This window comes from Hibiscus syriacus, unplaced genomic scaffold (assembly GCF_006381635.1).
Source record: "Hibiscus syriacus cultivar Baekdansim isolate YM2019G1 unplaced genomic scaffold, ASM638163v2 tig00116989_pilon, whole genome shotgun sequence".
In the NCBI taxonomy this organism is placed as follows: Eukaryota; Viridiplantae; Streptophyta; class Magnoliopsida; order Malvales; family Malvaceae; genus Hibiscus; species Hibiscus syriacus.
Genome location: NW_024063508.1, coordinates 2,945,317 through 3,089,495, shown reverse-complemented (window position 1 = coordinate 3,089,495; position 144,179 = coordinate 2,945,317). Strand labels below are relative to the sequence as shown.

General features: G+C 34.4%; 2 protein-coding genes and 1 pseudogene across 5 annotated transcripts; all 3 read left to right on the top strand.

Moving 5' to 3' along the window:
* The first annotated feature begins 25,987 nt into the window (after positions 1-25,987).
* LOC120193100 (U-box domain-containing protein 62-like) lies at positions 25,988-39,371 on the top strand. 3 transcript variants are annotated; one of them, XR_005522833.1, is made up of 8 exons: positions 25,988-26,620; positions 26,736-27,024; positions 35,834-35,915; positions 37,673-37,730; positions 38,155-38,243; positions 38,404-38,499; positions 38,566-38,924; positions 39,010-39,065. XR_005522833.1 is itself a non-coding variant. In XM_039195707.1 (8 exons), exons 1-8 carry the CDS (start codon positions 26,131-26,133, stop codon positions 39,128-39,130), a joined length of 1,296 nt encoding a protein of 431 aa, XP_039051638.1. In that variant the 5' UTR covers positions 25,989-26,130; the 3' UTR covers positions 39,131-39,371. The 3 variants fall into 3 exon arrangements, 2 of the variants coding, with proteins under 2 accessions (XP_039051639.1, XP_039051638.1); XM_039195707.1 differs by having other exon boundaries at positions 25,989-26,620; positions 38,566-38,636; positions 39,010-39,371; XM_039195708.1 differs by lacking the exon at positions 39,010-39,065 and having other exon boundaries at positions 38,542-38,632.
* A 33,667-nt stretch (positions 39,372-73,038) lies between these two features.
* LOC120193222 lies at positions 73,039-104,985 on the top strand (annotated as a pseudogene).
* Positions 104,986-110,191: 5,206 nt separating this feature from the next.
* Positions 110,192-124,938, top strand: LOC120193176 (probable chalcone--flavonone isomerase 3). Of its 2 annotated transcripts, XM_039195753.1 has the most exons (6): positions 110,192-110,274; positions 110,377-110,460; positions 111,269-111,424; positions 111,499-111,725; positions 111,818-112,008; positions 124,927-124,938. In XM_039195753.1, coding segments are annotated over exons 1-5 (630 nt in total). In that variant the 5' UTR covers positions 110,192-110,273; the 3' UTR covers positions 111,980-112,008; positions 124,927-124,938. The 2 variants fall into 2 exon arrangements, with proteins under 2 accessions (XP_039051684.1, XP_039051683.1); XM_039195752.1 differs by lacking the exon at positions 124,927-124,938 and having other exon boundaries at positions 111,818-112,091.
* Positions 124,939-144,179: the final 19,241 nt, after the last annotated feature.

Genomic DNA, 144,179 nt, shown 5'->3' with positions numbered 1-144,179 from the left:
ATCAAGACCCGTAATGATGGGATTTCTACTTTAATGGGCAACATTGCTTCCATTCCATATGCCAGTGAAAATGGAGTTGCCCCAGTCGAGGTTCGTACCGAGGTTCGGTAAGTGAACAAAGCAAATGGCAGCTTCTCGTGCCAGTCTTTGTAGGTCTCGGTCGTTTTCCCTATCTTTTTAATGTTCTTGTTTGCTGCTTCTACTGCACCGTCATCTTTGTCTGTAGGTAGTAGAATGTGATGCTTTATGTTGAATTGCTCCAAGCAGCCTTCATCATATGGTTGTTCAAGTTTGAAGCATTATCGGTAATGATTCTTTCAGGTAAACCATACCGACATATGATCTCTTTCTTCAAAAACTTACAGATAACAGATTGAGTGACACTGACATAGGAAGCAACTTCTACCCACTTGGTGAAATAATCGATGGCTAAAAGGATGAAACGATGACCATTCGAAGCCTTCGGATGGATTTGCCCAATAACATCCATGCCCCACATGGAGAAAGGCCATGGTGATGTCATGACATGAACGGATGAGGTGGAACATTTATTGTATCTCCGTAAATCTGACATTTATGACATTTTCTAGCATAGTTGATGCAATCACCTTCCAGTGTGGACCAGAAATATCCACATCTCATTACCTGTCTCGACATCATATGTCTATTTGCATGTGCTCCACAAACTCCGTCATGTACTTCTTCCATTATCACTTTCGCCTCTTCAGTATTGACGCATCTTAACAGAACTTGACTATGGCTTTTCTTGTATAAGACCTCCCCATCAAGAACGTACCCAGCTGCCATCCTTCTAATGGTTCTTTTATCGATTTCAGTGGCTTCCTCCGGATAACTTCGATGCTTGATATACTGCAAAATGTCGTAGTACCAAGGCTTAGTGTCTTTTGTTTCTTCAATTTGGTAGCAATGAGCCTGGTACTCATACGATTGCATGTTGATTGGCATCATTTCAGATTCCCCGCCAAGTTTGAATGCGGCTGCCAAGGTAGCCAAAGCATCAGCCATTTGATTTTCTTCTCTTGGCACATAGTGGAAAGTGACTTCATCGAATTCTTCGAGCAAATCCAACATTAGCTTCCGGTATTCTATCAATTTTGTATCTTTGGTTTCCCATTCTCCACGAAGCTGATAGATTACTAATGTCGAATCTCCGTACACCCGCAAGGTCTTTATACTTTGCCCCAGCGCATCTCAAATTCCCAAGACACAAGCTTCGTATTCTGCCATGTTGTTGGTACAATCGAAGTTTAATCTGCTGGTAAATGGGTGGTGACTCCCTTCCGGAGAGATCAATATTGCCCTAATACCATGTCCTAATGCATTGGATGCCCCATCGAAGTACATTCTCCAGGAACTGTCTGTTGAAGTAACTGCTTCCTCTAAAGATAAATCCATTAAGTCCTCATCTGGGAAATCAAAGTCTAGTGGCTCATAATTCTCGTCGGTTCTGCTTGCTAAGAAATCCGATATGGCGCTTCCTTTTATGGCTTTCCGGCTCACGTACTCAATTTCGAATTCAGACAATAACATCTGCCATCGGGCTAACCTTCCAGACAGAGCAGGTACACCCATCATGTATTTTAAAGGATCTAACTTGGAAATCAACCAAGTGGTGTGATACAACATGTATTGTCTGAGTCTTTTTGTAGCCCAAACTAAAGCACAACAAACTTTTTCGATAGGCGGATATCTGACCTCGCAATCAGTGAACTTCTTGCTCAGATAGTAGATGGCTCTTTCTTTTCTTCTAGACTCGTCATGTTGACCCAGGACACAACCCATTGAGTTCTCGAATATGGAAAGGTACAAGAATAAAGGTTTGCCTGGGATGGGAGATATTAAAATAGGAGTATGAGATAAGTATTCTTTCACCTTCTCGAATGCAATCTGACAGTTTTCATTCCATGCTCCAGGGCTGTTCTTTCGGAGAAGTCGGAAGATTGGATCACACTTATCAATTAACTGAGATATGAACCGTGCTATGTATTTTAATCTGCCCAGAAAACCTAGGACCTCCTTTTGTGTTCCAGGTGGAGGTAAATTCTGGATAGCCTTAACTTTGTCAGGATCAACCTCAATGCCTTCTCTGCTGACCACGAAACCTAACAGTTTCCCAGATGTTACCCCAAAAGTACACTTATTAGGGTTCAATCAAAGCTGGAACTTCCTTACCCTCTGGAAGAGCTTTCTCAAATGCTCGACATGTTCGTTTTCGGTTTGTACCTTGACAATCATGTCGTCGACATAAACCTCGATTTCTTTGTGCATCATGTCATGGAACAGGGTTACCATGGCCCTCTGATATGTTGCCCCAACATTCTTTAACCCGAAAGGCATCACTTTGTAACAGAAAGTTCCCCACATTGTGACAAAGTGGTCTTCTCCATGTCCTCAGGGTGCATCTAGATCTGATTGTATCCTGAAAATCCATCCATGAATGAAAAGTAGTTGCTCCCGGCTGTATTGTCCACAAGAGTGTCTATGTGTGGCAGAGGAAAGTTATCTTTGGGACTTGCCTTGTTAAGGTCCCGGTAATCGACACACATGCGTACCTTCCCGTCCTTCTTCGGCACATGCACTATATTGGCCACCCACTCCAGATATTTGGCCACTTGAAGAAATCCGGCATCAAATTGTTTCTTGACTTCTTCCTTGATCTTTAGGAGCATTTCTGGCCGCATCCTTCTCATTTTTTGCTGCACTGGTTTGCATTCTGGTTTAATTGGAAGTTTGTGGACCACCATATCTGTGTCTAGTCCAGGCATGTCTTGATATGACCAGGCGAACACCTCTTTGTACTCCTGAAGTAAATCTATCAGGTTTTGTCTTGCTTCAGTCGAAAGAGTTGTACCGATTTTAACCTCCTTTCGATCTTCCTCAATGCCCAGATTCAAGATTTCGATTGTCTCCTTATGGGGCAGTATTTGTTTATCTTCTCTTTCTACCATTCTCAACAATTCATCAGGCAAGTTACACTCCTCTTCAGTGTTGTGTTCATCAAATTCCCCGAGACAAATGGCCGATTCAAAATCCACCTCTGGATCAGGATCATTAGTGCCAACATTATCGTTATTTGGGGATCTGAAAGATGGGAAAATGTGCATGTGTGAGAGGAAAATATCCCACAGTAAATAATCAAGAATTAAGTTTTTAGGGAAAGTGGAAACGAAGTATTGAAATAAAGAGGATTGATAATGAATAAAGGAAAATTTGTTTGCCATGAAAAGAGGGGAAAATGCATCTTTTATTGAACTTAAACCTAATATTTATTTACCCTTACAAAAGATCACCTATTGCCCCGGGTATAGGCAAATAGGGACAGTTTGAATATTACTCTGAAAAATTCTTGTAAAACACAGGTAGTTCTTCGACCGTCCAACTGCTAGGCACGAACCCAGGTGGCAAAGGGCATATCCCAGATCTAATGACGTCGTCAGCATTTCCAGTGGTTACGACATTGATGCTCAGTTCTTCCAATTCCGCCTCTAAATCTACTGGAGAGGGTTCAAACACATATCCACCTGTCTTGAATATGTGGCAAAGAGGTGGGAATGTCATGGGCTCCCATTGAAGTTCACTTCCAGTCAACCTGGCTAGTCTTCTTTATCGGTTCTTCTGAACTTCTTTCCTCCTTTCATGGTAACTGGGCTGAAAGCCGAGCCCAAACCTGTCTGGCTTTGAAACGGGAAGGACTGGATCAATCCTCCCTTGCAAAAATTTCTCAAAACCTCTTCCAGTCTTGGCACATTGTCCCAATGTTTGCATGATCTCCATTATGGTACACTTGGAAAGTCGGGGTCTAGGAATCGTTTTTCCTTCTGCTACAAAGGTGGCATTCATAAATTTGAATGAGCGGAATGAACACTCCACCGCTTCCTCATCCACCTCGATGTATGGGGCCTTTGTGGTCACACTTGCCACAATATCTTCCTCAGCATTGATAATTACTAAGGCCCCGTCAATAACAAATTTAACCTTCTGGTACAGTGTGGATGGTACTGCACCAGCTTGATGAATCCATGGCCTTCCCAAAAGACAGTTGTAAAAAGGCATAATATCCATCACCAGAAACTCAATGTTGTAGGTGGTTGGTCCGATGGTCAATGGCACCTCGATCTTGCCAATTACCTCTTTCTTGGTTCCGTCAAATGCTCGGACCACGTTCTGGCATGCCCTCATATGAAAGGTATCTATTGGCAGCCTTTTCAAAGTGGCTAAAGGCATTACGTTCAGAGCTGAGCCGTTTTCAATCAATACACTTGGCAGAGCATGCCCATTGCAGTAGGTAGTGATGTGCAATGCCTTTGTTCGGCCTCTTCCTCCGGATAGAATCTCATCATCTAAAAACGAGATGAGATTATCGACTTAAATATTATTCACCAGTCGATCCATCTTACTGACTGGTATGTCCTGTGGCACGAATGTTTGATTCAAGACTTTCAACAGTGCTTCCCGGTGTGCTTCCGAGCTTAATAACAGTGCCAACATTGAAGTACGTGTCGGCAAGTTATGGAGCTGTTCTACAACACTGTACTCACTATGCTTCAGAAATTTGAGGAACTCTTTAGCTTCTTCCTCCTTGATAGGTTCATTGATAGTCAATACATCTTCCTTGAAGGGCTCTAGTTATCTTTGCCCCACATTGTTGTCAAATCCTTCGGAAGTACTCACCTGGCATTCGTACTTCCATGGAACTTGCCGATTGTCTTTGTATTGAAAAGGTCGAGGGGCCGTAATCACCACCTTTGCTTGTGGAGCTACTTTTGACATCTTCGCCTTAGGGGTAATGATCAAAGGACTACCCCTGCTGAATCTCTTGTCTGATGCTCCTTCAGTAGCACAAATGTCTGCTTCCGGGGAATCCTGAACTTCTTCATAAAACTCCAACTCCTTATGGTCCATCATGAGCTGGACTAATGTTCGGAACTCGGAACATCCTTGCACTTTATGCCCCTCTTCATCGTGGTAGCAGCAATAATTGCCACCTTCATTCCTTGTTGGACATGACTGCGGTATAAGAAGCCCTGCCTTCACCATTTGGTTCCATACCCAGGCCAAAGGAGTTTTGACTTCTGATTGGTTTTGACTCTCCTGCCGTCCCTGGTGGTGATTGCATTAATTTCAGTCTCTGGGTGATTAGGCAAGGGATTCTGGGCGACGTTCGGTGTTTCAGAGTTGAAAGTGATCTAATTTTTTTCCGCATTCGTTGTACAAGCCTCTTGAATATGAGACAACCTTCGATCGAATGTCCTTTCACACCGCCATGGTATTCACAGTTTGTATTCTCGTCATACCATCTCGGATATGGGGGTTTCATCGGATCCATTGGGTAAGGCGACACTGCATGAGTATCAAAGAGTTGTTGATATAATTCTTTATATGTCATGGGAATAGGATCGAACTGCTCTCTTTCCCTTTCTTTCCTTGGTTCTCTCTGAGCTTGATTAGAAGTACTAGATGGTACAACTGCAACGATTTTTGAGCTTGAGACCGTAACGCCCTTGTTGACGTTGTAGGTGTTGACATTGTTGACCTCTCGATCTTTATTCTTCATAGGAGGCTTTTTACTAGACTCTCCTCCTTCAATTTTCCCTTGTTTAATGGCCAACTCAATCATTTCGCCAGCCATAACTAGATCTGAGAAACCTCCATATGTAATTGCCACCAGGTGCCCGAAATAAGGTGCCTTCAGAGTTTGTACAAATAACTTTCTAGTCTCCTTTTCATCCAAGGGCAGATGAACCTGCACAGACAAATCCCTCCATCGCTGTGCATATTGTCGGAAACTTTCATTGTGCTTCTTTTCCAAGCTCTGTAGCATAACCCGGTATGGTCTCATATCGTTGATATGTTTATATTGTTCCAGGAAGGACTTGGCTAAGTCTTTCCATGTTGTGATATGAGTTCCGCTGAGCTGGTTGTACCAACGGATAGCAGAACCGGACAGGCTCTCCTGAAAGCAGTGGATCAGGAGTTGGTCATTCCCTCCATATCCTGTCATCTTCCGACAGAACATAGTGATATGGGAAGATGGGCAGCTGTTTCCATCGAATTTTTCAAACTCAGGAACTTTAAATTTTGGCAGAAGCACCAAATCTGGAACTAGGCTCAGCTCTCTTGCGTCCACTCCATAATAGTCATGATCCCCTTGGACCAACTTCATTCGATCTTCTATCATCCTGATCTTTTCTTCTATCTTCTTCGCTTTGTCATCTTCATCGAAATTCGGGATACCGTAATCATCTGGACAATTATCAGGATTAGTTGTGGAAGTTTGCACCTTTACAACAGATGGTGCTTTTTCTTTTGACAGCAGAAGAGTTCTCTTGTGGTGTTGGTATGATCTCGGGTGAGATAACCACCTTTGGGGCTGGTGATATGATTACCCCTCCGGAGGAACCTCCCTCTACTACACTAGATTGCTGTAATCCAGTTAACTTGGCCACAATTTGATCGACCAATGACTCCTGGTACTTCTTGATGGACTCCAGGGTGCTTTGACTATTTTGAGCCAACCTGTCTTCCAATTCTTTTTGCAGTCTCGTCATGTTCTCCTCGAGTTTTTCCATTCTGGTCTCCATTTGTCTTTTCTTTGCTAGGGTATTATGCGGATGATGCGTAATTAATGTCTGTAGTGGTAGACTTGGTGTTTTCTCTTTCGCTTTCTGAGACATGTTCTGTTTGTTAATACGAATGTAAAAACATGGAAAATATAGAAATAAACATGAGATATAGAATGCAAATATGCAATGCATGATGTATGCAGCTTAAAGGCACTGATCCAAAAAAAAGTGTTCATTATTATAAATAATCTTTATTCAGACAAAAATATCTTATCTTGTAAGAGACATAAAAACAATCAAAGGTACACTCGGATTAAATCCTCTAAACCCTGAATAGCTTCTAGTAGATTGACAAGTCTTCTGCCTTCATCCGTTACTGGTTGAATACCTTGTCGAACCACTCCGGCTCCCCTTGCCAGGCCATGAAGATGACGATCTGCCTTCTGTACTTGATCTAGGAAGTCTCAGATGGCTGCGTCTCTGGCCTTCACCTTTTGTTGTGCTTTCTCCCAACGGAAACGCCACTATAGACCTCCATCAAAGGGCACTATCTGAAGCTCGGCTGCTTGCTTTTTGAATCCATCTATGATAACTTCTAACTCACCTATTGTTTTGCCATCTCTCTGATGCTGTTTCTCCAGATCAGTCATCTGGATTCTCAAGTGTTGGTTTTGATGTTGACTGTCTGCTAAGCGCCTCTGAGCAATCTTCATCTTTTCATTCCAGGCTCTCTCATCAGGCCCCTCAAACTTTCTTTTCAGGCTGTGAGCTTTGTCTTTCCAGTACTCGGAGGACATTTTAAATTTGGAGTTATCTTTGACAGCATCTTGATACCCCTTTCTTAAGTCTTCGAGCTCGAAACAGACTCTTTTCTATTCCTTTTCTAGTTTGTCTATTTTATCTTTCTGAGAATCAGCATCCAGCTTCCACTGATAGCGCTCAGCCTCAAGTTCTTTTATCCTCTACCTCAGTTCATTATTCACAGCTTTAAACTCTGTCTTGGCTATCTCGAGTTCAGAAGGGACAGGCCTGAGATGTTCTTCCATAGTTCGGGTGTCCTCACAGTCTGGCACCGAAATATTGTCATTTTTCCTCAATCTTCGCCATTCTACATAATCCGGGGTAAGCATGTTCTTGGCAGCTATAATGTCCATTCGGAATATTTTCTTCCAAGAATCGGCTGCTTCCTTGATCATCTTCTTATAGCTGTTACCGTGATACCCAAATTCTGATCCAGATAGCCCGCATGTTGCTGGGACAAACTGACGTGCCCCATACTGTCTCAGTGCTAACAATGGAGCATACCCAACTGCACCCCAAAGTCCTAGCAAGGTCATCGTGCCAGAGCCCTCACACCGGAAAAGAACATCACTGAGGAACAACCAGGGGGCTCTCCAGGCAATATCTCGGTCCTGAAGATGAGTGAAGACTTTCATCCACTTCTCTTTTGAAGCACCTTCATGCCATTTCATGGTGATGAACTCTCCCATTGGTGAATAGGTAGTGCTAAATCGACGGTAGGCAACCCCGTTGGTCTTCCAGAAGTGGCTGTGAATCCATACTTGAAGGAGCTGAACACACCCAATGAATCTTCCTCCACCAACTTTTCTGCAATGATTAAGAGAACGAAAGGTTTATGCTAAGATAGCTGGTACTGGGTTGACTTGTTTCAGTAGTTGTTCAAATAATTCCACCACGGCTGCGCCAATGCACCCCAAAGCCTTCGGAAAAATAATCAAACCGTACAGACCTAGTGCGAAAATGTCTATAGTTTTCTACTCATAAGGGTGGTTCTTCATTAATTGCCTTATGTGGATCCATTCAATTCCTTCCCCGCTGCCTCTGCACTGAGTCCGATCAATTACCCATTTCTCGTCTACTCCCGCGACTCTGGCCAGTGTACTCTTGAAAGGCCGACTTTTGGTGTGCTTAACGTAGACTCGCCCTAGTTTGATGTGTTCACAGTGTAGCAGTGTGGTGTATTCTTCGATAGTAGGCACCATGTCCTCCCAGTTAAAAGTGAAACAACTGTATCACGGGTTCCAGAATTGGACCATGGCTCTAATCAAGGGCTCATCAATCCTAACGTGAAGTAAAAGTGCAATGTCACCGTACCGTTGGCTGAACTTCTATTTCTGATCATTCTTCCAACTGTCCCAGATATCTCGAAGCTCCTGCACATTGTTCTGTTTTAGGCTGATAGATGCGTAGCTAACCAGCTCTGACACATAGCTTTCTTGAACGTTGTCTCCCTTTTCTTTTTCTGAGTCTTCTCGGACCATAGTCGTACCTCGGGGTTCTTAGTCTCTTGTATTACAACACCTTTGTCCATTAATTCAGATTATTTTGTGAAATAAACACCTTTTCAGGGATCAATAACCTCTTGTTATGATGCAAAATGCTATAAAACAAACACAAAGGCAAAAAGGTTAGTAAAATAATAATATAAAAATAAATAAGTAAAATACACAAAAACAACAAGGTTAAAAAAATGTCATAGGTTTCAGAATGTGGTTTCGAGGTAGGCTTAATTTCTCCATAGTCTCCTGGGTTAGGTTCTAAAAAATGGTACCCGAGTTCTCCTTGATGGTGTCCCCTTGGGCCTACCAGACCCTTAGTCCTAAACCCATCACAGGCTTGTGTGGACAAAGTTAAACTCGAGAGGACACATTCCCTTATGCCCATACGGAGAATAAATTCACACGAAGGCATAAGGTATATGAATCCCGAAGATTACTTGCTAGGCCCATACGATGAATAAATTCACACGAAGGCGTCGCTTTCACCCCCACTTAAAATGGATTCGGAGCTCAGGTATAGAGCCTTTAGATGAAAAAGTTTGAAAGGATGAAATCATTGAGAAAACGGTCAATTCAACTATTTACTCAAAAAAATGTAATCAAAAGTAAGAAATAAGGATCGAAATGTTACCTTAAAATTTAAACTTACCTTTTCATTAAAAAGAAAACTGGAAATTACCTTAGCCTGACTCACTTACCTGTGTCCCCAGCAGAGTCGCCAAACTGTCGCAACCGTATTTCGGTTGGCCCCAGAATTGGGCTTTGACTTAGGAAAATGGATTGGAGTCGCCACCGATCATTTATTTTAAAACAAATGGGTTGATCGGATCTGATCTGCGTCTTACCAAAGATGTGTCGGATTCGGGAGTCGGTTACAGTCAAGGAAGGATTAGCACCCTTGAACTGCCCTTTCGGTACTACGTAATTTCCAGTTGTCTTTAATTAAGAAATTTGTAAGTTAAATTTAAAAGGTAAAAATACGATCCCAATTACTTACCGTTGAGCGATTTGAAAACATCCTTAACAAGTCAAACAAACATGTTAGATAATACGGTAATGGAAAACAAGGAAGAGAAATATAAAATAAACCAAACATAGGAAAATAACAAGAATAACCTACACATAATAAATAAATGAAGACAAGAAGAAAATAAAATTAGGTGAATAAGTAAAATTGATATAAAGAAAACAAATAATATATATACAAATACTACCATTAATATTAATAAGTCAAATAAGGAAAAAAATAAAATAATAAAATATAGTATTTAGATAGAACAAATAATTAAATAAAAAATGTATATATACAAATACACGTATGTACAATAAAACGAAATAAAATAATCCAATAATTAAAATATATAATAATAAAATATCAAGAATATACACACATATAAAATGATAAAATACAGTATACGTAAAGAAAATAGTTTACAATATATATGTATATATAATAAAATATTCAAATAATATATATAAAAAAAGGAAATTTAAAATATTAGATGACCATATTGAAGGAAAAACGAATTTGGGGGCCGAATTCAAAGGAAAATTGGCTTTAGAATCGGAATTGGGATCAAAATGGAAGGTTTTGAAATCAGAGGAATTGAAAGTGAAGTATACCCCTCTTAAATAGGAAACACGCGGATCCTCTGAGTATGCATCGGGTCGCACGCGGGTTCTTGGGTCGGATGGGCTTAACATATAAGCCAAATTTTTTTTCAGAAAGCTCATTTCTCATCTCTTCACGCGAGAGAGCCTCCCCCCATTCCAAAAAATGCACTCAACTTATTCATCCAAGGATGAAACCGCCGCATGGTTTCCAGATTCCGATGGGCTGCCACCTCACCGCCGTCGTTAAGCGGTGACGGCCGCCGTTCATCGGCAGCCAAAAATAATTTTTTTTTTGCTTTTCCAAATGCTTTCTTCCCCTCTTTTCCAAAAAATTAAAACTTTTTTTTAAAACCGAGCTTTAGGGAAGAGTAGATCTAAAAAAAAATTCGAAACAAGGGCCTCACTTAATTCATCGGCCAAAACGCTTCTTTTTGAGATTTAGATCAAATATGGCATGAAAATAACGACATGCAAACCATCAAAAATAGGGAAAGGTACGAACTTTACCTTTAGTTCTTCTCAAAAAAGGGTTCAAATTTTGCTCTGATATTTGCTAAAACTTTCTGTTTTTATTCCGTATAATCCGAATGTCCTTTACAATGAGTGATTACAATCATTTATACTGAAAAACAAACCTATTTTAGATTACATATTTGAGTCCTAGTCTAACTTGGTTGTTTGTTGTTTATTGGTTATGGATGGCTTTGTGACGACCTTGCACCAAACGTCTCAGAGTGGGTGGCGTGCGGCTGTGGAAGTCTCAGTCATGGGTGATGAGTCCTTGCGGCGTTGGGAAGATGTTGAAGAAACGTACGGCGCGGTTGTGGGGAGTTGAAGAGACGTACGACGCTAGGGTTTTTAAGAACCCTAAGTCTACATGAGTTTGGGGTCTTACTGGAAACCCTAAGTATCCTTTATTGTAGACCATTGGATCTCATCTAGATCCAACGGCCATTGTTGCTGGCGGCTGGGGCAAGCTAGAAGTGAGCTAGGGTTTCTGGAGCGTGTGCTGTGTTGGGCCACTCGTAAGCGGGCTGGTTGTAATGGCCCTGAAATGTAAATAAATAAATAAGTAAATAAATGTGTTATTATTATATGAAATGTATATTATATAATACACATATATATTATAAATGGTAACACATAAACATAAATGTCACGTGCATTCTGACATTGTGACATTATAACTCATGTGGTCGAAATTGAGTGTCTTCATCGCCCATTTTAAGATATGAGGCCAAATCTAGGTTGCTAGATTTTGATGGTTGAATACTCGGTGGAAATATGAGAATGTAAGGATCGTGATGGTGAAAATGGAATTGAGATCGGATGGTCGGATTGATGGGAAATTGAATTGAAAATTTACCCCCGGTAAATATGGTGTGACGCAAACCCTAGGGTTTGTGGATGAAGGTGGTGTGAATGATGAAGGAATGAGAGGATGGCTTGTGGATTATGAAAACTAAGGATAAGTGTCCTATCGACCTCCTAGTCACAATGAAAAGGAAAAGTCGATAATACGGGTCTAACCAGCCCTCTTAATCGCAATGCATAGGCAAATCAGAGTGTGAATATATCTTTCTCAAGAACTCGGAAGAACTAAAAGAAAATAATCTTTGAAGACAAAATGCAATTAGCTCTTGTAGAAACGAACTCTCGTTGTATTGAATAAAATAAAGGAATTGGTGATTATAATGAGGGAGTGGCCTCATTTATATAGTGTTTGAGGAGTTCTTGTAGGAACATGAATGATGAATAAAATAACAATAAATATCAACAAAAATAAAAAAAAATCCTAAATCCTTGTGATATTGGTGGCAATGAATGGTGGCCCTTTATAAAGCTTTGATCCGACGATGTAGATGAAAGAAGACTTGAAAGTGTTCTTGAAACTTGTTGGATGGTCCAGATCTTCCTTCTGGAAAATGAAGAGGTAATAGGGAGAAGAAAGGGGTCTTGATAGGTGCCCATGCTTATGATAAGCAAGGGAAGAAGTTTTGACAAGTTATCAATGGCATGTGATATGTAGTTAGTGAGATAGACGCAAGGGAGGAGGATAAGCTATCAAGGGTTACATTCAATGACCTATTTATTCTTATCCTAACAAAATAAAGTAAAAACTAATAATTTCCTAAGATAACTGTTGAAAACATTTTGATATTTCGATATAACAAATTAAGTTAAATGAATTTTAAGATTTTCCAAATGATTTTCTAAGTATATTCGATATAATTGTTTGAATATCAAAACATTACTCCAAATCTTTCAAAGATCATTTTTAATCTTTAATCAAAGTGTAAAATTAAGTTTTAATCTTAAAACAATTTCAAAATAATTTTACAAAGTAATTCGAACCATTTCAAAGCCAAAAATTCCAGATTGCTCAGAGGGAACCGATTCCCCCCTGAATGGTTTGGCTCTGAGAATTCCAGTATGCTCGGAGGGAACCGATTCCCCCTTGTATAACGGTCGAAATATTTGAATTTTACACTTAGGGAACCGATTCCCCATAGGGGGAACCGATTCCCCCCACGTTCCAAACTGTTTTATTAATTATTTTCACACTAAAATGGCTATATTAGTTTCTCTAATCATCCCTAACGTTCAAAAGTGATTCAAGGTGTATTTAAGCAAGCTTAGAAGCCATTGATCAATAACAAGAAACATCAAGCAATTAGAATCAAGAGAGAATCAAATAGAAAGCATCAAACCTCAAGTTTGAGCATTTCAAGCCTATTTTTCATTCAATATTCATTTTGCTTTCAAGAACACTTATTGTGCTCAATTGTATTTATTCGTGAGTGTTCTTTCTTTGTTCTAGAATTGTGCAAACATATTTGCCTTTTGAGGTTTTTCTTGTAAGTTTGCAAATTTGTATTTCTCTTTGAGAAAAGAGTGTTCTCAAGAATTGGGGTATATTCTTGAGGGAGTTGTAAGGTTATCTCTTTGGCCTCAAAAGAAAGAACAAATTAGTGAATTTGTTGGAAAATCCTTAGTGTGGATAGCTAAGGTAGTGGACGTAGACTTTGGTTGATAAAGTCGAACCACTCTAAATCCCTGTGCAATTTCTTTCAATTTTCTGTAAAAGCTTCCACAAAAATTTTTATTGCCAATTCACCCCCTTCTTGGCCGATTCAGTCAATCGATTAACTCAACAATTGGCATCAGAGCCTAACTCATTTAAAGGTTTAATCACCTCTTGAGTCGATTCGGGAAGAGTTATATCGATAATCAAAGTCATCAATGGCCTCCGCTTCAAACTTCGACTCCGGTCTCGATTCGATGCCCGTCAACAAGCCTCCTTTCTTCAATGGAGCTAACTATACTTATTGGAAGAATAGAATGATGTACTTCATTCAAGCAAGTGACATGGGAGCATGGAATGCTGTAGAAGAAGGATACATCAAACCTCTCACTCATCCAAGGTTGTGGAGTGAAGGAGAGATAAGAATGTTCCAGCTCAACTCCAAAGCCATCCATATCATTTTTTGTGCTCTTGGACCAGATGAATACAGAAGAGTTTCATCGTGTACAACCGCCAAAGAAATATGGGACAAACTTCAAGTCACTCATGAAGGTACCGATGAGGTAAAGAAATCTAAAATTAGTATTCTAACGCATAGCTATGAAAATTTCAGGATGAAACCAAATGAAGATATCAAAGCTATGACGGATAGATTTTCAACGATTGTCAATGGTCTCAAATCATATAGAGAGATCATTTCAAATGAAAAGCTTGTGAGGAAGTTAGTCTACTCCCTCCCAAAATCGTGGCAATCAAAGAAGACGACAATCATCGAGTCTAAGGACTTAACGTCCTTAACTCTTGAAGAGCTAATTGGGTCACTCCTCACTCATGAAATGATGTTCGAAGATGAGGTGGACCTCGACAAGATTGACGAGACACCAAAGGAGAAGGAGAAGAAGAAAAACATTGGAGTTGCTCTCAAATCCACAAAATATGAGAGTGATTCGAATGACGATGACGATGACGAGGAAATGGCATTGTTTGCCAAATGGTTCAGAAAAATGATGAGACCTTATCGAGGAAGAAAATTCAAACGAAATGAAGGCCTAAAAAATGAACCGAAAGATAAGGACCCAATCATTTGCTACGAATGCAAAAAGCCAGGGCATGTCAAATATGATTGCCCACAATTAAAGAAAAAGGGTCAATCAAAGAATAAGCACAGGGCTCATGTGGCTACATGGAGCGATGAAGAAAGTTCCGATAAAGAGGAACAAGAAGTAGCTAACTTGTGCTTGATGGCATTTGGGGAAGATTCTAAGGTAACCTCTAACTCATCCGATTTTGATGATTTATCCTATGATGAGTTATTAGAGGAATATAATGGGTTGGCTTCGGATTATGAGAAATTATTTTTAAAATATAAAAATGATGTTTCAAAATTGAAAAATGAAAACAAACTCATATCCAAAACCAACAACGATCTTGAAAGTAAAATCAAAGATTTGCAAATCAAACTAGAAGAGTTTGAAAAGAAAAATTTAGATTTGCAAAATTTACTTTCAAAGATCAATGATGATCATCAAAAGAAGATTGATGATCTTAAAACTTCTTTTGATAAAGTTGGAACAAAACATTTTGAAAAAGGTGGAAATTCAAAATCCAACTTTGTTAGAAAAAGTTTTAGAAACTACAATCATAGAGGTCCCCAAAGAACCTCTAATGGAAAAATCGTTAGAAGTATGTGGGTTCCTAAAGAACTCATTACTACTAAATATAAAAATATCCTACACAATGGATACCTAAGGGGACTAGGATTTTGGAAACTAATGAATATGGACCCAAAAGAATTTGGGTACCAAAAATAAAAAATTAATCTATGTTTGTATGGAAAGGAGAATTGCTACAAGGCACGGGAAACAAATTCAAATTCATGGTACCTTGATAGTGGATGCTCAAGACACATGACCGGAGACAAAAGCCGGTTCATTGAGCTTAACGCTAAAAATGGAGGAGAAGTAACTTTTGGAGACAATTCAAAAGGTCACATTGAAGGTATTGGTACATTAGGTAATACCTCTTCCATACAAATTAAAAATGTTTTATATGTGAATGGATTAAAGCATAATCTATTGAGTATTAGTCAATTATGCGATAAAGGATTCAATGTCTTATTTGAAATTAATGGTTGTAAAGTCATTGGCATTGCATCTAATCGGATTATGCTTGTTGGTCATAGAATACGAAATATATAAATCGTGCATTTAGATTCTTTTGATATGACTAATTTATGCCTAGTTGCTAAGGATGAACATGATAGTTGGTTATGGCATAGGAGACTAGGACATGCTAGTATGAGTGTTTTGCAACGGTTAATTCAAGAAGACCTAGTAAGAGGGTTGCCTAAGCTTAAATTTGATAATGATAAAATCTGTGATGCTTGTGCTAAAGGAAAACAAAAGCGAGTTTCTTTTAAATCCATTAATGATGTATCAACTAGTAGAGTTTTACAATTGATCCATTTAGATCTTTTTGGGCCAACTAGAACTACTAGCTTGGGTGGAAAACAATATGCATTTGTCTTGGTAGATGACTATTCTAGATATACTTGGGTTCTATTTTTAAGTACTAAAGAAGAAGCATTAGAACAATTCATCACGTTTTCAAAAGTAATCCAAAATGAAAAAGGTTACTCTATAACTAGTGTTAGGAGTGATCATGGAACTGAATTTGAAAATCTTGGATTTACTGAATTTTGTAACTCTAACGGTATTAGCCATAATTTTTCAGCACCTAGAACCTCTCAACAAAATGGAGTTGTTGAGAGGAAAAATTGAACTTTAGAAGAAATGGCTAGAACCATGCTTTGTGAAAATAATTTGCCAAAATAGTTTTGGGCGGAAGCCACAAATACCGCTTGTTATGTTGTAAATCGAGTAATGATTAGGCCAATTTTAAAGAAAACTCCATATGAAATTTTCAAACATAAAAAGCCTAACATTAGTTATTTTCATCATTTTGGATGTAAATGTTTTGTTTTAAACAACGGTAAAGAAAACCTTGGCAAATTTGATGCTAAAAGTGATGAAGGAATTTTTCTTGGTTATTCCTTAAATTCTAAAGCCTATCGTGTATTTAATAAAAGAACTTTAGTTGTAGAAGAGTCTATACATGTTGTTTTCGATGATAATCCCCTTCTGAGGAAGGATTCTTGTGTGAATGATGATGTAGTTGTTATAAATACAAATGACGTTAGACATGACGTTGGAGAACCATCATCAAAGGAAGAAACGAAAAATGAGGAAACTCATGATCCTCTTGAGAATCCAACCATTGAAGAAAGGGAAGTATCTTATCCAAGAGAGTACAACTATGTCAAGGATGGTGAGATTATAGGTGATCCATCCAAAGGGGTAACAACTCGATCTTCTCTTAGAAATATTTGTAATTATGTTGCATTTATCTCATGCATAGAGCCTAAGAATATTAAAGAAGCATTAAATGATGAACATTGGATTATGGCTATGCAAGAAGAGTTAAATCAATTTGAGAGAAGTAAAGTATGGAAATTAGTTGAAAGGCCTAGTAATAAATCTACTGTAGGTACTAGATGGGTATTTAGGAATAAGCTTGATGAGAATGGTAATATAGTGAGAAACAAGGCTAGACTTGTTGCTCAAGGGTATACTCAAGAAGAGGGCATGGACTATGATGAAACATACGCTCCCGTAGCTAAGATGGAAGCAATTAGAATGTTATTAGCATTTGCATGTTTCAATGAATTTAAATTATATCAAATGGATGTTAAAAGTGCATTTTTAAATGGTTTTATAAAAGAAGAAGTGTATGTGGAACAACCTCCAGGTTTTGAAGATTCAAATTTTCCGGATCATGTTTTAAAATTGACAAAAGCTCTTTATAGTTTAAAGCAAGCTCCTAGAGCTTGGTATGAAAGATTGTCAAATTTTTTAATTAAAAAAGGTTTTCCAAAAGGGAAGGTTGACACTACATTATTTTTAAAGCATAAAGGTAAAGATTTATTAGTAGTTCAAATTTATGTTGATGATATAATATTTGGTTATACTAATGATATTCTTTGCCAAGAATTTTCTAAGCTAATGCAATGTGAGTTTAAGATGAGCATGATGGGGGAGCTCTCATTTTTCTTGGGACTCCAAATCAAGCAAAGAAAAGATGGCATCTTCATCAATCAAGCTAAGTACTTCAAAGATATGCTCAAGAAGTTTGGATTGGAAAATGGGAAACCTCATGACACTCCAATGAGCTCTTCAACAAAGCTTGACTTAGATGAAGGAGGTAAATGTGTAGATGTTAAATTATATAGGTCAATGGTTGGATCTCTACTTTATCTAACTGCAAGTAGACCGGACATTATGTTTAGTGTTTGCTTATGTGCTAGATTTCAATCATGTCTTAAGGAATCACATTTACTAGCTATTAAGAGAATCTTTAGATACCTTAAGGACACTCCTAGTTTAGGACTTTGGTATCCTAGAGACTCTAGCTTTAGCTTGCATGCTTTTTCTGATGCGGATTATGGAGGATGCAAATTAGATAGGAAAAGCACCTCCGGTACTTGCCAATTCCTTGGAAATATGCTAATTTCTTGGTTTTCAAAGAAACAAAATTGTGTTGCATTATCTACCACTGAAGCCGAATACATTTCAGCTGGTAGTTGTTGTGCACAAGTTTTATGGATGAAACAACAACTTTTTGATTATGGAATTGAAGTAGGTACAATTCCTATCAAGTGTGACAATACTAGTGCTATTTGTCTCACTAAAAATCCCATCCAACACTCTAGAACTAAGCACATTGAAATAAGACATCACTTCATTAGAGACCATATCACTAAGGAAGATGTAGTTCTAGAATTTGTTGATACTTTGCACCAATTAGCGGATATCTTTACAAAACCTTTAGACAAGGAACGATTTTGGACACTTAGGAGAGAATTAGGTTTGACCAACCTATCTTCACTGAGTGTTTAAAATAATTTTAGCACTTTTAATAATAAATGAAAAATGCTTATAATAGTAATTTTTGATTGCATTCATTGCTATTAGTTAGGGGGAGTTTATGATTCTTGTTGAAAAATTAATTTTATGTTCAAATATCGTTTAAAGATTAATTGAATTGTTTGAACATGATCAATTTTCAATATATGAGTTGCCAATACCACTAGAGGAAATTAATTTAGCATTTTGGGTGTTTAAAATTGGATTTTAGCATTTTGGTGCAGATGGAATCGATCCCCCTTGAGGGAACTGATTCCCCCTTTGAAGGGGAACCGATTCCCCCCACAGGGGAATCGATACCCCCTGGGGTTCTGGTTAAACACGGGCATAACCCTTATTTTTGTTCAAAACCCTTTTCTCTCTTCCGCCGTTCACTCTCAACTCTCTCCCTATCTTCATTCTTGCCTCAAATAATCAATTTTAATCGGAATTCACTTCAAATATCATCTCCTAAACTTGCAATCATCATTAAAATCGTGCAAACAACATCAAAATCCACTCAATCTCATCCTTCAAGGTAAAATTTTCTAAACTCCCTATTTTATTGATTTTGAACATAGGACTTGTTTTAATTAGTTCTAGGATGAACTTTAGATCGGGCATTGATTGTTTAGTGATTAGAAACTAGATATTACAACCAATTTCATCAAAAACACAAGAATTTTCCAAATTTTTTAATTTTTGAAATTAAAAAAAATGTTAATTTTCAAATTATTGTGTTTTGATTAAATTATGTTATTGTTATGAAAACTATACATATATTGTTTCTCAAAACCATAATTTTCAAAAGTTTTTCAAAAACTTTGCCCATTAGGATTGATTTAGAGAATCTTGAAATATTGAGGACTCAATTGAGTTTTGGATTGATTGAATTGCATACATATGTTTTCTAAATTGCAGGTTATCAATTCTATTCCGATTTCCTAAACCATGTCCAATCCTAAACGTGCTAGGTCATCATCTAGTCGCTCACACCGTCAGCCAAATCCTCCTCATATTCCAATTTCTAATCCTAATCCCATTGATCCTAACTTGACTATCCAAAATTCGTGTTTCAATCATCCTGGTCCTAGAAATCATCGTTTTTGGTATTATCAATATTTCGACTCTTACAAAATCCGGGAAGAACGTATTCCTTCTCGTCAAGCTATGTTAGCTATCAATTTTAAATATCTTCCTCTTTTACAAGAGTGGAAATTTGATAAACTCTTTGACCTTGAATCCATCGTTTACCATCAACTTGTTCGTATTTTCTATTCTAATGTCGTTTGTGTTAAAAACCAAACTGAAACCGAAACCATAGGAATTCGTTCCTACCTCCTAGGATAATTCTTATATATTGACTCGGCTTACATAGCCAATACATTCGGACTAGATAATGATGGTATTTCAAATGAAAAACAAGTTTTAGGATCTCGTTATAAAAGAAGGGATATTGCAAGTGTCTTAGACCTTCATGAACGTTTTCTTCATCTAATGATTTCTTGGTGGTTTCGACCATCCGGAGGTCGTTATTATACTCTTAGAGCCTTAGATCTTTGGTGGTTACATTATTTGGAAAACAATATTAAAATTAACCTACCTCAGATTATTTTGCTGAAATTATTGAAACCGTAAATCTTGTTCCTAACAAGAAACTCTGTTCATCTCTTGTTTACGGTTGCATTTTGAGTAATCTGTTTTCCAAAGCTGGGCTTAGAGTCGGTCTAGATGCCGTTTTTCCCCTTAAGAAACAAATTAACCTTCTTTCCTTAACGAGAGCGGGATGGATTGTGAATGGGTTCGATCTTCTGCAAATACTCCGGGAGCTAGTTCTTCACAAGCTCCACCCGAAGCTGACGAAGATCTCGAGCTTGAGCAATTAATGCGAGACATCGATGAAGCCGAAGATGTGCCTGAGCAGCCCGAGGAGCAGCCCGAAGAGCAAGCACAACAAACGCATCAAATGCCTCCATATTTCCAATCCTTTATGGAGACATTCGATTTCCGATGCGCTACCATGGATTCACGCTTTTCTTCTATAGAGTCCTACTTATCCATAATGGGAGCTCAACAATTAGAAATTCTTCGGGAGATGCGTGTAAACAATGAAGCAACCAACGCGCGTATTAATGACCTCACTCACGAAATGGCCGCTATGCGAGCTCGTTTTCCTCCTCCTGATCCTGATATGTGATTCTATGTTTTACTTTGAACTCCAAACTTATTGTTTTAACATTTTGAATATTTTGGAATGTTTGAATTTGTGGATTGATTGACTTTGAATTTGTTTGGATTTATGAATGGTTAGAAATTATCTATTTGGTGTGATTAAATTTATTCATTATTGCATCATTTACTTCATGATTAGATATATGACCAATTTTGCTATTTCACATTAATTATGAATATTGATTATGAAACTAATGGCTAACGTTTCTCTTGCTTGTGATCTTAGCAGCTTATATTATATATAATCAATTGGCTAAATGATTTCAAAACCTTGTTTAAATTCTTTAAAATGTCTTTTTGATTTAACAAAAAGGGGGATAAGTTAAATGTGTTTTAAATGATAAATGGGAGAAGTGTTAGTGTTAAAGTAAGGGGGAGTAATTTCAAAACTTGATTTCAAAATCTTAAAATTACTAAAATATTTTGTTATATCAAAAAGGGGGAGATTGTTGAAAACATTTTGATATTTCGATATAACAAATTAAGTTAAATGAATTTTAAGATTTTCCAAATGATTTTCTAAATATATTCGATAGAATTATTCGAATATCAAAACATTCCTCCGAATCTTTCAAAGATCATTTCTAATCCTTACTCAAAGTGTAAAATTAAGTTTTAATCTTAAAACAATTTCAAAATAATTTTACAAAGTATTTCGAACCATTTTAAAGCCAAAAATTCCAGATTCATCAGAGGGAACCGATTCCCCCCCAAGGGGGTACCGATTCCCCCTGAATAGTTTGGCTATGAGAATTCCAGTATGCTCGGAGAGAACAGATTCCCCCCTAGGGGGTACCGATTCCCCCCACGCTCCAAACTATTTTATTAATTGTTTTCACACTAAAACGGCTATATTATTTTCTCTAATCATCCCCAACGTTCAGAAGTGATTCAAGGTGTATTTAAGCAAGCTTAGAAGCCATTGATCAATAACAAGAAACATCAAGCAATTAGAATCAAGAGAGAATCAAGAGAGAATCAAAGAGAAAGCATCAAACCTCAAGTTTGAGCATTTCAAGCCTATTTTTTATTCAATATTCATTTTCCTTTCAAGAACACTTATTGTGCTCAATTGTATTTATTCTTGAGTGTTCTTTCTTTGTTCTAGAATTGTGCAAACATATTTGCCTTGTGAGGTTTTTCTTGTAAGTTTGCAAATTTGTATTTCTCTTTGAGAAAAGAGTGTTCTCAAGAATTGGGGTATATTCTTGAGGGAGTTGTAAGGTTATCTCTTTGGCCTCAAAAGAAAGAACAAATTAGTGAATTTGTTGGAAAATCCTTAGTGTGGATAGCTAAGGTAGTGGACGTAGACTTTGGTTGATAAAGTCGAACCACTCTAAATCCCTGTGCAATTTCTTTCAATTTTCTGCAAAAGCTTCCACAAAAATTTTTATTGCCAATTCACCCCCTCTTGGCCGATTCAGTCAATCAATTAACTCAACAATAACGAGTTATCTCAAGCTTTATAAATTTAGCATTATGTAACTTTATAGATTGTTGGGATTATGGTGGTTCAAACTCAATTCCGGGCATATCTTCTTGGGTTTCACAGTTAGGCCCAGAATTGACTTGGGTTGTTGTGATCCAAGTTGAAGTGGGAAGAAGGATGAGTGATTTTTCTTCCTTGAATTATTTTAATTCCAAGTGTGCGTGGAGGCGTTTTCTCACGAAGGCTTGAATCGCAGTTTGGAGTTGATTTTTGAGTAGTTTGGCATGTCCTCTTGTGATTGGGCCTAGAGGCAAGGTGAGTCCATCCCTTGGGCGTGTGGTGTATGTATCAACCCTTGACGATAGTTCTCAAAATCATACGAAAATTATTCCCTCGTATGCATAATTTGATTCTTAAATTTTTTTCTCACTTTTCATACGTATAGATACCATGTTCCAATTGAATTTAAAAAATTTTGCCCTCTAACCAATGTTCATGTAACGACTAGTTTATTCAAATTCAAAAGGAACCCAACACATCCACATGACGAGTTCCATGTATTTAAAAATTTATTTTTAATTAAAATATTATTTTCAATGAAAAAATTTAATATATTTTAATGAAACTTGTCATGTAGACGTGATGAGTTTTAAGAAAAAAATATTGGACCTCGCGGGCCCTCAAACCTGGGTCCATTTAAAAATAATTTCCTGAAAAACTCACCATACCCAAATAGCAAGTTTGCTAAGGTGGTGTTTGTTTTTGAAGAGGTAAAAGGTCTACAGTCTGCGGACCACATCTGCAGCAGAAGAGGTGGACCAAAAGTCTGCAGTCTGCAAGAAGAAGACTGTTTGTTTTTTAATGTCTGCAGACTGCTAAAATAAATTGAAATATAAAATAAACTGATTTTTTAAACTTTAAAGAGTTTTGCAATACTGAAATTTAAATAATTTTAGTTTTATAATACTGAAATTTAAATAATCCATACAACTACAATAATAAATTTTTTAAAATAAATCAATTTATATTTTAAAATAAATCAATCCATATTTTAAAATAAATCAATCCATATTTTAAAATAAATTTTTCCATATTTTAAAATAAATCAATTCATATTTTAAAATAAATTTTTTCATATTTTAAAATAAATTAATCCATATTTTAAAATAAATCAATCCATATTTTAAAATAAATTTTTTCATATTTTAAAATAAACCAATCCATATTTTAAAATAAATTTTTTCATATTTTAAAATAAATCAATCCATATTTTAAAATAAATTTTTTCATATTTTAAAATACATCAATCCATATTTTAAAATAAATCAATTCATATTTTAAAATATTTTTTTATATTTTAAAATAAATCAATCCATATTTTAAAATATAAATATTTTAAAATAAATCATTTTATATTTTAAAATAAATCAATCTATATTTTAAAATAAATCGATCCATATTTTAAAATAAATCAATCCATATTTTAAAATAAATCAATCCATATTTTAAAATAATTGTTTTATATTTTAAAATAAATCAATCCATATTTTAAAATAAATCGATCCATATTTTAAAATAAATCAATCCATATTTTAAAATAAATGTTTCCAATTTTAAAATAAATCAATTCATATTTTAAAATAAATTTTTCCATATTTTAAAATAAATCAATCCATATTTTAAAATAAATTTTTCCATATTTTAAAATAAATCAATCAATATTTTAAAATAAATCAATCCATATTTTAAAATAAATTTTTCCATATTTTAAAATAAATCAATTCATATTTTAAAATAAAATTTTCCATATTTTAAAATAAATCAATCCATATTTTAAAATAAATCAATCTATATTTTAAAATAGATTTTTCCATATTTTAAAATAAATCAATTCAGATTTTAAAATAAAATTTTCCATATTTTAAAATAAATCAATCCGTATTTTAAAATAAATCAATCCATATTTTAAAATTAATCAATATATATTTTAAAATAAATTTTAAAATAAATTTAAATGATTTTTTCCCGCAGACCTTTAAAGACATAAAACCATGTTTGCACCAAGAAGAGCTCGCGCAGACGTTTGAAGAGCTTTTGTCTTCTAAAAACCAAATGTTCTGCGAAACCTAATGTCTGCGCGTGGTCTGCACGACGCAAATATAAGAGGTTTGAAGATGTTGCACAGTAAAAACAAACTAAACCTAAATGTTGTAACATTTATCGTAAATTCCAAAATAAATTTGGAGTTGGTCTATTGGGCCAATTAATTAATTCGTTTGGATTACTGGCCCAATTTCTCCCATATACACTATTACATCACTCAAAATTAAAAAGATCCATCCTTTAAAATATTTTAGGGGTTAATTATCTCATTGGTTCTTCTTTATTTGAACTCAATTCAAAAATACTTTTTTTACTGTTATTTGGGTTCAATTTCAGTCCAATTAAGCTCAAATTTAATCACATTATTCAATTATGTCAATTCATAACCCACTCTAATCAATCCACTATCGTTGATCTGAAATTCATAATGTTAAATAAAACCATTGCAACATATAAACCTTATTATTAAAAAAATCAATCCTTGACGAAGACAACATGCCAGGATTACTAAAGACGAATTAAAATAATTATGATACCATGTGAGAATAATAACATCGATGATCAATAGTGAATGAGAGACGATGGATAATGAGGGTAAAAATTTATAATTACAAGGTACGATGGTTAATGAAATAATCAAGGAAAAATGAAGAAAAATCCTTTGTAATTTTATTAATTGAATTTATGAAAAAAAATAATGTAAAAGCAAACATCCAATGTCCAGTAAGAAATTATTTTCAGAGACTGAAGAAATCCTAATGGGTTACGGAAATTTGCCATACGTAGAGGGAAGGGAACCGTTGTGCGGACCGATTGTCTAATATGGTGTTCGAGATGAATGAAGGTAGGCATATCTTAACAGAACCCGTTCCTCTTCTTCAGATTAGAGATGACAAATGGGCGGATCAGGTACGGATACCCCTCTCCATACCCATTTAATATTTTTAACTCCACCACCCGCCCACCACTTATGATTGGTAAATTTTTTTAAATCTACACCATCCCACGCGGGTACATTCTCAAATCCATCCCCACACCCACTACTTAACTGGAGACGTACCCGGCTATACTCGCCTAACAGCAACTTAAAGTTACACATAAGCAACAAACACGTCCATTAAGAAATATAATAAAATAAACCAATAATTATCTTAATTAAGTGTTAATATAGATCTTAAAGTAAATAAAACATTATAATAAAAGATATAATTAAACCTTAGAAACATAAATGACAAGCACATAATATTTTTTTTTCTTTGGTACACATAAATGAAATTATACCTAAATTCATAATGGTCCAAAATTTAATGGGTATTTAGTGGGCGGACGGGCGGATGCGGGGCAGGAAATGTCTCAAACTCATCACCCGCCCACTACCCGCAACCGGTATCACTTTCTAAATCTACACCCGTCCATTATCCACTAAAGTTATACCAATTTCCACTCCAATTAGAACGAATACAGTATAAAATCTACGAAATTATACCCGTTTGCCATACTTACTTCATACTGATATAGTTGGTGTAGCATACACCGTTTTGTTTTTCTAGTTTTAATCCAATGTACCCAAAAAATAAGAATATACCACGTATTATGTTTTTAATGACAATTTTTTATAAACTAGGATGAAAAATGATAATTTACCCTTTAAAGTGGAATAAAAAAGTTTAGATATCAAATTGATCCTTTCTTGCAATGTAGTAAAGTGACGTCGTTTAATTCAGATGGTGGGGATTCTGCTAGCTTCCTTTTCCTTTGTATTCCACTATAATCCGAAGACTAATCTAAAACCCTACTGCTCCGATCTTTGGGAAATCACCAAATTTGCTAACTCGAATCCTCAATCTTGCCCCTAAAAGATGCTAAGTTTCCCTTGATTACCATGTCGTCCGAGGAAATCAGCCCCCAGAACGTCTTTCAAGCCGACCCCATACGGGCCTTCAATTGCGGACCTCCGACAACTACTCGACCCGGCTCCAAGACCCGAGAACTCACCGGCTTCATCCACGACAAGATGTTCTCATTCCCTCCCTCTCAACCACCCGAATTTCGCTCCTCCAACATTTTTGCGGCCGCCGCAGACCGCCGAGACCCGCCCAGCCGCCACCATAGGAACTGGGAGAGAAGCGCCGAGGGTTGCTCCACAAACAACGGCGATGATGAGTCTGATGGAGACGATGTGGATGACGAGGAAGACGAAGGTGATGATGATGATGACGACGACGGAGAAGATGGCGACCAAAATGATAATAATAACCGCAGTAATAATATCAACATAAATAATAAAAGTACCTGTGGAAATGAGACTGTAAGTAACGCAGGAAGTGGAAACCCCGAAAATATGGGAAACGGAAAAGCAAAGCATCCCTTCGGTTAGTATTCTGTATTCTGTTATTCCTTCTATTTTGAGAAATTTTATTGATTTCTATATGAATAAAGGAGGTTTATTCATTTGTTTTTGTTTCTTTATTAACAATTGTTGGAAAGTGGGAAGAAGCTGCAGAGAACTGGTTGTGAAAGAAGGAGGAATAGGGCTGGGGGTGGGAGACGGTAATACTTATCAGAATGCGGTGACAATTGCCGATCCCAGTGGGGATAATTATTACACCCAGTATTTGCAAGGTGGAGAAGGGTCTGCTGCTAGTGGTGTTAATGGTCAGAAGGATATCTTGGTGGGGAATGGTGGTGGTGAATGTGGGTTTAGTGGGAGGAAAGATGTTCTCTTTATGAATGAGTCCGGTGAGTCCTTGCGGACCATTTTTTCCGACCCTGTCACGTAAGTGCTGTACTCAACTTTAAGAATGTTAAAGGAATAATTATTTCTTTTATTTTATTTCTACCCCTGATGTTGATTTCGGCTACGATGTTTTTGGTACTGGTGCTTAGTTGTTTAATTATAGTTCGGTTTACAAGATTATATGTATAGTTAACTTGTGGACGTGTAATTGATATGGTCATGAATTTTATATGTCCTTGGACTAGTGAGCTTCAGCTGAGATTATTATATGCAGGGAAGTTGATTAGCGGTTTTTGTTATTGCAACTAGTTATGCATTCTATGCTGCAAGGCTAATGAACAAGTAGGATTGTCCAAAAACTTGCTTTCTTTTCTCCGGGATCATTTAGATACGTTTATCAGTAAAAGACTGTCTTTCAAGGCATCCCTGCCCTTACGCCTTAGCACTAGACAACAAAAATGCCTCATACCCTTTTGAGCAAGGCCCATTTGATCAGTTGCATGCCTATGCTCCCTTTTTTGTATGGCTATAGGAATAACAAAAGGCTGCATGATTTAAGTTATCTTTCATTTCTTTTAACTTTTCATTTTTTTTTCATTAAATGTACCCTTACTAGTAAGAAAGGGATAGTATCAGATCTTTTGCTTCTCAATATTTTAGTATTCAACTACTGACATTGACCATAAGGAAAGTATACACAATTGCATATTGAGTCTGTGTTGTCAAGGCGTGTTCCTAGGCATTCTTGGGCCTTAACATTATTCAACAGAAAGGCCTCAGATCCTCTCAGGCCAGGCCCATATAATGAGGTGCACGCCTAGTGCACCTAGGCACACTTTTTTGTAAGGCAATAGGCATGGAAAACCCTGTCTGATTGAATTTCTCTTTCATTTCTTTTATTTTTTCACCTTTTTTTCATTTGATATAACTTATTAGAAATTGATAAAATCCAACTCTATACTTTGTAATATTTGAGCATTCAACAATTAACATAAGTAAATCATGTATGTTGACTAATGAAAAATGCATATTTTATAGACAAACTAGACTTCACTTTAGATTTTATTATATAATTTAAGATATATATATATATATTATAAAAATCTCACACATATACCTATTGCACTTCATTTCACTCAGGCTATTGCTTTTTTTGTTTGCACCTTGTACTTGAGTCGATATAAGTGTTTAAGCACCTAGTGTGTCCCTTGCACCCTTGAAAACTTTGAATTGACTAATAAAAAGATTGTATGTTTTTAGATAAAATAGGCCACCCTTTAGAGTTTATTTTATTTTTTAACCTTTATATGTATACAAATAGGCATACAACAATTCAAACATATAATATAGTGTTTTACTTCACTTTGACTAGTGCTTTTTGTGCCTTGTTCTTGAGGCAATAAAAGGGTAGTACCTAGATTGTGCCTTGTGTCACGGACATAGCATCTCGGTCCTGTTGTTATGCCATGCGACACTTGAATGGGACAACTCCCAGACAAGTCAGCCTTTCCAAACATAGATCCATGCCTCGAATTAACTCGTCACGAAACCAAGTCACACTGGTAAAGAATCATCCCTCAGTTCATCAATGATCCCACAGTATCTTATCCAAACAGACAAGCCACACATTAGTCCCAAGCCATAATATAATTCCCCAAGCCACAAGTACTCTTGGAAAAGAGATCCCGTGGGGCCTAGCGAATGCTAGGTTGTAACCCCACTCCTCAACCAAGAGCTCGATATGGGGCCCACTGGCCCTAAATCGTCCCTAGGTATCATCCTATAGAGACATTGTACCATCCACTTGGTCCCGATAATCGCACACCTAGGTTCCACATGAACCTAGGAGAAGGTCACTTACACCATGGTAGCTCCACATGCTAGCTCAGGGTAAGGGGGATGGTGGAGACCCAACACCAAATCACTTCCCCCTAAAGAGCTAAAGAAACTTACCAGCTATGACACTTGTCGCAACCGTCTTTCGGGTGGGCCCGAAATTTGGCTTCGACTTGAAATAGAATATTGGGAGTCGCCACCGATCATTTAAAAATATTTAGGTTGATCGGATACCATCTTACCGGATCTGCATTTTACCAGAAATATGTCGGGCTTGGGAATTGGTTACAGTCAAGGAAAGATTAGCACCATTGAACTGCCCTTTCGGTACCATTTAATTTATCGGTTGTCTTAATTGCAAAAATTAAAATTTTAAAAATTCGATCATAATTATTTACCTTTTGATCAATTAAAATTATCCCTAAAAAAATCATAAATTAAGTAAAAAATAAAACCAACAAAAACAAAGAGTTAGTATCAATTATCAAAATATATAAAAAAAGGTAAATAAATAAATAAAAGGGAATGAAAGAAAAAAATAAAAAAATAAAAAAAATTAGAAATAATTAAAATTCACGGATCGAATTAATTCTAGGAATGAGTTTCAAGAGAAAAAAAAGAAACTTAAGGGATTAAATAGCAAAAATAAAAAACAAAAGTACTAAAATAGCACAAACAAAAAATTAAAGGATAAAAGTAAAAGGACCTAATAAATAAATGTGAACAAATAAGATCCTCAACAATTAATATAAAATAAACACAGGGGACTAAATTGTAATAAAATCTAATTATATGGATTAAAACGCAATAAAACAAAAGGCAGTAACAAAATAAAAATAAACAGTGACTAAATTCGAAAATTATTAAAATCAATATGCATATTCGAAACACATAACAAAGTATATGACCAGAGTGCAAAAGACATTAAAATAAGGGAGCTTAAAGGTGATTTTACCCTGATAGGACCAAAGCATAAAACACACTGAAAACGAGGACCTTATGTGTGATTTACCCATTAAGACATGTGAACAAAAATCTCCTAAACACTGGGGACTTGACAAGTTATTTACCCAAAAATTTTTTAAGAGCTTAATAACCCCCTGTTTCGTTTCTGTTGAAATAATTAAAACATAAACTTAACAATTTCCATCGCCACGCAACCCTCCCAGTCAAGACATCACCACCCCAAATCTCGGCCGGCCACCACCGCGGTGGCCAGATTTACTCCGACGAGTATCCCTAGAAGCCTCTCCAACGACCCTCCACCGAAGAAGGATCGAAGATTCAAGGGTACGAACCTTCATATTTGTTTTGTTTTCTCTTATATTTTGAACGAAATAAATAGAAATTTGCATGCAAAAGGTAAATGATACCTTAAAAGATCTGTGGCTTTGTTTTGATTGCTGCTAAGAAAATATGTTTCGATAGTTCAAAGAATTTTTTTTTGTATTTTTATTGCTAATTATTTTTTCATTTACATGGCTTTCGGTTGGGTTATATACCCATTACAGAGGGAAAAAACAAAACGATAGTGGATCACTATTATCATGGGTGGCGTTGGTGGCCAACAAGCATAGGTGGTGGCAGCATGGTGGAGAGGCATGGGTGGAGTTAGTGTTGTGCAGCATGGTGCTTTTGTTGGTGGTAGATGAGGACAAAATTTAGTGTCTACAACACTAATACACGTTAGAATGTCTGAACTGAGGCCATTACCTTGACAGGCACTCCATCTTCATTCTTCAAGTTTTCCCTTGCTCACGGTATCGTCTACTCAGCCCACCATCGGGTCACTGTCGGGGTACCTTGCAAAGAGTTGACCATTCTCTTGAGGTCTATCAATTGCCCTCAAGAACTAAGATCATGATTCGTTCCATGGGACACCAAACTCACAGATTTGGGTAGAGTAAACCCACTTACCTTTGTTTTTTTTTCTCTCATTGCCATTGAGCTTGTTCTCTATAAGGATATAACCTTGAGGAACCATCGTTGTTATGTCTAATATTTTGGACACCATCACATATTCTAAAAATATGACGCATCACTTGGTGTGTTACCCCTCGCATACCTATCGCTTTGTGGAATCTCAAACAATGTGTCATATATGACTCGATTCAGGTAATCATTCCCAAAGGTACCATATTAGCTCAAAACATATGGTCATTCAATTATGTTAAACACGTCCCAACTCAAGCCCTCTTGGCCCTTCATCGACGCCATGCCTAAACTGTCCACCTGGCTCACGATTGCTCACTTGCAGCATCCTCGACAAATGATAAAGGCTCACCCACTTTTATTCTTGTCGAAGCCTTAACTTTACAATTCTCTATGATTCCCACTTGTTGACACCATACCAAGCGATTTGTCTTGTTCAAACCATTCTTTTCGATTCTGTATCCTACGACTTTGTCTTCTCCCCCACACATTCTCATGACGGCCTCGTCATGAACAACATTTACTATACCACTCAAAATTAGATAGCTCCACCTTTTCCTCTGCTCGAACTCATGATGACCTCTTCATGAACATCCATGTGCCTCATTCCCATGAATTGTACACTCAATGCACTCATGTGTGCCTCCATCTACTCCTTCACAAGCAATCAAAGATATTTTTGATGCTCTTCCGTGGAAGTGCTTAATATCATTATATCATCCAACTAGATGACTACAACCTTATCGAGGTAGCCATGGAACACTGAGTCCCACCAGTCGTTTTTGGTTCATCCCTTTCAGCCACGTTCACCTGATTGTATCCCGACCTGAGGCCCAACTTAGTGAAAAACTTGGCATTATTCAGCTAGTCAACCAAATTGACAAATAGAAGAATGAGATATTTATTCTTGACGGTCACTTTATTTAATGCCCTATAATCCACACACAATCTCAAATTCCCATCATGTTTCTTTTGGAACAACATTGACACTCGAAAAAGTGGCTTTGAGGGTTGAAAGAATCCTACTTAAAGTAACCTATCCAACTGCTTCCTAACTCAGCCAGCTCTGGAGGACTCATCCGAAAAGGGCACATCGTTGGAGGTTTAACTCTCGAGATTAACTCCAATCTCATGGTCCACCTACCTTCTAGGTGTTAACTCTTTCGACAAATCATCTGGCATTACATCCTCAAAGTCCTTCAACACTACCTGAACACCCTCAAGCACTGTACCATAATTGGCATCTTCCTTGGAAACTAGGAAAACCTAGAATAAAGGCTCTTCCTTCTTCAATCCTTTCTTAAACTTGATAGCCGATAATACCTTTTTCCCAAGACATGGAAGAATCGTAGCTGACACCATACACGGTTGCTTCCCCATGTACATAAAACAACTTGACGCTCTTTGAACCTTTTTGCCCGAACTCGGTGCATTAGCCACATAGACGGTCTGTTAGCATGAATATCCCATTCCAACATGTATCATGATCCATTTGATCTGGTCACCCAGTAACCTGCACATTACCAAGGTCACGATTAAGACTTTTACAATTCGATGATTTCCTCAACCTAATGAGCACCAGCGTTCTCAAAAGAACAAGCGTCCTTTACAAGATAAATAAATTAAGCATCACATTACTACAAAGAAAAAGAACCTATGCGTAAAGATTAAAAATCAACATCCTTTGAACCATCAATACCAAACACCCCTGTATGAGCATCTAATGAGCACCTCGTGCCAAAACAACACGCGCGGCTACGCAAATATCAAACAAGAATCTCTGTGCTAAAAGAACATGCGCTTTTGTGCTAATAACACAAAGACATGCTCTTACGCGAACTACACCAATTAAGCATCTCTATGCAAGACCAAATAATTACACCATGGCCATTCCACACGTTAGAGCACTCAAGGTAAGATCAGGTCATCTTGCCTACTCTCATCTTGAAGTGATTAGCTTGAACTCTATCTCCCTGCATACCCCTAAGGGTGAAGTGCTCGGCATGAATCCTCAAAAGAAACAAAGAACACAAACTGTCCACAAACATCAATCCCCTCTCTGGCTCCTTCCTCAAGCTACTCAGTTGCGACTCTGAGGTAATTATGAATCGTATAGAACCCATTCTAGCTGGCTCAAACTCACTATCTTCTAGGGAAGCGTTCACTTGCGCACCGTCCCTTGTTGATGCCACCATGGCATTAAAAGCATTTCGTTGTGGACACTCTACATTATAAAGGAAATACCTCAATGTGAGTCTATTCCCTCCATTGCTCGATCCATAACCAAACGAAACTCTATTTGGGTTGGGTCCCTTCCAGGGAAACTCTTATCCACTCCCCAACTTGTAGTCTTCTCCCTTCGAGCCAACTTGTTTCGCCCACCTAATTGGGTATTCGCTCCACACGGAGAAGGCACCTTACATTTTTCACGATGATTATTGTAATCATTAAGACACTCAGCAACGACTATCTCTACTGTCAGATCTTGCACCTTCTGCCTCTACAACTCGAGCCTCGCCCATGGCTTAAGCCCTCAAAGGAAATGAAACAATTTATCCATTCCAGACATGTCCTTGATATCTAGCACTAAGGTTGAGAACTCTCTCACATGCTCCCATATGGTCCCCGTATGAGACTTTCTTCAACTTCTTACGAGCGTCATAGTCTATATTTTCAGAGAGAAAGAAAATATTCAAACTTGGACCGCCACCATAACTTTGTCACCGGCCATAAACATCGACCATCGCCACCTTATATTCATCAGACTTGGTACGCATTGCTCGAGAATATTGCTCCATGTCAACTAGAAAATTATCAAGCTCTTTTAGCATCCCTCGCCTCCTCACACATTGGGGATCAGTGATCTTGGCTCGTTCGCCCCCTTTTATAGGGTTCGCAGTCAAAAAAGCCACAGTCGCTTGAAGCCCACACTAATTGGAGCCTTTAGCTCCTCATACCCAAGTTATAACACACCTATGGCATCTCTTGCCTTGTTCTCCAATTCGGTCATTATCTCTGCCAACTCCTCTTTAGTCTCCTCGACACTCCTCGTTTGATCTACAAAGATCATATGAGCGCTACGAATCGCTCACGCGGTTTTAATCTCATCTAACTTTCGTCGATCCACAAAACCCGTCTCCTGTATGACAGGTGCTCCAGCTTCTTGCTCCTCACCTCCGTGAGAGCTCGTTGATCCATCATTACACATGTGAACCATTCACTTTAGTTCGTTGGCAACTCAATACCTGTAACACAAATGAGGCACTACCGTGCCTAAAAAAGAGAGCACCACTGTGCTAGATTCAATGCACCTCTGTGCTTGAATTAACGATTGAGCACCTCTCTGTAGTAAAAAAAAATGAATGAGCACCTCTGTGCTTCAGTCTAGAATACGACACCTCTGTGCTTTGAGACGATTGAGCACCTCTGTGAATCAATCTAGGATCTGGCACCTCTGTGCTTTGGGATGATTGAGCACCTATATGCTTCAATCTAGTATATGGCACCTCTGTGCTTTTAGGGATGATTGAGCACCTCTGTACTTCAATCTAAAATCTGGCACATCTGTGCAGTAAAGAAACGATTGAGCATCTCTGTGCATCAATCTTTGAAATGGCACCTCTGTGCAGTAAGAAAAGATTGAGCACCTCTGTGCATCAATATTTAAACAGACACCTCTGTGCAATTACCACACTATTTCACCCTGCGTACTCCACACGCTAGACAGCTTGGCGTATGGTCAGGTCATTCTGCCTACTCCACGCATTGAAGCGCTTGGCATGAATATTGTATACCTTGCCTAATCAACATGTTGAAGCGCTTGGCGTGAAATAGAAACGAAGAAACATCATCTGCCAAACCAAACTAAACCCGACTCTGATACCAAGTGTCACAGACATAGTGTGAAATAGACCACCCTTTGGAGTTTATTTTATTTTTTAACCTTTATATATATACAGACAGGCATAAAACAACTCAAACATATAATATTGTGCTTTACTTCACTTTGACTAGTGCTTTTTGTGCCTTGTGCCGGAGGCAAAAAAAAGGTAGTACCTAGAGTGTGCCTTGTGTCACAGACATAGCATCTTGGTCTTGTTGTTATGCAGTGCGACACTTGAATGGGACAACTCCTAGACAAGTCGGCCTTTCCCAACATAGATCCATGCCTCAAATTAACTCGTCACGAAACCAAGTCACACTGGTTAAGAATCATCCCTCAGTTCATCAATGATCCCACAGTATTCTATCCAAACAGACAAACCACACATTAGTCCCAAGCTATAATATAATTCCCGAAGCCACAAGTACTCTTGGAAAGGAGATCCCGCGAGGCCTAGCGAATGCTAGGTTGTAACCCCACTCCTCAACCAAGAGCGTGATATGAGACCCACTGGCCCCAAATCGTCCCTAGGGATCATCTTAGAGAGATCGTACCATCCACTTGGTCCCGATGCCGCACACCTAGGTTCCACATGAACCTAGAAGAAGGTCACTTACACCATGGTAGCTCCACATGCTAGCTCAGGGTGAGGGGATGGTGGAGACCCAACACTAGATCACTTCCCTCTAAAGAGCTAAAGAAACTTACTAGCTATGACACCAGTATACGAAATGTCTGAACTGAGGCCATTACCTTGACAGGCCTTCCATCTTCATTCTTCAAGTTTTCCCTTGCTCACGGTATCGTCTACTCAGCCCACCATCGGGTCACTGTCAGGGTTATCTCATGGAAATGAGATGTCCCCGACACCTTGCGCCCTTGACAACACTGCTTTGAGCCTAAACTTAGCTCGGTTGGTTCATGTAGCCATCTTTTACAGGTGGCATCTAGCAGGTTTGTGGTTTAAATCCCAGTATTTGCGACCCCTTTCTAATCCCTAGGCTATAACTTCCTTTTTATAAAAAAAAAAAAACTGTAAAGATTTCTTCTCTTTCTGCATACATATTTGATTGACCTGGTGATTTTTAGTTGTTACTTATCAGGGAATTGTCATACTTAAAGAAAGAAAGCGTATGGGGAAAAAGTTGGACTGATGTTTCAACCATTTGTTTGCTTTACTTCACTTTAAAATTTCAGGGGAGCACTCATGGATGATGCAATGATATTGCCTTGTGGACATTCCTTTGGTGCTGCTGGAATACAGCATGTTCTTAGAATGGTGGGTTTTTTACTAAACCTATTTCTTGCATTATGATGCTTAATTGTTAACCAAGTTTTCGCCATGCTTTAAAGAATTATGTTTGATTTCCAAGGGATGTCTTGAATCACTACAAATTATAGGTTTAAATCTAAAATAGGCTATTTGGTTATTTTCTGTGTTGTTATGGGTATAAATGCCCATTTTTCCATATTTCAGAGTGATTTAGCACTCACGATTACTATAGTACCAGTCTTATTGCCATCACTTCTTTCTGAAATCAAATGAGGATCTAAACATTTTTTATTTTCCTCTCAATTCAACAATAGCAAGTGAGAGCAAGAAAACTAATATTGCATCTCTTTTACTGGAGAAGAATGGTTGTCTTTCTTCATTTATAAGAACCTTATCTTGTAGAATATCCATCTAACAAAATAAACTTCTTATTCCCATGTTGCATGCTACTATTAGTATTATGTTTCAAGACAAAAACAAAGGCAAATCAGTTGCAATATTTTTTTTAAAGAAAAAAAGATGGAACTTTGTATCAGATTCGGCATCAAGAGTTGTCCCATGTTTCAATGGCAAACTGTATTAATCTTATAAATATAACCCATCATTTCCTTTGGAGAAGAGGTCCCACCACCTAGAAAAAAACTAGTTTATCACATTCCTTTCTAACTCAATTTGTGGCTTTCTTGTACCTCGATAGAGGCCTAGACCCTTAAAAGGCACATTCTTGAACCAAACAAGGTTCCTACTTTGAGACCACATAACGATTTAGATCTTGGTATCAAACACCTTCCTTTCTCATCATTTTCATGGCAATGACTTTCCCTTCGAGAGAATTTTAAGACTGAACTTTCTCTATATGGGTCATGGCAGGGTAAGTAGGTGGAACTTAGAGGCTAACGCTCAAGTTCTTCTTTCTTCTAGAGGTATTTTATGGAGTAGTCAAAGTTAAGCAGTGAACATTAGCTGTAAACAGTGAGGTCAATTATAATTTTGCTGCTGAGGGAGAGTGAAGTTGGAAGTCTAGCTGTAAGAGCCAAGCGAGCAAGCTAAATGGTAGTTAGAAGGAGCTTCAGGCCCTTAGCAAAGGTCTTATTAAAGGATTTGGTGACTGGAGATTGATTGATCCTCCAAGGGGTTGGGCCTTCAATGTAGCCTGAGGTAGAGTGAAGCTGCATGGGCTTCAATGGTGCTACCATTTCATGTTCAGCTTTGGTGGTGATTGCATAGAGAATTTATTGAGTTTTAGTTAGATGTCAGTACTAATATTTTAATGACAGATTGACAAAAGCTCAAGAATGGTAATAAAAGAATTAGTCAAATCATAATTGCCTGATGATTCACTGACAGCATGAGGCTGTCTAAGGCACTGATAATAATACCATTTTGTTTTGTTCAATGTAAATTTCCAGGGTTTTTATTCCTTATCTATTTGTGTTTCTTGTATTGACTTCTAGGCGGAGTTTATGTGGCTGAACTTGTTACAAGCCATCTAGAGTTGCTAACTGTTCATTGATTCAAGTGTTTTTGCAGGCTGATGATTTGACATGATTTATGAGGTGGCTTTGCATATTATTTTCATTGAATCACTGTTGAATGAGTATTTTTTTATATATAATATTTTTTTGTGCAGCATTTATCTTTTTTTTTTTTTCTGAATTATTTAAGTAGCTCTTGGGTTGAAACTTCTTTGTCAGTCTTACCCAGCCATTTGTTTACAATGATTATAACTGCATATTAATTGTATATTATGAATGCATTATCAGAAAGTTTGCTACACTTGTCCGCAGTCAGTTATAGAGGAGTCGGTAGCTCCTAATCTTTGTAAGTAATTTTCTTTGGTTTCGAAGGACAATTTCATCTTCTTTTTTGGAATTTCGGTCATAGCTTGTTACTTGTATTAATTTGCTAATTTTTTCAGCAAGGCTAATATGCTTAGATTAGTATCTTATTGGTCTTGTTAAGCACCATCTTTTTGTTCCTGCACACTGTTTCCCAGGTTGTCAGTTTGTGCACGAATTTTTCTTGTATGTTTATCCCTTACTCTCACGTATTATATAAAAAGCTTTGTCAATGGAACCTAGGCTTCCTGAATATTAGGTGATTTGCAAGACATGGTGAAACTTGTGTCATTAGAAAGGCTATTAATATTTTAATATGCAAAAGTTGTCATGTTCTATGCTATGTATTCATTATTTATGTTCTTCGGACATTTAGTTATTTTCTTTTTGTTAATGTTCAAGAACAGCTCTCCGAGCTGCGGTGCAGGCATTTTGTCAGGAAGAAGAGTTACAGTTCTACCGCTCACCTAAAAGGAGGAGAGAAAGAGTTGATCAGGTTTCTCTCTTTTCTTTCTTCCTTTTGAAGCTTTCAAAACTCCTTTGCTGAATTTGATATTCCTCTCCAGTGGCTTATGCATTTTAATTTGCTTGCCATTGCTTTTACCGTTTCTTTTTTATCATCGTTGATTCATTCTTCTGGTCGTCTGTGCATATAGGATAAGAGTAGCCATGGTGAATCAGTTATGATGGATCTTCCAAGGGGTAGGGGTGTCCAGTTTCCGTTTACTGTGACAGACCGGGTTATCATAAAGGTACAAGTGCCGTCTTTTTTGGGGTTGTAATGCCTGTTTTAGATGACTGGAGATTGATTGATACAGGGTAACAAGAGGACACCACCACGCTTTGTTGGACGGGAGGCTGTCGTAACGACACAATGCTTGAATGGGTGGTTAGTAACAACCTTCTTATCTTTTATCTCAAGAATGGGTTGCATGACATGTTATCAATATCGGGTTTTTACATGATTTATTTCTTGAAACACGGGGTCTCGCTTGTTCTTTCTTGTCCACACACACTTTGTATTAATGATTACAAAATCTTGAATCAACTCATACTCCTCTACCAAGATATAGATCTACTGGTTGGAAAACAGAGTTGGCATCAAAATAGCCCAAACTTCTGTAACGGGTATGCTTTATCTAGAGCTTGAAACGAGTTATCCGGTTTCTGGGACTTGGTATTTCCCTGAATTTCTGCTTCAGCTTGAATATGTAGAAATAGAAACTATCCATATCGCTTTTTTACAAAATTTTGATTTGTAGGTATGTGGTAAAGACGCTGGACAATGCCGAGAGTGTTAAACTGCAGTATCGTTCGCTTGCCAAAGTTGCAAACGAGACATCATCGTCAAAGGCAATATCGAGCAAGGCGGGACCAAACTAGTTGTAGTTCACCTGCGCTGCAGTTCAATATTACACGGGGCATTGCCGATTTGCCGAGGTTCGATGTTTAATCTAACTTCAAATACTTCTTTCCACTATTATGATTACAGTGTTCCATGAAACAGAACATAGAATGTGGTACTATCCTTGTAAATTACGAAAAACGCTTCTCTCATGTTGTGTAGCTTAAGAAACCCTAAATTTAAGTCCTCCAAGACTCCAACATATGTGATCATTTTTCACTTATAATATATATAGAGAGAGAGAGAGAGGAAATATATTATTTTATACTAGTGTAAAATAGATTAGTTACATGTTCTATAATCTTTTACTGCAATTGGCTAGATATTTATATCATGTTCTAAATATATTTTAGTACAATTCATTATATATTTGATGTAAAAAAGTATGTTTATAAAAATTATTATGGGTAGAGTGGAAGAGATTTATATACAAAATTTTCGATCTTGACTTTTTAATTATTTTTTTGAATAGGGCATAAAAAAATAAGCTAAAAACTTTTTATAATAATGAGTTATTTTTTAAAAGTATACCTCTGTCCTATTAAAATTATTATTTAGTTATTGAATTTAGGTGGTGAAAAATATTCCAACTTTTGTTTTCTCCATATTCAAAAAAATAAGTCAAATAATTTTCAATACATTTTTCATAAATTTTATTATTCAGATCATAGTTTTCAAAGTTAAAAAATTAGATTTATCATTATTTAAAATGAATATGTACACATTTCAATCTCAAAATGTTTTCCTATTGATAATATTTAAATGCATCCAAACAAGTTTTTCACCATTTTTCTTGTCATCTATTTATCAAAGATCACAAATATAAAAATGCTTTAAAAGATGAGTAATTTAAAAGTTGGAAAGCTAAGAGATAGAAGCCAATTGATTTCCGGAACCAAACACGTCTATATCACATCCAAAATCGGAAGACATTCTGACTGATATTCTTACATCTGATGAAACCGTCCACCTTCTCTCATACACCTAGACAAAAAGTGTAATACCCATCTACCCTATACTTTTTTGTACACGAGATACATATGCCACATCATTTTAAAAACGTTTGTTTGAATATCTGTAAAAATTCGTTTATTTTTATAAAACATTTTAATTTAGTGACAATAAAACATTAATTCAACTTACGTAGGTAAAACAAAAAGTAATATTCAAACATTTCATCTTTTTACATCATGGAAATCAAATACTTTTTAGAGAGTTTTTACTACGTCTATTAAATGCCAACTAAATACATCAAAAGTAGACATAGATGTCGTACAGTTACTGATGAGGCGACCCTTGCTTTGTGAAGTTAGATGATCTCCTTACTCTACTTGTATTAACACCTACGCATGAAATTAACACACTAAGAAATTTCTTAGTGAGGCATATATAATCATAAGAAAAATTCTAACCACAAGTATATCATGACAATTCTAATATCCATTAACTCTTTCATTTCATTATACACTATAGTTTACACCTGTAGTGCCATTATAGTAATTTCCCAACTTACTATAATTTACGCGAGTTGCACACCCACTACCAATACGGAAATTCATAAACTTATTACGAATTTCTTAGTTTTGCACTTACAGTGCCCATACGGAAATTCATATACTTATTATGAATTTCTTAGTTTTCACGCATAGTGTCATTCGGTAATCACCATACATATATTAAGCAACATGCATCTATGACTATCATCACATATAAGTACAAAATAAATGCATTCGCCTGGCTTGCCTCACTATTATATCCAAAATGAAAATATGATTACTCAGCTACTTTGCCTTTGCCTTTCGTTTTGCTTGACTCAGGAGCTTGATTCGATCTACTCAAGCATGCATCAAAGACACGTTCAATATCAAATGTTAGTATATTCCCTAACATTTATAATTAAACAATACTCACAAGTACTATTATTAAATTTTTTATAACAATCTCAGCCTATCTTAAAATTTCTGGCTCAATAGTATCGATACCCCTACCATGGTATCGATACTTCTATATTGTGGTATCGATACTCCCCTTTAGTATCGATACCATTTCTACATTCTGAATCCATGGTATCGGTATCTGTCTCTTAGTATCAATACTTCTGTACTATGGTACCGAAACTCTATTACGCTATCGATACCATTTCTACATTTTATAAATCAATGGTATTGATACCTTCCTCATTGTATCGATACCCACCTAAGTATCGATACTATTTAGCTGATTTCTTCCAATTTAAGCCTATAATATAGATATTGTTCTTTCAGTACCGATACCCTTACCCAGATTTTCCATTTTCAACCGGATATTTACCCACATTTGGCCAATTTCCCTTATTTTTACCTCCAACAATACTATCAAACTCTTCTTTATTTATCACAACTAACTTTCCTTCATTTAGCTACTTATAACATCTACAATCTCTAAGGAACACTTCAATCCTATAATCATACCACTTTTTCTAACATGTTTTTAAACCCATCCAATGCTTCTAATCTCTTATTTACTTAATTGACAAGTCAAATATACTAGTAAACATCAATAAAAACTATATCTGAACAAATCATTCAAAAACACATTTTTCTAAATCTCAAATATTTCATCCATCTCTTAGTTTTAATCTTGTTTAACCTTTCCTTAAGCCTCTATATTACTCCATGATTCAAAAACCAACAAAAAAAAAAGGAAAAACTAGCCAAATGAAATCTTACCTTTGGCAATGGAGGAGAGCTCTTCCATGGGAAAGAAGAAGAAAAGAGATGGCTTTCGGTTAACTTACTTTCCTCTTTTTCCTTTACTTTAATACCTTATTAAAATTGAATTTTAAATTCATTTCCCCTTTAAATGACCAAAATGCCCTCTTTATTCATCTATTGTTACAATTTAGTCTAAAACACTATTCCAAATCATTTTCTCGTTCTTTTTTCTTATTTCAAATAAATCCTCAAATCCTTAAATCTTTTCAATAAAGTCCCTGACATGATATTTGGGGTATTACAATTCTTCACCTTAAGAAAATTCGTCCCCGAATTTAAAGAAATACCTTAAACAAAGAGGTGTGGAAACTATTTCCTCATGTCCTCCTATCTTTCCCAAGTGACTTCTTCTACCTTATGTAATACCCCAAATATCATGTATGAGACTATATTGAAAAGATTTGAAAAATTAAGATTTATTTGAATAAGGGTAAAAAATGAGAAAATGATTTAGAATAGTGTTTAGACTAAATTGTATCAATAGATAAATTAAGAGGGCACTTTTGTCTTTTAAGAGGGTGAATGAATTTAAAAATATATCCTTATTAGGGATTTTAAATAGGGGAAAAGAGGAAAGTAAAACATTTCTATTCTTCTTCTTCTCCTTCACGTGAGTAGTGCTCTCCTCCATGGTATAAGGTAAACTTCCATTAGCTAGTTCTTTCTTTAAATTATGGGTTGCTTTGGTAACATTAAGTGATATGTGAGCTTAAGGAAGGATTAAAACTAAGTGGTGAATGTGTTATAGGAGATTTAGAGAAATGTATTTTAAATGACATGTCGATATATGTGTTTTTTTATTGAGGTTTATTAGTAAAATTGACTTGTCAAAGGATTGAACGAGAGATTAGAAGCATGAGATATGATTAAAAACATGTTTAGAAAAATGGTATTATTCTTGAGTTGAAATGTATAATAACGTATAAAAAGGCATGAAAGGATGCCATAAATGAAATGTATAATAGCGTATAAAAGGGCATGAAAGAATGCCATAAATGAAATGTATAATAACATATAGAAGGGCATGAAAGGATGCCATAAATGAAATGTATAATAGCGTATAAAAAAGGCATGAAAGAATGCCATAAATGAATTGCATATTAGTGCATTATCGGCATGAAAGGATGCATAAATGAAATGCATATTAGTGCATTATCGACATGAAAGGATGCCATAAATGAAATGCACATGGGTGCATTATCGGCACGAAAGGATGTCATAATTGAAATGCATATGGGTGCCTTATTGGCATGAAAGAATGCCATAAATGAAAATGCATAATAGCGCATTATAAGATTGAATGGATGCTCTCAATGAAAATAAAGAATAATGAATAAAGAGATAAATGGAAAAAGAAAAATATAAAGAAAGATAGGTGTGCTAGGCATAATAAAAATAATTAAGAAATTGTGAATGAATACAGTTTAACTGAGGAGGATTATAGGATCCTTAAAGAATATACGATATAGTATGAACTAAATAAATATGACATACTCATGTATGCATCAAGATTACTTTACAATATTATGACTCACTAAGTAAATACTTAACGTGTGTTGCTTCCACGCGTAGGTAAAAGAAGAGACAAATCAAATAAGGAGTGCAACAGTTGCAATAGATATCATCAATTATGGTTGACTCGTCAGTAACTATAGAACAATCTGGTTTGTTTTGGAAAAAATTAGTTGGCATGTAATTAAAGTATGAAAAAATTCTCTGAATTGTATTTAAGTAGAACCTCTTATCATATTTCAATTAATTTTTGCTTTATATTAAAAAGGTTATGTTTTAAGAAAATCTGGAAAAAATGTTACGGGTTTTCTTTTTAAAAGAGGAAATATTTTAAAAGTGATGTGACATATGTATTTCGAGTATGGAAAGGTATACGGGATATGGGTGTTACACCTTATGATTCTACCAGAGCACTTTAACTAACGGAATACTCTTGTTACACAATTCCTTGTTTTCTTTTTCCAAGATTCGAACTGGTTCTTCCTCATAAGATAAATCTGGTCGGATTTCTATCTCTTCAGGAGTTATAACATGGGATGGATCTTATTTGTACCTTTTAAGCATTGATACGTGAAAAACATTGTGAATATTATCCAAATTTAGAGGAAAAATTAATTGATAAGCTACGAATCCGACCCTTTTTAATATCTCATAAGGTCCAATGAATCTCGGACTCAACTTTCATTTATGCCCAAATCTTATAACTTTTTTCCAATGTGACACTTTTAGAAATACTTTATATCCCACTTGAAATTCAATTTCTTTTCTTTTCAAATCTGCATAAGACTTATGGCGATCGGAGGCTATCTTTAGATTGATCTAGATAATTTTCACTTTTTCCTCCATTTCTATCATCAAATCCGGGCCAACTAGGTCTCGATCTTTTAGTTTAAACCAATTTAATGGTGTTCTGCACTTTCTCCCATACAAAGCTTCATACGAGGCCATCTTAATACTGGATTGATAACTATTATTATAAGAAAATTCCTCTAAAGGCAAATACATTTCCCATGATCCTTTAAACTCAATCACACATGCCCTTAGCATATCCTCTAGTATCTAGATAACTCGTTCTGACTGCCCATCGGTCTGCGGATGGAAAGTTGTGCTGAAGCTTAATCGAGTACCCAATACCTCATGTAAAGACTTCCAGAATCTTGAAGTAAACCTTAGGAATCGATAAGATACTATGGATATAGGTACTCCATGCAATCTAACTATTTCTTTTATATATAACTCCACATACTTATCCATCGAGTAATATACTCGAACTGGAATAAAATGAGCCGTCTTGGTCAATCTGTCTACAATTACCCATATCGAGTCCTTTTTACTTGGTGTCAAAGGTAGACTTGAAACAAAATCCATTGTAATTGGCTCCCACTTCCACTCATGAATGGATATCGGTTGCAGGAATCTGGAAGGTACTTGATGTTCAGCTTTCACTTGCTGACATGTCAAACATTTAGCAACAAACTCTGATGCAACTCTTTTCATACCAGGCCACCAATAACGACTCTTTAAGTCATGATACATTTTATTCACGTCTGGATGCATCCTCAAAGGACTATAGTGTGCCTCGTAAAGAATATCTTTCTTCATTTCATCATTATCGAGAATACAAAGTCTCACACAGTAATATAAACATCCATTATCCCTCATTACGAAATCTTTGCCCTCTTCTTTTCCGACCTGTGCTACTATCGCCAAGCACTTAACATCTTGACCCTGCAGCTCTTTTACCCGATCCAAAAGCATCGACTTTAATTTAAGTTCAGCAATCAAGGCACCATCTTCCTTTAAGACATATGATGTGATCCTACCGACCACCAAGTTCAAACAAAACATGCTTACAACTTTGAAGTTCTTCCAAGATGATTCTAAGGGAGACTTGCCTTATTTTATTATTTATTTACTCATTTATGCATTACATGTCACGTGAATATGTTTATCTTATTCTTAATTTTTTCTTGAATATTATATGCTGTAATTTATATGTATAATATATGATATTCATGCATGACTTATTAATTCACATCTTTATATAACTCATTCAATGCATATGCATTCATAGTTAGCTCATTTGCATTATTAACATAGGTGGAAGCATGCATTCATAATTATCATAGCTCAATTCCTATCTAATTATTTGTTTACATACTTTGTCTAGGTTCATTGGATGCTAAGAAGACTAAAGGCAATTGAAGAGTTGGTTGGACAGTTCACGTCAGTCAGATTGATCTACATTTTTGAACATGTTACAAGCATCTTTGGGTGATGAAGTCTTCTTAACATTTAATCCCCTATCTCGTAGCTTTCCAATTCATTTTGAATCACATCAATCCGATATCGGGAGCTTGAGATATGCTCAGATTACTGAAGACAGTGCAGGCTGGAAATTAATACGGGATTTGCAACCATTCATCTCCTTCAAAGGACTTATGCATGGGAGGAATTAATGAAGACATGCATGGACGAGAAAAGAATATTAAAATGAATCAGAACATTTGTGAGGAAGTGCAAGGATTCATTCAAAGGCTTTTAAATTCATCCATTCATGCAAGAAGCCAAATAGTCATGTTCACACAAGGGGGAAGAATTTCAACCAAGATACATTCATGAACATTCATCCATAGAAGACAAATCAACAAGTTCACACAAGGTGGGATGAATTCGGCCAAAGGATGTATTCCATTAAAAGATGAATATCCATTCATCAAAATTCATTCACCTAAGCCATGCTTTGTATCTACTTAAAGTATGAACACTTATCCATGAAGGTTCACTCATTAAATGTTTTGTATTCACACCATGCACTCTTAGGCCTATAAATAGCTTTTCATTCATTTGTAAAATAAACCTATTCGCTTTGTTTAATCAAATATTTGTGAGAGTTTCTCTCTTTAGTTCTTAAGTGAACTTTATCGACTTATCAAGCTTATGCTTGTGGCGTCACCCCTATCTATGTCACCCTGATACTTCTGGTTCCTATCTCTTTATAGATAGTGGGTCAAAGTCCTTGTTTACCATCCCTTAAAGAGGTCTTTCTTCTTTAACATTGGTTCTTCTTTGAGTCTTCTTTGAGATACTACTTTTCATATTCATCTCTATCACCTTCATTCTACTTCCATTACCATACTTCATCATTTCCTTTAAACATATCACCAACTTATATATATTTTTCGCTACCATATTTATCTTTCCATTTCATTACTTCCATTTAACTATTTTTTTAGCTTTCTTGTTTGTGCAGGATCCTTGATGCTTTCCTAGATCGAAACAATCAAAGGTACAACCTTGACTTCACCATCCATTTAAGTGAGGCTAGGTTGAACTGTATCAACATATGCGCATCCAAAGCCCGTAAAACTACAAAAGTCTTTCGACTGAGCGCATCAGCTACCACATTATCCTTTATAGGATGATAATCAATAATCAAATCATAATCTTTTAAGAGCTCAATCCATATTCTCTGTCTCAAATTCAACTCTTTCTGAGTCAGCAAGTACTTTAGACTCTTCTGATCCGTGTAAACATGGCAACACTCATCGTACAAATAATGGCGCCAAATTTTCAAAGCAAACACTATTACTGCCAATTCCAAATCATGTGTTGGGTAATTTCTCTCATGATTCTTCAGCTATCTTGAGGCATAAGCTACAACTTTCCCTTCTTGCATCAGCATACATCCTAGTCCATTATGGGATGCATCACTGAAAATGACATAATCTTTGCCTGACTCAGGTTGCGCAAGCACTGGGGCCTCTGTTACTATTATCTTTAGCATTTCAAAACTTTCTTGGCATTTTTCCGTCCAAACAAAAGGAACATCTTTTAATAACAACATAGTTAGCGGCAAAGCTAACATTAAGAAGTTCTTCACGAACCACCTATAATAACCAGTAAGCCCCAAGAAACTTCGAACCTCCGTAACATTCTTTAAGGGTTGCCAATCCACTATAGCTTGTATATTTTGGGATCTACTCTTATGCCTTCTGCAGAGACTATATGACCAAGGAAAGCAATCTCAGCTAACCAAAATTCAAATTTAGACAGTTTCACATATAACTTCTTTTCACGCAGTATCTGAAGAACCATTCGAAGATGAGCATCATGTTCCTCTCTTGACTTGGAGTACACTAATATATCATTGTAGACACTCATTTTCGTCCATATTATATATATATATATATATATATATATATATATATATATATATATATATATATATATATATATATATTATAGTTTGCAAACAGTTTTTGAAAATACGTATATAATATATAAATTTTAAAAAACATTTTGAAAATGCATATAATATATAGTTTTTAAAACACTTTTGAAAATTATATAATATATAGTTTTTAAAATATTTTAGAAAATATATATAATATATAGTTTTTAAAATCATTTTGAAAACGTATATAATAAATAGTTTTGAAAACATTTTTGAAAATTTATATAATATATAGTTTTGAAAACATTTATATATTATATAGTTTTTAAAAACATTTTTAAAATATATATAATATATAGTTTTTTTCAAAATATTTTTAAAATATATATATTATATGATTTTAAAAATGTTTATTTATTATTATTATTATTATTATTTATTTTTTTTAATTTAATTTTTTTTCAGGGTCTAACGGGTCAAGCGGGTTTTGGGGCCTGATCTAGCCCAATCCACTAGGGTGTTCAAAACCCTAACATATCAAGAGAGTCATTCAACGGTGCCGCACAGGAGAGCCAAACGGCCAGAGGGCGAAACGGTCGATCGAAGATCCCGGGACTGAGCCATCCCTGGATGACTGACCACAACAGCAATGACCCCCTCTTTTTGGGACTCACAACGGCTGGTGGGGGATTATAAAAGCCCAACGAGATAACCGATCGAGGGGCATCATAAAAAACATCATCAATCGAGACAAAAAACCAAACAGTGAACAAGCACTGCCAACAAATCAACAGTGGAACATCATCGAGGAAACAGAGAGTCATAAAATACCAACAACGATCACGAAAACAACAACCAAAGTACAAAAAATCATAACATCAATAAATACAAGACAAAGGTCGAAGCCCCCACAGTAAATAAACCAAATCAAGCACGTAAAAAGATCGAAAGCCGAAGCCTCAACCGAAAAAGGCACCGAGAAGTGGAAAGGTCGTCGGAGAAGGGTAGGTGCCGAAGGGTTTCTTTTAGATCTACGTTTACTGGGGTTGTTTTTGGTGATTTAAGGAGCGAATTCAGGTTCAAGGTTTAGCGAGGAGCGTTTGGGGAGGTTGTTATCTTTCCCAGCCACCGTCAATGGCGGATGGCACGGCAGGGAGGTCACCGGGCGGTGGCTGGATATCGCCCAAGCGAGGGTAGTTGAGAGCATTTGAGGCCGGTTTTTTTAGGGAGGGATGAAATGAGGTTAAAGGGTTTTTTTTGCTTATATTTAACCCGTCTGATCCGACCCGCACGCGACCCGACTAGACCAATGGGTCCGCGCATTTTCGAGAAAAAAAGGGTTAGTTCCCTTTTAGTCCCTCCGTTGCATTAAAGACTCATTTTAGTCCCCTTAGTTCAATGCCATCCTAATTTTTCTCTTAATTTTGCCCTTTATTTTATTTTATTATAATATAGTCCTTTTTACATTTTGTTATCAATTTAATTAATATTATAATATATATATATATATGTATATATTTTAATTTTTTTTTTGTTTTTATTCTTTTTTATTTATTTTATATATTATTGTATTTTGTTTTATTTTGGTTCATATTTTTTTCTTTTTTCTTTCTTTTTTAGTTTTATTTTTTTTATTCTATTTTTCTCTCTTTTATTAAGGTTTTATTTACATATGTATATATGTTTGTTTATTTCCATTTTTTTTCTTTTTTTCCCATTTTTTATTGTTGTTTCTTTTTACTTAACCTTATACTTATATATATATATATATATGATTTTTACCATTGTTTCCTTTATTTTATTTATTTACTTCTATCTTTATTTTCTTTCTTTATCTTTACCCTTTTTTATTTTTTTCTTTCCTTACTTTATCTTTTTATTTATTTTTTCACTTTCATTAACCTAATCTTCTTTATTTCTTTATTTTATTTTCCATATTTTATTTATTTTCATTACTTTTTTCCTATTACTTTTCACTTTTAGGGTTATTTTCAATCGATCAAAGGTAAGCAATTTGAATCGGACTTTTAAATTTCAATTTAAATTTTTAACTTTTTGCAACTAAGACAACCGACAAATTTATTGGTACCGAAATGGTGTTTCAAGGGTGCTAATCCTTCCTTGACCGTAATCGACTCTCGAACCCGATACATTTCTGGTAAAACACAAATCAGGTAAGATGGTGTCCGATCTACCTAAATATTGTTTTAAAATGATCGGTGGCGTCTCTAACCCAATTTTCTAAGTCGAAGCCCATTTCTGGGCCTAACCGAAAGACGGCTACGACAGCTTGGCGACTCTACTGGGGATAGGTAAGTGAGTCAGGCCGAAATTAATTTCCGGTTGTCTTTTTGACCGAAAATTACAAATTTAAGTTTTAATATATTTATTCGATTCTAATAATTTATCTTTTATTATTTTTCAAATAAATAGATGTACTGACGTTTTTCAATGATTTTCAGATTTTCAAAATTTTCATCTCAGGCTCTATACCCGAGCTCCGAACCCTTTTTAAGTGGGGGTGAAAGCGAAGCCTTCGTGAGAATTTATTCTCCGTGCGGGCCTAGCAAGTAACCTTCGGGATTCATATACCTTATGTCTTCGTGTGAATTTATTCACCGTGCAGGCATAAGAGAATGTATCCTCTCGAGTTTAAGTTAGTCCACATAAGCTTGTAATGGGCTTAGGACTAAGGGTCTGGCAAGCCCAAGGGGGCACTAGCAAGGAGAACTCGGGTACCTTTTTTTTAGAACCTAAACCGGGAGATAGGGAATTAAAGCCCACCCCAAAGCTTCATTTCAAACCTTAGGTTGAATTATTTCTTGCTTTATTTTTCTGTTCAAAGCATGTGAACTAGAAATTTCTACGGTTAGGGCTTGTTCGAAATCAACTTACGGGATAAAGATCATGTCTGGGTAGGAATACTAAGCATGTGGGTAGATATCATGTGGGGTAGGACTTTTAATTTTCTTGATTATTTTGATTATTTTTACCTCACTAACTCTTTTCATTTTTGTACTCTTTTATTTTCATCATTTGCATCATTCAAAAGAGGTGTTGATCCACCAAAAACGTGTTCGTTAAATGTAAATAGTCTGTATTAATAGAAAAAGGGGTTATAATATAAGAGATGAAAAGCTCAGAAGTCCAACTATGGTCATAAAAGACTCAAAATGGACCGGGTTTCCACCAAGCACGTCAAAAGTCAACTTTTCCAAAATGAGATGGCGAAAGTTGCTGGAGCAAAAGAAGAAAAAAATTAATGACTCGGAGAGTCCTTTCGATGATTACGAGAACAAGATGGCGAAACCATAGCTGAGCTGGATGCCGTTGCTGACAAATTCAAGAAACAAGAAACGAACTTCACAATGATGGGCTCCAATGGCGTTTCCACTAAGGAACAGGCTCAACAAAGAGTGAAAGTCGAAAATGCAATCCTTCGAGACTTCTTTGGGGAAAACAACTCGTCACTTGCACAATTTAGTCAAAGGAGCCGGAACGGTTTGACAGGGTATTCAATCGGTGACAGAAGATAACTTGTCAGAGGCTGTTCGGGGTCTATACCTTTAAAATATTTTTTGTCTCCTAAGACGTAACACTTTTGTCCCCAATAAGGATTATTTATAATAACAGACACATTTTTGGATCAATGCCTCGAACATTGCATGCATCATGAATTTAGACATATTTTGCATTTTGTTATATTTTTTTTCTTTACATTCGCATTAACTAACAGAAGCATGTCTCATACAAAAAGGGGGAACAAACTCTGGACATACCGCCTCAAGCACGGACACTCCCGAAGCAGAAATTTGTGCATCTGAGGGTACATCAAAAGGAGCCTCGGCAAATGAAACAGTCAAGAAATGGGGAGCAAGTGCAGATGAAAGTCCTAATCCAACTAGTGGGGAATCCTAATGAGGCCTTATTCTATTTTCAAACATCCTGTTTGGACTTGTTCTTTTTGAACTTTCTAATATTTCTTTTTGAAACCTTCTTTTGAACTTTGACATAATCCTTTTTATTAGGATATTTCAATGAATTTACGCTGAGCATTAAATCAAATTTACAACTTGAAATTCTTTGAATATCAGCTGAATTTAAAAAATCTGTAAATGATTCAGAGTTATAGATCTTTGACAAAGTAACACTATTAAAAGCTGATAAAACAAAAGACTTTGACCTTACCCAGAAAATATGCTCGAACACCATACCCCTTTCTTGAAAAAAAATGATAAACAAAAGGCTTGGTATTAGGTGTGCATAGGTGCGGACAACATGGGGCATCTTTTGTATATAACATTACTATACTTTTCTTTAAGATGTTCGATGATGATAATGATCTTCACAGATGGAATAGTCGAGTATGTGAATCTAATTCAGACCAGTTGCTTGGAACTTGAACTCTAAAGATGAGATTTATTGACTTTCAACAACACCTAGACTATATCAGGTTCTCTTGACAAACTTAAGAAATTGGACCTGTATACCTAGATTATAATATTACATATATACAATAAAGCTTGAGCTGTCCCTCTAAAGCAATTGGTTAAACGCCCTGACTTTATGGATAAGATTCAGCTAGCATGATAAAAGTGATTATAATATACAATAAAGCTTGAGTTGTCCCTCTAGAGCAATTGGTTAAACGTCCCGGCTTTATGGATAAGATTCAACTAACCTGATAAAGGTGTTTACATATTGAGCTGTCCCTCTAGAAAAATTGGTTAAACGCCCCGGCTTTATTGATCTAGCTAGCCAGACAATGGTAAATTTAAATAAGAAGTTTCGGTAAAAATAGACTAGGGGAGTTAAGGAACACATGTTATAGTTGAATTCACAATAGCACTCAAGAATTTCATTTTTAGGCCGATATTTCTGAACTGCCCTTGTTAGAGGAGCCTACGAAGCTTGAACAAATGGAAGATTTCAGAGGATCGAAATAGAAGGTCTAGTAATTAATCATGCTAGTTGCGTCATTTTGTCTGCATCCAATTAAAATTCGAAGCTAAAGAAAAACATGTTGCAATGACCGAAAAAATGACATTTAGGTCAATCTAAAGCCAACTCATCCACTTGAATATTTGTAAAAGAGCTATAACTCTGAATGCATTAAAAGAGCTATTGATTCCTTTGATATTCTTTGAACTCATGTTTATAATTTGATTCGATTTGATTGCGAGCCTGAATTAAGGGGAAATGTTTTACAGAATTCTTCTATTTCATATATTTTTTCCCTCCTAAATAAGAGAAAGGAAAAAACATTTTCAAACATGACAGCCTCAAATGTGAAAGGTTACAACCCGAGAAGAAAATGGGGCATGATCGATTCCAAGGATCAAGATCGGTAGACAAAGCACGAGACTCCATCCAAGACTAATTCATATTGCATGCATCTTAGACATACTTAAGAGCATTACATTTATCATTTTTCACATGCATAATTTTTTGCAGCTTTCAGAGTCAAGTTTCGACTTCATGACGAAAAATACTCGATTCGAAAGCTCCTTTAAAGATCGATGGTGGTTGCTTGACTCAGCAATGAGAAGTTACACCTCAATCGACTTGACATATCTACCAATCTCAGAATCAATTTCAGATGGGTTCGAGAGCCAATTCAGAACCAATCCAGATCAGCTTAACTCAATAATGAGTAGCAGTTTTTCAGTTAACATTTTCAAGCCATATTTCAATTCCACGACGGAAGATTTACGGCTGATAAAATTTATCAGTGGGCTTTCCCGTAAAGGGGAGTCATCCAAAAATTATATTACTTGGTTTAGATTCGCTTAGAGGAACAACCTGAAGAATTATGACCGACTTAGACCCGTGAAGAGAAGCCATTTTTTTAGAAACTATCGACAGCATAACTCAATGCGAGAAGGGTTATCTGTCAGCCAAAGACCTTCGAGTTAGACTACTCTCAGCTCAAGGCACATCATTTGCAGCATAGCTTAAGGCCAGAAGGGTTATCTACCAGAGACCCTCGAGTTTGATTACACTCAGCTTCGAGGGCACATCATTTGTAGTATAACTCAAGGCTAGAAGGGTTATCTGTCAACAAAGACCTTCGAGTTCAACTTCGCTCAGCTCCAATGCACATCATTTACAGCATAGCTCAAGGCTAGAAGGCCTATCTGCCACCTAAAGACCTTTGAGTTCGACTACGTTCAGCTCCAAGGCACAACATTTGCAGCATAGCTCAAGGCTAGAAGGGCTATTTTCCACCAAAAGTCCTTTGAGTTCGACTATGCTCAGCTCCAATGCACATCATTTGCAATATAATTCAAGGCAAGAAGGGTTATTTGGCAACAAAATACCTTCAAGTTCGACTACGCTCAGCTCAAAGGCATATCATTTGCAGCATAACTCAAGGCTAGAAGGGTTATCTGCCAACCAAAGACCTTCGAGTTTGACTACGCTCAGCTCCAAGGCACATCATTTGCAGTATAGCTCAAGGCTAGAAGGGCTATCTGCCACCAAAAAACCTTCGAGTTCGACTACGCTCAGCTCAAAGACATATCATTTATAGCATAACTCAAGGCTATAAGGGTTATCTTCCAACCAAAGACCTTCGAGTTCGACTATGCTTAGCTCCAAGGCACGTCATTTGCAGTATAACTTAAGGTGAGAAGGGTTATCTGCCAATAAAAGACCTTTGATTTTGACTATGCTCAGCTCCAAGGCACATCATTTGTAACATAACTCAAGGTTAAAAGGGTTATCTGCCAACCAAAGACCTTCGAGTTCGACTACGCTCAACTCCAAGGCACATCATTTACAGCATAGCTCAAGGCTATAAGGGCTATCTGCCACCAAAAGACCTTCGAGTTCGACTACGCTAAGCTGTAAGGCATATCATTTGCAGCATAACTCAAGGCTAGAAGGGTTATCTTCCAACCAAAGACCTTCGAGTTCGACTACGCTCAGCTCAAAGGCATATCATTTACAGCATAACTTAAGGCTAGAAAGGTTATCTGTCAACAAAGACCTTCGAGTTCGATTACATTCAACTCAGAGGCAAAACAAATTTACAGCATAGCTCAAGGCAAGAAGGGCTATCTGTCAACAAAATTGTCAAGTTCGATTCCATTCAGCTTGATGACACATCAATCACACTACTGTCTGGTTGTAGTCGAGGTTTACAAGTCGAGAAGAAGACCTGGGTTAGCCGTGCCTTAGTGATAAGAAACCGTTTTTCGGAAGCATAGCTTAAGTCGAGAAAAACTATCTGTCAATGAAGACTTTTCAAGTTCAATTTTATTCAGCTCAAGGGCCTTTCAACCACATGGTGGAGTCAAAGAACTATTTTCCAACCGAATTTTCCAAGGTCTTTAAACCGAGAAGAAGACCGAAGGGCAACGAGAAGTCACATCCCGATTTAAATCCCGAATTGCGGCTTCAATTCTATATCATTTCGAGATGGACTCGACTTCGCGACGGAGGAGTCATCCGTAACTCAATTCGACAGGGAGTTATTCTTCAACTCCACCGAACGAAAATTTGTGCCCTTTTGTCTTTGTCCTATTTTTCGTTCTACGAAAAAAGACAAAGAGGGGCAGCTGTAGACACTCATTTTCGTCCATATTTTTTTTATAAATATATATCTATATATATATATATTATAGTTTGCAAACGGTTTTTGAAAATACGTTTATAATATATAGTTTTTAAAAAACATTTTAAAAATGTATATAATATATAGTTTTTAAAACACTTTTGAAAACTATATAATATATAGTTTTTAAAACATTTTAGGAAATATATATAATATATAGTTTTTAAAATCATTTTGAAAACATATATAATGTATGTTTTTGAAAACATTTTTGAAAATTTATATAATATATAGTTTTGAAAACATTTTGAAAACATATATATATTATATAGTTTTTAAAAACATTTTAAAAATATATATAATATATAGTTTTTAAAAACATTTTTAAAATATATATATATTATATAATTTTTGAAACGTTATTGAAATACGTATAATATAAAGTTTTTAAAAATATTTTTTTGAAACTATATATTATATGATTTTTTAAAACATTTATTTATTTATTATTATTATTATTTATTTTATTTTTTAACTTTATTTTTTTTTATTTTTTTAGGGTCCAATGGGTCCAACGGGACCAGCGGGTTTTGAGGCCTGATCTAGCCCAATCCATTAGGGTGTTCAAAACCCTAACATATCAAGAGAGTCAATCAAACAGCGTCGCACAGGAGAGCCAAACGGTCAGAGGGTGAAACGGCCAATCGAAGATCCCGGGACTGACCCGCCACAACAGCAAAGAACCCCTCTTTTTGGGACTCACAATGGCCAGTGGGAAATTATAAAATCCCAACGAGATAACCGATTGAGGGGCATCATAAAAAACATCATTAGTCAAGACAAAAAGCCAAACAGTGAACAAGCACTGCCAACACAAATCAATAGTGGAACATCATCGAGGAAACCGAGAGCCACAAAATACTAACAACCATCACGAAAACAAAACCATAGTACCAAAAATCATAAAATCAACAAATACAAACCAAAGGCCGAAGCCCCACAGTAAATAAACCAAATCAAGCACGTAAAAAGATCAAAAGTTGAAGCCTCAATCGGAAAAGGTACCGAGAAGTGGAAAGGTCGCCGGAGAATGGTAGGTGTCGAAGAGTTTCTTTTAGATATATGTTTACTGGGGTAGTTTTTGGTGATTTAGGGGGCGTATTTGGGTTCACAATTTAGAGAAGAGCATTTGGGGAGGTTCTCATCTTTCCCGACCGTCGACGGTGGCGTCAGGAGCGGCAGATGTCATGGCGGGGAGGCCATTGGGCGGTGGGTGGATATCGCACAGGCGAGGGTAGTTAAGAGCATTTGAGGCTGGTTTTTTTTAGGGAGGGATGAAATGAGGTTAAAGGGTATTTTTTGGGTTATATTGAACCCGTCCCATCAGACCCGCGCGCGATCAGGCCAGGCCAATGGGTCCACGCGTTTTTGAGAAAAAAAGGTTAATTCCCTTTTCGTCCTTCCGCTATATTAAAGACTCATTTTGGTCCCCTTAATTTAATGTCATCCCGATTTTTCTCTTAATTTTGCCCTTTATTTTATTTTTATTATAATATTGTCCTTTTTTACATTTTTTATCTATTTAATTAATATTATAATATATATACATGTATATATATTAATCTCTTTTTGTTTTGTTTTATGTTTTTAGTCTTTTTTATTTATTTTATATATTGTTTTGTTTTGTTTTATTTTGGTTAATTTTTTTGTCTTTTTTGCTTTTTTATTTCTTTTTTAGTTTTGATTTTTTATTATATTTTCCCTCTTTTATTAAGATTTTATTTACATATGTATATATGTTTGTTTACTATCATTTTTTTCTTCTTTTTTTTCCCTTTTTTATTGTTGTTTCCTTTTACCTGACCTATATATATATATATATATATATATATATATATATATATGATTTTTACCATTGTTTCCTTTATTTTATTTATTTACTTCTATCTTTATTTTATTTCTTTATCTTTACCCTTTTTTATTTTTTTTATTTCCTTACTTTATCTTTTTTTTCACTTTCATTGACCTAATCTCCTTTATTTCTTTATTTTATTTTCCATATTTTATTTATTTTCATTACTTTTTTTTCTAACACTTTTGACTTTTAGGGTTATTTTCAATTGATTAAAGGTAAGCAATTTGAATCGGACTTTTAAATTTCAATTTAAATTTTTAACTTTTCGTAACTAAGATAACCCGCAAATTAATTGGTACCGAAAAGGCGGTTCAAGGGTGCTAATCCTTTCTTGACCGTAACTGACTCCCGAACCCGATACATTTATGGTAAAACGCAGATCAGGTAAGATGGTTTGATCTACCTAAATATTGTTTTAAAATGATCGGTGATGACTCTAACCCCAATTTTTTAAGTCGAAACCCAATTTCGGGCCCAACCGAAAGACAGCCGCGACAATCATCTATAAATACCACCACAAATTGATCTAAGTAAGGTTAGAATACTCTGCTCATTAAGTCCATAAATGTTGTTGGAGCGTTAGTCAATCCAAATGGCATTACCACGAATTCGTAGTGTCCGTACTGAATCTGAAAAGCCGTCTTTAAAATATCATCATTCTCGATCTTTAACTGATGGTACCCCGATCTCAGGTCTATCTTACATAACATTGCTACGCCTTTCAATTGATCAAATAGGTCATCAATCCTCGGAAGTTGATACTTGTTCTTTATCGTTACTTTATTTAATTGATGATAGTCAATACATAACCGCATAGACCTGTCATTCTTTTTCACAAATAGAATAGGTGTTCCCCAAGAAGAAATAATGGGTCTGATAAATCTATTATCAAGTAGCTCTTGCAATTGGGCTTTTAATTCCCTTAACTCCGTCGGAGCCATTCGATACGGAGCCATAGAAATAGGTTCGGTACCCAAGTAAACCTCAATCCTGAATTCCACTTCACGATCTGGAGGTAAACTTGGTAATTCCTCCGAAAAACCCTCTGGAAACTCCTTAACCGTTGGAATATCGTTTAATCTCACTCACGACACTCTAGTATTTATCACATTAGCTAGAAAAGCTATATATCCCTGTGACATCATTTTCTTTGCAGTTATGCCCGATATCACATTGGATGATGATTTCTCTTTTTCACCTATCACTAGCATCCTTTAAGAATAATAGCTTCCTACGACAATCTAACCATCCATGCTATGGAGATAACCAATCCTTGCCCAAAATGATTTCGAATTCATCAAAGGGAAACTCCATCAAGTTTGTCGAGAACACCACCCCTTGAATCTCAATTGGACATTTTCTACATACCCGAGCTACACTTGCACTATGACCTATAGGGTTTACCGCTATCATTTCACTAGAAATTAGTTCTAAAGGAATTCCTCTAGTTTTAACTAACTTTGTACTAATATAAGAGACAAACTCACCAAAAAGATGGAATGTAAATCTCAATTGGACATTTTCTACATACCCGAGCTACCTTGCACTATGACCTATAGGGTTTACCGCTATCATTTCACTAGAAATTAGTTCTAAAGGAATTCCTCTAGTTTTAACTAACTTTGTACTAATATAAGAGACAAACTCACCAAAAAGATGGAATGTACCTGTTATAATCTCCGGATCATCCCGATTCTCACTGGTCTTGATATTATAAATTCGGGCCACTCCCCGATTCTCTTATCGCTGGCTAGACTCATATTGACTGCCTAATCTTCCTCTTCCTCTACTTTTACTTGGTGTTGCTACTAATCTCTCAGTTTGTGTTGATCTATCTCCATATTTCTTTGGATAATTCTGAGCATAATGACCAGATTCACCATAATTAAAACAAGCACTTGAGAGCAATCTACATACTCCCCGGTGTGACCTGCCGCATGTCTGACATAAAGGTCTCTCTCCAAAAGCTCTACCCGAGCTAGCAGCAAAAGAATGAGACTGCTTAGTTTTCTGTGAAGCTATAACAGAATTAGCTCGGTCAGTATATTGAGAACCTGAGCCCTTGCCTCCTTTAGCATGATGTGTAGATTAAGACATTCCAATACTTTTTCCTATCTGCATACTCTGCTCCGCTGCTAAAGTCTCGTCTTGAGCTCTTTAAATAGCCTTAGCTCGATTTATAACTTCTTGCAGGTTAGGCAAGTTTAAGGTCAACATCATCATTTTCAACTTAGGCCTCAGACCCTCAATAAACCAATCACGTCGAGCTTTATCAGTAGGAACTACCTCATCAGCATAACGTCTAAGCTTGTTGTATTCAGCCTCATACTCATGCACTGCTCGATCTCTTTGTTTAAAATTAAGAAATTTCAACAGCATTGACCTCATAAAATGCTCCCCAATGTACTTGTTATTGAACTCATCTTAAAAGAATTGCCAGTTCACTTGCTCAGGTGATGCATACATCGACGTATTTGACCACCACACCTGAGCTGAACCAAAGAGTAACAATACAACTCTGCCCAACTTTTCATGATCGGAGCACTAAATACTTTACAACATCACCATAACACCGTTTAACCATAAATCAGCATGTAAACCCTATTTACATTAAAATACACTCAATTTCGGTCGAGAATCGGATAAAACTTTAGATCTTGTACCAATAAATGTAACTCCCATCTCTCGTATACATTTCTGTACATGAGATACATATGTCACATCATTTAAAAACGTTTCCTTGTTTGAATATCTGTAAAAATTCGTTTTTTTATAAAGCATTTTAATTTAGTGACAATAAAACATTCATTCAACTTACGTAGGTAAAACAAAAAGTAATATTCAAACATTTCTTCTTTTTACATCATGGAAATCAAATACTTTTCAGAGAGTTTTTACTAAGTCTATTACATGCCAACTAAATACATTAATAGTAGACATGGATGTCGTACAGTTACTGATAAGGCGACCCTTGCTTTGTGAAGTTAGATGATCTCCTTACTACGCTTGTATTAACACCTACGCATGAAATTAACACACACTAAGAAATTTTTTAGTGAGGCATATATAATCATAAGCAAAATTCTAACCACAAGTATATCATGAAAATTATAATATTCATTAACTCTTTCATTTCATTATACACTCTATATTTTACACCTGTAGTGCCAATACAATAATTTCCCAACTTACTATAATTTCGTGAGTTGTACACCCACTACCGATACGAAAATTCATAAACTTATTATGAATTTCTTAGTTTTGCAAACATAGTGCCCATATGAAAATTCATAAACTTATTATGAATTTCTTAGTTTTGCACACACAATGCCCAAACGAAAATTCATAAACTTATTATGAATTTCTTAGTTTTACACATAGTGCCCATACGGATATTCATAAACTTGTTATGAATTTCTTAGTTTTCACGTATACTGTCATTAGGTAATCACCATACATATATTAAGCAACATGCATCTATGACTATCATCACATATAAGTACATAATAAATCCACTCACTTGGCTTGCCTTGCTATTGTATCCAAAATACAAATCTGATTACTCAGATACTTTGCCTTTGCCTTTCGTTTTGCTTGACTCGGGAGCTTGATTTCGATCTACTCAAGCATCCATCAAAGATACATACAATATCAACTGTTAGTATATTCCTTAACATTTATAATTAAACAATACTCACAAGTACTATTATTAAATTTTATATAACAATCTCAACCTATCTTAAAATTTCTGGCTCAATAGTATCGATACCCCTACCATGGTATATATACTTCTATATTGTGGTATCGATACTCCATTTTAGTATCGATACCATTTCTACATTCTGAATCCATGGTATCAGTATCTGTTTCTTAGTACCGATACTTCTATACTATGGTACCGATACTCTATTACGGTATCGATACCATTTTTGTATTCTGTAAATCAATGGTATCGATAACTTCCTGATGGTATTGATACCCACCTAAGTATCGATACTGTTCAGCTGATTTTTCCAATTTAAACCTATAGTATCGGTACTGTTCTTCCAGTACCGATAACCTTACCCAAATTTTCCATTTTTAGCCCGATATTTACCCACATTTTGCCAATTTCCCTTATTTTTATCTCCAACAATACTATCAAACTCTTATTTACTTATACCAACTAATTTTCCTTCATTTAGCTACTTATAACATCTACAATCTCTAAGGAACACTTCAATCCTAGAATTATACCGCTTTTTCTAACATGTTTTTTAAACCCATCCAATGCTTTTAATCTCTTATTTACTTCATTGACAAGTCAAATATACTAGTAAACATCAATAAAAACTCATATCTGAACAAATCATTCAAAAACCTATTTTTCTAAATCTCAAATATTTCATCCATCTCTTAGTTTTAATATTGTTTAACCCTTCCTTAAGCCTCTATATTACTCCATGATTCAAAAACCAACAAAAAAACGAAAGGAAAAACTAACCATATGAATCTTTACCTTTGGCTATGGAGGAGAACTCTTCCACAAGAAAGAAGAAGAAAAGAAATAGATTTTGGATAACTTACTTTCCCCTTTTTCCTTTACTTTAAAACCTTATTAAAATTGAATTTTAAATTTATTTCCCCTTTAAAGGACCAAAATACCCTCTTTATTCATTTATTATTACAATTTAGTCTAAAACACTATTTCAAATCATTTTCTCATTCTTGTGTCTTATTTCAAATAAATCCTCAAATTCTTAAATCTTTTCAATAAAGTCTCTGACCTGATATTTGAGGTATTACACAAAGTTGAACTTTATTAAATATTTAATTGAAAACATGCATGAAACAATTAAGAGTTAGTTTAATAAATGAACTATTTTGATGAATGAACTAGTTTAATTAATAAACTAACTTTATTAATAAACTAGATGCATGAATGAAATAGCTTACTAAATGATCTAAAGGCATAAATGAACTACTTCCCTAAATGAACTAGATGATTTAAATACAATGCATGCTTAAATGAATAGCACACTTATTAAATGCATTGAATGTTATGCAAACTTCAAATTCTCATGCAAATTCATGCATAAGCAACGTAAGGTTCTCCTCCCTTTTTATTCCTCATTCCTCGCATCCCAGGCTAGATGTAAACATACTCTCCATGGCTGCTTGAAACTCCTTATCACAAAGGAACTCATAAATAAGTAAAAAGAAGATGAAGTAAGGTAGAAGTCCATAAGAGTTAGCTTTAACGATCTTCCATGATATGATCAAACAATGGAGAAAATGGATGCTGATCAGGATTGCATCATCCCCTCCCTCTTTAAAGTGATATGTCCCCAAATCGACACTTATTATGTACGAAAACAATTTTGATTTCCTTTGGGCTGGGAACTTCTTCACTTTTGATTTATATAAAACTCATTCTCCAAGATCAATATCTTCACTCTTGTAAAACTTATTTTCACATGGTTCACTCGAATATATACATGCCTTTTGTATCTCTCTTTTTGAAACATCATATTCTTTGGCAACAAGAGTTGTCTGTTGAACCTTACCTTGATTCAAAACATCATTTCCATTGATGAATGAACTTGTCTTTTGAATTATTCCTTGGTCTGAAAGGTTATGACTTTCGATTAAAAAACATTTCTCTTCAATTCCTCTCATCTTTCGATGTTGTTCTCTTTTAAAATATTGTCTCCTTTCATTTCCTACAATCAAAACTAGATTAGTAGAAAAGGAAATCAGATTTAAAGAGAAGGAAAACAAACCCAAGAATATTCAGAGATAATGGTCGATGGTTAAGGTTCTTCATGAAAATATGCATCGGTTCATGGGATCTTTTTTTATGGTGTCCCTTAGAATCATCATGTCAGTTTGTTAATGCATGAAGCTCCTAGAAACCTTCATTGAATAAATGGTTTGGGAATGTTTACAATTCTCTTGGACTCCTTCAAGTAGGTAGGTCATGCCAACTTTAATCTTTGTGCCCTTCCATATGATGGCTCTTGAGTAGGTGGATAGTCTTTGCTTCAAATCATCTGTTTCCAAAATGGAGAGTGGCAATTTCATCTCAAGATTGCAAATAAACTTATCCTCGCAACTCAGTATATTAATTCCTTGTTTTTGAATCATCCCTCTGAAAAGTAAATCAAAGTTAGAAGTAAATAATTCAATAACAAAAGAAATGGAAAAATCAAACCATGGAGGATTCTTGATGATCTTATTGGGCACCGGTTCCTTGGTGATAGAAAACTTCATTGGATCCTCCTTTGAAACATGATTAAAGCATGGACGATATTCGATCATCTTTAGGATTGGTAATGTGTTTGAAATGTCTCTTGAAGTGCTCTTATCGTCATCCTGCAACAATAAAAAATCAAGAATAGAAAAAGAATGGTTAAGGTTGTTAGTACAAAATGAAATTTAACTCGCTCTCTCTTTTGCACAAACAATTTCTTTTTTAAACTAATCATTTTCACTCTCATCTTCTTTTTGAATTTATTTTTCAATGTCACTATTTTTCTTCGAAAATCTCATTTTCCCTTTTTTTCACAAAATTCTTTTTCTCTGCTCTCAATGTCTTTTTCAACTCTTATTTCTCTTTATTTTTTTTTACAAATATTTCCTTTTTCTAGTTGTTCTTGCAATTGTGTTTCTTTGACAAAATTGTCAAAACACTCTTGAAGGCGAGCTAGACTGAAAGATGCAAAACTACTTAACTCACTCTACGTTGAACTTTTGACATTGCTTCTTATTTGAAAATTGGGATCCTCCTTGTAAGATCTTTTGCTCCAATTGGATGTAGAATTAGAAACGGGTCGAGTGTCATCTCTCCTCTTTACTTTCTTTTTGATCTTCAGTGGAGGTGTTTCTGAACAAGAATATTTTTTGATTATTCTATCCAACTTCTTTCAGATTGGGTTGAGATAATTTTTGAGTAAACTCCTCATTTCTTGATTGAAATCTTGAAATTGAGAACTTGATGAAAAATCCTGTACATTGTCTCTTGTATAATCATTTGGTCTTGTATACTTTTGAGACATAATGAAAAGAAAAGGTTAATAAAGATGAAAATAAACCTCACCAATACAAAAAAAAAATCTTACTAATACACTCTAAAGAAAAAGATTAATGTCACTCCACTCGTGTTTCACTCGGGATGGCTTTTACCCTTGATGTCCACTCTTGCCTTTTACCACTCGTGATTTAATTTCAAGTCCTTTTGGGAACTTCCTCAAGGCTTACAAGTGTCTAGTGGACTTCGACTGAAACAATTGTGGCTTAGTAGCAAGGATAGTGAAAAAAAAATTGGCTACAGAGAAAATATATGGTAAGTAAAGGCAATGAAATAGAATAATGGAATATAAATATAAAGTAAATATTATTTTTTTAAAAGATGAAAAGAATTACTCTCTCCCTCTTTAAATTTTTTCTTTCTTTTTTTGAATTATTTTATTTTTATTTTTTGCTTTTTTACTAACCCGGGAGAGAGAGAAAATGATACGCTTACTGAATTGACTCGCTTTGATACCAAATGATATGATCTCGATTATGAGTTTTGAGTCATATATATGATTGCCCAATCGTGATTCTAGTAAGAGATATAATTGCTTGCTTTGAACCTGAAAATCATGACTTGTAAGATGTTAATGAAAGATAGAGATGTAATGGAAATGAAGGATTGATATGGAAATGATTTTTAGGATTTGATTAAGTACGGAAGATGATGAAAGTTGTAGTTTGGATATAATGGAAGTATGTAGAATGTACGGGTTGGTAATGGCGCGGAATATGTAAGATAGATTGAAAAGAAAACGGATTGTGACCCTCAAACTATATGGAGTTAGGAACCAACAATATAAAGAGATGGAATCTAAGTGGAAGTAGATGGAAGATGACCCACTAGCTATAGAAGAGCTAGCAACCTACGCTATAACAAAAAGAAATGGATAAAGACTATAATACTATCTTAAAGCCGATAAAGTTATACAAGAGAACAAGAATAAAAGAAAACTCTCAAAGATGTTTTATATATTCAAATGTGTGTCTACAAATGATCCCAAAGGTTCCTATTTATAGTATTTATAAGCATCATATGAAAAGACTCAAAAGATGAAAACATTCTCATCAATGTAGCAATAAAATGCACTTGAATGTTTTATCTTTCTTATCTTCAAGGTTGGCTGAATATTCTAGATTATTTTGGGGATGAATCTAGACAATTTGAAGCTGAATTTGGCCTTAATTTCGTCCAAGGGGTGGAAGACTCTTGCTATTCCATGCTGAAAATTGTCTTAATAAGTGAATTAAATCAGTCTTCATTGCATGCTCCCTTGAGGAATATGAACAACACTTGAATTTATATGATAAAAATCAGCTTTGAATGCCTTGAATGGATGAATTAAGAGTCCTTCAATGGCTTGTCACTTGGCTGAAGTTGAAAATACTCTCCATCATCCATGCATAAAATTCCCTTAACAAAATTTCAACCTGCATTGTCTTCAATAAATCGATCATATCTGATGTTCCCGATATCGGATTGAGGCGATTCAAAAGGCGTTGGAAAGCTAAGAGATATAAGAATAATTATAAATTGATTTCTAGAACCAAACACGCCAGTATAGCATCCAGAATTGGAAGACATTCTGACTGATATTCTTCCATCTGATGAAACCTTTTAACATCTCTCATGCACCTAGACACAAAGGTGAACTTTATTCAATCTTTAATTGAAAATATGCATGAAAAAAATTAATAGTAAGTTTTATAAATGAACTAGTTTGATGAATAAACTAGTTTAATTAATGAACTAACTTTATTAATGAACTAGATGCATGAATGAAATAGCTTACTAAATGATCTAAAGGCATAAATGAACTACTTCCCTAAATGAACTAGATTATTTAAATCAAATGCATGATTAAATGAACATCACACTTATTAAATGCAATGAATGTTATGCAAACTTCAAATTCTCATGCAAATTCATGTATAAGCAACATAAGGTGTTACTCCCTTTTTATTCCTCATTCTCACGTCCGAAGCTTGATGTAAACATACTCTCCATGGCTGCTTGAAACTCCTTATCACAAAGGAAATCATAAATAAGTAAAAAGAAGATGAAGTAAGGTAGAACTCCCTTAGAGTTAGCCTTAATGATCTTCCATGATGTGATCAAACAACGGAGAAAATATATGCTGATCATGATCGCATCACCTTGCTATACTAAAATGTATGACCATATTATCCACCTTTCATACTTGCAAGATATTACCAATAAAAGAATACCTAGTTTAATATCAGACAGTACTTTTCTTGCGAAACCTCAGTTCCTCTAAATAACAATAAACATGCCAAGGAGTTAGCAACCTACAAGTTGTTTCTCTTCTTTCGAAAGAGCTTTATCCATTAATCAAACACTACACTCTATATCTTGTTGTATTCATCTCGGCACTAGCATTGTGCGAAAATTCATTAGTAGAAGATATTGCAATGTTTGGAGCACCCCTTTGTTAGAGGAGAATTCTTTCGATATTAAAAAAGGTAATTATGTGGTAATTACAACTTGCACTTTCTTCTTGCTGCATCGCAATTCTTCAAGTGCAAAGCACAATACAAGAAACAAGGTAAATAAGTCGTATACTATGTTAAGAACAAATTAGGCAATAGGAAAATACCTGAAAGGCGTCATTTAATATCTTGCTGAAGAAGTTCCAACCATTGAGATGCAACAGTAGCAGCTGAAACATCTATGTGTCATTTATATTGTGAGGGTGTTCTTTTCTTCGTTACAATCACCATATAAACATGAAACATCTTTCACTGAAAAATACAAATTCTGGCCTTTTACATAAAGAGAAGATGTACTCGTGAAATCAATTGATTCCTCATTAGACAAAGGGCTAACATTCTCAGATACCTTAGTTGATGATGATAACTTCAGTATTAATGTATCATCGTCACTGATTGGTTCCACCGTGTTTGAATCACCATATCCACTTCTTTCCTCTGAAACTGAAGAAAATGGCCGAGACATTAGCACTGGATGATCTATTGCTTTTCTTGTTCTTAGTCATAGTATTTGGCGGTCCATCTTCATTGTAACAACGGAGAGGATGAAATCCAGAGTCATCCATATTTCCATGATCCCTCTTACCATCATCATCATCTCTAGACCCACTTTTGACATGACTTGCCTGCTTGCTTTCTGAATGCAAATTTTCATGTTTCTCAGACTTCACCAAGGCTTCTATTATGGAATGGACCTGTTTGTGACTTCTAACATGATTTATAATTCTGAGGTTTAATCCATTGAGAAGCTCGCAAATTTTTGTAAACCTGTCTACCTGTTCTTTCTTTGCAAGCTCCATCTTCTTCTTGAGCATATCATTCTTACTTTTCCTCTCACGTTGCTTTGGCACCGATATTCCCCCATGAGATGAGGACAGTAAACCAATTTGTATAGGCATAACTCCAAGATGAGATGAAAGTAAACCACGTTGCATTGACATACCCCCATGAGAAGAAGAAAGAAAGTCATTATGCTTAATCTCTTTCCAAACTCTTAACGAGTCTTTCCCCTCGATTGGACCGATAGAACTTCCACAGTCTGAAACATCCTTTGGCCTCATATTCTTGTTATGTTTGTGACAAATCGATTCATGATTTACCGAAATAGAAACATCTTTCACATTCATATCCAAGTTAATGTCTTTCAAGGGTAGGCAATTACTCTCTTGTGAACACGGTCCGTCAAAATTTTTGTTGCATCCGTGGTTATCATCACAGGATTCGTTGTTTCGGATGTAAAACTTAAGATCAAGAGGCGGAAAGTAAGAATGAGTCATTGGACATACCTTTTGCCCTTTATTTCTTTCAACTTGAGAACTATTAAAATTGAAGGTTGTTGGAACCTCGATAACTTGAGATACTGTTGTCAAAGTTTCAAATAGCGGTCGCGGTCACAGTCGTGTTTTTGATCATTTCGGGTTTATCGTGATTGTAGCCATCGCGATTGCTATTGGGCGCTATTACGGGTGTAGCGGGTAACTCGGACGGCCGCGAAACCTCTATTTTATGGACAAATTCACGTTTTCGGACCGTGATTTAAAACCGTGACTGCTGCTCCACTAAACTGCCATTGATGATTAGAATCTTTTCTTTTCATAGATTTTTAAATGGGGCCATTGATTTTTGTTGCATAATAAATAAATAAACTTTACAAAGATTCTAGTGGCTTGGTAATACACAAAAACACTTGCATTTTTTACAACATTACAAATTTTAGGAAGCTTAATTTACCAATGCTTATCTTTACGCCCACCGTTTAGAAAACAATTCAAAACCAGGAAAATGAAGCATAAATTTTAAACCCCAAAGAAGGAAAAGAAGCAAAAACACAACCTTGGAGTCAGATCTAGGCATCAAAACCGAGCCTTTAGTAACCATGACAGAATCGACTTGGTCTTCCATCTCTTTGGAAACCCCAAATTCTAAATTTCAAAAGGTTGGATAACAACCGAGATCGTGGGGTTGAGAAAGAATCAAGAAAAGCTCCAAACTTTTGGACAAATAGAGATTGTTGTGAAAAAGGGTTTTTGGAGATTATGTGAAACCGAGAGGAGAGCTAAAAGGGAAGAGAGATCTTGCGAGGTTTTGGTGTTTGAATTTGAAGGGGTGGGTGGGAGAGCAGCCTTTATATGATTAAACAATCGATTTTGTCTCACGAAATCTTATATGGGATTTTTGAAAGTGAAGTTCATGTGATTTGGTGGTTCAAATTCGAATACGTTGGTTTAATGGAGGGAGGGGGGGATCAACCCCGCCTTTTGTTTTGCAAGTATTTTGTTTCTTTTGGGCCTATCCTTTGTTCGCTTCCCTTTTCGCAATGTATTTTTTTTATTGATTCTATTTATTATTATTATTTTTAAGTTAAATGCTCAAATAGCCAAAACTTTTTAAAGTATACAAATAGTTTCTCAAACGATATGAGGTTGTTTTGTTGAGTCTCTCGATTATTATAAATTACAAAATGATCACTTTTCTATAAGGTGTTGTTTTATTAAGTTATTTGACTATTAAAAGTTATAAAATAGTCATCACGTTATTCATATGTTACAATCTCATATTTTTCTGTTAAAAAATTAATGACAGTTTGAGTATGACGTTAACTTGTTGGCTGTGATATGATAAAATATGATCTTAGAATCTCAAATGACTATCATATAACAATCATCATGTTAACCTCCAACTTAAACTACTGTCAATTTTTTAACGAAAAAAGAGTTTGAAACGTATGAATACTCAGATGATCATTTTGTAACTTTTAATAGTAGAGAGACTCAACAAAGTAACATCCTATAAACAGATGATCATTTTGTAACTTTTAATAATCAGTGAACTCAACAAAGCAGCGTCCTATAATCGGGAAACCATTTATATATTTTACCCAACTTTTTACTAGTTACTTTCGTAATCTATTAAAACGGCTAAGGAATTTAGCTATTATTTTTTTATATATCCAAATAATTAATAATTTGAGTAAATTTAAAAATGTGTTTTTTTACGTAATGCAAATTAACATCTAAAGTCAGATGTCTCATCTAGAAAGATTACTGAATTTTAAGCGAAGAAATCACATTCTCTAAAAGTCCAACATTAATCAAAACATCAGAATATATGAAGACAAAGAAGAAAAAAAATCTAACCATAATAATTCGATGCTTAAAGCCAATTTCAAATCCTCGTTGTCACTTTATAGAATTGCATTTAGATGCAGTAGTCCTCGTTCTGATCTCATTCTTCTGCCAGGCCGAGAATTGTACGGTAAGTCATTACGGACATGAGATGTGGCCGCACAATATATTAAACCTATACAACTTTCCTACCCAATATAGTATAACATCAATGCTCAATATAAATATCATGTTGGGATTCTGTCGAGAATTGTACCGTCTTCAAGCATCGAGTTTGAGTTTAGAATCTCTTAGAATATAGAGTAATGGAGTTTGAAATAAAAGATCAATCTAATTTGGTAATTGAGGATATGGTTTTAAAGGAACCAATGGAAACACTCGATAGCAAGAGTACATGCTAAAATATATGAAGTTCGAGTAAGACGATTAAAAAATAAAATAAATGATTTGAGTGGAGAATTGAAAACCCTATGTAATGTTTTTCAAAGATTTAATCAAGCTTATAATAATGTCGATTTAGGTAATACTTCAGAGTAATGTGCAAAAAGAATTATAAGACAAATGAAAATCGAGCTAAAAAGTTCTCTGTTAATCTTTACATGTGTTCCTAGTGGGGGCAGAAAGCTTCCTATCAAAAGTATAAGCGTAAGAATGATGTTTAATTAGGAGTGTTTTTTGGGTAGGTACACATATTAATAACACTAATTTTTTTTATACATGATAGACATAAATAAAATTTTTAATACTAAGCATATTACAATCTCTCAAAAGCTCTTACAATGCTATGACGCATAAAGTAAAAACAGTGAGCAAAACAACATTTAAACATAAACACATCAATCCATCCATTAACCCAAAATATTAAAAAATGGGTAAATTGAAATGTTGTCCCTAAACTAATTTAAATTTATGAAAAGACCCACAATTAATATTTTATCTAAAATTTAGGGGTTAAAATAAAATTATTTTACTAATGGGTCACATTATCAAACTAATGACATTCAACGTTCAAGTGGCCAAAACTTTATAAAATGATAGTGCAAGTTACCAAAGCTTAATAAAACAATAACATGAGTAACCAATACTTATGTTTTTTGAATTTAGTGAGCAAAAGTGTACAAATATGAAAGGAGAATGACCAAAACTTAATCCACGTATTATCTACGTGGAAATGATATAATTTTAATTTTATATACTCACTGTGCCACATCAAGAAACTGTTAAAGGTTTAATGACCATTAACCTTCAGTTATCATATCTTAATTAAAACAAAACGAAAGTGGCCAAATATTATGTTTTGAATTTAGTAAGGAAAAATTTATAAAACTCAAACGAAAGCGATTAATTCTATAATTTACCCTCCATACTATTAGATATGAGTTTGATCATTAACTATTTAATTTTTAACTACTTTATATGAATATAAAAAGATAAAACATCATTATATAGTCTTATTAATTATTATGTAAAGTAAGGATTGTTATTTTTAGAGGCCCCAGGTTTACCCTCTAGAGATTGTAAAAGTGTTTTGAACTTTCATTGTTGGTTGAAAATATTTAGAATGTATATTATTGGTAAATCAATTTAGATTAATAAAAAAATTATTATTTAAAGTACCCAACGGGGTTGATTTAAGTGGTAAGCAACTTGATATTACTTAAACAAGTTTTAAGTTTGAGTCATTATGTATACAAAAAATCACCTTTGAAAGACTTGCCTGCTAAAGTCAAGTGTACGACACGGATTAGTCCAAATTAATAAGGATGAAGTACTAAAAATGGAGAGGGCAACAAAAAAATTATTGTTTAAAGTAAAAAAAAAATTATATCAGCTCAATCAAGCTTAATAATTTTATTATAGATTGATGCTTCATTTACGAAACTTTGATATTTCTTTAATTTAAAAATTAAAATCGATAAATTAATAGAATCCGATGAATAATTAATTAATAAAAAATATTGACTATACACCGACAATAAAAACGATTTTGGAGGTTTTGAAATGGAAATAATAGACTTATAACTAGAAACCATTCAAAAGCAACGCAATAAATGACAGAATGAGAAAGAAATTAATGTGGACTCACTGAATGCTTATCTGAAAAAATGGGGCAATTAATCTGTACTCGGTTCAATGTGTGGCCTCAATGTGTAGCAGTTTATTTATGTTTTGTTTTTCATTTGAATGGCCTATAACATAATTAGCGCTATAATTAATAGAATTCGATAAATTTGATTGTATATTGTATTATAGATAAGCATAAATCGAGCACATAGGCAGCGAAAAGGATTGATTATAAATATTTTCGGCCATGACCTATATAGTATGTCGAAATTTGAGATATAATTACACCATTAATAAATACGTCGAACCACCATTAAATACGTTGGACCACTGTCGAACTACCATTGAGAACGTCGACTTTAACCACACCAAGAACTTGAAACATCAATAACCTTCTAAGCACTCAAAACATCATTAGGTGGTATATTAATTCTAAATTCTCTCACATTGAAATTGCTTTGAATGAATTGATATTTAGAAACCTTGATTAGATGAATATTTATATGGATAATTCCCCATCAAAAATCACCAAAAACCACCCATTATATCTCACCATTTATCCACGTCCTTGCATATCTCCAAATGGGAGTGGGAACGTGCAGCTAGAGAGGGCGTGAACCAACCTTTAATGGGGCAATTAATTAAAACTACTTTAGCCAATTTTTCTAATGAATAAACTTAATGCTTATTATATCTCTAAACTTTAATGATGTTTCTTGAAATAATTAAATTGATGTGCACACAAAAAATGAGAAACATCAAATTTAATATAATTTCATTAAAAGTACTTTTACAAAAATATTACAAAGTAGAAACAAGTCCCATAATGATAATATAATCCTTAAATTTATGTGGTGGCATACATTTAGTCAAATGTATTCAATGACCACTTTCTTTCCTTTAATGCATTCTTTTATGGTCACATATTTAATATTGACGTGTTTATTTCAACTTCTGCTTTTGTCATTCTTAACCACAAAGTCAACAACAAAATTATCACGATATACCATTAATAGAAGCACTATCCCTGAGCTCAAAAGCTCAAAACCCCTCTAGAACGTCTACTATTGCCATCATGACCAAACTTTGTGGAAAGGAGTTTGAATGGAAGCTCTGGGTGAAGATTATAGTTCTTATATTCTCAAATTAGGATTAGGATTGCTAGACAATAAAGTTAGTTCCTTTGAGCTTTCCCTCTACTTTGGAGAATGAAGGGAGATGAACGGAGAAAGAGGACAAGAATATGGAGAAAATGAGAAGAGATTGAACAGCTCTAAAGCTGTTGGCGTCATCATAATAAAGAGGATTCAACCTTTAAGACATTAGATGGGTTAATCATCTCCTTGCTACCTCCTCATTTGAACTCAAATAAGAAATTCCATTTTTATTGCTATTTGGATCTAATTCTAATTTAATCAAGCTTAAACTTTGCCCAACGGTTTCTAATACCCTTTTATATCAATTCTTAATCCACCTGAGTCAACCTAACATCGTTGTCACGAAAACCTAGGGTGCTACATCGTCAACAACATTTCATCTTAAAATAAAAAATCTATTTCAGAGTGTTAACTGTTTGTTAACTAGAGATTTTCATTCATAGTGAGGTCTTTTTCACTCAAAATAAAACGTTGAAGGTCAAAAATGCTAAAATTAAATAATAGGGGCTAATGAATAAGCGTTAATTGTTTGTATTATATGTAAATATAATGAATAATTTTAATTTCAAAGTAAATTAATGAAATCCTCTTATTATTTTATTTAAAAATTATACAAATTCTGATTTAGTTAATATTTTTTATCTTTTCTTATTATAAATAATAAATTATAATGATTTGTTTTTAAAGTTAATATAAGTATGAGTATATTAATAAAAGTTTAAAAGAAAATATTAGTGTAAACAAATTTGTTTTGAAATAAGAAAAGAGTTGGGAAAGTTTTGATCAGGTGTTGGGGACAGGCGGTGGCACTATCCTATTTATATTTTAATTACATTTTTAATATTAGTTTATTATATTATAGGCTATCTTTATTATATTAGAATATAACATCAACAAAAAAGTGAGGGGACGGGCGGTGACACTATCCTATTTACTCTATCAATCTATTATTTTATAGATTAGCTTTATTTACTATTATTAGAGCGACACAACTACCTGGTCGGTGGCTCTATCCTAGTTATGAAGGAAATTGAAAACAATTGTTCATTTGGAGAAGAAGATAGAACAGAGAAAACATAATACAAAGAGAAGGAGAAGCTAAGGAGGAGAGAAGGAGAACTACTTGGTCGGTGGTGGCTGCTGCAATAGCCGATGAAGAAGAAAATCATGATGGTGGTGAAGAGAGATGTGCGATAGAGAAAGGATAATAGGGATTATGTTTGGTGATTGTATTGTATCATGAGTGAGTTTTTTTTAAGTTGAGTTTTTTAATATTAAAATATAATAATTTGTTAAAATAGTAATCTAAAACGAAAGGCGTTGCGCCCGGCGCGCACCTCTTGTATCTCGCCTCACCTTAACTCAAGCGGGAGCGATCTTCAGTGTCTGGTTACGCCTCGTCTGAGGCGCGCCTTTTAAAACAAAGGTTCCATCACTGCAGATGACAAAAAAGAAAAGAAAAAAAGAAAATAATAATAATAAGTTGGATTTCTGGTTTGAAAAGAAGAGTTATGTTTAGCATATGCTAGTTGATCATTGATCCTTACTAGTTATTTTGTCAATGTATTGCAGGAAGAAACGATAGATGACTTTGTAGAAAGTGGTCATGATCCTCTCCTTACATCACTATCTCAGATGGACCTGGATAGGGTTCAATTTTTACTGCGATCATATCTTCGGTTTCAGCTTCAGAAGGTATAATATATCCTCTTTTTGTCTATTTTTCTTTGTCGCTTCATATTTTGATGTTTCTACGGAAGCTGAAAATTGATGATATCCTTTGTATGATGGAGAGACAGACCAATGAATAATTATTGTTTACTATGAGATCCATTTATGTGTTGAAATTTCAACAAATTATTCGGTGCATTAATGCACTGAATGTGCAAGTGGAATTGTGGAGTCAAAAGTAGCTGCAAATTGTTGAAATAATAAAGGCATAACTACCAAATTGAGTCCCTAAACTTTAGAGTATTTACAAGATTAGTCCTCAAGTTTCAACTATAAATACCCTAGCTCATTTAGCTTCAAAATCATCCCAAAAGCATTCTAGCTTTCTTCCAATACTAGAGAGATTTTAGAGAGTTTCTTGAGAGTTGTTTTCTCCTTTTTATCTAGAGAGAATTATCATTGTTTTCTCCTTGGTAGAGCGAGAGAGGTTGTAATTCCTATTTTCTCATAGTGAAATTCTTCTACCGTTGCCCGTGGTTTTTACCCTAAATATTTTAGGAGTTTTCCACGTAAATTTTGTGTCTCTTTTATCTTCATTTTTATTTTCTCAAATTATCAGTTGCGATTTTGCTCTATCCGATAGCCGTCTTTCGCAACAATTGGTATCTGAGCTAGATTAGAGTGTGTAATATCTGCTTATTGTCTTTGTGGTTGCCACCAAAAGGTGGATCCTCCAACATAAGAAAATAAGAAGTTATTACCCATTCTTTAAAGGTTCCAGGGAACTATTCACGATAGTGAAATAGTGGGAGCTATCCGTAGAAGAAGCTATGGCAACGAAATTTGATATTGAAAAATTCAATGGGAGAAATTTCTCATTGTGGAAATTGAAGATGAAATCCATCCTAAGGAAAGACGGGTGTCTAGCGGCTATCAATGAAAGGCCGGTGGATTTCGTAGATGACATCAAATGGAACGAGATGGACGGGAATGCTATGGCAAACTTTCATCTAGCATTAGCAGATGAAGTATTGTCAAGCATCGAGGAGAAAAAAACAGCTAAAGAGATATGAAATCATCTCATCAAATTGTACGAGGCCACATCGCTGCACAATAAAATTTTCCTTAAGAGGAAATTGTACACTCTCCGTATGCCAGAATCTACTTCAGTGACGGAGCACTTAAATACACTGAACACCTTATTTTCTCAGCTTACATCCTTAAGCTGTAAAATAGGAGAACAAGAACGTGCTGAACTTCTACTTCAAAGTCTACCGGATTCGTACGATCAACTCATCATCAACTTGACAAATAGTAATGTCACCAGTCTAGTCTTCGATGACGTTGCAGCTGCTGTTCTACAAGAAGAAAATCGGCGCAAGAACAAAGAAGACAGACAAGTAAATCTGCAACAAGCAGAAGCGTTAACAACGATGACAACGATGAGAGGGAGATCAACAGAACGTGGCCAAAGTAGTAGTCACAAATATGGTAGATCGAAGTCGAGGAGCAAGAAGAATTTAAAGTGTTACAACTGTGGAAAGAAGGGTCATTTGAAGAAGGATTGTTGGAGTCTAAATAAAAACTCCAATCCACAAGGCAATACCGCAAACACACTTCAGATGATGGAGATGCTCTATGTTGTGAAGCCTCAACCACCGTGGAAGGAAGAAAACGATTTACAGATATATGGCTCATTGATTCGGGAGCAACATATCACATGACCTCAAGAAGAGAATGGTTCCATCATTATGAACCTGTCTCAGGAGGATCTGTTTATAGTTGCAATGATCATACCTTAGAGATCGTTGGCGTGGGAACCATCAAATTGAAGATGTATGACGGAACAATTAAAGTTGTTCGAGATATGCGGCACGTGAAAGGCCTGAAGAAAAATTTATTATCCTACGGATTGTTGGATAATAATGCAAGCAAGATTGAAACACGGAAAGGAATCATGAAAGTGTTCCGTGGAGCGCTTGTGGTGCTGAAAGGCAAAAAAATATCTGTAAACTTGTACATGCTGAAGGGAGAGACTTTGGTAGAAGCAGAAGCCTTTGTTGCCTCATGTAGTTTAGATTCGGCAATGCTATGGCATCAGAAACTTGGACACATGTCAGAACAGGGGAATGAAAGTCCTTGTGAAGCAAAAGCTACTTCCAGGCTTAATAAAGGTATCACTTCCTTTGTGTGAGCATTGCATAACAAGTAAGCAACACCGCTTGAAATTCAACACATCAAATTCTAGAGGCAAAAGTGTTCTAGAATTGGTTCACTCTGACGTATGGCAAGCACCAGTAATGTCCCTAGGTGGAGCAAAATACTTTGTCTCATTTATTGATGACTACTCCAGGAGATGTTGGGTGCACCCTATTAAGAAGAAGTCAGACGTGTTTTCAACTTTCAAAAACTTCAAAGTGCGGGTGGAACTTGATTCTGGAAATAAGATCAAGTGTTTCAGAACAGATAATGGAGGAGAATACACAAGCGAAGAATTTGATGACTTTTGCAAGAAAGAAGGCATCAAAAGACAGTTCACAGTGGCGAACACTCCTCAACAAAATGGAGTGGCAGAGCGGATGAACAGAACCTTGTTAGAAAGAACAAGAGCAATGTTGAGGGACACAGGCCTAGAAAAATCATTCTGGGCAGAAGCAGTCAATACCGCCTGTTATTTGGTGAATCGAGCTCCATCAACTGCAATAGAGCTAAAGACACCAATGGAGATGTGGACTGGTAAACCAGTTGATTATTCAAACCTCCATGTATTTGGAAGTATTGTGTACGTGATGTACAACGCCCAAGAAATTTCAAAGCTGGATCCAAAATCCAGGAAATGCAAATTCTTGGGGTATGCTGATGGAGTAAAGGGGTATCGCTTGTGGGATCCCACTGCCCGTAAAGTGATCATTAGCAGGGATGTTATCTTTGTAGAAGATAAACTACAAAGAAAAGAAGACGATGATAGCGCTGAAAAGTCAGAGACTACTCAGATACATGTGGAAAAAGAGTTTGAAGAAGGAGATTCTTCTGATGCAGAACCAACACATGATGAACAAGAACCAGAGAGTTGAAGCTCCAATAACTCGTCAATCAGATCGTGTGAGAAGACGTCCCAATTGGCACTCAGATTATGTTATAGAAGGTAATATTGCATACTGCCTTTTAACAGAGGACGGTGAGCCATCAACATACCAGGAGGCAATAAAGGTAATATTGCATACTGCCTTTTAACAGAGGACGTGAGCCATCAACATACCAGGAGGCAATAAACAGCTCAGATGCTTCACTATGATGATGCGATGCAAGAAGAAATTGAAGCCCTTCATAAAAATAATACACGGGACCTTGTGCCACTACCACAAGGAAGGAAGCCAATTGTAACAATGGGTTTTCAAAATCAAGCGAAATGTGACGATCAAGTGGAGAGGTATCGTGCAAGACTAGTGGTCAAAGGATATGCTCAGAAAGAAGGTATTGATTTCATGAAATTTTTTTTCTCCTGTGGTTCGACTAACAACAGTTCGAGTAGCCTTGGCAATGTGTTGAATTTACATTTGGAACAGTTAGATGTTAAAACAGCTTTTCTTCATGGAAATCTTGAAAGAAGAGATTTATATGCTCCAGCCTGAAGGTTTGAAGAAGACGAAAAAAGAACTTGGTTTGCAGGTGAACAATCTCTGTACGGTCTAAAGCAGGCGCCGAGGTGTGGTATAAGAGATTTGATTCCTTCATTATGTGCCTTGGATACAACAGACTTAATGCAGACCCTTGTGCTTATTTCAAGAGGTCTAGTGATAACGATTTTGTTATATTGCTATTGTATGTGGATGACATGTTGGTTGCAAGACCCAACAAAGATCATATTGAAGAATTGAAGGCACAACTGGCTAGGAATTGAAATGAAGGACTTGAGATCAGCAAACAAGATTCTAGGGATGCAAATTCACCGAGACAGAAGTAATAGGAAGATTTGGCTTTCACAAAAGAATACTTGAAGAAGATCTTGTCATGATTCAGCATGCAAGATTGTAAGCAAATTCTACCCCCTCTTCCTATTAACTTCAAATTATCCTCCAGTATGAGTCCCAGCAGTGAAGAAGAGAGGATGGAGATGTCTCGAGTACCGTATGCATCAGCAGTGGGAAGTTTAATGTTCACTATGATATGCACAAGACCAGGCATTGCACAAGCAGTGGGAGTGGTTAGTCGATACATGGCGAATCCAGGCAAAGAGCATTGGAATATTGTAAAGAGGATCCTAAAATACATCAAAGGGACCTCAAAATATACTACAGGATATGTGTTCAAAGTTGCTGGTGGAGCTGTAAGCTGGGTTTCAAATTGCAGTCATTTGTGGCTAAGTCCACAACAGAGGCAGAATATGTAGCAGCTACACAAGCCAGTAAAGAAGTAATTTGGTTGAAGATGCTATTGAAGGAGCTTGGGCACAATCAAGAGTATGTATCTCTTTTTTGTGATAGTCAAAGCGCCTTGCATCTAGCAAGAAATCCAGCATTTCATTCAAGGACAAAGCACATACGAGTTCAATACCATTTCATTCGTGAAAAGGTGGAAGAAGGGATGATAGATATGCAGAAGATCCATACCAAAGACAACATAGCAGATTTCATGACGAAGGCGATCAACACTGATAAATTTACCTGGTGTCGATCCTCTTGTGGCCTGTCAGAGACGTAAGCAACATAATGGTACAAGGTAGAAAGAATGGTGTGAAGATATGATTGTTCCAATCAAATCTTCAAGTGGGAGATTGTTGAAATTTCAACAAATTATTCGGTGCATTAATGCACCGAATGTGCAAGTGGAATTGTGGAGTCAAAAGTAGCTGCAAATTATTGAAATAATAAAGGCATAACTACCAAATTGAGTCCCTAAACTTTAGGGTATTTACAAGATTAGTCCTCAAGTTTCAACTATAAATACCCTAGCTCATTTAGCTTCAAAATCATCCCAAAAGCATTCTAGCTTTCTTCCAATACTAGAGAGATTTTAGAGAGTTTCTTGAGAGTTGTTTTCTCCTTTTTATCTAGAGAGAATTATCATTGTTTTCTCCTTGGTAGATCGAGAGAGGTTGTAATTCCTATTTTCTCATAGTGAAATTCTTCTACCGTTGCCCGTGGTTTTTACCCTAAATATTTTAGGGGTTTTCCACGTAAATTTTGTGTCTCTTTTATCTTTATTTTTATTTTCTCAAATTATCAGTTGCGATTTTGCTCTATCCGATAGTCGTCTTTCGCAACATTATGCGTGTCCTGTATGAACTGTATCCTGAAATTCTTATATTTTCTCATTGATATTTTTCTTAATGTTATTAATACAGGTTGAGAAGTTCATGCTTCATCTTTGGAAAACGGATGCTTGTGGGAATCGTCTTTCAGTAGAAGAAGAGAAGTTTACTGAAAGGTAAAGGCCCTGAGAATTGAGTTATATGTACATTAAGTTTGTTTTGCAAACTTGGTTTAAAAAAATTAAAATACCATATTGAAGAGATGGATGAGCACCTAGAAATAAAATTTGACTCCATGGTTGCAGCCTTGTAGGTGTATTCGTGACATCTGAAAACATCTCGAAGAAACTGTTCTTTCAAAATTACCTGATAATTATCAGTCTGTATTAAAGCAGTCGATCATAAGTGAAGAAGATGATATGGGTAATTCTAATATATCTTTTTTTTCTCTGCATGTTCTGTTATCTGAGACCGAATTGGAACATCAGAAAAAGTAAAAAGAAAGAATCAAATTCTTTAAAAAAAAATAAATGAGAATTAAAGGAAAATAAAATACTCTTTATATTTGATCCAGAGATTGGAATCAATTGAGACCACACAGTTTCCTTAAGACAGATTTTCGGTCACTCCTTGGTGCTCGAGATCTTTTGGTCGTCTGTCTTCCAGGATACAACAACTAGATTATCAACTACAATAACACAACAGTAGAGATCACTAACTTTCACTGCCTTCGACTATCACCGAAAAACTAAGGGAAAAAGAATATTTTATGAGAATGAGAGAAAATATTTCCAAGAGAAGAAAACTTCTTAAATTCTGAGTTGTGGAAAAATTGAGAGTTGCTCAGTATTTATATGAGAATTTCGAGAGAGATTAACTCTAATTAAAACTCTTTTAATATTTAAATTTAAACAAATAATAATATCTTTTAAATTTAAAATATTAAATATGAGAGTTTTACTCCAACTAAACATCTTTTAATATCTAAATTTAAATAGATAATAATATCTTTTAAATTTAAAATATTAAACAAATATACACTCCTCTTATTATTCAAATTAAACAAATATTATTTTTAATTTAAAATATACAAAAGTATATAATTATCTTTTAATATTCAAAGTTAAAAAATGTAACACATACAATTTTAAATTGACATATTAAAAGAGTAATTATCCTACTAATATTCAAATTACACTATATCTTTTAATTTACAATATTTAAAATGATTCTGAATTTAATATAAATATTAAATCCATCAAATTAATTCACTATTTTTTCCAACAATACCCTACATGAATGAAATTGATGTTTTAATCAAAACATTTTGACACGAAGTGGTGATAGCCTCTACAAATGATAGTTGCATAGGATAGGTAGGTGTCCTCCTTTTAGCCTTCCCTTGTGACAATATATTTATTTTACTGGTTAAACAGTAGACATGATGTCCTTGAACTATTCTACCGTTTTTGTAAATGATGACATACATCACTCAACTACCCCTTTGACAAGAATTTAGTTCTTATGTATATGTACTTAAAGCTATGGACATCACCTGGTTCTACAAGAATTTGAGATAACTATGACCCAATAGTCTCCTTGAAGCAACCCCACTTCACTCTTACACATGTGACTTATATTGCTCGACTCACCGCAACACACAATCATCATTAAAAGCTTTTGCTTAACCTATACCACTTTGATCACTGTTTACATCATAGAAACAGACTTAGGATAAATAACCCCCACAATGACTGCACAAGGGTTATGCAATTAGGTTTGTCCCTTTGAACCTATATATTGGGATCTCCACTCAACAAGGCATGGTTTTCCTTCACATAAAGCCTTTAAATTTCTTGGGTTTTAGTCTCATTCCTTTAGATGTTTTCTCAACTTGATCTCGATTTAACCCTTTGGTTAGTGGATCCAAGATGTTATCCTTTGATCTTTACAAAATCAATAGAGATAATTCCATTTTAGATCAATTATCTAATCGTATTATTTTGACGACTCATATGTCTCGATTTACCATTCTACATGAAATTTTTTGCTCTAGTAATTTTTGTTTGGTTGTTACAGTATATACCATTATCACCCTTGTTAAATTTCTCAAGGATCTTGTCCACATAGTGTGACTATGTTAATATAAGGCCTTTAGATGGCCTTTTAATTTGGATGCCAAGAATTGCATCATCCAATCCCATGTCTTGCATTCAAATCTTGAATTTAACAAATCTTTTGTACATTTTACAATCTCATTGTTACTTCTAACAATGAGTATGTCACCAACATATAAGCATATAATAATATATCATATGTTTGTTGTTTTGACATACACACACTTGTCACACTCATTTATTTTGAAGCAGTTTGTCATGATACTATCAAACTTATCATGATATTGTTTTGGTGCTTGTTTAAGTCCATATAAAGACTTCACCGACCTACAGACTTTCCTCTCTTGACCTAGAAATACATGACCCTCAGGTTGTTCCATGTAAATTTCTTTGTCAAGATCCCCATTCAGGAAAGTTGTTTTAACATCCATTTGACGTACTTATTGATTTCGCAAAGAGAAAATTGCGAGTATCGTTCTTATGGATGTTATTCTTGACACAAGAGAGTATGTATCAAAGTAGTCAAGACATTCCTTTTGTCGGTATCCTTATATTACCAATCTAACCTTGTACTTATCAATTGTTCCATATGATTTCCGTTTTTGTTTGAAAATACACTTAGAATTTAGTGGTTTAATACCCGGAGGAAGATCCACTAATTCCCATGTATGGTTCTATATGAAGGAATCTATTTCGCTCTTAATGGCTTCCTTCCATAAGGTGCCTTCAGAGGATCGTATAGCTTCACTATACATTTAAGGTTCAACCTCTAACATAAAGGTTAGGAAGTTTGGTCCAAAGGACTTTTCAACCCTTTCTAGTTTACTCCTTCTTGGCTCTATTTCAATTCCAGCCTATTGTTTATCATCCAGACTATCCTTATTGTTAGTCTCTAAAGTTCATTTTAAACTTTGATCCACCTCCTTAGATTTATAAGGGAAAATATTTTTGAAGAATGATGCATTCTTTGATTCCATTATCGTATTCTTGTGAATCTTAGGATTCTTTGATTCATACACAAGAAATCGACACACATTGCTATGTTTTGCATAGCCAATGAAAATACAATCCACATTTTTATGACCTATTTTCATTTGCTTTGGTAATGGGGTCATTACCTTGGCAAGAAACCCTCACATTTTTAAATGTTTCACTACACCAGAACTAGTCTATAGCAGCGTTTTCTATCCTATAGTGGCGTTTAAAAGCGCCGCTAAAAATGTTGTCAATGCAAAAAAAAGCATCGCTAATACAAACGCCGTAACTGTTAATGGCGTTTTCTACTAATAAACACCGCTAAAAGTTAAATTATGTAGTGGCGTTTGTATACTAAAACGTCGCTAAAGGTTAGGTTATATAGCGGCATTTTAGTGTACAAATGCAACAACAAGTTCGCCATATAGCGATGTGTTTGGGCACAAACACTGCAATAGGTTTGATATTTATAGGCGTTTTCCCGCAACATGTTTGCTATTTAGCACCATTTGTAGTCACAAACACCACAACATATTTGATATTTAGTGGCATTTTGGGCACAAATGTCGTAATAGGTTGGTCATTTAGCGACGTTTTCCCTAAAACTGCCACCAAATATGCACTCCGTTAGTGGCGTTTTCCCCTAAAACGCCACTAATCAAAACTGATTTTCAACATATCTTCTTCCTATTTTGTATTACCCAAATTTAACCTATAATAATATCCAATAACCATGTTAAATTTAATTATGATTCTAATTAAGTAATAATACATAAAAACATAAATAAATCAAAGTTTACAAACATCCAAGTTAAATATAATATAATTCAACATTTTTCAATAACATAAACAAATCATTAACCTAAGAAAACACCTAGGATGATGAATTCTTCGTTTGATTCTGCTGCATCATCTTCTTCATAGCTTCAATTTGATTTCGAAGTTATTCTTATTTTTCTGAAATACTACTTCTCTCTCTGCTTCTCTCGCTGCCCTCTCTACTTTTCTCGCTGCTCTCTATATTTCTCTCTTTGTTTCTCTCGCTTCAACTTCAGCTTTCATTTGAGAAATATTTTCTTCAACTTGACTCAGTTGTTGTTTTAATCAATTAACTTCTTGTTGAGAAGATTGGTTATAGGATGACATGTACTGAGACGAGTTGGATCCAAAATATTTGGTTGGAGTAACGAATGATCCCAGACAGTGAACTCGACCATATCTTTTAGGACCAAAAAATTTAGCAATAACTTGATTTTCAATCTCGTCCACATTAATAGAAGCATGGGATGAAGCCGTAGCTTCATACTCTACCCTTTTATCGCTCAATTTTTCCTGATAATCAGTTAAGAAGTTATAACAAATTCAAACATTATTTAAAATAAAAATGTTATACTATAAATATAACATAATGCAAATTTTATGTCCATTAAATATACCATAATTTCTGCAGCTTCAGGAGCCATAGGAAAGCCATCTTTTTTGTATGTGTCATTTAGAAGAACTTTATTTGTCCAACTCTATTGCCGGACATGATTTCCTACAATGTAGAATATAAATTAATACTTACAAAAAAGTAATAAATAATAGAAAAGAATGTTAATTACTATATGCTCCTAACTTAAAATGACTATATGAATAATCTTAATTAAAAAAAGAATACTTGTTCATGAGCTACACAAGTAAAGCTCTTCGATCCAGCAGTGTTAGTAAACTTTTGTTGTTGTCTACTAGCACTACCAACATGCTCTCGGTCCTACAATTTGAAATCCACATGACTTATAAAGCCAATAATATAGTGACATAATATTATTTTTAAATTGCATCATACCTTTTCTTTCTTTGAACTCCAAAACCTGACTATATCTTCTCATTGATAAATTAGCATTCCAGGTGGGAAATTTTACAGCTTTTCATCAAGGCTGAGATTGTTCTTAAAATATTTATTTTTTTAAGAAACTCTTGTGGTCTCTCCATTTCTTTCCTAACACTTACTTCAATTAATCATCTGAGACATCTAAAGAAAATTTATCCTATAAATTACACAAGTGTTGAAAGTAAATATATGTTACTATTGAACTACAATGAATTACTTATTATAATAAAATTATTACCTTAATGCAATCCACAACATGGTTTTTACTACTATTCGGCATCTCACGCCATGACTCGTAATAATTGATCAGTAGAAGACTTGCATTGCATGAATTAATACCTAGGTAACCTGATAGAACACGTGATTTTGTCCCAATAGGTTGACCGACATCATTACTTGAAACTCTCACGTAGTCCCCCAAGAGGAATTTGATTTAATTCCTTCATTATCGTACGACCTCTACTCTTGCGCCTTTGACCATTTTCAGCTACATAAGAAATAATTTAGTGTAGGATTTCAAAATCAAGTCAATAAGAAAATCAATCACCATTTAAATAAAGAGTCGAACATTACCTTCAATTTCTACAGTTTCTTCAACTGTATTTGGAAATTCTATAGATCCAACAAAAATCGACTCTTCATTATTTGTTTCTTCCTCCTCATGAGGAGCTCGAACAATCCGCAGATCACTTAATTTTCTCCTAGGTATAATATCTGCAATAAACAAACAACAATATTAGTAACTACCAACAACAATACTATTAATATATATATTTTATGACATCAACATATATAAATGATAACAATATAAATTAATTAATTATAAGATATAAAATCTAAATACATTGTTATATCATACCAATTTTCATAAATATCTTCAGTCATATTATCACGAACCCATTGGAATTGAGAGCTAGTACCAGTAATAGGTCCATCTAAATTTTGTTCTACAAAAGGCATAGTTTCTGATCTTGTTTCAATGTCATATTTACTTCTATCCCTGATGTCTATCAAGTCTCTAGGGCTGTTACGAAGTACAACATACCAACCCTCATCCATTAGATCGTGGCAGTAAAAAACTTGTTTGACTTGAAAAAAAATACATATGGCTCGTCCATCAATTGGTGACTATTGTGAATCAATCGAGAAAAATTCACCATTGTAAAACCTAATTGATCTCTTTTAATACCTCGAGTAGTATTTACATCAACCCAATCACACCGAAACAACACAACCTTTTGTTTGCCATAATAATCTAACTCAATGATATCCATAAGGATTCCATAATATTTTACATCTCCCTCCGTAGGATGGTTGTCTCTAGCACTAGCATAACTTGTAGTTTGAAGAAGTAACAACTACTCCACAATTTTGTGTTCTCCTTAATCTTTCATGAGATTTTATGTGGAACCTGAACCCATTAATGATGATGGAATTATATTTTTTTAACAATTCTATTCGGACCTTGAGAAAGCCATTTAACCTTTTCACTAACTTCTCTCCCACTCCAAACCTATTACGCATGAGAGGTGAATCAATTAGCATTTATATCAATATATTAAAACAAGATGAGTTATACATAATTTACGTGTCGTGCAAGGATTTATTTGCTTATCGTATACCCTAACCATTCATGAAACGTTTTTATGAATAACTTTTGGATGTGTCCCTGATATATCCTTCTGGAGCCTGAATGAGATATTAAGACTTCTTTAAACTCACAATAAATAAGATTATGGGGTTAAAGAACGAGAAATATGAAAGTTCACGAGAAACTACATTAGGATTTTTATTGTAAAACTTACGTGTGTAAAGGATCTAATGAATCGTAATGGAAAAGAACATATATATAACACCCATTACCTCTATACGTTCCCGTACATGAATCACAGATGTCACATAACTTTTAAAAACTTTCCTAACTTTTGAAAAACCCATAAAATTGTGTTTCTAATTATAAAACTCTTTAATTTAATAATAATAATAAAACATTCATTAACTTTTATCATGTAAACAAATGTTAAAATTTGAACATATTATATTTTTCATCATTATAAGTTAAATACTTTTTAGAGCATTTTCATAATTCTATTACATGCCAACTAAATACATCAAAAGTAGACATGGTTATCATACAGTTACTGATGAGGCGACCCTTGATTGACGATGTCAGATGCACTCCTTACTCCGATCGCTAAAACCTATGTGTGAAATCAACACACGCTAAATATTTACATAGTGAGGTAATAACAATAATGAGGTGAAATCAATACATAAGTATATGGTAACTATCAAAATTTGAATTGATTATTTCAAATCATTATAAGTTCTGTGAAATGCATGTATGGTGCCAATATGATCATTCATAAGCTCTTTTTGAATTTTATGGGTTGCACACTTAGTGCCGATACGATCGTTCATAAACTTATTATGAATTATGTGGGTTGCACACTTAGTGTCGATACGGTCGTTCATAAACTTATTATGAATTCTGTGGGTTGCACACTTAGTGCTGATACGGTCGTTCATAAACTCATTATGAATTCCGTGGCTTGCACACTTAATATCGATATGATCATTAATAAACTTATTATGAATTTCGTGGGTTGCACATTTAGTGTCGATACGGTCGTTCATAAACTTATTATGAATTATGTGGGTTGCACACTTAGTGCTGATACATAAAAATGCATCATATACATTAACCAACATGCAATTATAACTCTCAACATACATAATAATTGCACTCACCTGATTTGTCTTCCTATTATGCACCAATGTAGTACGACTATTATGCAACTTTATCCTTGCCTTTCTGTTTTCTTGACTTGGGAGCTTGGTTAAGATCTACACAAGCATCCATAATTACACATACCATACAAATGTTAGTATACTTTCTAACATTTATTCTTTTAATAATACTCAAAAGTACTATTATTTACAAATTCTATTAAAAATCATATTATCTTTAAAATTCCAGGCTTAGTAGTATCGGTACCCCTACTATGGTATCAATACTTTTATACTATGGTACCAATACTCCCTTCAGTATTGATACAATTTTTGCATTATGGAATCCATAGTATCGATATCTTCCTCTTAGTATCGACACCCATATTAGTATCGATACTATTTACATCAGTATCGATATTGTTCATCAAATTTCCTAAAATTTAAACCTATAGTATCGGTACTGTTCTTCAAGTACCGATACCATTACCTAAATTTTTCATATTTCACTTCAATTTTTACCCCAAATTTCATCTAATGCTCTTACTTTTACCTCCAACAATACCCTTAAACTTATCATCACTTAATCAACCTAACTCTCTTCCATTTAGCTTCTTATAACTTCTAAAATCTCCAAAGAACATCCCAAACTAAAAACCACACTAATTTTCATACATATTTTTAATCACTTCCAAGGCTTCTAATCTCTTATTTACTTCTTTGACAAGTCAAATATACCTTTAAACTTCTATAAAGAACCATATTCCATCATTTCACTCAAAAACCCATTTTCTTCAATCTCAAATAACCCATTCATCTCTAAATTTTAATCCTCTTTAAACCTTTCTTAAGCTTCTACATCACTTAAGGTTTCAAAACCAAACCAAAAACGAAATGAAAAACTAACTTGATGAAGCCTTACCTTTGCTTTGGGGGGCTCGGGACATGAGGAAAAAAGAGAGGAGATAACCAACATGACTTATCGCCTTAATCTCCTATTCACTTATTTAAATAACCCAATTAAATGAATATTAAATTCATTCCCTCTAAATGACTAAATTGCCCATCTATTCTTCCATTCTTATTAATAAGTCTCAAACACAATTTCCTAAATCATTTCTAGAACTTTACCATTTATTCAATTAAATCATCCACATTTTAAATTATTTCATTATGGTCAATGACCTAATATTTGGGGTATTACAATTCTCCCCCTTAAGAAAATCTGTCCTTGAATTTTAAGAAGTACCTGATACGAAGAGGTGTGGAAATTGCTTCCTCATGTTCACATCTTTTTCCCAAGTAGCTTCTTTTATCTTATGGTTTTGCCAAAGTACTTTAACTAAAGGAATCTTCTTGTTACGTAGTTCTTTACTTTCTCAAGCCAAGATTCGCACTAGTTCTTCCTCGTAAGTTAGATATGGTCAGATCTCTATTTCCTCTGGTGTGATAATATGGGATGGATCTGATCGGTACCTTGTGAACATTGACACATGAAAAATATTATGGATCTTATCCATATCGGGAGGCAAAGCTAACTGATAAGCTACTGGTCCGACCCTTTTTAAAATCTCAAAGGTCTAATGAATCTCGGACTTAGCTTTCCTTTGCGCCCAAACTACAATACTTTCTTACAGGGCGATACTTTTAGAAACACCTTGTCTCTCACTTGAAATTCAATCTCTTTTCTTTTCAAATCAGCATAAGACTTTTGTTGATCGAAGGTCATCTTAAGATTATCCTGGATAACTTTCAATTTTCCTTCCATTTCTTTCATTAAATCTGGGCCAATTAGGTCTCGATCCTATAGCTCAAACCAATTTAAAGGTGTTCTCCACTTTCTCCCATACAAGCCTTCATATGAAGACATATTAATACTCAATTGGTAACTATTATTATAGGTAAATTCTGCTAAAGGAAAATACCTTTCCCATGATCCTTTGAACTCAATCATAGATGTCCTTAGCATATCCTCCAATACATGAATAGGTCATTCTGACTGCCCATCTGTTTACGGATGAAATGTTGTATTGAAATTCAATCGAGTACCCAATGCCTCATGCAAAGACTTCCAAAATCTTGAGGTAAACCTTGGGTCTCAATCTGACACTATTGATAAAGGCACTACATGCAGCCGAACTATCTCTTTTATATACAATTATGCATATTTATCCATTGAGTAATCCACCCGAACTAGAATAAAGTGAGTTGTCTTGGTCAATTTGTCTACAATTACCCATATTGAGTCCTTTTTACTCGGTGACAAAGGTAGCCCCAAAACAAAATCCATTATAACTCATTCCCACTTCCACTCGGGAATGGATATTGGTTACAACAATCCGGAAGGCACTTAATGTTCAGCTTTCACTTGCTGACATGTCAGACATTTTGCAACAAACTCTGATACAATTCTTTTCATACCAGGCCACCAAAAACGACTCTTTAAATCCCGATACATCTTATTCCCGTCTAGGTGCATCGTCAGAGGACTATAATGTGCCTCATAGAGAATATCTTTCTTTAATTCTTCATTATTTGGAATGTAAAGTCTTCCACGATAATACAAACATCCATCACTCCTTACCTTAAAGTCTATGTCCTCATATTTTTCTACTTGAGCAATTCTAGACAAAGATTTACTATATTGTCCTTGTAGCTCTTTTATCCGATCCAAAAGCATCACCTTTAGCTTAAGCTCAACAATTAAGGCACCATCTTTCTCTACTAAAATACGTGTATCCAAAGCTCACCTTGTAGCTCTTTTATCCGATCCAAAAGCATCACCTTTAGCTTAAGCTCAACAATTAAGGCACCATCTTTCTCTACTAAAATACGTGTATCCAAAGCTCATAGAGCTGCAAAAGTCTTTCGACTAAGTGCATCAGCTACCACATTAGTTTTTCCTGGATGATAATTGATCATCACATCATAATCTTTTAAAAACTCAATCTATCTTCTCTTCCTTAAGTTCAGCTCTTTTTGAGTCAACAAGTGCTTTAAACTATTATGATCTATATAAATATGGCATCGCTCATCATACAGATAATGACACCAAATTTTTAAAGTAAACAGGACCGCTGCCAATTATAAATCATGTGTCGGGTAATTTCTCTCATGAGTTTTCAGTTGTCTTGAGGCATAAGCCACAACTTTACCATCTTGCATAAGAATACATCACAACCCATTATGAGATGCATCACTAAATACTAGAAAGTCTTTACCTGACTCAGGTTGTACAAGCACTGTGGCCTCTGTTATAATTCTCTTTAGCATTTCAAAACTTTCTTGACATTTCTCCGACCAAACAAAAGGAACATCTTTCCGTAACAACTTAGTTAGCGACGAAGCTAACATTGAGGAATTCTTTATGAACCGTATATAATAACCAGCAAGCCCCAAGAAACTCCAAACTTCAGGAACATTCTTTAGAGGTTGCCAATCCACTATAGCTTGAATCTTTTTGAGATCTACTCTTATGCCTTCTGCAGAGACTATATGACCAAGGAAAGCAATCTCTGCAAACCAGAATTCACACTTGGAAAATTTGGCATACAACTTCTTCTCTCGAAGAGTTTGAAGAACAACACGAAGATGAGTATCATGCTCCTCTCTTGACTTGGAATAAACCAAAATATCATCGATTAATACAACCAAAAACAAGTAAGGTTGGAATACTCGGTTCATCAAATCCATAAATCCGCATGAGCATTAGTCAAACCAAATGGCATTACCACAAATTCGTAATGTCCATATCGAGTCCGAAAAGTTGTTTTTGAAATATCATCCTCTTTTATCTTTAATTGGTGGTACCCGACCTCAGGTCTATCTTAGAGAAAACTGTTGCACCTTTCAGTTGATTGAACATATCATCAATCCTTGGAAGAGGGTACTTATTTTTTATGTCACCTTATTTAACCGACGATTTAACCGACGATAGTCGATGCATAATCGCATAGACCCACATTCTTTTTCACAAAAAGAACAGGTGTTCCCCAAGGAGAAACACCAGGTCTAATAAATCCATTATCAAGTAGCTCATGTAATTGGACCTTTAATTCTCTTAACTCTATTAAAGCCATTCGATATGAAGCCATAGAAATAGGTTTGGTACACGTATAAACCTCAATCTGGAATTCCACCTCACAATCTAGAGGTAATCCCAGTAACTCTTTAGGAAAAAAATCCAGAAACTCCCTAACAGTGGAAATATCATCTAATCTCGCTTCTGAAACTCGAGTGTCTATCACATTATCTAGAAAAGCTATACACCCTTTTTACATCATTTTCTTTGCAGTCATGGCTAATATCACATTAGATGGTGATTTCGCTTTTTTGCCGATCACTACAATTTCTGAGCCTACTGTATACTTAAAAATAATCGCTTCTTGTAATAATCAACCTATCCATGATGTGGAGACAACCAATCCATGCCCAATATAATTTCAAACTCATCGAAAGGCAACTTCATTAAGTTTGCTGGGAACACAACCCCTTGAATCTTTATCGAGAATTTTCTACATACTCGTTTTACTCTCGTATGATGACCCATAGGGTTTACGGCTATCATCTCACTAAAAATTGGTTCTAAAGTAATTCCTCTAGCTCTAACCAACTTTGTACTAATGTACGAGTGTGTGGAACCAGGGTCAACCAAAACAAATATAGGTTCATCAAAAAGATGGAAAGTACCTGTTAAAATCTTTGGGTCATCTCGATCCTCATTAGTATTAATATTATAAATTCAGGCCACACCCCGAGTCTCTTGTCGCTGATTTGACTCATATTTACCATCGAATCTACCTCTTCCTTTGCTTCTATTAGGTGCTACTAATGACCTCTCAGTTTACACTGATCTATCTCCGGATCTCTTTGGAAAATTTTGAGCATGTTGACCAGATTCACCACAATGAAAACAAACACCATTGAGTAATCTACACACTCCACGATGAAATTTACCACATGTATGACATGGATTATTTCTTTCTCCATATTCTCTCCTCGAGCTATCAGTCAAAGACGGTGATTGCTTATTCTTCTACGAAATTGCAGCAGAACCATCTCTGTTATTGTATCGAGAACTAGAACTCTTGCCTCTCTTGGCAAAATGGGAAGTTGAAGACATTCCAACTTTTTTCCCGTCTGCATAGCCTACTCTGCTGCTAGAGTCTCCTCTTGAGCTCTTTCAATGGCCTTAGCTCGGTTTATAACTTCCTGCAAGCTAGGCAAGTTTAAAGTCAACATCATCTCTTTCAACTTTGGCCTTAAACCTTCAACGAACCAATCACATCGGGCTTTATCATTAGGAACCACCTCAGTAGCAAAACGACTCAACTTGTGGTACTCAGCCTCGTACTCATGTATTTCTCGATCGTCTTGCTTCAGATTAAGAACCTTCAACAGCATTAACAACATAAACTGCTCCCTGGTGTACTTATTCTTAAACTCATCTTGAAAGCACTGCCAGGTCACTTGCTCAGGTGATGCATACATCGTAGTGTTTGTCCACCACACTCGAGCTGATCCTCAAAGTAAAGATACAACTCTGCCCATTTTTTTAGAATCTGAGCACTGAAGACTTTACAGTATCACCATAACATCGTTCAACCATAAATCAGCATCCATCGGACCTTCATCCTCTTCTCCCCAGAACTCAAGAGCTCCCAAACTCCTAATTCTTTTGGGATTAACATTCGTGGTACAAGAGAAATAGGAGGAATCGGGGGAGGTTGAAGCCGAGTCAAGGTTGTATAGAGAGCATGCATAAAAGCTCCAAACTTTGACACTGGCATACCTTGATGTGATGGTGCACTAGCATTTTCGGACAGAATTAGGTGCTCACTATTAGATTCATAACTCTCGCTTCTCGACCCTTCACTAGTTTCTTGACCAGTCACTCTCCGCGAATTAGTAGAATCTGACATCTAATAGAAAATTAATAATGATAACACTCAAGTTATTAAGGAGTGACAACAATCATATTCTAACTACACAATATCAACAACCTTGACATCTTAGCGGCATGTAAACCCTTTTTACAGTAAAATACACCCAATTTTGGTCGAGAATCGGCTAAACCTGTAGATCTAATACAAATAAATATAACACCCATTACCCATATACATTTCCGTACATGAATCATAGATTTCAAATAACTTACATGTCGTGCAAGGATTTATTTGCTTACCGTATACCCTAACTATTCATAAAAAGTTTCTGTGAATAACTTTTGAATATGTTCCTGATGTATTCTTCTCGAGCGTGAATGAGATCTTAAGACTTATTTAAACTCACTATAAAGAAGATTATGTGGTTAAAGAACGAGAAATAGGAAAGTTCACAAGAAAGTACATTAGGATTTTTATTGTAAAACTTATGTGTGTAAAGGATCTAATGAATCGTGATGGAAAAAACATATATGTAACACCCATTACATGTATATGTTCCCGTACATGAATAAAAAATGTCACATAAATTTTTAAAAACTTTCCTAACTTTTGAATAACCCATAAAATTTTGTTTCTAATTATAAAACTCTTTAATTTAATAATAATAAAATATTCATCAACTTTTAGTATGTAAACAAATCTTAAAATTTGAACATATTATATTTTTCATCATTATAAGTCAAATACTTTTTAGAGCATTTTCATAAGTCTATTACAGGTCAACTAAATACATCAAAAGTAGACATGGTTGTCATACAGTTACTGATGAGGTGACCCTTGATTGGCAATGTCAGATGCACTCCTTACTCCAATCGCTAAAACCTACGCGTGAAATCAACAGACGCTAAGTATTTACATAGTGAGGTAATAACAATAATGAGGTAAAATCAATACATAAGTATATCGTAACTATCAAAATTTGAATTAATTATTTTAAATCATTATAAGTTCTCTGAAATGCACGTGTGGTGCCAATATGATTATTCATAAGCTCCTTTTGAATTTCATGGATTGCACACTTATTGTTTATACAGTCGTCCATAAACTTATTATGAATTCCATAGGTTGCACACTTATTGCCGATACTATCGTTCATAAACTTATTATGAATTCTTTCAGTTGCACACTTAGTGTCAATACGGTCGTTCATAAACTTATTATGAATTCCCTCGGTTGCACACTTAGTGTCGATACGGTCGTTCATAAACTTATTATGAATTACGTGGGTTGCACACTTAGTGCCAATACAGTCGTTTATAAACTTATTTTGAATTTTGTGGGTTGTACACTTACTACCGATACGGTCATTCCTAAACTTATTATGAATTATGTGGGTTGCATACTTAGTGCTGATACATAAAAATGCAACATATACATTAACCAACATGCAATTATAACTCTCAACATGCATAATAATTTCACTCACCTCATTTGTCTTCCTATTATGCACCAATGTAGTACGACTATTATGCGAATTTATCCTTGCCTTTCTGTTTGCTTGACTCAAGAACTTGGTTAGGATCTACACAAGCATCCTTAATTACACATACCATACAAATGTTATTATACTTTCTAACATTTATTCTTTTAATAATACTCAAAAGTACTATTATTTACAAATTCTATTAAAAATCATCATATCTTGAAAATTCCAAGCTTGCTAGTATTGGTACCCCTACTATGGTATCAATACTTCTATACTACGGTATCGATACTCCCTTCAGTATCGATATCATTTTTGCATTCTGGAATCCATAGTATCGATTCCTTCTCTTAGTATCGATACTTTTTGCATCAGTATCAATACTGTTCATCGAATTTCCACAAATTTAAACCTATAGTATCGATACTTTTCTTCCAGTACCGATACCCTTACCCAAAATTTTCATATTTCACTTCGATTTTTACCCCAAATTTCGTTTAATTCTCTTACTTTTACCTCCAACAATACCCTTAAACTTATCATCACTTAATCCAAGTAACTTTCTTCCATTTAGCTTCTTATAACTTCTAAAATCTCCACAGAACTTCCCAAACTAAGAATCACACTACTTTTTCATACATCTTTTTATTCACTTCCAAGGCTTATAATCTCTTATTTACTTCTTTGACAAGTCAAATATGCCTTTAAACTTCTATAAAGAACCATATTCCATCACTTCACTCAAAAACTTATTTTCTTTAATCTCAAATAACTCATTCATCTATTAATTTTAATCCTCTTTAAACCTTCCTTAAGCTTCTACATCACTTAATGTTTCAAAACCAAACCAAAAACGAAAGGAAAAACTAACTAGAAGAAGCCTTACCTTTGCTATGGGGGGCTTAGGATGTGAGGAAGAAGAAGACGAGATAACTAACATTACTTATCCCCTTATTATCCTATTCACTTATTTAAATAACCCAATTAAATGAATATTAAATTCATTCCCTCTAAATGACTAAATTGCCCCTCTATTCTTCCATTCTTATTAATAAGTCTCAAACATAATTTCCTAAATCATTTCTGGTACTTTCTCATTTATTCAATTAAATCCTCTACATTTTAAATTCTATCATTATGGTAATCGACCTAATATTTGGGGTCTTACAAATATCAGCGTGCTTGTACCCAAGACTTCTCATCTAACTTTGCAATTTCAACTTTGCCGAGTGGTTCACCATAACTTCTAAACAAATAAGTCTCAGCGAAGTTATTCTATTGGACACTTCATTTCTATTTGGTCTATTCAATCTTGTTTCAACATCTTCCAAATATCTAGAGCAAATATTCATACACTCTTCTGCCAAATACCCTTTAATAATTGATTCTTCTGGATAACTCTTATTACGATAGTAAGACTTCAACTTGCACAAAAACCTAGACACGAAACACAACATTATATTAATAGTTTTCATTAAAAGATATATTCAGTATATATTCAACACATATAAGTCAATTAGCACCTTTCTATAGGATACATCCACCGATAGAAAACTGGTCCACCAACTTTAGCTTCATGAGGGAGATGAACTAGTAAATGCACCATAATTGTGAATAATGAAGGTGAAAATATCTTCTCCAGATTGCATAAAGTCAAGGCGACTCGATCTTGCAGTTTCTTAAGTTCTTTAACCATCAGAACATTCCCATAAATAGCTTTCATTATATTGGAAAGTTTAATTATACAAGACGTCACCTTATTTAACATTCAACCATGTAAAGCATCTGGCAGTAAATCTTGCATCAATATATGATAATCATGTGACTTTATAGAATAAATTCTTCGATATTTAACACTGACACATTAAGATGTATTTGATGCATACCCATCTGGGACTTTTATATCCTTCAACACTGTGCAAAAGAATTCTTTTTCTTTCTTCTACATTGCAAAAATAGAAGGCGACAACCAAAATTTTCCATTAGGAAGTAATTGAGGATGAAGATCGCGCCGAATTTTGATGTTAACTAAGTTAAGTCGACTCTTTAGATTATCTTTAGATTTACTATCGACATTGAGAATGGTCCCGATAATATTCTCACAAACATTCTTCTCAATGCGCATGACATCAAGATTATGTCTTAAAATAAGATCTTTCGAATAAGGCAACTCAAAGAAAATACTTCTCTTTTTCCACAATTCCACCTCATTTAGATTATCTTCTTCATCAGACTCATCAGACTTGATATGTTTCAACATTGATAAGATATCAGACCCGATTGTTTGTTCATGAGCTTCTCTAAACTCTTCAGTACCATCAAACAAAATTTTTTTGATATATGAATATGTGAATTTCACCTAACCATCGCTGATGTCCCATGCAAGAGAATTTTTTTACATTATACAACCACTTTGAACATGTCTGTACAACACAACAAGGATAATCATAAGCAGGGAAATCATTAATAGTCTACAATAAAGCTGTAGATAAATTAAAGTTCTCCTTCTTCAACACATCATATGTTTCGACACCCACCCATAATTATTTCAACTATTCAATAAGAGGCTACAAATAGATGTCAATATCATTTATGGGACCTTTCTCACCAGAGATTATCATTGATAAGATAAAGTATGATTGTTTCATGCAAATCCACGGAGGCAAATTGTAAGGAACAAGTAAACAAGCCAAGTACTATACGAAGTACTATACGAAGTACTCATGATTTTAAAAGGATTAAACCCATCATATACAAGATCAAGCCTGACATTTCAGTGATCTCTTGTAAAACTTGGAAATTTTTTGTCAAATGACTTCCAAGCTAAACAATCTGCATGATGCCTTAATAATCCATCATCGGTTCACCCATCATGATGCCACCTTATAGACTCTGTAGTCTTTGAAGACATCAAAAGTCTTTGAAGCCTAGGTATTAGAGGAAAATATCGTAAAATCTTTACTGACTTCTTTCTTGATTGTGCATCAACTTCGTCCTCACTCACATTTTCTACGTCCCCATTCATCCAACGAGATTTTCCTCATACATAACAAGAATCCTGATTATTTCGATCACCCCAATACAACATACAATCATTTGGAAAACTATAAATTTTCTCATAACCAAGACCCAAATCCTTTATCATTCTCTTTATATCTTTGCATGATTGAGGGATTTTTGCAAATGGAAACATGTCTCTCAAAAACTCTAATAACAGTGTAAAAGAGTTACCAATCCACCCTCCCAAGCATTTCAAGTGGAAAATATGAATGCAAAATAAGAGTTTTGAATATTTTGATCCCTCATAAAGTTTCTCATTCATTTCATTAAGCAACTTATAAAACTTTTCCGCTTCTCCATTTGGCTTTTCATCTCATCCATTTCTTCTCATCTCAGTGAAATCATTACCACCAAAATCACAATCATCTTCTCTAACAGGTTGGTGATGACTGTGCATATTAAATGCATCTCGCAACATACCCTCCATGTCATCTTCTATAGCAGATCAATGATGAGAATTAGAAGGATAAACATAATTACTCACGGAATAAGATCTACGACGTGTACACTCTCCATGGAATATCCATTTTTTATATCCCGGAACAAAGCCAAAAATAATTAGATGCTCGTAGACAACTTCACGAATGTGCCAATTAATGTTAACACACTTCTTACAAGGGCAAAGAAACATATTCCTTTGACTTGCATTTTCAAAAGCTAAATTTAGAAAAGTTTATACTCCATTTCGATAGTCATCAGTTACCCTTGATAAATCCATCCAACTCTTATCCATTTTGTAATTCAGAAATGTCCATTTCAAATGTAAGCAACTAAAAGATACATTTTTCGAGTCTATCATAGCAGCAACATCAAATGGTTAAGATTTTAACAATTGTTAGGTATTCTGTTAACACACCTACTGTTAGATTAAAAGTATATCTTTAGAACTAAAGAAAATAAATATTTATGTAATTTTATTAAATTCCTTCCTATCATTATAAAAAAACAAAAAAAATACCATTGTACATGATCATTCTACATTTCTACAGCCATGGAAAGTAATGAAAACCCAAATAACATAAACAATGTTATTGCCACCAATGGCCATACCTTTAGACCCAAATAGCATAAAAAATGTCATTGTCACCCATGGCCAAGCCTTTAGCTAGATATTGGCTCAACCCTAACTCTACACGTCCTTATAAAGTTTCATAGAACTTGGTTGTGATTTTTCTTTCACCAACAAAGATATATATAGTTCTCGTAAAATATATTACAATTGTGTTGGCCTTATTGAAACCCACTCTAATCTTTCTCGATGGATTTAGTAAATCTTTTTCATATATTAAAGTATGAATCACCAACAGCAAAATAAAAGTAAAAACATAGTAATTAATTTTTATAGTATCACAAAAATGGCTATACAAGTTTTAATAAGTATATTATTGTTTGTTATTAAATTCGTGATCTGACATATTAAACAATTCATTCAACAATTCAACATACAACTTAAAGAAACAGAGTTATTTCTTTGTTTAGAGAATCGAGATCCAATGAATACAATAACTTACATCTATAGTATAAGTTCTGTAAAAGTATCAGGATCAGATTCAATTGTGTACCGAGACGTGATGAGAAATTCGAAACAAGTCTAAGGAGAAAGAAAAAAGGGCTGGTTCGTGGCTTAAGTCTTTCGTCTTCCACAACTTAAAAACAAACTAATCATTACAATTTATTTCTAAAACAAAACTCAATTTCAAGAGGTACATGAACTAGCTCCTCTTAAAACAGATGAGGTCGAGAAAGAAAAACAAGAAGCACCTTAGGTCAAGAGCGAGGTATTATACATGCAGCTCATTTCTTTAAACAAGAAAAAACGAGAGGGAGAAAGAGTTTATCAACCCGAAGATAAAAGTCTTATAAAAACAAGATTGATTTTACATTTCTTGCCATGGGAGTAGTAGCTTGTTGGCAACAAGCCCTCACATTAAAAGATAGAAGAATCAAAACTAATACAGATGATTTTTGCTTCCCTCATTGTCTTACTCATGGCATCATGTATAACACTGATTAAATAGTATTCAGTTCCCATAACACAAACTCATGGAAAATGATGCTGTGATTAAAGAAAAGGAAAGGTGCTTGCAAGATTCAAACAAAAATCGAAGAAACAAGTTAAAAAGGATGATGATAGAGCAAATAAATACCTGGAGAAATGGAAAAGGAACTCCAATTCAAAAAGATAAAGCAGTCAACACAAAGAAGGGAAACTCATTCACATACTCACAGTTCATCTCACTGTCCTCTTCTGGACCTAAGACGAACCTTCCCTTACACCCAATAATCACTATTCTTCTGGCCGCAAAAATTTTAATTTCGGTTTAATTTCTCCAAGAATCCTAATACTATTACAAAAAAATTATTATTTTAATTTCGGTTTAATTTCTCCAAGAAATACACTTAGACCAATATGGAAGGAAACAAATCGGCGACATACCTGATGGTCGGCAGTTGGTGACCGGACTGGCAACGACGACGTGATGCACAGTCAGAATTCTAATAACAGCTGAAAGGAAGAAGAAGGTTCGAATAAAATTAGGGATTTGGATCCTGATATGTTAAAGTATTGCTCAGTAGCGGTTTTTTTTACGTAAAAGACACTAGGTTATATGACAACTGCGGCGTTTGGTATTAAAACACCACTAAATTGCAGCTCGATTGTGGCGTTTACTGACAAACGCTGCCTTATACTATTCAATAGCAGTGATTGTGGCATTTACTGACAAACGCTGCCTTATACTATTTAATAGCAATGTTTTTAAATAAAAAAACCGCTAAGGTACCTACCTATTGCGGCGCTACTCCATAAACGCCGCTACTGATTTTATTTGGGATGTATTTCCTAAAGTACAAGTCTATAACGGTGTTTGATCAAAAAACGCCGCTATACACCAAATGTCATTTTTATTTTAAGTCTATCATATTTTGGTCATCCGGGTTGAAAAAAATACATTTTACTCATTGTGTTTGTATAAAAACATCGCTAAAATACTACTCGATTACGACATTTGTTGAAAAACGCCACTATAGATAATCCTATTGCGGCGTTAGTATAAAAGCGCCACTAAAGCACTACTCTATTACGGCGTTTGTTGAAAAAACACCACTATATATTAACCTTATTGCGACTTTTTTGTTAAAACACCGCTAAATTTACCATTTTGTGGCATTTAGAATTGAAACACTGCTATATGTTTAAAGTTAGTGGCGTGTACTCTCAAAAGGCCATTGAAAATGCCGCTCTAAAATAGTTTTGATGTAGTGTTTGTAGGAAGGCTTCCAACCTTTCCATAATTCGTATGGTTCTTGTTTTTTTCCTTTTAGGGTACCTTATTTAAAAGGTAATTAGTTGAAATGACAACTTCCCTCCATATGTTTTGTGATAACCCAGAACTAAACAAGGCATTCATCATTTCTTTTAGAGTCTATTTTTTTGCTCGGCTACTCCGTTTGAGCGAGGAGAATAAGGCGGTGTTACTTTGTGAATAATATCATGTTGTGAGCAAAATTCACATATGGTTCAACATATTCACCACCACGATCACTTCTTACCATCTTAATATTTTTATTAAGTTTATTTTTGACTTCATGCTTATAGACTATAAATTTCTCTATCGTCAATTAATTTGTTCTATCATCAATTAAGGTAATAAAATATTTATTCTCTCCTCTCGTTTAGACAAATTTCAAGTCACAAACGTCACTGTAAATTAAATCAAGTGGTTTAATATTTCTTTTAACAATTTGAAAAGATGACCTAGTTAATTTTGTCTCTACACAAGTTTCACATTTATGATTATAATTTATATTAAACGAAGGAATGTGTTCCAAGTTAATTAATCTGCACAGAGCATTATAATTAACATGTCCAAGCTTACCATGTCATAAATTAAATGACTCAAGCATATAAACAAAAGAAGAAACTTTATCCTTATTCATGCTTTTGGCTTTTACAGAGATAGCATTGAGTTTCCACATGTCATTCAATACATATGCTCTACCCACATACATTCCCCCTTTGTACAAAATCAGTTTTTTGGATTCAAACACCATTCTAAATTCGTGAACACTTAAGAGTGTTCAAGAAACAAGGTTTTTTTGTATGTCAGGCACACACAACACATTTTGCAGCTTGAGTTCTTTGGCAGAAGTTATCTTCAAGACTACAATACCCTTTCCCTTAATTTCAAAATTTGAGGCATTGCCCATGTAGAGCTTTTCCCTATTGTGGCAAGGTGCCAGTTCAGAGAAAGATTCCTTGTCGCAACAAATATAGCGTGTGGCTCTAGTATCGAGCCACCATTCTCTTGAATTATAATCAATCAGGTTGTCTTCAGAGATCACAACGTATAGATCTATATCATCTACATCCTTAACCATTCTTTCCACAACATTAGCCTCGCGAGCTTTGGCTTTCTTTGTATGTCTACACTTAGAAGATTTGTGCCCCATCTTTCCAAAGTTAAAGTACTTCCCTTGGATTTTTTTCCTTCTTGGAAATTCAACCTTTAGGTCCCAGTTTTGACCAATTTTTGGGTTGTTTTCCATTATTGGAGTCCCTGACTAGATTGATCCTGTTGTTTTCTTCTATTCGAAGTCTGACAACTAGTTCTTCCATGGTCATTTCCTTCCTCTTGTGCTTCAAATAATTCTTGAAGTCACTCCATCCATGAGGTAATTTCTCATTAACGACGGCCACCTGAAAGGATTCACCTATGACCATTCAACTCTTTACTTGTGGTCCAATATTTCCCACAATTTCTTTGATGTTTCATAACCAACATATATCGAATATAATGAATCTTGAAGACAATTCAGTATTATATTCAGACATATATAATCTGAATTCTTCTAAGCTTCAACAATGTTGAAAGCAGTAACACTGGCTTCTCAATCTTTAAGAACAGGAGGATCATCCTTCAAGAACCTTGAAAGGTTCACTGTGGTCAAATAGAAAGCCATCTTTTGTTTCCACATCTTGAAATTATCTCCGTAGAATTTTACCGGTTTTTCGTTTTGGTTAATTGCCACTACCAATTGACTCACATTATATTTGGATTCTGAGTCGGTACCACCATCATAGCAGCCATGTTGGGTAAACCGATAGAGTGTACTATCTCCATTTTCTGTAAAAGAAACGGAACCAGAATTAGAAATAATTTCAATAAATAGAAAATTAATTCTCACTTATTTTAGATTTTGTTATCGGACAAGCAAAATTCTGAAACAAAATCAATAACTGGAATTACTTTTCACGACATTTTCTGCTATACATATTTGTCCACTTTGAGATTTTAGTAAACCTGTTAAGATGGCAGGATAAATCTCCAAATCAATTTTTTTTTACTACCTCGTTTCCCAACAATTTCGAATTATCTCAGATCAAGAAAGGTAAAAGATGAGAAACATGTCTTAAGATTGTTATCCGAGAGTAACAATCCAAGACTAAATTGGAACATGAGAAAAAGTAAAAGAAGAATCAAATTCTTTTAAAAAAAAAATAAAAGACAATGAAAGGAAATAAAATACTCTTTATATTTGATACTGAGATCGGAATCAATCGAGGCATGTCGCTACACAGTTTACTTAAGACATATTTTTTTGCCACTCCTTGGTGGTCGAGATCCTTTGATCGTCTGTCTCATAGGATACAATAAATAGATAATCAGCTACAATATCACAACAATAGAGATCACGAACTTTCCTTATCTCCGACTATCATCGAAAAACTAAGGGAAAAAGAATATTTTCTGAAAAGGAGAGAATATTTTCAAGAGAAGAAAGCTTCTTGAATTATGAGTTGTGAAAAAACTAATAGATTTACTCAGTATTTATAGGGGAGTTTCGAGAGAGATTAACTCCAATTAAAACTCTTTTAATATCTAAATTTAAAAATATAATAATGTATTTTAAATTTAAAATGTTAAATTTGAAAGTTTTACTCCAACTGAACATCTTTTAATATCTAAATTTAAACAGATAATAATATTTTTTAAATTTAAAATATTAAACAGATATACACTTCTTTATTATTCAAATTAAACAAGTATTGTTTTTAATTTGAAATATACAAAAGTATATAATTATCTTTTAATATTCAAAGTTAAAAAGGTAACATATACAATTTTAAATTGACATATTAAAAGAGTAATTATCATTTTAATATTCAAATTAAACTATATCTTTTAATTTGCAATATTTAAAAGGACTTTGAATTTAATATAAATATTAAATCCATCAAATTAATTCACCATTTTCTCCAACATGTTCTTGTGACTTGAAGTTAATAGCATGTAGTGGTTTCATTAACAAGACAAGGCAAAACTTGGTTATGCTAGAAAACCATGTTATTCCGATGCATCATTTTCCTTAAAGGGTCATGTTCAGTACATCTGGGGATATGATCTTCAAATTATATTAAAATTTTCGGGAAAAAAAGATAGAAGATTCTCGAGCCAAAGACTTGATTTCAACACTTCTGGATTTGTTCTTCGTTACATTTATTACATTGCAACTAGTTCTTTATTAGCTTTACACCTTAGCAGGCTTCAATTTGTTCTTCTCAAGTTATATGGATTCAAATGCCCATTGACTGCAATTTCGTCATGTGTACATTGTGCTTGCTGATGATTGATTTATGTCGACGGTTTTTAGTTCCAGAGCCACAACTAGACACACTCGTTGTTGCCAAATGTGAGAGAACAACGAGACCTTTGTACCTTGATGGCAGTAGGCAATCTGCAGGCTCTGACAGCAGGCAATTCGCTATTCTTTCTTAGCTTATAGCTTAAAGCTGTTAGAATTAGTAAACCTCTCCATTTAGGTTGCTTGCTAACAAAACTGTATCTTCATGTAGCAGGGATGACCACTTTCAAATGGTACCGGGAGATCTATGCATTACGTTACTGGTCATTTCAAGAGGAACTGGTGAGTGGAAATATCAAGTTTAGTTTGAGAGCCTAACAATACCAGCTAGGGGTGTTAAAAAATATCCGACCCGGTCGACCAGCCTGTTGACCCGTTCAAAAATTTCCAAATATTTATATTGAAAATGCACGAATTTCCGGATCAGGTACCTGTATACCACGGTTACCACCAATAGCCGAAATCACTTCTCGATTTTTTTCTATAAAATTACAAATTCCATAAAGCAGTAGCCGCTTGCTGACTACTTTAGTGCTTTTCATTAGATACGAATAAATAAAATGGCCCTTTTTACTTAATCTTCTATTTTTAAGTTCAAATGTGTAGTAATTATTATTGTTTTAATACAATAAATAACCAAATGATGCATAAGTAAAAGAATAAATGCATGAACATGTAATATAACCAATGAAAGATTTAACTTCGAATGAACCAACAATTATTATTGATGAGATGAATGAGTTTCGAAGCAATGAAATATATTTCTTTTGTTGTATTTTCTTTAGACTTTTAACATTTAAGTTTTATATTTGAATTGTACAATTTGAATTTTTAAACTTTATGTTTGAATTATGTAATTTCGGATTTTTAAGTGTCTAAGTTTGTTCGAATTTTAATTTTTTAGTCCTGACTTTTTTAATACAGATTTTTTCAGAAAAATTAGTGCAGAATGCAAAAAAATTAATGCAGAATTTGAAGAAAAAAAGGGAACCGTGTATCCCATTACCCGAACCAGCGAATATCTTGATTGTGCGGATATCTGACTTGCGGGTACCCTGATATTATCGGCAGAGTCATGAACCGATATTTTAGTTCCCGAATAGCCCGACTACCCAAAAATGCAGGTATCCAATTTCGAATACCCCTAATACCAGCAACTTCAAGATGGTATAAAAACCGAGACTTGTAGACTTTTACAATACGTAAATAAGAAATGGTTGTGCATATAGGTTTCTAGGTTAAACTACCTGTCAATGTTTTTATACTATGAGCTAGAGAGTATATATTTAATTAGTTATAACAAGAACTTAAACTAGATTTTTTTGTCAACAATATAATAAGTTTGTAGTTTGATTGAATGCTTAGGTGTTGAACCACTATTTTTTTAGTCTCTAATTTTAGTCTTCTTATTAGTACATTATAATTTTCTTATTTTTTTCACCAATTGTCGCAACGATCTTTTGAGTTGCTTGGGGTCGCATTTTGACTTAAAGTGAATAATTTACCTTTTGGAATCGTCACCAATCTTTTGGGTTATTTATGGTCGGATACATAAAGTTTACCTTTTACTGAATCTACGTTTTATTAGAGATTCACTTGTAAGGGTTTGGGAGTAGGTTATGTGTAGGGAAGGACGAACACTCCCACAATGTCTTTCGGTAAATTTTACCTTTTATTGAATCTACTTCTTACTAGAGATTCACTTGTAAAGGTTTGAGACTCGATTGCATGTAAGGAAGGATGAACACTCTCACAACGCTCTTTCGGTATCAATACGGGTACAAATTGTCTTAATAGAGAAAATTAAATTTGAGTTGAAATTTAAAGAAAAAATTCAAATTATTTAGCTTAAAGTTCTATTATTTTAAAATTACAAAGACATAAAAATAAGGTATTACGAGTAAAAATGAATGCTAAAAAATCTAATCTACAAAAGTGAAACAACGGTATTAAGAGTAGCGAAATAAAAAATAATGTAAAATATGAATAGAAAATTAATGTTTAACTTTAAAAAGCATAAAATGGAATAAACAAATAATTAAAAGAATGAATATAAATTGTGAATCTAAAAGACATAAAAATTAAATACAAAAAGTTGAAATTACTAAAAATAATAAAATAAAATAGTAAATATATAAATTAGGAAATTAATAAAAATTTAATATATAATACGTATATATATACGAGAGAGAGAGGGAGGGAGAGAGAGATTTGTAAAAGTTATATATAAATATAATATAAATAATATATATAACATAAGAAAAAAATTAAAAGAGATAAGAATGAGAAGAAGAATCAATATTAATCCATAAAAAATTAAAATTAAAACAAAATAAACTTACAATATTTGACGTAGCAATTAATCTAAATAATTGAATAAGGTGTGCGTCCAAAATAAGATCGAAATAGAAGAGAATCTAAACAAAGAAAGAATTTTCTCAATGGAACTTTGAAAAAGCTGAAACTTTTATTGAACTTCTCTTATTGTCCTTTTTTTTTTTTGGTTTTTTTTTGTTTTTTTACAAAATAAGAGTGTCTGAAAAAAAACTTAATATATTTTCATTAATGTTGGATACATTAATTAAGAAAGGTAATAATGAAATGATGGAAAGATGTTAAATTTCCCAAAATAAATAATAGAAAGTATAAAGCAGTATTTAATTAAAAATAATCAATAAAATAATTAAAAATTTGTAATAATAAAATTCTCATACTGAACCCGTATTTAATTTTTTACACGCGTTTTCTTTTCTAAAATAAGCATATCTTAAGTTCTCAATGTTCGACTGAGGCGTTTCAAAATTCGTTGGAAAGTTAACTGAAAGTCAATTCTATATCAAGATGACATCATGCCTTGGAAACGTTTGGATCCTACTTGAAAAATTGTTGTAAGTTGACTGATATATTATACTTCAAAATCAACTTCAATAAAAATGTTCGAACCTTGAAGAAAAGGTAGGCCGGACGAAAATCGATTATTACACGAATAAGGTAATGCTATTTAATAAATAAAACATATTGGCGTGATATTATATCATGTAAGCAATTAAACACATGTTCAAATATCATCTCAGCATTTAGATATCTATAATTGTATCATGTTAGCATTTAGATACTCGTAAATGTATCATGTCATAAACAAAGCGTTGTTCATTAATCAATTAATAAGAACAAATTTTAACATTATTTTAATATGAATCCAACCAAACCCTAACTTCTTATACATTTTTAAAATCATGTTCTTGTATCACAATGGCGAATTCTAGTGTAGTTTAGGATAGATAAGTGTCTAGCTTGAAATATGTATTTTCTTATGTTAATTATTTATTTTACTAATTATGTCTATTTTGAAATTTTTTTGTATTCATTTACAAACAAAAATTTTATATTATTAATATATGTGTATACCTTAAAAAATTTCTAGATTTATTACTATTGTATGATATAAATATGTGTGTGTGTTGTAAGGAAGCTAACGAGGTATACTAACTAGCTAAGTTGAAGAAATAGTTGGGTTTAACTGCAAAATTGAAATAAAAGGTTAGGTTATATAATTTGAATTATTTCAGAAAAAATTTGTTAGTAAAGAATCGAGAGGACGGGAGCGGGAAGTCTCACATGCGATAGCCTTAATATACGACTAAGAAAAGACGCTTCCGCTTTTGTTATTATTTTTTTAACATTTTCGGCAATAAATTACCTAAAACATTATTATTTCTACTGATTTTGTTATTATTAGACGTTTTACTGGTTTTGTTAACATATCCGATAAAGCATTACCTAAACTTTATTTTTTCTACCGGTTTTGTTATTATTGGGCACTTTACCAAAAATGTTAAAACATATTAATGTTTTAGATAGAAATAATAATGTTTTAGATAATTTTTACCGAAAATGTTAAAAAAATAATAACAAAACCGGTAGCGTGTTTCCTTAACCGTATATTAAGGCTGTCGTATAGTAGAATTTCCCGGACAGGAGAAGTAAGAAAAAATGTAAAACTTTATTTTTTTTTACCTAACTATGTCACATGGTAAAATTTACTTAAAAAGACAAACAAACAAAATATATGAATGTGGATCACATGTATATAATAGATATTTAATTACAATCATTCAAATATTCTTTCCCTTATCTTCCTTTTCCTTTTAGGTTTTTCCCTTCACGGATAATTACCCTTCATGTATTAAGTAATTGAGTAAATTATGTATTTAAACACCTATTTAGTTATGAAGTTTCTTTTTGATCATCTAATTTTTAAACTATACCAAGGTTATGTTTTATTTTATTTTGGTCATTCACCGTTAGAAAATATAGTAAACTACTTTTTTGGTTACCCACCTATTTTTGCAGATCTGTTTTGGTCACCCAACTATTTTTAAAATTATACCTAACATTATGTTATGTTTTCATTTTGGCCACCCATCATTAAAAAATAAACGAAAACATTGATGTGTTATTTTTATCAATGATGACATGACATTATATTATGGTGACACACTAATGTTATCGTTATTTTTTAATGGCAAATGATTAAAACGTAACGTTAAGTATGATTTAAAAATAGTTGAGTAACCAAAATAGAATCGCGAGAATATGTAAATGACTAAATACGTAGTTTATCCTAAAAAAACAAACAGAACTTCTTACGTGACCCTTTTTTTAATAATAACATAAAATTATCTCATAGTGGCACGTCAACATCATCGTTAATCTTATAATGACAGGTGATTAAAACAGAACCGTAGAAATAAATGGGTGACTAAATATGTAATTTATCCTAATTTCAAAGGTGACCACCATTTTTAGCGGCTATCTGACACAGCCATAGCCAAAAGGGTTTCTTGAGGGCAACAACTTGGATGATTCAAATGTATTAATAACATCAAGGGTAAACTACAACAATTATCACCGACTTTTATTATTTCTCTTATTTCACTCATTTTATTTTAAATTCGTTCAGTTTTCCATTGAATTTAATACAATTAACATTTTTGGTCACTTAATCGTTAAATATTTAACAACGTTAAAACGATGCTGTTTTAGAAAAATAAAATTTTTACCAAAATGACGTTGTTTTACATCTATATAACAACTCATTTATAACGTCGTTTAGTGAGATAACGACTGATTGACTAAAAATGCTGATTGTACTAAATTAAGTAAAACAATTGAATGAATTTAAAGTACACTGAGTAAAATAGGAGATAAAGTAAAGTTCAGTGATGAATGGTGTAATTTACCCTAACATCCAAAGGGAGTACGTAAAGTAAACGGTGGTTATCACTTGAATCACGTTGGGTGCCCCAATGCCCTCTAAACCCAAGGCAGCAAAAGCGGACAAGTTTGTTAAACCTTTTGATCCAGCAAGTCAAATGACAAGCTCTTAACCTACCTAACAATCAACCACGTCTGCCCATCCAACACTTACAGAAGCAAAATGTTAGCTATCGCACGCTCAAATGCCGATGTTCTAAGTTTCTGCCATTAATGCTCTGGTATAAATCCATAAACCACTCTTTAATTCCCCATTGCACTCTGAAACTCAACCAGCTTTGCCCTTTCACTGCTTCCTTGCCTGCCTTCAACCTTCTGCAAACATAGCTAGTAAGTTCAATTTTAATGATTCTTTGATTTTCACCATCTATTTTTCTTCGTTGGATTGACATGACTTGCTGATTTCTATTTATGTTTTCTGCATTTTTTCAGTGACTACTGAAATGGTAATGGTTGATGAGATCCCTTTCCCCTCCCAAATCACAACTACCAAGCCACTCTCACTTTTTGGTCATGGTAAGACTTTTTTTCATACTATGTTCCCTATGATTACATGAATTAACTGAATTAAATGGTGAGTTTTTGGATCCAAACTCATTGTTTTAGATCTAACTTACATGATCCTTGATAGAGTTGTGTGACTTCATTTTTTTAATCGATTTTGAAATGATTAGAAATAAAGTCACTTAAAGAGTTTAAAATGGGAATATGCCGTGATGGACAAAGAAGTTCAATCTACGTAAAACTCTACTTCGTTGATGCGGAAATGAAAAATAGAAAATTCAACTGGAGTAGATTTCTTTCCATAGAAGTTTCTTTTATAAATAAGAAAATTATTTTTATAACTAGATATTAAAAATTAGAGTATAAGATTAGGTTTCGTTTGGAAATGATTCTCCAAACAGCTTTTTCAACGCAAAAACACCATTTTCCCATCTTCTTGGTTTGAATCAATAATTACTTTTTAAACGTAATTTTTTTTGTTGAAATTGAGCTGTTTAAGAATGCTTCTGCATTTCAAACAGAATTTTGGGCCAAAAACATTCCCATAAGCTTTCCCAAACGACCTCATTTCTAAATCTTGTTGACAATAATCTTTTTGCGGTCGTTTTCGACGTAGTTAATTTTCTAATCTTTTCCTCGTGGATTTCTTTATGGAAAAGGTTTTTTTCACATTCTTTATTTTGTGGTTGTTTTACCTTCGTTATTATCGTGCTTACGTTGTTACAATCCTTAACATGAAAAATAGTTTCCTTTGCTTGAAATCATGAGGTTAGTACATTTAGATTCAACAATCTACGTTCACTTGTGGGGGCTGCAACAGGAATTACCGATATTGAGATTCACTTTCTGCAAATCAAGTTCACAGCGATCGGAGTTTACCTTGAACCTGAAGTTGTTAAGCACTTGCAACAATGGAAGGGTAAGCCTGGAAACGTGCTAGCAGAAGAAGATGACTTCTTTGAGGCTCTTATTAATGGTACAACAACAAATCAATTCCTCAAAATTATAAAAGGAAGTGTCATTTAAAACAACTTTGATCACAATGTGCAGCTCCGTTGGAGAAATTTCTGAGAGTTGTGGTGATCAAGGAGATCAAAGGATCCCAATATGGAGTGCAGCTGGAGAGTGCCGTGAGGGACCGACTGGCGGCTGACGACAAATATGAAGAGGAAGAAGAAGAAGCCTTGGAGAAAGTTGTTGAATTTTTCCAGTCTAAGTACTTCAAGAAGGATTCAGTCATCACATACCATTTTCCAGCAAATTCAACCACTGCTGAGGTATGTTTTGTAGGCATATCAGTAGGTCTTGTCCTCGAAAACAGCCAACCATTCATGCTTTAATGCGCGTGCGTGTGTGCGCGTGTGAACAGATTGCATTTACGACCGAGGGAAAGGAGGAAGCGAAAATCAAAGTGGAGAATGCAAATGTGGTTGAGATGATCAAGAAATGGTACTTGGGAGGAACAAGAGGAGTGTCTGCAACTACCATTTCGTCCTTGGCTAATGGCCTCTCGTCGGAGCTATGCAAATGAATCTATGCAGTCATATTATGAAGTTGATGGTCTCTCCCACAAGATTGTCTCATGAACATTCTGTTTGTTGTGCCAATAAATTTGATATGCAAGTTGGTTGGAGTTTTGCTAATCTAGAACACCCTTTGATTGTGCGAGATTTTGATTTCATTTTTTCAGATATGCTAATCTAGAATTAATATATATTTTAGAATATTTTATATTGATAATCTGTTTTCGTCCTAGAATTTTATAAGTCTGCTCCTCTAACATTCACATGTCTGTTCATACCAACAAGTTAATTTAGTTGGATAAAACACTAGACTCTTAACCAAGATCATAGATTTAAATACAAACATTGCGAATAAAACAAAATTAATTGAGAATAAAACGTCTCAATAGGCCTGTATAGTATCCAATCCCTTTATAGTATCTAAGCCATAGATTTTTATAATATTCGATATTAACTATTTGATCAGGAATGATGTACGAATTAAACAAAAAAAAAGTATACAATTAATTACAGGTAAATTTCACTTATAGTCTATGACCTTTTATTAAAGTTTCATTTTCATCCGTAATCTGAATATGTCACCTATTATCTCTATTTTGAAAACCGGACCAGATCGGCCAGTTCAACCGGTTCAACCGGAAACCGTTGCTTAGTCCGGTTCAATCTAAACCGGTTGAACCGCTATTAGTGAACCGCCCAGAACCGTTGAACCGTTCGAACCGGACCGGTTGAAAACCGAAAAAAACCGGGATTTTTTTAAAAAAAAAATTAAACTAAACAACGTCGTTTGTTAAACGAGCCAAGTCGAACTCGAGTATTGCTGAACTCGACTCGAACTTGAAAACTTTAAAAGTAAGCTCAACTCAACTCAAACTCACAAGCTAAAAATTATCAAATTCAACTCAAACTCGAAATATAATATTGAAACTTGAACTCAAAAAGGCTTGAACTCAAAAAAAATTTAGAAGCTCGATTGAAGCCTAAAATTCGAGCTTGATTAAAGTGAAAGAATAGTTCACTCAATGCTCACCAAAAGGCTCCATGATTTTGAATGTCAAATTACCTTTATTATTTATAGAAGTTAGTTGTGATGCGCTTCTATGTTTCTTAGCAATGCAAGATTGTTTTGTTCTCATATTTTTACTCTTTAGACTTTTGGGATGCTCTTCTATGTTTCTTAGCCATGTGAGATTGTTTTTCAAAAAAAAAAAAATCAAACCAAACAATATCATTTTGTTATGATTTTTTTAATCCCAAATTTATTTTTTAATTATAGTTATATAATTATATTTATTATTTAATATATTTTACCTTAAATATTATGTTGTAGTTAATTTGAATCATTTTGTTTCACTCGATTTTATGGTTTTTAATTTATATATGTTATGACTTGCTTTGAATATGACTTGTGATATAAAAAATTATTTTTTATTAAATATTTTTGGTATTTTTATTTAATTTTTTAAATAATTATGACATCGTCCGGTTCTTCCGACCGGTCAAACCAGTGAACCGATAGCATGACCGGTTCGCTAACCGATCCGGTTCTGAAAACCATGCCTATTATTCAACCCGTCCATCCATCAGTCAAAGATTAAAAAATTGACTTTAATGTCCATTTAAGCATAATTTGCCCGTCTACATGCACATGAGATGGCTAACAATCTTTTATATATATATATATATATATATATATATATATTAAAGTAACACCTTAAAGTAAATATCAACATATTTTCACATTCTAGAGTTATGACTAAGAGCATGATTATAGGAATCAAAATAAAACAGTTCAACCAACCAGCAGCATAGTTAGGTGTGTCAAAAAATACTGGATTCGATTGATCTGGTTCGTCGACCCACTGACCTGAACTTAAACAAATCGGATAATTCTATAAAAATATTACTCGGTCGGGTTGGATACTCGACCAATGATTTTTTTCGGAATAGTTGGGTTGGATTTGGGCCGATTTTTTTATAACTAGGTACCCGACCAGACCAGGTCACGGGCTGACAAATATACTTATTCGGAGAACCGGATACCCAATACTTCGGATAACCAAAAATGCAGGTACCCAGTTTTGTACATCCCTAGCCCCTGTTGTATTATATTATCAATTAAGTGTTGTTTGAAGTTGTATTGCTAATGAATTTCTTCATTTTTTTGTTTCAGTTACATATTTGTATTTTTCATGTACAAAATACAGTTACAAGTCTCGGTTGCTTTTTCGTATGCCAACAACAGTGATGAAGACCCAGGAGAATTATTAAAGATTGCCCGGTCTGGTTGGTTCAACTGAGAGTTAGTGGCTCGTTTGGTTTGACACATCCCCGGGGCTGTTGATTTAATGAACTGTTTGAGAAAAACATAACCCAAAAAAACCCAGTAAGGGAGGTCTTTCGTTTAAACTAAAAGAGGAAGAGGCACATCTACAAGTGGTGAAGAATTCATGGTGCTAAAAGTGCTATACCTATGGTGCAAGCATGAAGGTGACCACCAAATCCGGATATGTCCGGGAAACCGGTGGCCATATAGATCATATTGGAAGTTTCCAATTCATGTTAAGTTTTAAGTAAGGAGTTGCAGCCTCTTATAACTGTCGCGGGTTTGGGATCGAGATATTTGTATATTTATTCATTAAAGAGGTTCTGTATAGAGTTTTTGGTTTTGGGCTTGCATGGATCACTTAACTTTGTCCGATTCTTGTAGAATATCGTAACTAAATAAAATAGAACTAAAGTAAAACCAATAAAAAAAGTAAAATTGAAGAGAGTTAATAAAGATGAGAGATGCCCTCCTGCTTTGCTTTGCTGCAATCCGTCTCTATTACAAAAATATATTTTACTTCTGATACATGTCGGTTACATTTTACAAGGTTCAACTCTTGTAACCAGCTCTTCTCTCTAATGAACTAATTTCCAAAGTCAATCCTTGAAATTTAGCCATTGTTTAGATTAATATCAACTATCGATATTAATGCTAATGCTCGTTTAGGAACTGGAAAAACCCGAACTCAGATTATGGTGTCTTGATGAGAATCAAACCCGATCTTGATTTCCCTTAGCAGAATGCCGCTAAGTTTGTTCTTAGGGAATTCAATTTGCTACAAGCCTACTCTTTTTCTTAACTATAGATCATAATGTCGATCAAACCAATGCGCTCTTCTTGGATTGAAGGTATTGAGATGCTTGAAGAAAGGCCGATTGACTCTCATTTTCTGCCAAAAATCAAGAAAGAATATGAAGATGTGAAATGCTTTTGCAATTCTCACGAGATCAAATCAAGTCGTAGCTCACCTATTGGCTAAGAAAAAGTTTAGCCAAGCATGGTAGAGACCATGATTGGCGTGTAGAAAGAAAAAAAATGAAGAAGAAAAATATTTTTATTAAACTGAAAACCTAAAACAAAAGAAAAACCAAAATCAATTCTATACTGAATTCTAAACTTGTACCCCTCTCAAGCTTTACCCCTAGAGGGTATTTATAGCTTTTAGTTAACATAATGACAATAAACTACTAACTCTTAAGAAAATTAAAAACACTTAATTCCTAATTAATAATAAACTAAAAAACATGATAAAAAATAAGTAAAATCTCAATTGAAGTCTAAGCGAACACAAATCCTAATTAAATAAATAATAAAATCTAAGATGTTTGAATTTAATTGCAACTTTTAATTCCTAAAGAATTTTGGTTCACCTTGCTTTTCTCCTTTGATCTTGTTGACTGGATTATTTAATCAGAGTTTGTGTTTGGATCGATCTTCTAATAAGAGTTGACACCGAATTCTCATAAAAAAATATAGGAAATTTTGTTTAATGCGCCTTTTAATTGTTGTTTATTGGAAATAGAATCATGCACATATTCCAACATAAAAAACCCAAATTATCACTATAAAAAGAGGAAACACAGATTAATTAATAACAAAATATTAACCAAATAAAACACTCATCAATTCCCCCTTACTTATTCAATGCTTATCCTCAAGCATGCCTTAATTAATTATCAAAATCTCAAATCATCAATCTTTCATCTCACAATATATCAAAGTAAACCAAACAAGTCAATGATCACATCGATTATCGGAAACAAGGTAACAATTAAGCAAATAGACATAACTAGTACGAATTTTAAGTAAAAGCCAAGATATCCCAATTATCCATCAATTTCAATGTAACAAGACTCAATACCTCACAAGGGTTCACTCAATATCGCTCAAAGTGTTTAGGGTAAAAGAAATCACTCAAAGTCGGGATTAATAAAGACATTACCATAGGCTTGTAAGAATATCAAGTCTCCACCACTCGTTCGAACAAGATGTATTTAATCAAAGGGTCTTTTAATAAGGTTGTAATATGGCTTAGTTTGGGATAGGGATAAGATCAAAAAATTGGGTTTTATGTAGAATATATGCGTTCAAGCCACGAATTCAACAAAGCCAACACACTCAAAGAAGAGTAATCAAACAATCATTTTTTTTTTCGATTTTACTTGATATTTTCCAGCTATTTTTTCTACTTTTTATTTTGTTCGAACGCTTTGTTCGATTTCATGTCTCAATAAGGGTAACAAATCTATCTTGATTTTTTGTTTGTGGAACAAATCTATCTCATGTCTCGACAAGGGTAACAAGAGAGGGTGAAAATAAAATTGAAATGTTTCGGGTTTTGTAATGTGGTGAAACAAACACTACAAGAAAATATACCTTTAATGACACAGAAACGATGACACACACTCATTTATGACTTGCAAAACATGTGTGTCATTAAAAACTGTCATGTTTTTTAAAATCTGAATGATTTATGACTTACAATAATGTGTGTTATATTTAATAGTCATAATCCAAAAAATTTACAAAAACACAGAGTATAGTTTTAATTATGTGTCATCTTTAGGAGTCGTATTTTAATTCCCCCCATTATTTTCATCCTTCCCGCTTCTTCCCCCTTGATAATCAGTTTGAACCTTGAAATTGTTTCAGGTTCTCAAAAATGACTCAAGATGTGGAGATGAAAGAACAACCAGCTCCTTCCAATTCCGTTACTTCCTCTTCTCCATCCACTTTGCACCGTAAGCTCAATCCATCTATGCATCTATAACACCCATATTCCCCCTCTCGTACGCATATTTTTTACACTTGGTGGTAGAACTTTGATTTGCTATTTTCTAATGTTTATGAACTGGGAACTTGTGGGATTTCTTGGATTTGAATAAATTCTTCTGGGTTTATGTTAGATTTGAAGAAAATTACGTTTTAGAATAGCCAATCAGGATGGTTTCAATCCTAGAGCCATCTAAGGCTGTAAGTTTCCCTTTTGTTTTTCAAGTCAATTTGTTTAGGGTTTTTAGTTTTCTAGGGAATTTGATCGCATCCTGGTAGATTTGGAAACTGATTCATTCATATTCTTTATAGAGATTTTTCCCGTCAATGACCAAGATAGTGGGAACTTTAGGTCCAAGGTCTCGATTTGTTGATGTTATTTCTGGTTGTCTTAAAGCTGGAATGTCTGGTACTGTATTTTTGGACTCACTTCTTTTTATTTACTACTGTGTTATTGGAAGTAATATTTATTTATTCGTTTGTTTTTGTTTTTTGCAAAGGCTAGGTTCGATTTCTCGTGGCATGATCCGAAGTTTCATCAGGAAACTTTAGAAAATTTAAAGGCCGCCGTTAAGCTAACTAAAAAGCTTTGTGTCGTAGGTTATTTATATCTGGATTGATTTTTTGTTCGTTTTTGAACTTATGTTTGTTTCCTTGAAAATTTGATATGTTTGAATGTTTCCTTGAATCAATGTCCCCTGCCCCTACCTTTCTTTGTTCTGAACCTTTATCGGTTTGATCCCCCGGTCCGTTTTCTGGTCTGGTTATTTGTGTCACTGGCTTATCTAAAGGTTTGTTATTTCTGGTTTGATTGTTTTAGGGTACTTCTTACAGTGTACTGCTATCTGAGTTTGATAAAAACTCGTATGATTTCGAGTCTGGGTACTTTGAATTTTGATTGAACTCATCATGTTTTGCCATTACATGTCGATGTTTCTCTTTTTCTTGCAGAAGCAAGGAGACAAGTTGTGGAGGCAACATAAAGATTAGGTGGTCAATACAGTACTAGTTTACATCCTCAATGCACCCATTTGGTGGTCCAAATATCCTTTCTCGTATTGTTTGGTTTTAAATCACTTGGATTTTAGCTTAATGTGAGACTTGGCTGGGTTGGGATAAAGAGAAAACAGATGGATATTATGTGTCATATGATGATAATAAGGTTTCCTATTGTCTTGTCTTTGTATTGTCTCTGTTGCTGCAAGTGCAACTGTTATGATGAGCCTTAATATTAGTTACAGCGTTAGTGGACCCCCCAGCAAAATCACAAATGCGGTGGGCACCAGAAATTCATGAAGCCTTTGTTGAAGCTGTCAACCAATTGGGAGGCAGTGAAAGTGCGTTACTTTCATTTCTCATGAAACTTTTTCCAAAATATGTTATGTTTTAAGTTGTTTGGTATTTTCAACTTACAGGAGCTACTCTAAAGGGCGTGTTGAAGCTTGTGAAAGTTGGAAGGCTTGACAATTTATCATGTTAAAAGTCATTTGCAGGTGCATAGACTTTTCTATTAGTTATTAATAATATATATATATATATATATATATATATATATATATATATATATATATATATATATATATATATTAAATGTGTGCACAGAGGCTTGGATATGATTACCCTTTAATTGATCTCTTCATTGCAGAAATACAGAACAACTAGATACAGACCAGAGCCATTCGAAGGTATATGTTAATCTCCCTTTAAGTTTCTTCATTTTCTTTAGCTGTGTTACTTCTTTGCAAGCATGCATCTATTGTCTTTGTTTCTTTATTGGAACATATATATTTTTTAAAAGGGTGTTCATTCCTTGATATTTGTTCAATGTTTTCTCTTTGTGACTTATATTGGGGTTGAGATGGATAGTTTAGAACTACATAGTCCAACTTGGCCTCATCAATGAAGTGGATATCAGTTTTTAAAAAAATAGTTATTTGGTTTTAGAATCTTTAGCTGTCCAGTGAAGATTTATGATACATGTCTAGCTTGCACTCGACAATCTCCCATCCTATACTGATATAATGAAAGTTATTGCAGTCTATGTGAATGTTGATATTTTAAAAAAAGTTAATTTTTGGCTTTTTGTTGGACTGTACATGGATGCTTAAGTTATCAAGATATGTGCGTTATTTGTTAGAGATGAGATTTATCTAAATTCACTTAGACCAGGAAAGTTTAGTTGAATGCCCTCCTTTGTTTGTTTGATTAAGGATGTTCAGAGTTCATACCCACTATGTTACTCTTTATAATCATTAGAATCTATAACTAATTTTGGTAAATAGATATCAATAACCTTTTCCTCTGAGCGAAATAGAATTCAGTAGCACGTTTGTTGCAAGTTTGAATGAAAATCATCATTATAACCGAGACGGATGGATGAATTACCCATATGTAAATAGAAGTATCCCCTTAAATAACAGTGTAACTGTGAGAAATGAAAAGTAAAGCTTTTAAAGCTTAATATACCTTTACCACAAATTTACTTGTTTTTTCGTTCTTTCCATATTACTTAGTGATGAGTGATGACTTGATAACCATAAATGAAAATGTTTGCTCTTTAAAAATGTTTGGACTACTTTATATTCTCACCTGAAGATAGTTGATGCTTGATTAATATATGCAAAGTATTAATTCCTATATCTCATCAGCAGTTGGTTCAAATAAAGAGTGGAAACCAAAGCTGATCAACTCTAATTTTGGGAAGGGTTCGGGAACAGCTGGTGCATCTGATGTTCCTACTAGTTCAGTTGAAGCCAATGCTAATTCGCAGCTTGTTACAAGAGTTCTCGACTCTGAAGAAGCAACTTCAAAATTGTAGAAGAAGCTAGAGGAGTTGCATCTCCCGTAACATCAACATGTTTGATATTCGCAAAGAATGAGTATCTTATGTGGAAAACTTTATTCTGCCGTGATATTTTGTATCTACATATTATTACAATATTTTTTGATAACTTAATGTTAATATATTGTATGAAAATGGATTGCTTATATATAATATGATATATATATTTAGTATTATGAGGCATTAAATGTGATTTAGTTTGATTATTTGTCAATCTACAAAAACTATATATATATATATATATAATTTACGACATACAATCACGACACACGAATGTGTGTCATCTTTTCTAATGATGTGTTCTTCAATGACACACAATGTAAGTCATAAATGCATGTCATAAATTTATGACACACAAATGTGTGTCGTCTTCATTTATGACGGGGGATTCAATGACGCGCAATGAGCGTTATAAATGCGTGTCATAAATGCGCGTCATAAATTTATGACACACAGTTGAGCGTCATTTTAAATTCATGTCGGTGGCTTCAACGATAGGCAAATGTGTGTCATCCGCACCCATAGATGACGCGCATTGCGCGTCATTAAAGTGGTTTTTTCTACTAGTGAAAGAAAAGGGTAAAGGTTCAAGGTTGGTTCACTAGTGGATATAATATGGGTAGGCAATTTAGGTAGAGAAGTGAGTTAATCCTAAGTGCCCTAATCATCTTAAAGCGTCAAGTTCAACATGTGGTCTTGATATGTATTTAATCACAAGTTCTAGAATATCAAAATTAATCCGGTGCACTCAATCAAACAAATAAGCAAGAATAAGAAGGTATGCTTGTTTAGGCTCAAATCTCACAAGAAGGGGTAATGTGTATTGAGTCAGGAAACATATTAATCAACGGATTCATGGAACATCAAGCAAAAAATTTGAAGGAAAAATACAAATTATTTCGTTTTTACTATCATGTACCCTAAATCTGATAAAAGCATGATCATAAACTCCTAAGCAATGAGACAAAGCAAGATTCAAGATTAATAGCAAGAGATTTCAACAGATCAACCAAGGTAACTCAGTTTCAAGCATGCAAATAAGCGAGCAATAATTCGATACAAGTGTTCTCTAAGTTCTATACCCCCTCACTTAAAGCATATTGTCCCAATATGTAAAATTAATGCATAAGAAATGGAATAGAGATATTCCTCTTGTTTCGGTGGTGGAGCAAGGAGAAACAATGTTGTTCGTGTGATTCCATTACCTCAAGATGAAAATTTTCCATTGTTCGAACAAAAATACTCGATTCGACTCCATTTAAGTTCGATTAAAAATACCAGATACCTAAAAGTTCAAAGAGAAATAAAATAAATAAATAAACAAAATGGAAAGAAAAATAATAATAAAAATTAAGCTAACAGGAAAAAAATGGGTTGCCTCCTATTAAAGCACTTTTGTTTAACGTCTTTAGCTCGACTACCTGATTCAGACTACAAGTTCTAAGAAAGATGATTCCTCCACTTCATACGCTTTTTCAATCGAAGAAATTTCTCACGAGAAATTCTACAATCATAATTTGTTTTCCTTTTATCCTTGTAAATTCTGTTGTTCTTACAAGTTTTTCTTCAGATATTTTTCTGCTTTGGAAGTTTATCCGAAATTGATAAATTATCTACTTCACCCAAAATTATTTTCTTTAAATGTTTCAGAAGCGACTTTAATTCCAATTTTAATGCCTATAAAATAGATGAAATAACATTAGATTTAGAAGGCATGAAATTTAAATTCTTACTTAGCTTTTTGCCTGATGACTGCGAGTCCATGTTGGAAGCGAGGTTGGTTTCAACCTTTGAATTCTTGTACAACTCATTGAAAAAATTATGTTCAACATGTTCATTCATAGAAGGTTTAATTATATCAACAAAGCTAACATCAGCCACAGAGTCAGGATGTTTCATCCATTATAAACGTCAAAATTCACCGCTTCACCGTCAAACACCATGGTGAGAGTTCCACTTCTAACATCAACTTTAGTGCTAGACGTTCTTAAGAATAGGCGACCAGGAAGGATTTTGGAGGAAGAATTGGTTCAATCATTTTCAATGTCGATGACATAGAAATTTGTCAGAAAAATTTACTCATTTACCTTAGCAAGAAAGTTTTCAAGAAGTCCTTCGAGATAATTGATAGATTTATCAGCGAGTTTAATTGTTACCATAGTTTCCTTCAAGGGCTCAGTGAAAAGTAAGTTGTAAATAAAAAGAGTCGTAACATTAATTAAAGTACCAAGATCGCATATATCACGTTTAATTCATACCTCGTCGATTTTGCAGGGTATATCAAACATACATTGGTCCTTTAATTTAGGTTGCAGTGTACATTGGAAAAAGACTGAGACATTTTCCCCTAAATTTACCTTTTCATTGCCGGTAAGTCTCCTTTTGTTCATGCAAAGAACTTTAAAAAATCTGACATATCTATCTGCTGTTCGGATTACCTCTAGAAGCAGTATATTACTTTCTACCTTTCAGAAAACATCAAGAATCTCTTTCTCCTCAACTTGTTTGTCGCATTTTACTAATCTCGAGAGAAAGGGAGGTTGTGACTCATCTTTCTTTTTTCGTTTAGGACTTTGTGTCGACTTCTTCCTTTTCTTTCTGGGATCTTGATTCTTCTTTTTGTTTATTTCATTATGCGACAACTTCCTTAGGAATTGGTGCGATAATAGTGATAAAACGAAGGATGATGGCACTAACATTTTCTCATGGGTTCGCCTCGGTTTGAGATGGTAGTTTTCCTTATGATTCTATTCGTTCCACGGTCTGAGCCAATTAACTCATTTGTTTTTTGAGCTCTTGAATGCGAACTTCAGTTATATTCTAAAATTATTTTTGAGACAGTGCTAATAATTTGATGATGGATTTCAGTGAGGACTTTGACGGTTGGTACTGCTTTTGTTGACGTGGCCTCGGTTGATATGGTTGTTGTTGAGGAGGTTTTTGGTTTTGCGCATAGTTAAAGTTTGGATGGTCCCTCCACGCTAGATTATAGGTTTTTGTGTTAGGTTTGTATTATATCTATGGAGGTCTTAGAGTTGACTTGTGCGGAAGATTCTTCATGTAACATCGGACAACAATCTATGGGATGGTCTAGCATTATGCATTTTTTGCAGTCTAGCTATAGTCTTTTTTCCTACAACAAGAGTTTGAGCAATATCAACTAATTTATCAAGTTTATTTTCTAAAGAAATTGCACTTATCTCATGAACATGTCGAGTAGGTTCATTCGCAGAGCCAAATTGTTGAGCGTTAACAGCCATAGTTGAAATCATATTTTTGGCCGCATGTGGAATCATATAAATGAGTGCTCCTTTGCTAGTTTCGTTAATCATATTTATCTCCAAGGAAGTAGTCATTCGTAAAAGTATTGAAGAAGTGTTTGATCCAACAGTCAATGTTGTGGGCAGCTAGCGTAGAGTTTCTTGAATCTTTCCCAGTAATCATATAATGATTCTCCATTTATTTGTTGTACTCCTAATATTTTCCTTCTTAATTCACTCACTTTCGCTACAAGTAAAAACATGTCAAGAAAAAGACAAGTCATATCAACCCATGTATTAATAGAAATAAGTGATAAATAAAATAACCAATCTTTAGCTGAGTCAACTAACGAAAAATAGGAAAGCATGGAGTTTAATTTGATCATCAGATACTCCCTGTGGTTTAATGCTAGAGCAAACCAGATGAAACTCAGTAAAATGCTTGTGAGGACTTTCATTGGGCAGTCCACGGTAAGTAGGCAAAATATGGATCAGACCCATTTTAAGCACAAATAGTGTTTCTCCATGAGGGAATACGATGCATAACGGTTGTTGTTTGGCAGGTACCACATTTAATTCTCGGATTGTCTGTTGATCCATTGGAATCAGTTTCTCAAAGTCTTCTTCAATGTCGAAGAAAGTCTCAGTGTCAAGGATGTCTCCGAAATAGGTTATGGATTTGATTTGGATTGTTGTGATTTCTGTTATTGTTGTCTCCTTTCTTATATTATACGTGAGCGTATTCTTCGGGCTAGTGATTTAATCTCAGGTGAACTAATTTCAAAAGCTAACCCTTGAAATTTAACCATTGTTAGGATTAATATCGACTATTGATATTAATGTTAATGCTGGTTTAGGAACTGGAAAAGCCCATGCTCGGATTATGGTGTCTCGATGAACATCAAACCCGATCTTGGTTTCCCTTAGTGGACCACCACTAAATTTATTCTTAGGGAATTTAATTGGCTACAAGCTAACTCTTTTCCCCAACTATAGATCTCAATGTTGATCAAGCAAATGTGTGCTTCTTGGATTGAAGGTATTGAGATGCTTGAGGAAAGGCCGATTGCCTCTCATTTTCTATCGAAAATCAAGAAAGAATATGAAGATGTGAAAGGATTTTGGAATTCTCACGAGATCGGATCAAGTCGTAGCTCAACTATCGACTAAGAAAAAGTTTACCCACGCATGGTAGAGATCATACCTGGCGCGTAGAAAGAAAAAAATGAAGAAGAAAAATATTTTTATTAAACTGAAAACCTAAAACAAAAGAAAAGACAAAACCAGTTTATACTGAATTCTAAACTTGTACGCCTCTCAAGCTTTACATAATGAAAATAAAATACTAACTTTGAGTTAACATGACGAAAATAAAATACTCACTTTTAAGAAAATTAAAAACACTTAATTCCTAATTAATAGTAAACTAAAAACGTAATAAAAAATATTAAAATCCCAATTAAAGTTCTAAGCGAACAAAAATCCTAATTAATAAATAATAAAATCTAAGATGTTTGAATTTATTTGCAACTTTTAATTCCCAAAGAATTATGGTTCACCTTTCTTTTATCCTTTGATCTTGATGATTGGATTATTTAATCAGGGTTTATGCATTGATCGATCTTCTAATCAGATATTCTAATTAATGTGATTTGATATTGTTTTCTCAGATATTGGATTTTACTTTCATTTTAGTCGTTGATGTAAACTAATCTTATCATACATTATAAGGGGATTAAACTATAAATAGAGATCTTTCCCACCTTATTGATATCATCTATCATTTGTTTTAAAAACAATTAATCATTTACTCTATTTTCTTTCTTGTTCTTTGTTCTTTGCCTTTGGTGGATTTAGTGATTTCATTGGTGTTACATTTTCACATATTTCTTATGTCTTAGTGGTTTGTTTGTTGTTTTGATGAACTAAAGTTCTTACGAGATTATCTTGTATGTTTGACTTAAATGATCGATTCAAGTTCTATCGCTTAAGGCTATATGAATTATTAGGCGTATCTTTAATCTTTTGACATAATATATCGACTATCAAGAAGAGAAAGTTTTGGTATAAAACATGTAGATCTTAGGTCATCATTTTCCTTTTAAATTAATAAAGTTGATCATCAATGATGAGTTGTGTTAGGAAGGTGATTTTTTTCCTTATAGAAAATATACACAAAATCGGGTTTTGAGACACCAAACTTATCTACCTTATATGGGTCAGAGTATCCCTACACCCAGAGCTTCCAATTAAATGCACATAGTAACAAAGTGGGTTCAAACTTTTTATGCTGCAACTATAAATGTTGTTTTTTATGGTTGAAATCAGCCACTAATTTACTATTCACTTGCCTTGGAAGCTAATGATGTCTTCAATGGCCCTATTCCCATCAAGTGAAGATTTTGTAGGGAGATGAGATGAAGTGATCAAGATTGGCGCCGAATTTTTATATTATACGAAATTTATAAATTTTAAGATAAAATTTTAGGAGATAAAAGTAAATTATTAATATAAAATATAAAAATATTTAAATTATATGAAAATTTAAAATTTTGAGATAAGGATGGTCTCACCAACCTATTTTTCCATCCGGGAGATGACGTTAGTCTCTTTGCAAGTGGAGAACTATTAGGCAATCCCTTGCAAAAGGACAGTTCCATCGGCTCCTAACCCTCAACATATGGATAATATCCATATGGCTTTTTTATGGATATCGTTTCAAGCTTTGCGTAATCTTGTCCCCATTAAAACTAGCCTAGGAGTTCTTTGGTCACAAGTTTTTAATCTCATTGATATATTAAAAAATAATTCATATGGTATAGACCCTATTAAGTGACATTAGTGGTTAATGGGAATATTATTCTTTCTAGAAATCCTGGATTTAAGTCTCGTTATGCGTACATTATCAATGACTAAGAAAAATTCTAAATAGATAATACATTATAATCATCTTAGTTTATTTAAAAAAAATATTATTTGATACCATTTGATAATGTGATTTTTTAAAGGAATTAATTGGGGAACTTTTGATGCATGTAGTACCACATCAATTCAAGATATATGGCATTAAATGAAAAATCTTTGTTATATAATTTAAGATAAATTACATTTTTAGTATCTAAACTATCAATTTTAATAGTTAAACTTTCAATTTTTTAAAATCATACCTAACGTTTAGTTTTCGTTTCATTTTAGCATCTCGTCGTTAATAGGGATGGGCACGGGACTGGTCGTTTTTTGTCCGGCCTGACCCAACCCGAAAATATATTCCCTAAACCCGACCTCACCCCGCCCCAATAAATTTTAGATTTTCTTTCACTCCGATACTGTCCCAAATTTTAGATTAAAACTCCAACCCCAACCCAACCCGATCTGAATATATTAATATTTTAAAATAATTTAAATAATATATTTTATAATAATATTTTTATAATTTTTATTATATTTAAAAAAAATAAATAATATATTTATATTAATTTTTATTTTTAATAATTAAATTATATTTTTTAATAATATAAAAATAAAAATTACTATAATTTTAAATATATATTATATATAAAAGAAATAATAATAATTTATACCGGGTCGGATTGGGTTGGTTTTTTCACCTTAAATTCAGCCTCGCCTTCCTTGGAATTATATACCATATAACCTAGCTCACCCTGCACCGATACTCAAAAATAAAAATAAAAAACTCACTGCCTATAGGGACTGGTCGGGTCGGGACCCGTCGGGTTCAAATATTTTAACCATCCCTAGCCGTTAAAAACTTAACGACACTACATTTTTATGGGTAAATTCTTTAATTCATCACTCAACTATCTCCTCACTCCTATTTTGGTACTAAACTTTAAAAAATTTCAATTTAATCACTCAACTTTCAAATTTCTCATATTTTAATCACTCTAATTTATTTTAATAATAATTTTTGTGATATGACATTTATTATTATTGATTTTATTAATATATAATTAAAAATAGACAAAATAAATTTGGAAGTTAGTGTGATTTAATTAGGAGTAATTTGAAAGCTAAGTAATTAAATTAAAAAAATTATACTTTAGTGACCAAAGTTGTTGTTATACTATTGTTTGAAGTGTAACAATCCGAGACGTTAAAAAGAAAATTTTATTTGAATAACTGATTTACAAAAGTTGCGGCAAATAAAATCTAATTCCACAACAGGATCTCATCATAAAGTTCGTTTACATAAATCAAGAATAAAACAAAAAAACCCGATTAATAACATGAAAAAAATTATTCTATTAAATAACTGAAAGGAGTGTAAAATAAATAAACGATTGGAATCATAACAACTTAATGGAAACAAGTTAAGGCATGCAGCAACGCCGTTTCGTTAAGATAGATTTTCGACCACTCATTGGTGCTTGAGATCTTTGTTGGTTTGTCTTCTAGGATACAACAACAAGATGATCAATGTACTGTACCACAACAGCTGAGATCACAAACTATTCCTTTCTTTGTCTATCACCGAAAACTAGAGGAGAGAAAAATATTTTGAATAGTTTTTGAGTTGTTTGAATTGTGTTTAACCTAGTAGGTTTACACAATATTTATAGGGTATTCACATTGTGAACAATTGAAAAATTTGGAACTAATGAAACATTAATGAGATTCAAACAATCAAGCAATTTCCAAAATTATTGTTTTGCTTAATGGAACCTTTTAATATTGATCCTTTTATTTCACCTTTGTGTTAAAATATCTACAAGCCCACAAAGAGACTGATTGGTTTGGACATTCAATTTACCCACATCGTGCACATCTACAATGTACGAACCAACAATTGGTTTCACATTTTCCTCAAAAATGTTAGGATCAATTTCTCATTCAAAGTTCCAAAATTATCAAAATTTTCCAATAATTCCCCACATGAATGAAATTGACCATTTTATCAAAACCATTTTGACCTGATGTTTTGATATAATCTATGATTGATAATTTTATAGGATAGGTAGGTGTCCTTCTTTGAACCTTCCCTTATGACAACATATTTACTTTACTGGCTAACCAATAGACGTGATGTCCTTGAACTGTTCTATTGTTTGTGTAAACGATGATATACTTCATACAACTACCCTTCTGACAAGAATTTCATTTCTCATGGGTATGTCCTTAAAGCCATGAACATTGCCTGGTTCTACAAGAGTTTGAAAGAACTATGCCCACTAATCTCCTTGAAGAGGCCCCACTTTACTCTCACATAGGTGACTTATGTTGCTCGGCTCACCGAAGCACACAATGATCATTAAAAGCTTTGCTTAGCTTATACGAATTTGATCACTGTTTACATCATAGGAACAAACTCAGGATAAAAAAAACCCACAGTGACCACACACAATTTTTGCAATTAGGTTGTCCATTTGAACCTAGATCTTATGATCTCTAGTCAATTAGGTAGGTTTCCTTCACATAACACCTTTAATTTTCATGGGCTTTTGTCTCATTCCTTTATATGTTTTCTCAACTTGACCTCAATTTAGCCCTTTTCCTAGTAGATTTGTGATGTTATCCTTTAGTCTTGCAAAATAAACGGAGATAACTACCTTTGAGATCAATTCTATAACGGTATCGTGTCGATAATGCATATATCTCAACTTACCATTATACATAAAGTTATATTCTCTATCTTTCTAATGTTACAAACTTAGAATCCATTATGGATCTATTTATAACCATTTTATTAAGGATTTTTATGACACAACTCATCTTTCCAATGTGAAACAATTCACTTGTGCCTTTGAAATCTTGAATATAAGATATTCAACTGACATAGGGGTATCCTTATAGAATAATGCAATTCATGATCTTGAGCATATTTAAAATATCTCAATTCTCTCTCTCTAATACCCCGAATCCCAGGTCAGTAGTTCGGGATAACCTGAAACCCATAAGTCGAGTCCATTAGACCTCATAGATCAGTTTAGACCAGCTTACAAGAGTATTGGGCCTAAGGTAGGCCCAAGAGTTAATCTAACTTGTGGTTTTAAGATATGTTTTAAAGGTGAAGGACCAAAAGTGTAGTTTACCCATAGTTTGTTTTAATGGATAGCAACCCATCTTATTTTAAGAGGTTTCATGTGAAACCCAAGCTCTCTTTATTTCCTCTTCTTTTATTTCTTCATTTTCCCTCCCAAGAGCAAGTAGAAAGAAGAATGTTTTAAGGTTCTCAAGCCCATATTTAGTCAACCAAGGTAAAACCTTAATCTTATTCCCTCAAGATTTGATTTAAGCTATTAATCGTAAGTTTTGGTTAAGGTTTCCAAAATGGGTTTTTATGAAAGTTAGAGTAATCAAAGGGTTCAAGTTAGTTTTAGTAAAATTAGGTTTTTAGGGTGTCTTAACCTTATTTCTAAGCCCTAAACAAGTTAGTAATTTCCTTATCTTGCTTTGGTTTAGTGAAAGAGGTAGGAGAGAGTTCTAAAGCAATGGGTAAGTAAAAAGTGACCCTTAGTTGATTTGAAATAAGTTTTAGCAGCTAAGGAGGACAAGTAGCACACTTACAAGTTTCTCATACCAGTTGTGGATCATTAGAAATAAATTTTAGCTAGAAAGTTAATTTTTAAGCATGATGAGTAGATTCCATGGTAGATTTAAATTTTGATGTTTTTAAGCCTTCTTTATGCCCCCTATAATCACATAAGACTTAATAATCATTGGGAAACCTCAAGGTAAGGAATAGGCGACCAAGAAGGATTTTGTAGTAAGATTTGGTTCGATCATTTTTAATGTCTATGACATAGAAATCCTCTGAAAAATTAATTCATTTACACTAACAAGAAAGTTTTCAAGAATTCATTCAGGATAAATGATGAATCTATCAGTGAGTTGAATTATTACCATAGTTCCCATCAAGGGCTCAGCAAAAAGTGAGTTGTAAACAGAAAGAGTCATAACATTAATTGAAGCACCAAGATCACATATAGCACGTTTAATTCCTACATTTTTTATTTTTCCAGGTATATCAAACATACCTTGGTCCTTTAATTTAGGTGGAAGTGTACATTGGAAAACGGCCGAGACATTCTCTCCTAAATTTACATTTCCATTGTCTATAAGTCTCATTTTCTTCATGTAAAGATCATTAAAAAATCTGGCTTATCTTAGTGCTTTTTGGTAAGTCTCCTTTTGTTTGTCGCGTTTTACTAACCTCTAGGGAAAAATAGGTAGCGTGGCATATGGAGATGGCATGGGAAAAAGTTGTGAGTCATCTTTGTTTTTATTTTAGGAATTCACATCAGCTTCCTCATTTTCTTTCTGGGATCTTGATTCTTCTTTTTCTTTCTTTGATTCTGTAGCAACTTCCTTAGGGATTGGTGAGATAATAGTGCCACTCTGAAGGATGATGGCACTAACATTTTCTCATGGGTTCGCCTCAGTTTGAGATGGTAGTTTTCCTTGTGATTCCATTCATCCCATGGTCATAGCCAATTGACTCATTTGTTTTTTGAGATCTTGAAAGTGAGCTTCAGTTCTATTATGAAATTTTTCTTAAGACAGTGCAAACTGTTCGATGATGGATTTCAGTGAAGATTTTGACGGTTGGTACTACTTTTGTTGAGGTGGTCTCGGTTGATATGTTTGTTGTTGAGGAGGTTTTTGGTTGTGTGCATAGTTAAACTTTGGATGGTCCATCCATGGTGGATTATAGGTTTTTGCGTTAGGGTTGTATTATATCTGGGGAGGTCCTATAAAATTTTCAACTGTGTTGACTTGTGCAGAATAGTCTTCTTGTAACATCAGACAACAATCTATTGTATGGTCTGACATCGTGCATGTTCGTCAGAGTCTAGCTATATTCGTTTTTCATGCAATAAGAGTTAGAGCAATATCAGTTAATTTATCAAGTTTATTTTCTAAAGAAATTGCACTTATCTCATAAACCTGTCGAGTAGGTTCGTTCGTAGAGAAAAATTGTTGAGAGTTAGCAGCCATAATTGAAATAAGATTTATGGGCGCATGTGGAGTCATATTAACGAGTACTCCTTCGCTAGATACATAAATCATATTCATCTCCAAAGTTCATCTTTCGTAAAAGTATTGAAGAAGTGTTTGTTATGATAATCTATATTGTAGGCAATTAGCACAGAGTTTCTTGAATAGTTCCCACTAATCATATAATGATTCTCCATTTATTTTTTGTACTTCTAAGACTTTCCTTCTTAATTCACTCACCTTTTCTGTAGGGAAGAACCTGTCAAGAAAAATACGAGTCATATCAGCCCTTGTATTAACAAAAATAAGAGGTAAATAAAATAACCAATCTTTAGCTGAGTCGAATAAAGAAAAAGGGAAAACATGGAGTTTAATTTGATCATCAGATACTCCCTGTGGTTTCATGCTAGAGCAAACCAGTTGAAACTTAGTAAGACGCTTGTGAGGATTATAGTTGGGCAGTCCACGGTAGGTAGGCAGAAGATGAATCAAACCCATTTACAACTCAAACGGTGTTTCTCCATGAGGGAATGCGATGCATAATTGTTGTTGCTCGAAAGGTCCCGTAGTTAATTCTTTGATTGTCTGTTGATCCATTGGAATCGATTTCTCAAAGTCTTATTCGATGTCATAGAATATATTGACATCAAAAGATGTCTCTGAATTAAGTTCTGGATTTGTTTTGGATTGTTGTGATTGCTATTGTTGTCTCATTTCTTGTAGTGTGCGTAAGCGTATTCTTCGGGCTAGTTCTTTTATCTAAGGTACCTAATCTTTTAGTTCGCCTGAATTTCTCCTAGTCATAAATCAAAACAAATTTTAATCAGTATATTTGTTGTAATCCCTACAATGGCGCCAATTTGACAAGCATAGTAATTTCCAAATAAATAAGCCATTTTTCTCAGATAAGTAGCTAAAAATGCAAAATAGGGAATAAGGGGTCGATTTATAAGGTTTCTGAAATTTCTAATTTAGATATGGTTTGATGCTAACCAAGAAATCTGTAAAACAAAATAACTAAAAAGATTGGGGTTTTAAATAATCAATAACTAAAAAATATATAACTAAGGTAAAAGCAATAAAAATAGAAAAAAATAAATTTAAGAGAATTAATAAAGATAAGAGATAGCCTCTTTCTTTGCAGCAATCCATCTCGATCACTTAAATAGATTTTACTTCAGATATCTGTCGGTTACAGTCTACAATGCCCAACCTTTGTAACTTGCTCTTCTCTCTGGTGAACTAATTTCCAAAGTCAATCCTTGAAATTTAACCCTTGTTTGGATTAACATCGACTATCGATATTAACGCCAATGCTCGTTTAGAAATTGGAAAAGCCCATGGTATGATTATGGTGTCTCGATGAGAATCAAACTTGATCTTGATTTCCCTTAGCAGTCTGTCGCTAGGTTTGTTCTTAGGGAATTTAATTTGCTACAAGCCGACTTTTTGCCCCAACTATAAATCACAATGTCAATCAAGCCAATGCGCAATTCTTAGATTGAAGGTGTTAACATGCTTGAAGAAAGGCCGATTGCCGCTCATTTTCTGCCGAAAATAGAGAATGAATATGAAGCTATAAAGTGCTTTTGCAATTCTCACGAGATCGGATCAAGTCGTAGCTTAACTATTGGCTAAAAAAAGTTAGGCAATCATGGTAGAGATCATGCCTGGAGTGTAGAAAGAAAAAAATGAAGAAGAAATATATTTTTATTAAACTCAAAACCTAAAACAAAAGAAAACCCAAAACCCGTTCTATATTGAATTCCATACTTGTACCCCTCTCAAGCTTTACCCCTAAAGGGTATTTGTGGCTTTGAGTTAACCTAATGAAAATAAAATACTAACTCTTAAGAAAATTAAAAACACTTAATTACTATTTAATATTAAACTAAAAAATTGAATAAAAAATAATTAAAATCCAAATTGAAGTTTTAAGCGAAAAAAAATCCTAATTAATAAATAATAAAATCTAAGATGTTTGAATTTAATTACAACTTTTAATTCCTAAAGAATTGTGGTTTGCCTTAATTTCCTCCTTTGATCTTGGTGACTGGATTATTTAATCAGAGTTTGTTATTGGATCGATATTCTAATCAGAGTTGGCGCCGACTTCTCCCATAAAAATAGGAAAATCTATTTAATTCACCTTTTAATTGTTGTTTCTTGGAAAACAGAGTATTGCACAGATTTGAACATAAATAACCCAAATTAACACTATAAAAGAAGGTATCACATATTAATTAATAAAAAATATTAACCAAATAAAACACACTTCAATACCCAACATGACGTCTGAGGAATGTATTATTCTAATTAATGTGATTTGATATTATTTTCTCAGATATAGGATTTGACTTTCATTTTAGTCGTTGTTGTTAATTAATTTATATCGTACAATATAAGGGGATTCAACTATAAATAGACATCTTCCCCACCTCATTGATATCATCTATCATTTTTTAGTAACACAATTAAACATTTACTCTATATTCTTTCTTCTTCTTTGTTTTTTGCCTTTTGTGGCTTTAGTGATTTCATTGGTGTTACGTTTTCACATATTTCTTATGTCTTAGTGGTTTGTTTGTTGTTTTGATGAACTAAAGTTCTCACGTGATTATCTTGTATGTTTGACTTAATGATCGATTCAAGTTCTATATTCTAAGGCTTTATGAATTATTAGACGTATCTTTAATATTGTGAAATAATATACTATCATGAAGAAAAGGTTTTGGTATAAAACATGTTGATCCGAGGTCATCATTTTCTTTTTATATTAACAAAGTTGACCATTGATGATAAGTCGTGTTTGGAAGGTGATTTTTTTTACCATATGGAACATATACACAAAATCAGGTGTTGGGACACCAAACTTAACTACCTTATAAGGGTCAGAGCATCCCTACACCCAGAGCTTCCAATTATGCTACAACTCTAAATATTGTGATTTTGTGGCGAAATCAACCACTAATTTACTATTCACTTAACTTGGAAGCTAATGATGCCTTTAATGGTCTCATTCCAATAAAGCGAAGATTTTGTAGGGAAATGAGATGAAGTGATCAACATTGGCACTGGATTTTATATTATGCCAAATTTATTAATTTTAAGATAAAATTTAGGAGATAAAATAAATTATTAATATAAAATATAAAAGTATTTAAATTATATGAAACTTTAAAAGTTTTGAGAGAATGATGGTCTCACCAACCTATCTTTCCATCCGGGAGATGATGTTAGTCTCTTTACAAGTGGAGAACTATTGGGTAATCCCTTGCGAAGGCCACCATCATCGGCTCTTAAGCCGCAACATATGGATAATATCTGCATGGCTTTTTTTTTATCTCATTTTAAGTTTTTCTTAATCTTGTCTCCATTAAAACTGGTTGCAATGCCCCAAATGTTGAATTAGGGACTTTATTAAAATGATTTCAGATTTGAGAATCTATTTGATTAATTGATAAAAGATGAGAATGAATTGGGAAGAATAGTTTAAACTAAATTGTAGTAATGGAGTATTAAAAGGACATTTTGGTCAATTGGAGTTGATGAATTTAAAATGCATTTCTTTTAGGTATTTAATTTTAGAGTAAGGTTAAAAGGGGAGTAAATTTGGTCAACTCCTTTCCCTCTTGTTATTTGCCGTGCATACTCTTCTCCATAGCTCAAAAGTGAGTTTTCAATTTATTAGTTTATTCCTTCATTTTTGGTTGGGTGAAGAAGCATTGAGTATACAAGAAACCGAAGGAAGGATTTAAGGGGATCAAAACTAAGATATGGATGAGATAATAGAGATTGAAGAAAATTAGTTTTTGAGTGATATCTTAAAATAAGAGTGTTTATGGATATTTACTGGTAGATTTGACTTGTCAAAGAGGTAAATAAGAGTTTAATATCATTTTATGATGTTTATATAACGAAATTTAACCCTATTTTGGTGATAATCGGGTTATGAACTGGAAATTCTGGGTACGGGTATCGTTACTGATAGAACAGTATTGATACTACAAGCTAAAAATTGGATAAAATTGCTAAGTAGTATCGATACTGATTGAATCAGTATCGATATCGAAGGTGGAGTATTGATACCAAAGGGAAGGTATCGATACCATTTCGAAACATAATGCAAAAATGGTATCGATACCATATCATAGTATCGGTACCATAGTAGGGGTATCGATACTATGGAGCCAAAAATGTTAAAAATAGGCTGATATTGTTATAGAAAGTAAATGATAAGTCTTTTTTAGTATTGTTTAAGTATATTAGTTAGAAAATATACTAAAATTGGATATGGTACATGTTTTAATGGATGATTGAGTAGATTGAAACCAAGCTCCTGAGACAAGCAAAACTAAGGGCAAAGAAAAAGTACAGGAGTAATCAGCCTTACATTTTGGGATACATAGCAGGGAAGACAGGTGAGTGCAATTATCATGTTCATTAGGAATTATATATATATATATATATATATATTGTTAAAACATATGTGGCAATGGTATATCAGTACTAAGTGTACTACAAGCACTATGTGTGCAAATCCACATAATTCATCATGAGTTGATGAATAGCCGTACATGCACTATGTGTTCAAATCCACGGAATTCATCATGAGTTGATGAATAGCCATACATACACTATGTGTGCAAATCCACGAAATTCATCACGAGTTGATGAATAGTTGTACAGGAACTATGTGTGCATAACCACATAATTTATCATGAGGTAATGAATTTCTGTATAGACACTACTTATGCATGCTAATAAATGAACATGAATAGAAAGTGGGTAAATGATTGTATTTACAATAATGCTGTAAAGTTATAAGGTTTATAATGAAGTGTAAAGAGTTACTCGATAATAGAACTAGTACTTTATGCTTATGTTTATAAGTTGCTTATGATTAAGTATGCCTCACTAAGTAATACTTAACGTGTGTTTATTTCACGCGTAGGTTGAATACAAGCCGAGTAAGGAGATCATCGGATATCAAGTCAGAGTCGCCTCATAAGTAAAAGTATGACATACCTGTCTACTTTTGATAGATTTTAGTCGGTATGTAATAGGTTTATTAGAACTGCTCTGAAAAGCGTTTGAATTAAACTACTGTAAAATGGGGAAATGTGGAACATCTCTTTTTATTTGGTTATGTAAGTTTAACGAATGTTTTAATTATAAGTAAATTATAATGGTTTATAAAATGAAACAAAATTAAACTGATTTTCAAAGGGGGAACTATTTTAATAGTGATATGACATCTGTAGCTCGTAGACATAAAGTTATACGAGAGATGGGTGTTATATTTATTGGTATCAGAGCTACAGGTTTAGCCGATTCTCAGCCGAATCAAGTGTAAATTTTAACGTAAAAAGAGTTTACATACCACTAAGATGTTAAGGTTATTGATAGGGTATAGAATGAATATGATAAGATGTCTCTCCTTACTAACTTATGTATTATTTTTATGAATGTTATATTAGATGTCGGATTCTACGAATTCGAGAAGAGCGGCTGGTTGAGAGAGTAGAGACGAATCGGGTAATGAAAGCTATAAAGAGAATAACGAACATCCGATTCCGTCTGAGAACGCCAGTGCACCAACACCTCAGAGTATGCATGTTCCGGAGTTTGGAGCTTTTATTAAGCTCTCGACTTTATTTTGTCAAGGTTCCAACCTTATTCGCCTCCCCCTACTCGTCCAGTACCACGAATGCTAATTCCAAAGGTATGCAACCCAAGAAATTTATTATATGTTGATGAACGAACATATATGAACTAAATGTGCAACCCACAAAATTCATCTAATGTTGATGAACGACCATACAGGCACTAAGTGTGCAACCCATGAAATTCATCATATGCTGATGAACGACCATATAGGCACTAAATGTGCAACCCACAAAATTCATCAAATGTTGATGAACGATCATATAGGCACTAAGTGTGCAACCCACATAATTCATCATATGTTTATAAACGGTTGTATATGCACTAAGTGTGAAACCCCATGGAATTAATCAAATGTTGATGAACGACCATATAGGTACTAAGTGTGCAACCCCATGGAATTCATCATATGTTGATGAATGACTGTATAGGCACTCAGTGTGCAACCCACGAAATTCATTATATATTGATGAACGAACGTATAGGAACTAAGTGTGCAACCCACAGAATTCATCTTATGTTGATGAACGACCATATAGGCACTAAGTGTGCAACCCACAGAATTCATCAAATATTGATGAACGACCGTATAGGAACTAAGTGTGCAACCCACGGAATTCATCATATGTTGATGAACGACCGTATAGGCACTAAGTGTACAACCCACAAAATTCATCATATGTTGATGAACGACCGTATAAGCACTAAGTGTGCAACCCACAAAATTCATCATATGTTGATGAACGATCGTATATGCACTAAGTGTGAACCCACAAAATTCATCATATGTTGATGAATGACCGTATAGGCACAAGTGTGCAACCCACGGAATGCATCATACATTGATTAACGACCGTATAGGCACTAATTGTGCAACCCACAAAATTCATCATATGTTGATAAACGATCGTATAGGCACTATGTGTGCAACTCACTAAATTTATCATATGTTGATGAACGACCGTATAGGCATTAAGTGTGCAACCCATGAAATTCATCATATGTTGATGAACGACCATATAAGCATTAAATGTGCAACCCAAAAAATTCATCAAATGTGGATGAACGATCATATAGGCACTAAATGTATAACCCACATAATTCATCATATGTTGATAAACGGTTGTATATGCACTAAGTGTGCAACCCCATGGAATTAATCAAATGTTGATGAACGACCATATAGGTACTAAGTGTGCAACCCCATGGAATTCATCATATGTTGATGAATAACCGTATAGGCACTAAGTGTGCAACCCACGAAATTCATTATATATTGATGAACGACCGTATAGGCACTAAGTGTGCAACCCACAGAATTTATCTTATGTTGATGAACGACCATATAGGCACTAAGTGTGCAACCCACATAATTCATCAAATGTTGATGAACGACCGTATAGGCACTAAGTGTGCAACCCACAGAATTCATCATATGTTGATGAACGACCGTATAGGCACTAAGTGTGTAACCCACAGAATTCATCATATGTTGATGAACGACCGTATAAGCACTAAGTGTGCAACCCACAAAATTCATCATATATTGATGAACGATCGTATAGATACCAAGTGTGAACCCACAAAATTCATCATATGTTGATGAATGACCGTATAGGCACAAGTGTGCAACCCATGGAATGCATCATACATTGATGAATGACCGTATAGGCACTAAGTGTACAGCCCACAGAATTCATCATATGTTGATAAACGATCGTATAGGCACTAAGTGTGCAACTCACTAAATTTATCATATGTTGATGAACGACCGTATATGCACTAAGTGTGCAACCCATGAAATTCATCATATGTTGATGAACGACCATATAGGCACTAAGTGTACAACCCACAGAATTCATCATATGTTGATGAATGACCATATAGGCACTAAGTGTGTAACCCATGGAATTCATCATATGTTGATGAATGACCGTATAGGCACTAAGTGTGCAACCTATAAAATTCATCATATGTTGATGAACGACCGTATAGACACTGAGTATGTAACCCACAAAATTCATAATATGTTTTTGGATGACCTTATCGACACTATGTGTGCATATCAAATAAATTATAATGATTTGAAAATAATGAATTTGTATTGGATAGATATGATAAAATGATGTATTGATCTCACCTCACTTGTATTCTTGCCTCACTAAGTGAAAACTTAACGTGTGATTATTTCACACGTAGTTTTAGCAAGCAGAGTAAGGAGTGCATCTAACATCGCAAATCAATGACCGCCTCATCAATTACTATACGACAACTTTGTCCATTTTGATATTATTAGTCGACGCTCTGAAATGTATTGGATTTATAATGATGTAAAAAGATAAAATGTTTAAACATTAAATATTTGGTTACATACTTAAGTTTAATGAATGTTTTATTATTATTAAAATAAAATATTTTATGAAAAGAAACAAAATATTACTAGTTTTGAAAGTAAGAAATGTTTTAAAAGTGATGCGACGTCTGTGTCTGGTGTACGAAAACGTATACGGGAAATGAGTGTTATATTTATTGGTATCAGAGCTATAGGTTTAGCTAATTCTCAGTCAAAATTGAGTGTATTTTAATATAAAAAAGGTTTACATGCCACTAAGATGTCAAGGTTACTGATAGGGTATAGTTAGAATATGATAGATATATCTCTTTACTAACTTAAGTATTATCCTTATACATGTTATATTAGATGTTGGATTCTACGAATTTGAGAAGAGTGACTGAATGAGAGAATAGAGATGGATCAGGTAATGAAAGCTATGAAGAGAATATTGAGCATCCGATTCCATCCGAGAATGGCAACGCACCAGCATATCAGGGCATAACAATGAAAGCTATGAAGAGATGATGTTGGCATTAAACTTGCCTAGCCTGCAGAAGGTTATAAACAGAGCTAAAGCTATTAAAAGAGCTCAAGAGGAGACTCTAGTAGCAGAGCAATTTGTGTAGATGGGAAAAAGAATTAGAATGTCTTCAACTTCCCATCATGCTAAGAGAGGCAAGGGTTCAAGTTTCTGATATAATGGCAGAGATAGTTCTGCTGCAGCTTTTCAGAAAACTAAACAATCACAATCTGTTACTACTAGCTCGGGTAGAGCATATGGAGAAAGAACTAATCTATGTCAGACATGTGGCAGATTTCACCGGGGAGTGTGTAGATTGCTCTTTGGGGCTTATTTTTATTGTGGAGAAACAGGTCACTATGCTCAGAATTGTCCACTGAGATCCAGAGATAGATCAGTGAAAATTGAGAGATCAGTAGCAACGCCTAGTAGAAGTAGAGGAAGAGGAAGATCAAACGGTCAATCTAAGTTTAACCAGTGATAAGAGACTCGGGGAGTGGCCCAAATTTATAACATTAAGACCAATGAGGATCGAGATGACCCTGAGATCATAACAGGTATATTCCATCATTTTGATGAGCCTATATTTGTTTTAGTTAACCCTGGTTCTACACACTCTTATATTAGTACAAAGTTGAGTAGAGCTAGAGGAATTCCTTTAGAACCAATCTTTAGTGAGATGATTGTGGTAAACCCCATTGGCCATAGTGCAAGAGTAACTCAGTTATGTAGGAAATACCCGATAAAGATTCAAGGGGTTATGTTCCTGGCAAACCTGATGGAGTTGCCCTTCGATGAGCTTGAAATCATTTTAGGCATAGATTGGTTGTTTCCACATCATAGATGGGTTGATTGTCGCAAGAAGCGATTATTCTTGAAGGATGAGGAAGGCTCTGAAATAGTATTGATCGATGAAAAAGCGAAATCATCATCCAATGTGATATCTGCCATGACTGCAAAGAAAATGATGTCAAGAGGATGCATAGCTTTTCTAGCTAATGTGATCGGCACTCGAGTGTCAGAAGTGAGATTAAACGATATTGCAACAGTTAAGGATTTTCCAGAGGTTTTTATGGAGGAAATACCAGGTTTACCTCCAGATCATGAGGTGGAATTTAGGATTGAGGTTTACCTGGGTATCGAACCTATTTTTATGGCTCCGTATCGAATGAATCCAATGAAGTTAAGAGAATTAAATCCTAATTGCAAGAGCTACATGATAAGGGATTTATCAGACCCAGTGTTTCTCCTTGGGGAGAACCTGTGCTATTTGTGAAAAAGAAGGACGAATCTATCCAATTATGTATTAACTATCGTCAGTTAAATAAAGTAACGATAAAGAACAAGTATCCTCTTCCAAGGATTGATAATATGTTTGATCAACTGAAAGGTACAGCGGTGTTCTCAAAGATAGACCTGAGATCAGGATACCACAAATTAAAGATCAAAGAGGATGATGTTTCAAAGACATCTTTTCGAACTCGGTACAAACACTACGAATTTGTGGTGATGCTATTTGGATTGACTAATGCTCCTGAAACATTTATGGACTTGATGAACCATGTATTCCAACCTTACTTGGATAAATTCATGGTGGTATTTATAGATAATATTTTGGTGTATTCCAAGTCAAGAGAGAAACATGATGCTCATCTTTGAGTGGTTCTTCAGACACTTCGTTAAAAGAAGATGTATGTGAAATTGTCTAAATGCGAGTTTTGGTTAGCTAAGATTGTTTTCCTTGGTCATATAGTCTCTGTAGAAGGCATAAGAGTAAATCATAAAAAGATTCAAGCTATGGTGGATTGGTAACCCCCAAAGAATGTTTCTGAAGTTTAGAGTTTCTTGGGGCTTGTTGGTTATTATAGACGGTTCGTGAAGAACTTCTTAATAACTTTGCCACTAACTAAGTTGTTACAGAAAGAAGTACCTTTTGTTTGGTCGGAGAAATGTCAAGAAAGTTTTGAAATGATAAAGAGAATAGTAAAAGAGGCCCCAGTGCTTGTACAACCTGAGTCAGTAAAAGACTATGTCGTTTTCAGTGATGCATCCCATAATGCACTGGGATGTGTGCTGATGCAAGAAGGGAAAGTTGTAGCTTATGCCTCAAGACAACTAAAGAATCAGGAGATAAATTATCCGACACATGACTTGGAATTGGAGGTGGTTGTGTTTGCTTTGAAAATTTGCTTCATTATCTATACTGTGAGATTTTCCATGTTTATACGGATCACAAGAGTCTAAAGTACTTGCTGACTCAAAAAGAGCTGAATTTTGAGATAGAGAAGATGGATTGAGATTTCAAAAGATTATGATTTGATCATCGATTATCATCCAGTTAAAGCTAATGTGGTAGATGATGCACTTAGTCGAAAGACTTTTGCAGCTCTTCGGGCTTTGGATGTGCATGTCTTTAAAGGAAGACGGTGCATTGATTGCTGAACTTAAGTTAAAGTCAATGCTTTTGGATCGGGTAAAAGAGTTGCAATGTCGAGATGAGAAATGTTTGGCGAGAATGGTGTAAATTGAAAAAGAAGAGGTCAAAGACTTCGTAATGAGGGATGACATATATTTATATTATCGTGGAAGACTTTGCATTCCCGATAATGATGAACTGAAGAAAGAAATTCTTTCTGAGGCACATTATAGTCATTTGACGATGCATCCAGGCAGGAATAAGATGTATTAGGATTTGAAAAGTTGTTATTGGTGGCCTGACATGAAAATAGCTATATCGAAGTTTGTTGCAAAATGTTTGACATGTCAACAAGTGAAAACTGAAAATCAAGTACCTTCCGGTTGCTACAACCGATACCCATTCCTGAGTGGAAGTGGGAACGAGTTAGAATGGATTTTGGTTCAGTTCTACCTTTGTCACTAGGTAAAAAGGACTCGATGTGGGTAATTGTGGACAGACTGACCAAGACGACTCATTTTATTCAGTTCGAGTAGATTACTCGATGGATAAGTTTGCAGAGTTGTATATAAAAGAGATATTTAGACTGCATGGAGTGCCTATATCAATAGTGTCCAATCGAGACCCAATATTTACTTCAAGATTCTGGAAGTCTTTACATGAGGCATTGGGTACTCGATTAAACTTCAGCATAACTTTTCTTCCGTAGACAGATGGGCAATCAGAACTAACTATTCAGATATTAGGTGATATGCTAAGGGCATGTGTGATTGAATTTAAAGGATCATGGGACATGTATTTTCCTTTAGCGGAATTTGCTTATAACAATAGTTACCAATCGAGTATTAAGATGGCCCCGTATGAAGTTTTGTATGGGAGAAAGTGTTGAACACCATTAAATTGGTTTGAACTTAAGGATCTAGACCTAGTTGGCCCAGATTTGATGAAAGAAATAGAGGAGAAAGTGAAAGTTATCCAGGATAATCTAAAAATTGCATCCGATCGACAAAAGTCTTATGTTAATTTGAAAAGAAAAGAAATTGAATTTCAAGTGGGAGACAAGGTGTTTCTGAAGATATCGCCTTGGAAGAAAGTACTGAGATTTGGGCACAAAGGAAAGCTGAGTCCTAGATTCATTGGACCTTATGAGATTTTGAAAAGGGTCAGACCAGTAGCATATCTGTAACACCCATAACCCATATACGCGAACCAATACAAGTTATAGATGTCACATTAGAAATTAAAATCATTTATTTAATTTAACTAAATAATTTTTTTTTCAAAACTTGAACAATTATTATAAAATAATTATTCAGAGAAAATCATAATATTTATTCATACTATTAATTATATTTAAAACTAAATTCATTAAGAAATTTCAAACATTTCATTCTCGTATACATGCCGGCTATGACTTTTAGAACACAATATATTGTCATCATTGTTACCTGTAAATATTTCCATGGTGATCTATGCCAATCTTATCTCCTTACTCTTTCTCTTCCATTTTCCTTACGCGTGAAAATCATCACACGCTAAGTATACACTTAGTGAGGCAATCATAATATTTAAAACAATGCAACAAATAAATTTAAATGAATAACCATATTCAATGCCATATGATCACTTTACCTATATTCCAACCATGTTACCATATATTAACATGATATAATTGGATATCAAGTTTCTTACCAATATACTTGCCATTTATCCCATAAGCTCGTATGCTTATTTGCATGTTTACCATTTATTAACCAATAAACCATTGTCCAAAGTATAACTATATAAGGACCCCGATATAGGATTCAAATATTGCACAATAGTGTTGAGGTCGAGCTTTTCTCACCTAATAATGCATCGTAGTGCTGAGGTAGGGCTTTACCCACCATGTACACCATAGTGTTTTATACAGTGTGCCTTCGCTAGACACTTTGAGGCCTACACTATGTGCCTTCTCTGGACACACTAGTGCTACCTAATATGCAGCCGCTAAACTCTATGGCATGCCATTAATACCACTGACCCTCAATAACATACTTGGTCATATAGTATACTTTTATTTGATCCATCCATGGCAAAGTATATCAATACCATTTAACATTGGGTAGTTC

Coding starts and splice junctions, on each gene's coding strand:
- LOC120193100 (XM_039195707.1), top strand. CDS start 26,131: ATGTCGTCCGAGGAAATCAGCCCCCAGAACGTCTTTCAAGCCGACCCC. Junction 27,025..35,833: donor ATTTTTTCCGACCCTGTCAC/GTAAGTGCTGTA, acceptor TTAAAATTTCAG/GGGAGCACTCATGGATGATG. Junction 38,500..38,565: donor CAGACCGGGTTATCATAAAG/GTACAAGTGCCG, acceptor TGATTGATACAG/GGTAACAAGAGGACACCACC.
- LOC120193176 (XM_039195753.1), top strand. Junction 110,461..111,268: donor ACTCTCACTTTTTGGTCATG/GTAAGACTTTTT, acceptor GGGCTGCAACAG/GAATTACCGATATTGAGATT. Junction 111,425..111,498: donor CTTTGAGGCTCTTATTAATG/GTACAACAACAA, acceptor CACAATGTGCAG/CTCCGTTGGAGAAATTTCTG.